The sequence below is a fragment of the Lithobates pipiens genome, unplaced genomic scaffold, assembly GCF_037356315.1.
Source record: "Lithobates pipiens isolate NorthernLeopardFrog02 unplaced genomic scaffold, aLitPip1_a1.2 Scaffold_3, whole genome shotgun sequence".
In the NCBI taxonomy this organism is placed as follows: domain Eukaryota; kingdom Metazoa; phylum Chordata; class Amphibia; order Anura; family Ranidae; genus Lithobates; species Lithobates pipiens.
In genome coordinates, this window is record NW_027507790.1 from 284956369 (window position 1) to 285100547 (window position 144179).

At 46.2% G+C, this 144179-nt stretch overlaps 2 protein-coding genes and 1 pseudogene across 3 annotated transcripts in view; all 3 read left to right on the forward strand.

Moving 5' to 3' along the window:
- Window positions 1-11667: 11667 nt before the first annotated feature.
- Window positions 11668-113234, forward strand: OTUD5 (OTU deubiquitinase 5). Of its 2 annotated transcripts, none has more exons than XM_077463260.1 (9): window positions 11668-12204; window positions 58155-58245; window positions 96365-96429; window positions 98642-98798; window positions 99987-100135; window positions 108095-108280; window positions 108492-108690; window positions 112362-112466; window positions 112546-113234. In XM_077463260.1, exons 1-9 carry the CDS (start codon window positions 11770-11772, stop codon window positions 112665-112667), a joined length of 1509 nt encoding a protein of 502 aa, XP_077319386.1. In that variant the 5' UTR covers window positions 11668-11769; the 3' UTR covers window positions 112668-113234. The 2 variants fall into 2 exon arrangements, with proteins under 2 accessions (XP_077319386.1, XP_077319385.1); XM_077463259.1 differs by having other exon boundaries at window positions 11669-12204; window positions 58152-58245.
- Window positions 113235-117457: 4223 nt separating this feature from the next.
- LOC143941476 (5S ribosomal RNA) lies at window positions 117458-117573 on the forward strand (annotated as a pseudogene).
- Window positions 117574-142899: 25326 nt separating this feature from the next.
- Window positions 142900-144179, forward strand: part of PIM2 (Pim-2 proto-oncogene, serine/threonine kinase) — a 7715-nt gene continuing 6435 nt past the window's right edge. Inside the window, exon 1 of the mRNA XM_077463261.1 lies at window positions 142900-143067. Coding sequence (XP_077319387.1) covers window positions 142914-143067 — 154 coding nt within the window. The 5' untranslated portion in view covers window positions 142900-142913. The remainder of the gene's footprint in view (window positions 143068-144179) is intronic.

Genomic DNA, 144179 nt, shown 5'->3' on the forward strand with positions numbered 1-144179 from the left:
GACAGAGATGGATGTCTGGCTGGGCAGGGTGGCAGGTGAACCACTACATTGGCATGGCTATAGCTGCATGCAAAAACGCATCAAAAACATGGGTTTAAAAAACACAAAATGCACCGCAAAACATGCTGGAAAAATGTATCAACCGCAGCTACATAGATGTTAGACATGGGCACCGTCTTTTAAAAAATTGTTATGTTTCTTTCCGTTCCGTTTAATATATAAAAAAAAATTGGTATTTCGTAATTCGTGTCCGAAATTCAACTTGGATATGTACGAAATGCGAATTGTTGTTAGATTCTTAAACTTTTAGTTAAAATAACGAAAGTTCTTTATGATGAATATATCATTATGAGAGGCTCTCACCATCCCTGTGCTGTGCTGACTTCCTGGGGTTTCAAATTTTAGGTTCGTTAACTTTTCGTAACACTCGTAACAAATGACGAATTTTCGTTATGAATTTGGATCCGAAATTCGTAAACAAAATTTCGTACAGAATTCGTATGCATTAAAATTTGTATTTGGAATTTGAACGAATGTACGAATTTCTGGAAATGTCTAAGGTAAGAGTACTTCTCTTCATATAAATACACATACAGTATATAAGGACAGCCCTACCTTGTCGGATTCTGTAAATGCACAAATGTGTTAAACAGTCACTAGGCTTGCAGATAATGGCAGCCCGGGCTTAATCCTATTGGCAGGAAATCATTATTGCAGAAAATATATTATAATTACCGTCTTTCTATGATGAGAATTACGTGGAAGCCGTTTCTCTTTCTTTTCTACTCTTTTTATCTTAGCATTAGATGTTTTCTTTCAAACGTTCTACTGAAACTTGGATGGAGCCGTACAGAGGATGAGGAGGAGGGGCCTCATAAGCTTGTGTGAAATATTTCACCTTGACCTATTTAGGTCTGTGAGCAATCGTTTTTTTTTCTCCTTAATACAAAAAAGAAGATAAGGAGCTACAAAGGGAAATATGAAAAGGAGCCAAAATCCCACCCTGCTGGCTATATTAATGTACAAAATACTCATATGCAGTATTTCATATTTCCCTGGTTACAGTATAAATATCTTTAATCACTTGCTGTCCTTCCATTGTACAGTGCCTTGAAAAAGTATTCATACCCTTTGAAATTTTCCACATTTTGTCATGTTGCAAACAAAATTTTAAATGTATTTTATTGGGATTTTATGTGATGGACCAACACAAAGTGGCTCATAATTGTGAAGTGGAAGGAAAATGATAAATGGTTTTCAAATGTTTTAAAAATAAATATGTGAAAAGTTTAGCGTGCATTTGTATTCAGCCCCCCTGAGTCAATACTTCTCATGCCGCGTACACACGATCGGACTATCCGGCGGAAGAGAAGAAGGCGGCGGCGACAGAAGACCGGGCTAACGCTAGTAAAAGAGCTATAAGAAGATAACGGAGGCCCGGCAAGAAGAACCGAAGAGGGGGACAAGACCCCGAAGTCGGAAGAAGACCCCCGGACGGCGGCGACGACAAAGAAGAAAGCCGGGCTCCTCCGCTAGTAAAAGAGCTAGCAAAAGAGCAGAAGATAGCGGAGGAGTCCGGCCAGAAAATCCCCCAAGACAGAAGAAGACCCCCGGAGCTGTCTAATAAATTATTTTAAAAACTTGTGTTGTGTTTTTTTATTTACACTTTTTTCACCAGGTGAATGGGTAGGGGTACAATGTACCCCATACTCATTCTCATAGGGTGGGGGGCCGGTATCTGGGGGCCCCCTTATTAAAGGGGCCTCCCGAATTCCGATAAGCCCCCCACTCACAGACCCCGACAACCAACGGCCAGGGTTGTCGGGAAGAGGCCCTTGTCCTCATCAACATGGGGACAAGGTGCTTTGGGGTGGGGGGGCCGCAGGGCCCCCCCTTCCCCAAAGCACCCCCCCATGTTGAGGGCACGAGGCCTGGTACGGCTCAGGAGGGGGGGGGCGCTCGCTCGTCCCCACCGCCTTTCCTGACCGGCTGGGGCTTCCCCTTTAAATCCATACCAGGTGACGGGGCCAGCGAGGTGTCAATCTCGCCAATGGAGGCGGAGCCATTGACTTCCTGCGCTAGTTCCGTCTATTCATTTCAAAAATACGGCGGATTGTCCTCTCGTGTGTGGACAGGTCCACTTGGGAAAGTCCGGCGGACCTCTGCTGCAAAGTCAGGCGGCTTGTCCGCCGGACAGTCCAATCGTGTGTACTCGGCATCAGAACCACCTTTCACTGCAATTACAGGAGGTCCCCGAGTTACCAACCTTCGACTTACGAACAACTCCTACTTACAAACGGCAGGTGGTGCAAGCGGGCACATCGGAAAACATCAGAATACAGCGGAAAACGACTGCAAAATATCTCAAGCTCTGTCAGATTGGATGGAGAGCGTCTGTGATCAGCAATTTTCAAGTCTTGTCACAGATTCTCAATGGGATTTAGGTCTGGACTGTGACTGGGCCATTCTAACACATGAATATGCTTTGATGTAAACCATTCCATTGTAGCTCTGGCTGGATGTTTCGGGTCGTTGTCCTGCTGGAAGGTGAACCTCTGCCCCGGTCTCAAGTCTTTTGCAGACTCTTACAGGTTTTCTTTTAAGATTGTCCTGTATTTGTCTCCATCCATCTTCCCATCAACTCTGACCAGCTTCCCTGTCCCTGCTGAATAATAGCATCCCCACCACATGATGCTGCCACCACCATGTCTCACAGTGGGGATGGTGTGTTCAGGGTTATGTGCAGTGTTAGTGTAGCGGCCACTACCCTTGCTGGATGACCTTGACTTGTTGTGCTTATCAGTTACCTTCTCTTGGCCTGCTCTTCCACGTCTAGGGGTTCCCAGGGTTGATACCCAACGACTTGAACACTGAAACAGATGAAGTCCTTTAACAAAACTTGAAGCAATTCTATGAACATGTACAAGTTGTAACTAAAAGTGAACAGGAACCTTTTCCTCAGTACCTGGAATGTTTCCCGTCTCTTCAATGGTACTGGAAAAGCGTGAATTCGTCAATGTCCTTCCCAACTCAGTAACCAGGCACTTCCCAGGATGCCACTTGCCGGCCCTCCTCTGAAGAGTCCTCCCCCAGTCACTTCCACAAGCTGTGGTGCCTCTCCAAGCCGAGAGCACACCCGGACACCCGGACACTTTGAATCCTCCCTCAGTTACTGCGCTTCGGACCAGCCGGTTCCGAGACTCTGAAACAGACGGGTCTATCAGCGGTCTCCAACAGGAACATGTTGCAGGGTGTCGAACACCCCGTGACCGGGACCCCTCACGGGGCTACCCCGGTCCTGGAACCAGAACAGACCACACGGGTCCCACGAACTCCTCTCTCCTGAACACATGGCCCACACATCTTAAGTACCCCTTCCCAGACTCCTCAACGGGCCCCGGCACTCCCACTGATTGGTTCCGAGAAGGCTGATACCTAAACATCCAACCAGGCCTGGTTCTGGCCTGTCATGTGCACCTCACCGCTCACCTCACCGCTCATCTCACTGCTCACATGACCAGGCAGAACTACCAACACAGCCCAGCCAGACTGATGTTAAGGCCAACCTATGTAATTAACCCTCAGAACCCCACTACTGTTCTGAGGCAAAAAGTACATTTACATGCGTGTGACATTCTGTCCAAAATGGCAAAAAGGGGATTATTCAATGATTTTAGGGTGCACACAGAGTAATCTAGTAATCTTCCACGCTACGGTTCCTGATAATTAAATTAAAGTTCCATACTCCTCTATATCAATCCACTGCGGCAAGCCGGGACTTTAAGTTGTCTGGGAAACACGGAACTGCAGATTACTCCTCCACCACACCTGAAAGTCATTAAATAGTCCCCTTTCTGAACATCCCCCACCCCTACCAGAGCAAATGGGGCCCAGGGAAGTTTTGACAACATTTCTGGGATAACTGTAGGGGTGCCCACAAAATGCTTGAAGTTTTTGCCTCTGGGCCCCCCTGCTGAATTGGCAGGACTGGGCCTGGTAGTGGAAGGCCAGTGTGACTCCCTTGTAGGCAGCCCTGGCTTTGTCCATCAGACACTGCAGATCACAGAGCGGGGTACAAGGTCAATGAAATTGGGCCTGTACTATGTGATCGCTGTGATTGGTCACACGTGTAAACAAGCCAGCCAGCGCTCTTTTCATACCAGTCTGCTGTGAGATTAAACAGAGTGTTTGCCTAGTGATCAGCAGTAGTATTTTTTTTGCATAGTAGAATACACAGTGTCACCAGTTCAGCCAGCCGCTACCCCTGTTCACCACCCACATTACAGTGTCACTAGGGCAGCCAACCAGTGTCCCTGATCACTAGCCACAGTACAGTGCCACAATGAAGCCAGCCAGTGTCCCTGATCGCTAATTACCCCAGTATAGTATAACTGAACCAGGCCAGCCACAGTATCCCTGATCGTTAGCCCACCTGTCACAGTGTCTCCAGACCAAGGCAGCCAGCAACAGTGTTCCTAATTGCCACCACACCAGTCCCAGTGTCCCCAGACCAGTGCATCCAGCAACAGTGTTCTTGATCACAGCCACAGCAGTCCCAGTGCTACCAGACCAGTGGAGCAAGCCACAGAATCCCTGTTCAATGCCACACCAGTCACAATGCCATTAGACCAGTTCAGCCAGCAACAGTGTTCCTGATACCTCCACACCACTCTTATGCTGCGTACACACGACCGGACTTTCCGGCAGACTAGGTCTGAAGGGATTAGTCCGTCAGACAATCCGATCTTGCGTGGGCTAGTCCGATCGTTTTTGAAAAATAAATTTGACGGATCTAGAAATAGAACATGTTTCAAACCGTTCGTCTGTGTGCTGGTCCGCAAGGGAAGTTATTGGCTACTGGCTATTTAACTTCCTTGTTTAGTCCCGTTTACGTCATCACGCTCAAAACGAACGGACCTAGTCTGTTCGTGTGTGGCCAAGTCTATTTGTTCAGAAAGTCTGTCGGAACTCTGCCGAAAGTCTGTCAGGAAGACCGTCGGACCTAGTCTTCCGGAAAGTCGTGTGTACGCGGCATTAGGGGTGGATTTACTATAGGCAGATAGACTTCATTTTGCAAGTGTAATTGCTCTGGAGCTTAGTAAATGAGGAGAAAATCTGCTGACTTCCATCATCCAATCATTTGCAGGCAAAGTTTTTTTTTTTTTTCCTTGCATGTGATTGGGTATTTTTTGTACAGTAAAACGTTATGTTATTTATCAAGCTATGGAGCAACTGCATTTGCAAAGTGTTCGGTCTATTAGCCTTAAGTAAATCCACCCCCTCAGTGTCCCCAGACTAGTGCAGCCAGCAACAGTGTCCCTGATCACCACCACACCAGTACATTGTCACCAGACCGGTGTAAGCCAGTGTTCCTGATCGCTGCCATACTAGTCCCAGGATCATGAGACCCGTACAGCCAGCAACAGTGTCCCTGATCACCGCCACATCAGGGCCACCATCACCAGACCAGTGCAAACCAGCAACAGTGCTCCTTATTGTTGCCACAACAGTTCCAGTGTCTCCAGTCCAGTGTAAAGCCTCGTACACAGGCTGGGAATTGTGTGATGACAGGCTGTTGGCGGAAAATACGACCTTTTGTATGCTCCATCGGACAATTGTCTGACTTTCTGCCAACAAATGTTGGATAGCAGGTTTTAACATTTTCTGCGGACAAATGTCTGTTGTCGGATTTTGCGAGCAAGTCCGTCTGACAAAAGTTCAAAGTACAAACACGCATGCTCGGAAGCAAGGATCAGCCGGAAGCGATCGGTCTTGTAAACTAGCGTTCATAATGGAGAATTAACATTTGTGACGCGGCAAATTATGAATCCTGGAAATGCAGCGCACAATTCTCTTCTTCTATAATGGGATAATAATGAAGCTGCTTTGCTGGTGATACCAATAGAGTTATTGCAAACTAATTTTCAAAGGCTTTTTTTTCAAGTGATATGAAGAATAATATTATTATGATTTTCTTTCTTTTTTTTTCTGGTGCCACAACATCATTATCACATAGTTTTTAAGAGCAAAGATACAACTATGTAGGTGTCCCTTTTACATTGTATTTTTTTTAAATGTAACTGCCTACTCCCAAAATGTCATTTGAAGTAAAACACATAACCAAGTATTATTCTACACATTTTTTTTATTGTGCATTAAAAAAAGAAAACAAATAAAATTAGACATGCTGACTGCCAATAGCACTTAACCAAAAAGTGCATTCTATGCATCCAAAAATGTAGAAAATATACAAAATCAAATCATTATTATTCAACCAAAAAAATAAAATGCATGTGTCCTGCTTTTTAATATATGGCGTCAACAATGCCAAGAGTTGGTAAAAACAAGGGTTCATCATCCGGAGATAATTCAGAAAATCATCTGGATTATTCTCCTGGAGCTCCCGCAGCAAAGGCATATGACATAATTGGTCACGATTAATAAAGCAACCAATTTTTGGTCCAAGAACTCCTCCTCCTCCTGTTCCTGGACTGGACTTGGGTCAAAGCAATAACTCCAAGGCTAATAATAAATAACACATTATCTCCTCCGATTCTGCAACATGGCTGGTTGACAAGCGGCCGCTCAGAAACAAACTGAAAAGCACAAAATGATGTCCCTTGAAAGCATGAAGGTTCTACCTACTTTTATGGTGCCCACGCGACTGATGTTGTGGCCACGCGAGATACGCTTGAAACATATGTTGCAGATAGCAGCGGTGCGATCTGATGCACTCGTCTCAAAAAAGGGCCACGCCAAATAACTTTTGGAATAACGTGCAGAGGCAGCACCCTGCACAGGCGGAGCTCTGCGGTGTTATTCAGTCTGTGTGCTGCCCCTAAGCTGCAGCTGCCTTCCTGTGTTACAGAAACAGAACAACACCAGCAATAAGGAGTAGCTTCAGGTGTATACTGTGCTGGAGGCACACAACACCCACTTTAACTGCTGCAGATGCCTGTATTACAGAACACCAGCAATAAGGGGTATCTTCAGGTGTATGCTGTGCTGAAGGCACACAACACCTACTTTAACTGCTGCAGATGCCTGTAGTACAGAACACCAGTAATAAAGGGTAGCTTCAGGTGTATACTGTGCTGGAGGCACACAACACCCTCTTTAACTGCTGCAGATGCCTGCATTAAAGAACACCAGCAATAAGGGGTATCTTCAGGTGTATACTGTGCTGGAGGCACACAACACCCACTTTAACTTCTGCAGATGCCTGTATTACAGAACAGCAACAATAAGGGGTATCTTCAGGTGTATACTGTGCTGGAGGCACACAACACCCACTTTAACTTCTGCAGATGCCTGTATTACAGAACACCATTAATAAGGGTTATCTTCAGGTGTATACTGTGCTGGAGGCACACAACACCCACTTTAACTGCTGAAGATGCCTGTATTACAGAACACCAGCAATAAGGGGTATCTTCAGGTGTATACTGTGCTGGAGGCACACAATACCCACTTTAACTGCTGCAGATGCCTGTAGTACAGAACACCAGTAATAAAGGGTAGCTTCAGGTGTATACTGTGTTGGAGGCACACAACACCCACTTTAACTGCTGCAGATGCCTGCATTACAGAACACCAGCAATAAGGGGTATCTTTGGGTGTATACTGTGCTGGAGGCACACAACACCCACTTTAGCTGCTGCAGATGCCTGTATTACAGAACACCATTAATAAGGGGTATCTTCAGGTGTATACTGTGCTGGAGGCACACAACACCCACTTTAACTGCTGAAGATGCCTGTATTACAGAACACCAGCAATAAGGGGTATCTTCAGGTGTATACTGTGCTGGAGGCACACAACACCCACTTTAACTGCTGAAGATGCCTGTAGTACAGAACAAGAGTAATAAAGGGTAGCTTCAGATGTATACTGTGCTGGAGGCACACAACACCCACTTTAACTGCTGCAGATGCCTGTATTACAGAACGCCAGCAACAAAGGGTATCTTCAGGTGTATACTGTGCTGGAGGCACACAACACCCACTTTAACTGCTGCAGATGCCTGTATTACAGAACACCAGTAATAAAGGGTATCTTCAGGTTTATACTGTGCTGGAGGCACACAACACCCACTGCAACAGAGCTAGGTTTTCAAGCCACAAAGACACTGTCCCTGCCTATACTGCTCTTTCCCTGACCGCCGCAACACACTACACAAGGCCACCGTGCTGGCGGCCTTATATAGTGTGGGGCATGTACTTAACCCCCCTGAGCTATAATTGGCCACAGGCATCCTGCCTATGATCCTGCCTGTGGCCAATTATGGCTCTCCTCGCTGCCGGCGCTGTGATTGGCCAAGCATGAGCCAGCAATGCACTGCGATGGCGTAGTGCATTGTGGGCCGTTCGCGACACACGAATATGGTGCGAACGGTCCACATAGTTCTGAATTCGCAGAACGAGCGAACGGCCAGTGTTCGAGTCGACCATGCATTTGACTCGAACACCGAGCTCATCCCTAGTCAATATCAAAGAGGGAGGTCTACTAGAGATCCTGAAGTGGCCCTTACCTTTCTTATTGTTGTCAGTGCTGGTAAGAGGACTGGTAGGAATAATCACCTTCAATGGGACCTACAATATTCGTACCCCTTGAAATTTTCCACATTTCGTCATGTTACAACCAAAAACGGAAATGTATTTTATTAGAATTTTATGCGATAGACCAACACAAAGTAGTGAAGTGGAAGGAAAATGATAAATGGATTTAATTATTTTTTTTTTACAAATAAATATGTGAAAAGTGTGGCCTGCATTTGTATTCAGGCCCCTTTACTCTGATACCCCTAACTAAAATCTAGTAGAACCAATTGCCTAATTAGTAAATAGAATCCACCTGTATGTAATTTAAAGGGGTTGTAAAGGTAAATGTTTTTTCACCTTAATGCATTCTATGCATTAAGGTGAAAAAACATCTGACAGTGCCTGCGCCCCCAGCGCCTTACCTCACCCCTCGAAAATGCCACGCTCGCCCCCGCCGTCCTTTCCACCGCTTAGCCTGGCCGCTGATTGGCTGGAGTGGATGGATGGAAAGCAGCGCAGCCATTGGCTTGCGCTGCTGTCAATCACATCCAGTGACGCGGAGCGCCAGGGGGCGGGGCGGTGTGATACAGCGAGCGGCTATAGCCGCCGGCTGTATCACAGGAGCGCGCCCGCAGGTGCTTCTCACCATGTGAGGGAGCTCGCATGAACGTGAGAAGGACCTGCGGGAGGAAGCAGAGACAGCCGCTGAGGGACCCCAGAAGAGCAGGTTCGGGGGCCACTCTGTGCAAAACGAGCTGCACAGTGGAGGGAAGTATAACATGTTTGTTATTTAAAAAAAAAAAAAAAATTCACTTTACAATCCCTTTCATTTCATTATAAATAAAAAGTAAATCAATACCAATCCCGAAGGACTGGGGGGGGGGGGGGGGGGGGGGCGCACACCAATTTTTTACATTACAGCTTTGAGCAAGGGGGACTTAGGACTGAACTAAGAGGACCCCCAGGCACAATATTTAAAGCAATCTTTTATTTTTATTGCTTCACTTTAAGCATTATTAAAATCACTGCACCTGAAAAAACAGTTGTTTTAAAAACTTTTCTTTGCATTGATACTTGTCCCCTGGGGCAGGACCCGGGTCCCCATAACTTGCATATAAGCCTTTAAAATTAGCACTTTTAATTTTTCATGTTCGTGTCCCAAGGACTTTAGTAGGGTTCACATGTTCACTTTAGGTTTTGCCTGTTCGAAGTGTTCTGGTGCGAACCGAACCGGGGGGGGGGGTATTTGGCTCATCCCTACTGATCATTACCCAGAATGGTCCCTAAGAAAGTGCCACATACAGTAAGTATCAGTTAAATCACCATCTGTCACATCCAAAAGGGGTATCAGGGAACTATACCATTAGCCAGTGGCTTACGCCTCATTTGACATGGTGTTGGCTTTGATGCAACATTATGGGCAAGGTCCAATAAAGTTTAAAACAGTTAGGCCGTGTTTACATATGTGCGGCCGCGGGTTCGTGCCTGGGGTCTGACGTATCACCAGTTCAGGTGCAAATCAGGTCCGAAGATTTGCCTGAATTCGCACCTGAATCTGACCCAGAGACCCACAGGACCCTTTTTGAATCCGGAACGTGGCAGCGCCGAACCTGTGTGAACCAACTCCATTGAGAGTCGGTCACACTCTCCTGTAATGCAAATTGGATGTGGGGAAACCCTCATGCAATTTGCACATGCGTGAACTCAGCCTAAAGCCTAATGATCGGATTTTCGACAGAAAAAGTGTCAGACTTTTGTCCGAAGGGGCGGGTGCCAGGAACTTGTCTTGCATACAAATGGGACACAATTGTCGGCCAACAAACAGGAACATAGTGACGTACTACTTGAGCGCCACCCTTTGGGCACCTTCTGCTAATGTCGTGTTTGGTGAGCATTGATTGCCAGCATGCGGGTTTGAAGGTTGGACTTTTGTGTAAAGGACTTGTGTACACACGCTAGGAAAATCTGACAACAGACCGTTGTCTGCCGAAAATTTACTAGACTCCCATCCAACATTTGTTGGCGGCAAGTTGGCCAACAATTGTCTGATGGAGCGTCCAAACGGTCGGATTTTAGGCAAAACAGTGAGTCATCACACAATTCACGGATGAAAATCTGATTGTGTGTTCGAGGCTTAAAGCGGTTCTTCACCCTAAAGGGGAAGTTCCGCTAATCTGATCCCCCCCCCCCCTCCGGTGCCACAGACGGTACCTTTCAGGGGGGAGGGGGGTGCAGTTACCTGGATAATCCCGGTATCTACACCCACTTCTGGGAAGACCGCCGCAGATGCCCCCCCGTTGTGTTCTGGGAAACACACAGTTCCCAGGACACAGCGGGGGACCAGAAGAGACGCGCAGCGCGACTCGCGCATGCGCAGTAGGGAACCGGGCAGTGAAGCTGTGATGCTTCACTTCCCGATTCCCTGACAGAGGATGGCTGGACCCTGGGGCAGGTAAGTGTGATTTTATTAAAAGTCAGCAGCTGCAATATTAGTAGCTGCTGGCTTTTTATATTCTTTTTTTAGGTGCAGAACCACTTTAAGTGTTCAAAAATCTTGGTTCATTTAGCCTAAGCTTGTTGTGTTGCCACTGGAAGAGAAGATACATCAACAATCTTTCCCTGACATTGAGTTCTATTGCTTTCCCTTTTTTGGCAATTCAGTTCAGTACTTTTGAAATTGGGTTTCTTTGGCGAGAGAGATGCATATATTACTTCATATAATGCTGCTCTATTGTATTTGGTTATATTGTGCGCACTAAAATACATTTATTCTTTTATCTGGAAAAGTAGACTATGGCTGTGTGTGACATAGAAAATAGCACCAGCCACTATTTTATTCTCCAGGACCTCTGCTTTCAGAAATGATATGATGTTCTGTATGTAATTCTCTAGAAGAATGCAGATTTTATTATGTAATTGATTTTACTTCACGTATTACTTATGTACCACACACACTGGGTACAGCTGCTCGCGCTGCCTCTTGGAACCCCGGGTTGCCATGGTAACCAGGCGGCTGTCAGCGAGGTGTGGAACGCAAGCACGGGCGCGATGACGCTAACAGGGCGCGCGCCCCATTTGTCCCCGCCCCGCCGGTCCTCCCACCAATCCGTGCGCAGGATGACACCCCATCACGTTGGGGTAGGAGGGGGGACGTCCTGCGTAGTGACGGCGCTGCCCCGGTCCGGTGGTGGTGTGACGCAGGCTCGGTGGTGTCCGGTGAAGGTGACCGATGACTATCCTCCCGAAGAAGAAGCCGCCTCCCCCCTCTGATAAGGAGGACGGGGACCGGAGCGGCGCCGGTGGAGGGGACTCTCACTCCCGCTCCGGGGCCCGGCCCCGCTCCTCGCCGCCCCCGCGCTGGGTTCAAGCTTCGCCGCCCCCCGGTACCGGAGGCCAGGGAGGAGGAGCCGGCTCGGGCCCGGATGGCGGCTGCGGTTGCTGTAACGGATCGGGGATGGGCCCCGGGGGGTGCTGCTCGGGCCCCGGACACAGCAAGAGGCGGAGACAGGCGGGAGGCGGCTCGGTGGGGAGCGGAGGAGGAGGACTGGGGATCCCCGGGGCCGGGAACACCCCGGACAAGGAGGAAGGGGCCGGAAATAACAGCGAGGATGAGTACGAGACGGCGGCCCGGACAGAGACCATAGATCCCGACACCGCCGAGCAGGTGAGACCGAGGGGGCGTGTCATGGGGGAGGGGAGCGGTGTCACGTCTAGAACTGGGGGAGGGGAGCGGTGTCAAGTCTAGAATTGGGGGAGGGGAGCGGTGTCAAGTCTAGAATTGGGGGAGGGGAGCGGTGTCACGTCTAGAACTGGGGGAGGGGAGCGGTGTCACGTCTAGAACTGGGGGAGGGGAGCGTTGTGACGTCTAGAACTGGGGGAGGGGAGCGTTGTGACGTCTAGAACTGGGGGAGGGGAGCGTTGTGACGTCTAGAACTGGGGGAGGGGAGCGTTGTGACGTCTAGAACTGGGGGAGGGGAGCAGCGTCACGTCTAGAACTGGGGGAGGGGAGCGGCGTCACGTCTAGAACTGGGGGAGGGGAGCGGCGTCACGTCTAGAACTGGGGGAGGGGAGCGGCGTCACGTCTAGAACTGGGGGAGGGGAGCGGCGTCACGTCTAGAACTGGGGGAGGGGAGCGGCGTCACGTCTAGAACTGGGGGAGGGGAGCGGCGTCACGTCTAGAACTGGGGGAGGGGAGCGGCGTCACGTCTAGAACTGGGGGAGGGGAGCGGCGTCACGTCTAGAACTGGGGGAGGGGAGCGGCGTCACGTCTAGAACTGGGGGAGGGGAGCGACGTCACGTCTAGAACTGGGGGAGGGGAGCGGCGTCACGTCTAGAACTGGGGGAGGGAAGCGGCGTCACGTCTAGAACGGGGGGAGGGGAGCGGCGTCGCGTCTAGAACGGGGGGAGGGGAGCGGCGTCGCGTCTAAAGAACTAGGGGGGAGGGGAGCGGCGTCGCGTCTAAAGAACTAGGGGGAGGGGAGCGGCGTCGCGTCTAAAGAACTAGGGGGGAGGGGAGCGGCGTCGCGTCTAAAGAACTAGGGGGGAGGGGAGCGGCGTCGCGTCTAAAGAACTAGGGGGGAGGGGAGCGGCGTCGCGTCTAAAGAACTAGGGGGGAGGGGAGCGGCGTCGCGTCTAAAGAACTAGGGGGGAGGGGAGCGGCGTCGCGTCTAAAGAACTAGGGGGGAGGGGAGCGGCGTCGCGTCTAAAGAACTAGGGGGGAGGGGAGCGGCGTCGCGTCTAAAGAACTAGGGGGGAGGGGAGCGGCGTCGCGTCTAAAGAACTAGGGGGGAGGGGAGCGGCGTCGCGTCTAAAGAACTAGGGGGGAGGGGAGCGGCGTCGCGTCTAAAGAACTAGGGGGGAGGGGAGCGGCGTCGCGTCTAAAGAACTAGGGGGGAGGGGAGCGGCGTCGCGTCTAAAGAACTAGGGGGGAGGGGAGCGGCGTCGCGTCTAAAGAACTAGGGGGGAGGGGAGCGGCGTCGCGTCTAAAGAACTAGGGGGGAGGGGAGCGGCGTCGCGTCTAAAGAACTAGGGGGGAGGGGAGCGGCGTCGCGTCTAAAGAACTAGGGGGGAGGGGAGCGGCGTCGCGTCTAAAGAACTAGGGGGGAGGGGAGCGGCGTCGCGTCTAAAGAACTAGGGGGGAGGGGAGCGGCGTCGCGTCTAAAGAACTAGGGGGGAGGGGAGCGGCGTCGCGTCTAAAGAACTAGGGGGGAGGGGAGCGGCGTCGCGTCTAAAGAACTAGGGGGGAGGGGAGCGGCGTCGCGTCTAAAGAACTAGGGGGGAGGGGAGCGGCGTCGCGTCTAAAGAACTAGGGGGGAGGGGAGCGGCGTCGCGTCTAAAGAACTAGGGGGGAGGGGGAGCGGCGTCGCGTCTACTGTGTATGGGATATAACTATGGTGTCATGGGGAGGGGAGAGGTGTCGCATGTACTGTATATGGGGTGGTCAGTATCTGACAAAAGTAAGTACACCCCTCAGTGACATTCCTTCTCTCTTTTCATGTGACAACACTGAAGAAATGACACTTGTCTACAATGTAAAGTAGTGAGTGTACAGCTTGTATAACAGTGTAAATTTCCTGTCCCCTCAAAATAACTCAACACACAGCCATTAATGTCTAAACCGCTGGCAACAAAAGTCAGTACACCCCTAAGTAAAAATCTCCAGATTGGGCCCAATTAGCTATTTTCCCTCCCCGGTGTCATGTGACTCGTTAGTGTTACAAGGTCTCAGGTGTGAATGGGGAGCAGGTGTGTTAAATTTGGTGTTATCGCTCTCACTCTCTCATACTGGTCACTGGAAGTACAACATGGCACCTCATGGCAAAGAACTCTCTGAGGATCTGAAGATAAGAATTGTCGCTCTACATATAGATGGCCTAGGCTATAAGAAGATTGCCAAGACCCTGAAACTGAGCTGCAGCACGGTGGCCAAGACCATACAGAGGTATAACAGGACAGGTTCCCCTCAGAACAGGCCTCGCCATGGTCCACCAAAGAAGTTGAGGTCACGTGATCAGCGTCATATCCAGAGGTTGTCTTTGGGAAATAGACGTATGAGTGCTGCCAGCATTGCTGCAGAGGTTGTAGGGGTAGGGGGGTCAGCCTGTCAGTGCTCAGACCATACGCCGCACACTGCATCAAATTGGTCTGCATGGCTGTCATCCCAGAAGGAAGTCTCTTCTAAAGATGACGACAAGAAAGACCACAAACAGTTTTCTGAAGACAAGCAGACTAAGGAGATGGAATACTGGAACCATGTCCTGTGCTCTGATTGGTTCAGATGGTGTCAAGTAGAGCTGCACGATTCTGGCCAAAATGAGAATCACAATTTTTTTGTTGCTTAGAATAAAAACATCGCGATTCTCACGTAAAATTTTTCACATTATACAAAAAAATTGGGGTAACTTCACTTTTTTTTTTTTTTTTTTTTTTTTATTCATGAACCTATTGAACTTTAGCATATTGATGGCTGGGAAGTGGTTCTGTTATCCTGACTGGGCGTCATAAGACCTCCAGCAGGATAACATGCTGGCACACAGCGTGGCGATCACGAGTGCGGCGTGTCAGTCTGACACCCTGCATCTCCGATCGTGATATCAGAGGCACCTTACCACGTGACCAATCACAGCTGATCATCGCGTGAACCAGGAAGTGCCAGTAAACGTCATTCCTCGGTTCGCGCTGACGGGGTGAGCCAATCGGCGGGTCTCTGCTGATAATAAGCACATTGATTATCAGCACAGTCCTCTCAGATGTGCCAATCACCTGCCAACCGGTGCCCAGCAATGTCCCAAGACTAAAATCTGCCAGTGCCAATCACTGCCCATCAGTAACACCTGTCAGTACTTGTCAATACCTCATCAGTGCCGCCTGTCAGTGCCCATCAGTGCCCATCATTGATGCATATCAGTGCTGCCTATTGGTGCCGCCTCAGTGCTCGTCAGTGAAGGGGAAACCAACATTTTTATGACAGAATCTAAGAAAAACGAATAAAAAAATATATATTTTGGTCCTTGTTTTAGTAAAAAATAAAAACCGCAGAGCTGATGAAATACCACCAAAAGAAATCTCTATTTGTGGGAAGAAAATGCTAAAAATGTAGTTTGGGTACAGTGTTGTATGACCGCGTAATTGTCATTCAAAGTGTGACAGCGCTGAAAATTGTCCTGAGCGGGAAGTACCTAGTTATGGGGGGCGGGAAGGGGATAAGTCCCCGGTATTGGGGGCGGGAAGTGGGAAGTCCCCGGTATTGGGGGAAGTGCCTGGTATTGGGGGGGCGGAAGGGGGAAGTGCCGGTATTGGGGGGGGGGGGGGCGGAAGGGGGGAAGTCCCCGGTATTGGGGGTGGGGGCCGGAAGGGGGAAGTCCCCGGTATTGGGGGAAGTGCCCGGTATTGAGGGGCGGAAGGGGGAGGTATTGGGGGGGGGCGGCGGAAGGGGGAAGTACTCGGTATTGGGGGTGGGAAGGGGGGAAGTCCCCGGTATTGGGGGTGGGGACCGGAAGGGGGAAGTGTTGGTATTGAAGTGATTAAAGTGTCATTTTTGTTCCCAAAAAATTGCATTTGAACAAATGCTGCACAAATACAGTGTGACATAAAGTATTGCAACAACCACCATTTTATTCTCTAGGGTCTCTACTAAAAAAATATATAATGTTTGGGGGATCTAAGTAATTTTCTAGCAAAAAAAAAAAGTTTTAACTTGAAATCGACAAATGTCAGAAAAAGGTTTCGTGTTTAAGTGGTTAAACTTCCCTCATTTACACACCAGTGCATGCCTTTGATCTAAGTGGCGGGTCACATTGGTGTGATGTCAGAGATTGGATGTGATTCGCACTGCAGTGAAAATCACATGCGATTTCTATGAGATGCGATTTCGGCCATAAAGATCGTATGGCTGAATTTGCATCAAACTCACATGGGACCCTTTTTTTTTTTTTTTGTCCACAGCAGAATCTGATCTCATGAGTGTTCACACCAATGCAATCCCATTCCTGTTTGAGTTTGCAGATCGCACTGCGATATGCAAACTGAATTGGCGGTGTCATTAACCTTTACCTGACACTCCCAGCAGTTCGCATTGGGCAGTGTGACCTGCCGCCGGGAGACATTCGCTGCGGATCCCACAGTGGATTTGCAGGGTTCTCGCATCACAGCCCTTAAGGACAAATCGTTACAATGTTTATACTTGAGTTCCAGTGCTAAAGAATGTTGTGATTCTTGGCAGAGCCCGTTTTTGTTAAGATCGCAAGGGGAAAAAAAATCGCTATAACGATGCTTAACGATTAATCGTGCAGCTCTAGTGCGAAGCGTGTGTGGGGGCAACCAGATGAGGAGGACAAAGACAAGTGTGTCTTGTCTACAGTCAGTCATGGTCTGGGGCTGCATGAGTGCTGCCGGCACTGGGGGGCTACAGATCATTGAGGGGACCATGAATGCCAACATGTACTGTGACATACTGAAGCAGAGCATGACCCCCTCCCTTCAGAGACTGGGCTGCAGGGCAGTATTCCAACATGATAACCACCCCAAACACACCTCCAACACCACCACTGCCTTGCTAAAGAAGCTGAGGGTAAAGGTGATGGACTGACCAAGCATGTCTCCAGACCTAAACCCTATTGATCGTCTGTGGGACATCCTCAGAGGGAAGGTGGAGGAGGGGAAGGTCTCCAACATCCACCAGCTCTGTGATGTCATCATGGGGGAGGGGAAGAGGACTCCAGTGGTGACCTGTGAAGCTCTGGTGACCTCCATGGCCAAGAGGGTGAAGGCAGTGCTGGAAAATAATGGCGGCCACACAAAATATTGACACTTTGGGCCCAATTTGGAGATTTTCACTTAGGGGTGTACTGACTTTTGTTGCCAGCGGTTTAGACATTAATGGCTGTGTGTTGAGTTATTTTGAGGGGACAGGAAATTTACACTGTTATACAAGCTGTACACTCACTACTTTACATTGTAGACAAGTGTCATTTCTTCAGTGTTGTCACATGAAAAGAGAAGGAATGTCACTGAGGGGTGCACTTACTTTTGTGAGATACTATAACTGTGGTGTCATAAGGGGGAGGGGTCACATGTACTGTGTATGGGGTATAACGGTGGTGTCATAGGGGGAGGGGAGAGGGGTCACATGTACTGTGTATGGGGTATAACGGTGGTGTCATAGGGGGAGGGGAGAGGGGTCACATGTACTGTGTATGGGGTATAACGGTGGTGTCATAGGGGGAGGGGAGAGGGGTCACATGTACTGTGTATGGGGTGTAACGGTGGTGTCATAGGGGGAGGGGTCACATGTACTGTGTATGGGGTATAATGGTGGTGTCATAGGGGGAGGGGTCACATGTACTGTGTATGGGGTATAACGGTGGTGTCATAGGGGGAGGGGAGAGGGGTCACATGTACTGTGTATGGGGTGTAACGGTGGTGTCATAGGGGGAGGGATCACATGTACTGTGTATGGGGTATAATGGTGGTGTCATAGGGGGAGGGATCACATGTACTGTGTATGGGGTATAATGGTGGTGTCATAGGGGAGGGGTCACATGTACTGTGTATGGGGTATAATGGTGGTGTCATAGGGGGAGGGGAGAGGGGTCACATGTACTGTGTATGGGGTATAATGGTGGTGTCATAGGGGGAGGGGGTCACATCTGTGTATGGGGTATAACGGTGGTGTCATAGGGGGAGGGGTCACATGTACTGTGTATGGGGTATAATGGTGGTGTCATAGGGGGAGGGGAGAGGGGTCACATGTACTGTGTATGGGGTATAATGGTGGTGTCATAGGGGGAGGGGGTCACATCTGTGTATGGGGTATAACGGTGGTGTCATAGGGGGAGGGGTCACATGTACTGTGTATGGGGTATAACGGTGGTGTCATAGGGGGAGGGGAGAGGGGTCACATGTACTGTGTATGGGGTATAACGGTGGTGTCATAGGGGGAGGGGAGAGGGGTCACATGTACTGTGTATGGGGTATAACGGTGGTGTCATAGGGGGAGGGGAGAGGGGTCACATGTACTGTGTATGGGGTATAACGGTGGTGTCATAGGGGGAGGGGTCACATGTACTGTGTATGGGGTATAACGGTGGTGTCATAGGGGGAGGGGTCACATGTACTGTGTATGGGGTATAACGGTGGTGTCATAGGGGGAGGGGAGAGGGGTCACATGTACTGTGTATGGGGTATAACGGTGGTGTCATAGGGGGAGGGGAGAGGGGTCACATGTACTGTGTATGGGGTATAACGGTGGTGTCATAGGGGGAGGGGAGAGGGGTCACATGTACTGTGTATGGGGTATAACGGTGGTGTCATAAGGGGAGGGGAGAGGGTCATGTCTGTTCTATATTGGGATATAATTGAAGGGTCGGGGGAGGGGGGGGGGTATAACTAAAGCAGGCTATACATTAACTAACTTTCTTTCCTTCAATCTCGGGTTGAAGGAAAGAGTGTCTCCCTTCCCCCATCTTCAATGTTGATAGAAGAATCCCTCCTTCCTAGATTGTAAGCTCTAGCGAGCCGGGCCCTCTGATTCCCCCCTGTATTGTATTGTATTGTACTGTCCGCCCTAATGGTGTAAAGCGCTGTGTAAACTGTCGGCGCTATATAAATTCTGTTTCCCAGCCATCAGAATATAATAGCCTTATAGACAGGCTGGTTCTACTGTACAACCAGCCTGCCCATATATGGATCAAAATTCAGCCCAAATTTCCTGGTGAACTGAACTGGACACATTTTTATCTGTCTATGGCCGGCTTTAGGATGTTGTATTCGTACTGGGAAGTCAAAAGGTGTCATGAGGTTAAATTAAGGATGTCATATGGGGGGGGGGGGGGGGTGACCTCAGTCAATTATGAGAATTTTATAAGGGGTAGAGGTGTCATGGCGTATAACCAAGTGTTTTGTGGGGGATGGGAGGATGGGGTATAACCAAGGGCGTTGTATGGGGAAGGATGAGGTGTAACTGAGGATGTAGTATGGGGGGGGGGTGCCATGGGGTATAACTGAGGATGTAGTATGGGGGGGTGAGGTGCCATGGGGTATAACTGAGGATGTAGTATGGGGGGGGGGAGGAGGAGGATGAGGTGCCATGGGGTATAACTGAGGATCTAGTATGGGGGGGGAGGATGAGGTGCCATGGGGTATAACTGAGGATGTAGTATGGGGGGGGGGGGGTGGGTGCCATGGGGTATAACTGAGGATGTAGCATGGGGGGGGTGGGTGCCATGGGGTATAACTGATGATGTAGTATGGGGGGGGGGTGCCATGGGGTATAACTGAGGATGTAGTATGGGGGGGGGAGGTGCCATGGGGTATAACTGAGGATGTAGTATGGGGGGGGGGGAGGTGCCATGGGGTATAACTGAGGATGTAGTATGGGGGGGGGGGTGCCATGGGGTATAACTGAGGATGTAGTATGGGGGGGGGGGTGAGGTGCCATGGGGTATAACCGAGGACGTTGTATGGGGAAGGATGAGGTATAACTGAGGATGTACTATTGGGGGGGGGGGGGGGTGAGGTGCCATGGGGTATAACTGAGGATGTAGTATGGGGGGTGGGGTGCCATTGGGTATAACTGAGGATGTAGTATGGGGGGGGAGGGAGGGATGTGAGGTGCCATGGGGTATAACTGAGGATGTAGTATGGGGGGGGGGGTGGGGTGCCATGGGGTATAACTGAGGATGTAGTATGGGGGGGTGGGGTGCCATGGGGTATAACTGAGGATGTAGTATGGGGGGGTGGGGTGCCATGGGGTATAACTGAGGATGTAGTATGGGGGGGTGGGGTGCCATGGGGTATAACTGAGGATGTAGTATGGGGGGGTGGGGTGCCATGGGGTATAACTGAGGATGTAGTATGGGGGGGTGGGGTGCCATGGGGTATAACTGAGGATGTAGTATGGGGGGGTGGGGTGCCATGGGGTATAACTGAGGATGTAGTATGGGGGGGGGGGGTGGGGTGGGGTGCCATGGGGTATAACTGAGGATGTAGTATGGGGGGGGGGGGGGGGGGGTGGGGTGCCATGGGGTATAACTGAGGATGTAGTATGGGGGGGGGGTGCGGGGTGCCATGGGGTATAACTGAGGATGTAGTATGGGGGGGGGGTGCCATGGGGTATAACTGAGGATGTAGTATGGGGGGGGGGGTGCCATGGGGTATAACTGAGGATGTAGTATGGGGTGAGGTGCCATGGGGTATAACTGATGATGTAGTATGGGGGGGGGGTGCCATGGGGTATAACTGAGGATGTAGTATAGGGGGGGGGTGCCATGGGGTATAACTGATGATGTAGTATGGGGGGGAGGTGAGGTGCCATGGGGTATAACTGAGGATGTAGTATGGGGGGTGGGGTGCCATGGGGTATAACTGAGGATGTAGTATGGGGGGGTGCCATGAGGTATAACTGAGGATGTAGTATGGGGGGTGGGGGGGTGCCATGAGGTATAACTGATGATGTAGTATGGGGGGGAGGTGAGGTGCCATGGGGTATAACTGAGGATGTAGTATGGGGGGGGGGTGAGGTGCCATGGGGTATAACTGAGGATGTAGTATGGGGGGGTGGGGTGCCATGGGGTATAACTGATGTAGTATGGGGGGGAGGTGAGGTGCCATGGGGTATAACTGAGGATGTAGTATGGGGGGGGGGAGGTGAGGTGCCATGGGGTATAACTGAGGATGTAGTATGGGGGGGGAGGTGAGGTGCCATGGGGTATAACTGAGGATGTAGTATGGGGGGGGGGGGGTGGGGTGCCATGGGGTATAACTGAGGATGTAGTATGGGGGGTGGGGTGCCATGGGGTATAACTGAGGATGTAGTATGGGGGGGTGGGGTGCCATGGGGTATAACTGAGGATGTAGTATGGGGGGGTGCCATGAGGTATAACTGAGGATGTAGTATGGGGGGTGGGGGGGGTGCCATGGGGTATAACTGATGATGTAGTATGGGGGGTGTGAGGTGCCATGGGGTATAACTGAGGATGTAGTATGGGGGAGGTGAGGTGCCATGGGGTATAACTGAGGATGTAGTATGGGGGGGGGAGGTGAGGTGCCATGGGGTATAACTGAGGATGTAGTATGGGGGGTGTGAGGTGCCATGGGGTATAACTGAGGATGTAGTATGGGGGGGTGGTGTGCCATGGGGTATAACTGATGATGTAGTATGGGGGGTGTGAGGTGGCATGGGGTATAACTGAGGATGTAGTATGGGGGGGGGGAGGTGAGGTGCCATGGGGTATAACTGAGGATGTAGTATGGGGGGGTGGTGTGCCATGGGGTATAACTGATGATGTAGTATGGGGGGTGTGAGGTGGCATGGGGTATAACTGAGGATGTAGTATGGGGGGGGGGGTTGAGGTGCCATGGGGTATAACTGAGGATGTAGTATGGGGGGGTGAGGTGCCATGGGGTATAACTGAGGATGTAGTATGGGGGGTGGGGTGCCATGGGGTATAACTGAGGATGTAGTATGGGGGGGGGGGTGGGGTGCCATGGGGTATAACTGAGGATGTAGTATGGGGGGGGGGTGCCATGAGGTATAACTGATGATGTAGTATGGGGGGGGGGGGGGAAAGGATGAGGTGCCATGGGGTATAACTGAGGATGTAGTATGGGGGGGGGGGGTGCCATGGGGTATAACTGAGGATGTAGTATGGGGGGGGGGTGCCATGGGGTATAACTGAGGATGTAGTATGGGGGGTGTGAGGTGCCATGGGGTATAACTGAGGATGTAGTATGGGGGGGTGGGGTGCCATGGGGTATAACTGATGATGTAGTATGGGGGGGTGTGAGGTGGCATGGGGTATAACTGAGGATGTAGTATGGGGGGGGAGGTGAGGTGCCATGGGGTATAACTGAGGATGTAGTATGGGGGGGGTGGGGTGCCATGGGGTATAACTGAGGATGTAGTATGGGGGGGGGGGGTGAGGTGCCATGGGGTATAACCGAGGGCGTTGTATGGGGAAGGATGAGGTATAACTGAGGATGTACTATTGGGGGGGGGGGTGTGAGGTGCCATGGGGTATAACTGAGGATGTAGTATGGGGGGTGGGGGGTGGGGTGCCATTGGGTATAACTGAGGATGTAGTATGGGGGGAGGGATGTGAGGTGCCATGGGGTATAACTGAGGATGTAGTATGGGGGGGGGGGTGAGGTGCCATGGGGTATAACTGAGGATGTAGTATGGGGGGGGTGAGATGCCACGGGGTATAACTGAGGATGTAGTATGGGGGGTGGGGTGCCATGGGGTATAACTGAGGATGTAGTATGGGGGGGGGGTGAGGTGCCATGGGGTATAACTGAGGATGTAGTATGGGGGGGGTGAGGTGCCATGGGGTATAACTGAGGATGTAGTATGGGGGGGGGGGTGAGGTGCCATGGGGTATAACTGAGGATGTAGTATGGGGGGGGGAGGTGCCATGGGGTATAACTGAGGATGTAGTATGGGGGGGGTGAGATGCCACGGGGTATAACTGAGGATGTAGTATGGGGGGTGGGGTGCCATGGGGTATAACTGAGGATGTAGTATGGGGGGGGGGGTGAGGTGCCATGGGGTATAACTGAGGATGTAGTATGGGGGTGGGGTGCCATGGGGTATAACTGAGGATGTAGTTTGGGGGGGTGGGGTGCCATGCGGTATAACTGAGGATGTAGTATGGGGGGGGTGCCATGGGGTATAACTGATGATGTAGTATGGGGGGGGGGTGCCATGGGGTGTAACTGATGTAGTATGGGGGGGGGGGGGTGAGGTGCCATGGGGTATAATTGAGGATGTAGTAAGGGGGGTGGGGTGCCATGGGGTATAACTGAGGATGTAGTATGGGGGGGGGGGTGCCATGGGGTATAACTGAGGATGTAGTATGGGGGGGGGGGTGAGGTGCCATGGGGTATAACTGAGGATGTAGTATGGGGGTGGGGTGCCATGCGGTATAACTGAGGATGTAGTATGGGGGGGGTGCCATGGGGTATAACTGATGATGTAGTATGGGGGGGGGGTGCCATGGGGTGTAACTGATGTAGTATGGGGGGGGGGGGGGTGAGGTGCCATGGGGTATAATTGAGGATGTAGTAAGGGGGGTGGGGTGCCATGGGGTATAACTGAGAGTTTTGGGTATCGCTGAGCAGGTGGCTCTGCTGCTCGTCTGCAAGGGGCCTTGTAGGGAGAGGTTGAGGGGTTGTGACGAGGTGTCGGGGTGCTACAGGGGTGATTAGGACAGTTTTGTGGGGGGTAGTTGAGGAAGTCGTAGGGATACATGGAAGGTGTGGAGGAGGGGTGTGTCAGTGTTTATATATGAGGGGTTCAGTGTGGGGATTGGTGGGGTGGAGGAAGGTGAGGGGGTGTAGGGGTGTAGGGCTGTCGCGTCGGCTGGCATATAGTAAAGTAGGAGGTAGAGTGGGGATCTAGGAGGACCGGCTTGGAGAGGAACATTTTTTTTTTCTATAAATGGAGGGGGTTGGGATCATTTTGGAGGATGAAAAATGTAATTGGGGGGTTAATAGGAATTACTGGGGTGTCCTGTGGGGTTTGGGATTTGCTGATGTGGGGGGAGGTTACATTGGAGGGTTTTGTCATATGGCGGGTGGTATGTACAGGGTTCAGTCACCCCTGTATAGTGCTCAGGCATGTGAGTGACTCTCCCTTCCATGTAGGAGTCATGTTGGGGAATTTTGTACCCGTGAACCCCTGGCAGCTTCTTCTCCATGAATACTTCTTCATTCTACACACTGATGTGTTTTCTCTTTATGCTTCCAGTGTTGGGACCTGTGTGTGTGTGTGTGTGTGTTGGGATCTGTGTGTGTTGGGATCTGTGTGTGTTGGGATCTGTGTGTGTGTGTGTGTGTTGGGATCTGTGTGTGTGTGTGTGTGTGTTGGGATCTGTGTGTGTGTGTGTGTGTGTGTTGGGATCTGTGTGTGTGTGTGTGTGTTGGGATCTGTGTGTGTGTGTGTGTGTGTTGGGATCTGTGTGTGTGTGTGTGTGTGTTGGGATCTGTGTGTGTGTGTGTGTGTTGGGATCTGTGTGTGTGTGTGTGTTGGGATCTGTGTGTGTGTGTGTGTGTGTTGGGATCTGTGTGTGTGTGTGTGTGTTGGGATCTGTGTGTGTGTGTGTGTGTTGGGATCTGTGTGTGTGTGTTGGGATCTGTGTGTGTGTGTTGGGATCTGTGTGTGTGTGTGTTGGGATCTGTGTGTGTGTGTGTTGGGATCTGTGTGTGTGTGTGTGTGTGTGTGTGTGTGTGTGTGGGATCTGTGTGTGTGTGTGTGTGTGTTGGGATCTGTGTGTGTGTGTGTGTGTTGGGATCTGTGTGTGTGTGTGTGTGTGTTGGGATCTGTGTGTGTGTGTGTGTGTGTTGGGATCTGTGTGTGTGTGTGTGTGTGTTGGGATCTGTGTGTGTGTGTGTGTGTGTTGGGATCTGTGTGTGTGTGTGTGTGTGTTGGGATCTGTGTGTGTGTGTGTGTGTTGGGATCTGTGTGTGTGTGTGTGTGTGTTGGGATCTGTGTGTGTGTGTGTGTGTGTGTTGGGATCTGTGTGTGTGTGTTGGGATCTGTGTGTGTGTGTTGGGATCTGTGTGTGTGTGTTGGGATCTGTGTGTGTGTGTGTTGGGATCTGTGTGTGTGTGTGTGTGTTGGGATCTGTGTGTGTGTGTGTGTGTTTGTGTGTGTGTGTGTGTGTTGGGATCTGTGTGTGTGTGTGTGTGTTGGGATCTGTGTGTGTGTGTGTGTGTTGGGATCTGTGTGTGTGTGTGTGTGTGTGTGTGTGTTGGGATCTGTGTGTGTGTGTGTGTGTTGGGATCTGTGTGTGTGTGTGTGTGTGTGTTGGGATCTGTGTGTGTGTGTGTGTGTGTGTTGGGATCTGTGTGTGTGTGTGTGTGTGTGTGTGTTGGGATCTGTGTGTGTGTGTGTGTGTGTGTGTGTGTTGGGATCTGTGTGTGTGTGTGTGTGTTGGGATCTGTGTGTGTGTGTGTGTGTTGGGATCTGTGTGTGTGTGTGTGTGTGTGTGTGTGTTGGGATCTGTGTGTGTGTGTGTGTGTTGGGATCTGTGTGTGTGTGTGTGTGTGTGTGTGTGTTGGGATCTGTGTGTGTGTGTGTGTGTTGGGATCTGTGTGTGTGTGTGTGTGTGTGTTGGGATCTGTGTGTGTGTGTGTGTGTGTGTTGGGATCTGTGTGTGTGTGTGTGTGTGTGTGTTGGGATCTGTGTGTGTGTGTGTGTGTGTGTTGGGATCTGTGTGTTGGGATCGGTGATCAGTGTTGGGATCTGTGGATTATTGATATGATTTCCTGTATGAGCCGCTTCTTTTCCAGCACCTCTCTATTGTTCTGTCACGATTCTGGAGTCACTCCGGATGTGGATGGACAGAGCAGCCGGACTCCTCCATCCACCTACTGAACTCCTCCGGGCTTCTCTCCCATCGGGATACGAGACGCAGCGATTTATAAAAGAATTGCAGTGTGAAGGAAAATAATAATAATAATAATCCTCCTCCTAGTAATGATTGTGGAATGTGTGAAATGTCACTTTGTATTTGTTGCCTTTTATGGGACAAACGTGAAATTTCCCAACATTTCATGTCCCTGATGTGTCCGCTGTGCTTGTGTTGCACGTTCTCCTCCTCCTTCTACGGCTTTCCTTTGTGTGAAATACCTGCTGATCCCGGCGCAGATCTACCGGGAAGATCGGGGGATTGCTCTTCCTCGCTTCCTGCTGACACGTCCCCACCCCCACCCCCACCTCTCCGAGCCCCTTATACAGCTGATAATCATAGAGGTTTCATGGAAAAAGGGTGTAGGGGGGTGTATAATAATAAAGTGTGTGTGGGGGGGGGGGTGTAGTGTTTTACAATATAAAAGGGAGATAATACAATTATTATAAAATACAAGAGGGCCCTGCTCAGAAGAGCTTACAATCTAGTGTATATGAGATATATATTTATATTTATTTTCACAAAAGTAAGTACACCCCTCAGTGAGTGTACAGCTTGTATAACAGTGTAAATTTCCTGTCCCCTCAAAATAACTCAACACACAGCCATTAATGTCTAAACCGCTGGCAACAAAAGTCAGTACACCCCTAAGTGTCAATATTTTGTGTGGCCGCCATTATTTTCGAGCTCTGACTTCACCCTCCTGGGCATGGAGGTCAGTAGAGCTTCACAGGTCACCACTGGAGTCCTCTTCCCCTCCTCCATGATGACATCACAGAGCTGGTGGATATTGGAGACCTTCCCCTCCTCCACCTTTCCTCTGAGGATCCCCCACAGATGATCAATAGGGTTTAGGTCTGGAGACATGCTTGGCCAGTCCATCACCTTTACCCTCAGCTTCTTCAGCAAGGCAGTGGTGGTGTTGGAGGTGTGTTTGGGGTGGTTATCATGTTGGAATACTGCCCTGCAGCCCAGTCTCTGAAGGGAGGGGATCATGCTCTGCTTCAGTATGTCACAGTACATGTTGGCATTCATGGTCCCCTCAATGATCTGTAGCCCCCCCCAGTGCCGGCAGCACTCATGCAGCCCCAGACCATGACACCCCCACCACCATGCCTGACTGTAGACAAGACACACTTGTCTTTGTCCTCCTCACCTGGTTGCCCCCACACACGCCTGTCACCATCTGACACCAAATACCTTTATCTTGGTCTCATCAGACCACAGGACATGGTTCCAGTAATCCATCTCCTTAGTCTGCTTGTCTTCAGAAAACTGTTTGTGATCTTTCTTGTGCATCATCTTTAGAAGAGGCTTCCTTCTGGAATGACAGCCATGCAGACCAATTTGATGCAGTGTGCGGCGTATGGTCTGAGCACTGACAGGCTGACCCCCCCCCCCACCCCTACAACCTCTGCAGCAATGCTGGCAGCACTCATACATCTATTTCCCAAAGACAACCTCTGGATATGACGCTGATCACGTGACCTCAACTTCTTTGGTGGACCATGGCGAGGCCTGTTCTGAGGGGAACCTGTCCTGTTATACCGCTGTATGGTCTTGGCCACCGTGCTGCAGATCAGTTTCAGGGTCTTGGCAATCTTCTTATAGCCTAGGCCATCTTTATGTAGAGCAACAATTCTTATCTTCAGATCCTCAGAGAGTTCTTTGCCATGAGGTGCCATGTTGTACTTCCAGTGACCAGTATGAGAGAGTGAGAGCGATAACACCAATTTTAACACACCTGCTCCCCATTCACACCTGAGACCTTGTAACACTAACGAGTCACATGACAACGGGGAGGGAAAAATGGCCAATTGGGCCCAATGTGGACATTTTCACTTAGGGGTGTCCTGACTTTTGTTGCCAGCGGTTTAGACATTAATGGCTGTGTGTTGAGTTATTTTGAGGGGACAGGAAATTTACACTGTTATACAAGCTGTACACTCACTACTTTACATTGTAGACAAGTGTCATTTCTTCAGTGTTGTCACATGAAAAGATGTAATATTTACAAAAATGTGAGGGGTGTACTGACTTTAGTGAGACACTGTGTGTGTGTATGCACACACGCACGCACGCACGCACGCACACACGCACACACACACTTTCTAACATCCTAGAGAATAAAATGGCGGTTGTTGCAATACTTTGGCGATGCGGGTGCAAGGAAGCTTTGCTCCTCTCCCCCTCATCTCTGCGGGAATTCTAACTGTGGGTGCTCGGCTGTGCACTGCGCATGTCCTCGTCGCTCTGTGAATGGCTGGGCAATCTTCGGGGATTTGTGATGTGTCCCAGAAGATTGCAGGGGGGAAGAGGTGGTCTTCCTTCTGGCACCAGGGGAGAAGTGGGAGCTGGATGCCTATAAAAACAAGGTACCCGCTCCCCCACAGCAAAAAATGACATGCCATATGGGAGGGGGGGGGGGGGGTCACCAGCACCTTAAGCAGAAGTTCCATTTGTGGGTGGAACTCCGCCTCTTACAAGTGTATGTAAACCCTCACCTTGTAAAACAAGCCATTCAGTTAAAGAGATATAGAGAGAGATAAATATTATATACACACACACACACACACACACACACGCACGCGCACACACACACACACACACAATGTTTGGGGGTTCTAAGTAATTTTCTAGCAAAAGAAATAACTGATTTTAACTTGTAAACACCGAATCTCAAAATGAGGCCCTGTCCTTAGGTGGTTAAAAGGAGAAGTATGGCCAAAGCTATTGAAGCCCCACCTCTCCTATGGATCACAGGAACGCGCTTAGCTCTGCACTCCTGTGACCCATTTGAGGTAACAGGCTAAAGCCCGCTGCCGGCTGATGTTGCTCAGCCAGTTAAGGTTACAGAAAGATCCCAACTTTACAGTCAGAATCCACCCTGATGCCTGGACTGGCAGCTGGCTCAGCCTCTCAGCACGCAACTGGGAGACTGGGCCAGACGCTCCCGCCCCTCCACAGCCCAGCACTCCAGTGAGTACTGGAGGGGATAACAGAGACCTGGTGACCGATACTGAGAACTGAGCGATCAGTGTTTTTTGATTGCTCAGTTCATGGTGTTAGGCCTGATTTGCATCTATGCGTTTTTAGTGCTTTTTTGCATTTTGGTGGAGTTAAAAAATAAATAAAAATAAATTGGTGCTACAACCCGCTATTTCCACATTTCTCTTTTTAGGGTTTTTTGTGACCTTCCTTTTTTTTTTGATATATAAATGGAGTAATATTGAGTTTAGAATTGCGGTGGAACTAAACCCTCCAGCTTAGGCTCGGTTTGTTTGATCTGCAGTTGCCATGGTGCTGCACATGTGATCAGTTATGACTCCAGTCATTTGGCTTGAGATTAGAGGTGCACCGAAAATTATCGTCCGATAACTGTGTACTGTATTGGCCGAAAGGAGGAAAAAAAGCGTATACTGAAAGTACTAGGGCTTAACAAAGCTTTATTTGTCAGAATAAGCTAGCATTCAGACACAGAGGGGCTTGGTGTACACAGGATCTACTAGGTGTCTGCGGTGAATTGGCTGCAGTGCCGAGGGATCTGGTAACCCCGACTCTGGACTTTTCCCATCACAGTGCAGACCGGCTTTGTACGGCTCTGTCTGATGACTACATTGGTCGGGTCATGTGATCGCCCACAGACCTTTACATTTTTATGATTGTGTCTGACCTTTGCACTTTGCATAATTTGCTTGCAGTAGAGGTATAAGAGGTGCCGCTGACTTGTTTCTAAAGCCTCGTACACGCGATCGGCATACAAAGTGTCAGACTTTTGTCCGATGGGCGTGTGCCTGGATTTTGTCTTGCATACTAATAGCACACAATTTTCGGCCAACAAACACAAACGTAGTGACGTATTACATGGAATTTCAGCTCTTGAGCGCTACACTTTGGGCACCTTTTGCTAATGTCATGTTTGGTGAGCATGCATGTTTGTACTTTGGACTTTTGTGTGATGGACTTGTGTACAGATGATACTAAAATCTGACAACAGACTGTTGTCCGCCGAAAATTTATTAGCCTGCTAACCAACATTTGTTGGCGGAAAGTTGGCAAGCAATTATCAGATGGAGCGCACTAACGGTCAGATTTTAGGCAAACGGCCTGTCATCACACAATTTCCAGACGAGAATTCGATCGTGTGTACGGGGCTTTAGGCTTGGTTCATAATACTGCATTGTGATTTGGAGGAGAATTGCAGTGCGGTTGTGCAGTGCGACTTTGGTTGCCTTTTGGATGTGGTTTGTATAGTCTATAGGGTCACATCGCACTGTAAATCACACCAAAGTTGCACGTCCCCTAAATTGCATCACATCAATGCAGCTGCGCTGCATTGATGTGAACAGGTATCCTTGGAAGCAAATGTTATTTTCATTGTCATGCGATTCGGTGTAAACCAGGCCTAAGTTCTGGGGCTGTCATGCTGATCCTGGCTTTTACGGATTAGGGTGGTAAAGCTTTAGGCTAACCGTTCCCCGCGCTCGCCTCCTCCTTATCCTGCATAACCTGTATAGGAATAGAATAGCCAGCACTGCGGATTTGTCCATCCATGCTAAAAAAATCTTACTGTGTATGGGCAGCATTAGTGAAGTTGAACTGGACGATGTATACGGGATTATGTCTAGAGGTCGACCAATATGGGTTTTTCTCTGGCCGATGCCGATATTTAGAAATCACGGCGGCCGATTATATGATGCCAATTTTTTTTGGGCCGATATGTTAGGCCGATTTTATTTTATTTATTTTTTTCCTTTTTTATTTTTTTTAATCCCCCCTTGATCTCATAAAATCTAACACACCTTTCCCATTGGGGCGTTTTTCAGGCGCTTTTGGGCTAAAAATAGCGCCTGTAAAGTGCCTGCAAAGTGGCTCCCCTGCAGTCTGTGTGAAAGACAGAGTGCTGTCACACTGAGGCGATGCGCTGGCAGGATCTTAAAAAAAAAAAAAGTCCTGCAAGCGGCACATTTGGAGTGGTGTACACCCCTCCCCCACCACTCCTGCCCATTGATATGAATGGGCACCACTGCCGAAGCGCATGCAATGCGATTTGGCAGCGGTGCTTCACGGGCGCATTTAACCTCTTCCTTGGCCGCTAGCTGGGTTATATGTGCCCCACTAGCAGCCAAATAGCACCGCTAAAATGATGGTAAAGAGCCGCTAAAACTTGCGTTTTACCATCAGCGCTCCAGTGTGAAAGCAGCCTTCATAAGTGATACAGAAAATTTCTTACATTTATTAAACAAAACAAACCTCCAATCAGTTTACTTGTATGTATGATTTAGATAAAAAAAAAAATGGGCTAACTTTACTGTTTTTTATTTTATTTTTATTTTTTAAATAGTGTATTTTTTTCCCAAAAAAATGCATTTGAAAGACCTCTGTGCAAATGCCGTGTGACATAAAATATTGCAACAACCGCTATTTTATTCCCTAGGATCTCTGCTAAAAAAATATATATAATTTTTGGGGGGTCTAAGTGATTTTCTGGCAGAAAATACAGGATTTTTACTTGTAAGCAACAAGTGTCAGAAAAGATTTAGTCTTTAAATGGGAACTTCTGAGAACTTCTACACACAGAGATGACTTCATTCATTCATTCAGAAGTGTAAACATTTGTATCATTCTGTTCTTTTCTTGGCAGCCCAGAGAGGAGGAAAGACGTTTCTATGACGACTCAGCAACTTACACTGACTTCTTACAGAAGTCATTTCAAAGTCCCGCTTTAGTTCTAAATCGGCTTTTTATCATCACAATCGGCCAATGCCGATTATTTAAAAAACGGCAAATATCGGCCGATATATCGGTCGACCTCCAATTATGTCCATTTCATAGTCTGTGGGATGCTACTGTACTTAAGGAGCTCAAAGTTGGACAACTAAAAATCAGATTTGGGATTGAAACCTCAACCTGGATAGGTACTTGGTGATTCTAAATGTTGGGTTTTTTATTTATATTTTTTTCTGAAATAACAAACCTGTTATGCCGCGTTCCCCGAGGTCCGATTTTCCAACAGAAGATGTTCAAAGGGGGCTTTTTGTGGGAAATTCTGACGTGTGTAGGCTCCATCCGAATTTCCGACACAAAAATTTGAGATCTGGATCTCAAATTTTCTGATGGCAAAATCCTTTGTCGGAAATTCCGATGGTGTGTTCACAATTCCGACTCACAAAGTTCTCCGCATGCTTTGAATTAAGAGCCGCAGTGGCTATTGAACGTCAATCTTCTCGGCTCATCGTACGTGTTGTGCGTCACCGCGTTCTTGACGTTCAGAATTTCCGACAACATTGTGTGACCGTGTGTATGCAAGACAAGTTTGAGCCAACATCCATCGGAAAAAATCCATGGATTTCGTTGTCGGAATGTCCAATCGTGTGTATACATTATACTTACTTGCGTTGTGCAATGGTATTGCTCAGAGTGACCCCAAACTTCCTCTTCTGCACTTTCGGCTACTCTTTGTCTGCCATAGCAAGCTGCTTGCTATGAGAGTGAGCAGACGTGTGGGCTCGCTCCTGAGCCGGGCAGTGTGCGTCTAGTGACATAGTTTAACTGGTCCCGCTCCTGCTCCCTCCCCAATGATTTTGACTGACAGCAGCGGGAGCCAATGGCTCCCACTGCTGCAGGTCAGTCTCTGTGTGAACAGGGATAGAGGAGAGAACCCTGCAGCTGGACACAGCGCTGGATAAATTCATGAGCGACGTGTTTAGAAGGGGAGGGGGGAGGGGGGTACTGCAAGTCCTAAAAAAAATTTTTACTTTAATGCAGGAAATGCATTTAGTGTAGAAAACTGTTTTAACTTTAGAACAAATTTAATGCTTAAACATAACTAAGTGGAATGAAAGTCTAAAAAAATAAATAAATAATAATAAAAAAAAAAATGCTTGGAGGTACAATTTTTCCATGACATGCCTTTGCCAAAAATAAAATCGCATTTTCCTGTCCCTTTGCAATTTTTCTTTGAAAACAGTCCTTGAAGCAATTCTGTGTAACTGTTCAGTCATTCTCAGCATCTGTAAGAATAAAGCAGGAGAAGGTAAAGAGAACGTGCCGGACATTGGTGCCAACGCATGGACCTGTCATCGCTGGAGGAGGGCAAACTAAGAGGTAAGTCTATTTTAAGAAATATATTTTGTTTTAAATAACAAAATTTATTCTAACGGAAAAAAAACTTTAAATGATTTTGTGTGTGTGTGTGTGTGTGTGTGTGTATATATGTGTATATATGTGTATATATATGTATATGTATGTATATATATATATATATATATATATATATATATATATATATATATATATATATATATGTCCAGATGAAGAAACTGAAGAAAAATTACACTTTTAAAAACAATGTAAGCCCGGGTACACATTGGTGCAATTTGACAAATCGCCGGCAATTGCCGGCAATGGCACCGTCCTAACCGGTGCGATGCCACACTTGCGGTCCGCCACCAATTTCAAAAAGTAGTTTCTCTTTCGTTCATTGATGGAGCATCTTCATCTGGACCTTAGGGTTATATCGCCCCTTTAGGAGAGGACTAGGCAGAACATTAACAGCAAAACTGCACAGTCCCGCCCAGGGGGCGGTCCTACTGGCTATAACCTCTCTCACTGCATCCAGCAGCTCAGTGTTTTTCTGCCTAGTATAGGAGAAGGTTCCGGCTTCCGCTTGGACCATTGGTCCTGGGAATTTTTTATTTTTTCTGCATTTTTGATTCCTGTGATCTACAATCAACAGCCGGGTTGGGTGACAGACTGGATGATGTAGATCCTTGAGCGTGAGCAGACCCTACACGCTTGGTCGGCCACAACATGCCCCGTCTGATCTAGAGGCGGCCGGTGAGCTATATGCTCCAGGGCACGCATATGACTGGGCTACTGCTGTCCGTGTCAGTGTGCAGTGTGAGTCAGCATGGTGTGAGAAGCTGGCGCTTCTTCCCCAGACATCCCTGTTATGGCAACTGGTTCCCCTGCAGTGCCTATGGACTCTGTCAGCGGTCCTGGAGGCCTTTGTTGCTAGGGTGGGAGCGGCATGCGGCCGTGAGGGGGGTAAAAACGCCCCCCCCCCCCCCCCCCCCCACTGTCTTCTGGGGAAAGCTCTGATTCAGACTTGGGCCCCCGCTGTGGGAGGCAACCCCTGTTCTGACATGTCAGAGGATGCGGACCAGGACCGTTCAGACAGTGTCTCCGTGTCTAGGTCAGCGCTTGTAGGAGCACTTATCACAGCGGTGCGGGGATACCCTAAAGATGAAGGATACAGCGGGCCATCTACAGAGGTGTCGGTCCTCGGGTCCCACAAGCCGGCCCGCATGGCTAAGCTGTTTCCTTACCCAACTTATTTTGATAAGTTTATTTAAAAGGAGTAGTGGGGAAAACTGCAGAGGGCCTTTTCAGCCCCGAAACGGAGAGTAACCCTTTGAGGAGAGTTTCCTGAAGAAATGGACATCTCCGATTGTTGACCTTCCGGTATCCAGGTTAAATAAGGTAACCACGATTCCGGTGGAAGTGACCCCTGCTTTCAAGGACCCTGCCGACAGGAGGGCCGAGGCGGTTGCCCGGTCCATGTTTATGGGGGTGGACTCAGCATTGCGGACAGTGTTAGCAACGGTCCTGGTGTCGCAGCCGCTTACTGAATGGGCTAAATTGTTGCACTGTGAGTTGGAGAAGCAACAGGCTTCCCCGGTCTGCGTGGGGCTGGTGGACCAGTTGGTGCAGGGCCTTAAGTATATCTGTGATGCGGCCTTAGATACGGCCTCCTTTCTCTCTAGAGCCTCCGTATCAGCAGTAGTGCTATGTCACCTGATTTGGCTGAAATGCTGGTCTGCGGACCAGGCATCTAAGAAAGAATTGGCGGACTTGCCCTTCCAGGGAGAGAGGCTATTTGTAGCCTCGCTGGATGACATTACTAAGGGGGTAAGAGTACTGTTACTGGGGTAAGAGTATATTGCTCCCACAGTCCAGAAAAGGTAAGAAGCCACGCCGTAGGCAAGGGCCCGCCTTTTACGCTCAGAAGCAGATTTTTCGTCCACCCGGGGTGACAGGTAATCGTTTCCAGTCAGACAAGGTGCCTGCTGAGGTACAAAAGCGCCCCTGGTTTGCAAGCCGAACAAGCCTTCAAGCAAGTTCGCTACTGCATGAAGGTTTGCCTCCGCCTGACTCTCGGGTGGGGGGTTGCCTTTGGACTTTGCAGCTCGTTGGACCTCCCTACTTTCCGACCAGTGGGTCTGCGAACTGGTTTCATCAGGATACAAGTTAGTTTCTTTCTTGACCGCCAAACAGATTTTTTTCCCCTCCAACCTTCATCATCTTCCGGCTCGTCGGGAAGCCCTGTTCAGGGCGCTACAGGACTTGTTGCTGCGCAGGGTGATGGTGCCTGTACCGACAATAGAAAGGTTTCATGGATTCTACTCCAATCTGTTTGAAGTCCCAAAGAAGAAAGGGGTCTGTCCAGTCCTGGATCTCCAGGCCCTCAACAGCTTTGTACAAAGGTTCGGGATGGAATCAATTCGCTCAATGGTCGCTGCACTCCATCAGGGGGATTTTCTGGCGTCCCTGGACATCAAGGACGCACACTTGCATGTCCCCATATGTATCGAGCATCAGAGGTTTCTGCGATTTGCAGTCGGGGGCGAGCACTACCAATTTGTAGCTCTCCCTTTTGGCCTGACGTTGGCACTGAGGGTCTTCACCAAGGTGCTAGACTCAATTTTGGCTTTGCTAAGGCAGCAAGGGATCACAATCGTGGGGTTACCTGGATGACCTCCTTCTGAGGGCAGCTTCCACCTCAGAGTTAAGGGAGGATGTGGCAATCGCCAAGCAAACTCTTGAGAGTTTGGTTGGGTACTGAACCTACAGAAGTCAGTATTGGTGCCAACTCAACGCCTGGAGTACCTGGGCTTGCTTCTTGACCCCTCAGAGGCAAGAGTCTTTCTCCCTTTGGACAAGCTGCAGACCCTTCAAGCTGCGGTGAAGTTGTTGGTGTCCCGCAGGTGGTCATCGCTGCGTTTTTTTTTTTTAATGCGAGTCCTGGGTCTCATGTTGGCCACTTTCGAGGCGGTATTGTATGCTCAATTCCACACTCGAGTCTTGCAAAAGGAGATCCTGTCCAAATGGGACATGTCTCCGTTGTCCCTGGATTGTCAAGTTCATGTGAGCCAGCTAGTCAGGAATTCCCTGCTCTGGTGGCTGAGGTCATAGTTTCATAGTTAGTAAGGTTGAATAAAGACACCAGTCCATCCAGTTCAACCTGAGTGTCTACAATTGTCCCTATCCCTGTACATTACACACTCACATTGGTCCCTACCCTCAAGGAGCCCACAATCCAAGGTCCCCATTCATATACTAGGGCCAATTTTGGACAGAAGCCAATTAACCTACCTGCATGTCTTTGGTTAAGGTCGCTGGCCCATCGGTCCGGGAAGTTGTTCCTTCCTCTTCATTGAACAGTGATCACAATGGACATCAGCCTGACCGGTTAGGGGGAGTTTAGGGCGTACAGTCAGCCCAGGGTCGCTGGACACAGGAGTAATCCCATCTGCCATTCAGTGTGCTGGAACTTCGGGCGATCAGGCGGTGCCTTTTCACATGGTCACAGAGGCTGCAGGGGCGTTCGGTCAGGATCCAGTCGTACAACACCATGGCGGTGGCGTATGTCAACCATCAAGGAGGAACAAGGAGGTCGGCTGCAGCATTGGAGGTCGCTCACATCCTGCGGTGGGCAGAGCGGTGTGTGCCGGCTCTGTCAGCCGTATACATTCTGGGCGTAGAAAACTGGCAAGTCGACTACCTAAGTCGTCAGATGCTGGACCAAGGGGATTGGTCGCTACATCCGGATGTATTTTGGCTCCATTGCTTAAGGTGGGGCACGCCAGATGTGGATCCCCTTGCTTCACGACTCAATCGGAAGGTACAGAGGTTTGTGGCCAGGTTAAAAGATCCCTGGGCGGACGCAGCAGACGCGTGGTGGCTCCATGGGGGTATTATTGGCTGCTTTATGCACCCATGGTGACTCATTCATTGGTGAGTACGTTTTGTTCAGGGGGTTCCACATGTGGCCCCTCCGGTTTGACCACCGCTGCCTCTGTGGGATTTGAATCTGGTGCTCTCAGTGCTTCAGAAACCGCTGTTTGAAAACATTAGTGAGATCCCCTTATTGACACACTCTCAGAAAGTAGCCTTTCTAGTGGCCATTACATCGGCCAGGAGGGTTTCTGAGTTGGTGGCCTTGTCATGCAAGTCTCCCTACTTGGTCCTCCACAAGAATAAGGCGGTGCTGCGCCCACAGCCTTCGTTTCTTCCAAAGGTCGTTTCGGCTTTTCATCTAAATGATGACATCGTGCTTCCGTCCTTCTGTCCTCGGCCGTCACACCCCAAAGAGGTTGCTTTGCATTCCTTGGACGTGGTCTGGGCTCTGTGGGTGTATCGGTCTGCTATGGCTCCTTTTTCATCGGTCAGACTCGCTGTTTGTATCGGCTGGTCCGAAGAAGGGCCTGGCGGTCTCGTCGGCCACCATTTCTTGGTGGATAAAGCAGATTGTGGTTCAGGCTTATGCCATAAGGGGGGAGAGTGCCTACCTTTCCTGTCACGGCGCATTCTACCAGGGCAATTGGTGCCTCCTTGGGCTTTCCGACATCAAGCATCTGTTTCTCAGATGTGTAAGGCGGCGACCTGGCCGTTTGTTCACTTTCACTAAATTTTACAAGGTTGATGTGAGCGCATCTTTGGATGCTTGGTTCTGCTTCAAGGTTTTGCAGGCGGCTGTTTAAGGTTGCAACTCCTCTTTAGAGTTCTTGTTATGGGTGGAGTTATTTTCTTTCTGTTCCCACCCCTCGTTTTGTTGACACTGCTTGGGGACGTCCCTAAGGTCAAGATGAAGATGCTGCGTCCGTCAATGAACGAAAGAAAATAGGATTTTTGTACTTGCCGAAAACACCTTTTCTCTGAAGTTCATTGACGGACACAGCTCCCTCCCCTTCTATTTATGTTTGTACTGATTTTGACTAACTGAGCTGCTGGATGCAGTGTGAGGGGGTATAGCCAGTAGGACCGCCCCTTGGGCGGTACTGTGCAGTTTTGCTGTGTTTAATGTGTTCTGCCTCGTTCTCTCCTATAAGGGCGATATAACCCTAAAGTCAAGATGAAGGTGTTTCCGTCAATGAACTTCAGAGTAGAGGATTTAACGGTGAGTACAAAAATCCTATTTTCTGTGCTACTTTTTGCAATCTCCATTGACATCTGTGCAGAAACCGGCACAGATGTCTCTGAAATCGCAGCCGAAATCGGGACTGACGTGCGAGAGTGAAATCCCGCAGCTCAGTGTGAACCTTGGCTAAAGGTAAATAGGTAATTGATATAAGGAGAAAAATGAATCCAAAGAAGTCCCATACACCTGGGTGGTAGCCACAGGAGAGACTCTGAATATAAGAAAACAGACAAGCCGCACCAATCTGTGTCTAGCAATGTTCATGACACATGGCGGCCAGCCGGCCCCATGGATCGATCAGCCTCACTGAGGACTGTGTTTGCTCCCTAATTGGATCATACTTTAATATATAAAATATATACTTTTATTTTCTGTGAAGCTGGTATTTATCTTTTTTTTAACATGGGTAAAATGCATTGTACCTTTTTGAAGTAGATTCAAATTAGAAAATGTATCAAAACTGGAGTTGTGCATAGTAGCCAGCCGGCTATTTCTTTCTTTTTTTTTTTTTTCTTTTTTCAAAGCTTAAAGCACAACTCTAGGTTTCAGTGAACTTTAAATGGTAATTTGGACCAAGCTGTCCAAGTATTTACTCTGCTCACAGACATAGCATCTGTTAGAGATGTATAAAATGTAGCCTCAGCTACATACAGTATACAGCACTGTGTTCTGGCAGTGGGATGGGAACGTCAAAGTTTGATCTTTTTGCTTAAAAAAATATATTCGTTTACGTCCACCGTGGACTGGAAGTGACGTCATGGCGTCCTACTCTTTGACTCTGTGACCAGCCCGCGGCACTGTTGGATCAATTCTCGGGCGCGATGGCGGAAACGGTCTGCCCGAGAGACACAACCCCTCTTTGCATGATACCGTTTAGAAATAGTATTTATTATAATAAAAAATGATTGAACTCGCATGTTAGACTTAATTTTTGGACTTTGCACTTTATCATATAATTTCACTTATGATTTTTCAACCTAAGGAGTTTTTGTATTTTATATTGTTCATATAAGCACTTTTTCATTAGTGGTATTATCGATTTGTTCATCTTTATTGGTAACACATTTGCTCTTGTGAGAGAAATGGCACTACACATTTTTACACATATTGCTTTTAATCCACAGCTGTGTTGGCCGCCATTTTTCTTGAGAAAGCTTTTGGCCAGGGAAACATGATTAAAGGAAACCTGACATAAGGAATAATATGCAGGTTGCTCTTCTGATTGTGCTACAGGAGATGGTCAGAGACTGCGCACGCGCTCTGGGAGATGGTCAGAGACTGCGCACGCGCTCTGGGAGATGGTCAGAGACTGCGCACGCGCTCTGGGAGATGGTCAGAGACTGCGCACGCGCTCTGGGAGATGGTCAGAGACTGCGCACGCGCTCTGGGAGATGGTCAGAGACTGCGCACGCGCTCTGGGAGATGGTCAGAGACTGCGCACGCGCTCTGGGAGATGGTCAGAGACTGCGCACGCGCTCTGGGAGATGGTCAGAGACTGCGCACGCGCTCTGGGAGATGGTCAGAGACTGCGCACGCGCTCTGGGAGATGGTCAGAGACTGCGCACGCGCTCTGGGAGATGGTCAGAGACTGCGCACGCGCTCTGGGAGATGGTCAGAGACTGCGCACGCGCTCTGGGAGATGGTCAGAGACTGCGCACGCGCTCTGGGAGATGGTCAGAGACTGCGCACGCGCTCTGGGAGATGGTCAGAGACTGCGCACGCGCTCTGGGAGATGGTCAGAGACTGCGCACGCGCTCTGGGAGATGGTCAGAGACTGCGCACGCGCTCTGGGAGATGGTCAGAGACTGCGCACGCGCTCTGGGAGATGGTCAGAGACTGCGCACGCTCTCTGGGAGATGGTCAGAGACTGCGCACGCGCTCTGGGAGATGGTCAGAGACTGCGCACGCGCTCTGGGAGATGGTCAGAGACTGCGCACGCGCTCTGGGAGATGGTCAGAGACTGCGCACGCGCTCTGGGAGATGGTCAGAGACTGCGCACGCGCTCTGGGAGATGGTCAGAGACTGCGCACGCGCTCTGGGAGATGGTCAGAGACTGCGCACGCGCTCTGGGAGATGGTCAGAGACTGCGCACGCGCTCTGGGAGATGGTCAGAGACTGCGCACGCGCTCTGGGAGATGGTCAGAGACTGCGCACGCGCTCTGGGAGATGGTCAGAGACTGCGCACGCGCTCTGGGAGATGGTCAGAGACTGCGCACGCGCTCTGGGAGATGGTCAGAGACTGCGCACGCGCTCTGGGAGATGGTCAGAGACTGCGCACGCGCTCTGGGAGATGGTCAGAGACTGCGCACGCGCTCTGGGAGATGGTCAGAGACTGCGCACGCGCTCTGGGAGATGGTCAGAGACTGCGCACGCGCTCTGGGAGATGGTCAGAGACTGCGCACGCGCTCTGGGAGATGGTCAGAGACTGCGCACGCGCTCTGGGAGATGGTCAGAGACTGCGCACGCGCTCTGGGAGATGGTCAGAGACTGCGCACGCGCTCTGGGAGATGGTCAGAGACTGCGCACGCGCTCTGGGAGATGGTCAGAGACTGCGCACGCGCTCTGGGAGATGGTCAGAGACTGCGCACGCGCTCTACGGGAGATGGTCAGAGACTGCGCACGCGCTCTACGGGAGATGGTCAGAGACTGCGCACGCGCTCTACGGGAGATGGTCAGAGACTGCGCACGCGCTCTGGGAGATGGTCAGAGACTGCGCACGCGCTCTACGGGAGATGGTCAGAGACTGCGCTACTTGTGGAGGGACAGGGTCGGAGACTGCCGACGCGCTACTTCTGGTGGGGGGGGGTAAGAGTCAGAGACTGCGGACATGCTACGGGGTAGGGTCAGAAAATACGGACCTGCTTCGGGGGTGCAGGATCTGAGACTGCTGACTTTCCTAATCAAGGATCATTGCCCGGAGGATTAATTATGGTTTACATGAGTGTTTGCAGGGAGCACAAGGTACTATACACTTGGACCACATCTGGTTCACTTTAAATCAAATCTGCTACTCATTGGATCTCAGCAGCACTTGCTCTGTGGAGGTCTGAGCCCGTTTTTGTTGACGGCTTCCAGAAGTTGTTTTTTTTTACTAGTGTAGATTACAGAATATAAAAACATGAACCGTCCCTTGATAATGGCTCAGTCACCTTTTTGTTTCTTACCTGCAGAGCTGTGTTTTGCAGTCACATTGTGTGGTAAAGTTCAGGAATTATTATTTTTTCCCCAGTGATTGTTTGGCTTTTGTTCTGTTATGCTTTGTTTGTCTTGCTGTAGCTGGGCGGCCAGTGTAGCTGCCAGCAAAGTCTTCAGATGCTTCATCTGATCTTCTGCTTTAGAGAAGTTGAAATTATAACTACACTTAAAAGTACAAAGTGTGGTGTGTGTGTGTTTTTATTTTTTTATTTTTTTTTAAACCTGAACTCCAACTTTCTTTTTACTAGAATTGAATGGAATGATTGATCCTGGACGTAGATCATACCTCCGTACCATGTCGCTCTGTTGTCTGCAGATCCTCTGATATTCTGGGTTTAGTTGTAGTTTTGTATCATGTGACACTGTATATCCTGCTGTTAGACTCTGTCCCTTCTGCAACCACTTCCTGAAGCAGCCGGAGTCTGTAAACTCCCCTCTGTAGTCTTTCAGATTCTGCAAAACATCAATTCCTAGGACTGGTACAAGTAACTCCCATAGCCCGCTCTGAAGCTGCAGGGGCTCAAAGGATCATGAGAGTAGTATCAGGAATGGAAAAGGAAGGAAACAAGAAGTCAGAGAACTTGGAAATTCAGGCAGGGGGAGTGCTGTATACAGCTAAAGGAGGTAAGTTGCACACAAACTGACAGTGGGGTTGTGATCCATTTACATGCACAATGCATCTGTTTCAGGTAGGAGTGCAACGGATCATCACCGATCCGCGATCCGAACGGGTCACCCTGTTCGGATTGGCACACCACGCGATCCGCGGTACACTCCACTAATCGCGTGGCTTAGGAAAGGCCGCGGCTTAGGCCTAGCTCCAGAGTGGGGCCCATCTTGGTACACTCGGCGGCCACTGTCTCGTCAGGAAGTGAATTTTCGTCGCCGCCATCTTGCTACACACCACACTCCTGCACAGTAATAGTGCGAAGGGGGCAAGCGGACATCTTGTTACACCCACTGGAGTTTTAGATTTCACAGTTATTTTCAACACACAACGGAGTGTATTTGTAAATCCGACGGACTGTTTAGATGTTACATTTTAAAAGTAGCAGCAAATCTGCTGACCTCACATGGTTGCTAATAGTTAAATATGAAAATCAGACGTGTTCTGTCACATTGACAACCACGTAAGGTCAGCAGATTTGCTGCGGCTTTTAAAATGTAACATCTAAACAGTCCGTCAGATTTACAAATACGCTCCGTTGTGTGTTGAAAATGACTGTGAAATCTAAAACTCCGGTGGGTGTAACAAGATTTCTTATTTTTTTATTTTTTTTTGCTGATCCGAAAAATGATCCAATCCGTGATTCTGATCCGAGGAACGATCCAATTGGAGGACTGGAGCGACATCTGACATCACTTCGGCCTCTCAGGCTTAATGGGTTTTTTTCTTTGAGTTTATCCCCCAAAAAAAGGGGTTTGGCTTTTAAGGGTAAATGAGAGGTCTGGTGGTCAAGAAGAAGACCTATCGTGCTTATTTTCTTTAAAATAGGAATAAAAAAAAATAAAGGAATGGTATAAAAATAGTAAAACAAATAAGAAAAGCATTTAAAGCGCCCCCATCCCTCCAAGCTTGTGTGCAAATGTGAAGGCAATGGTAAGTGGTGCTCACATATGTAAGCAGTGTTCAAATCACACGTGAGGCATCGCCGCGATCGTTGGAGCGGGAGCAATGATTCTAGAACAAGGCTTAAGGCCCGTTCACACCGCGCCGAGCGTCAGCGGTAAAGTGGCGCTATTTTTAGCGCTGCTTTACTGTAGTTTAAGCGACTCTATTCGGAAAGGGGTTAAATCTGCCCGCCCCCGGCAGAGCAGCGTTTTGCTGGCGGTATCGCAGCGCTGCCCCATTGATTTCAATGGGGAGGAGCGGTGAGTTCACCGATCCAAAGAAGCTGCTGGCAGGACTTTTTGTGACGCCCCGCCAGCGCACCGCTCCAGTGTGGAAGCCCTCAGGTTTTTTGTTTATTTAAAATATTTTCCTTTTTATGATTGTGCACTTATAATGTAACAAAATGTTAAAAGCATGTATCAAACGTCAGTCGTAATCTGCTGTCTACCGATCATTGCTACGGCGGTGTTCCCGGGTAAGGTAAGCAGGGAATCCGATGACGTGAGTTGCTGCGTCGCGTCCTGATGCGTTTCATCATAACTTTGTCAGAGGATTTTTCTTTGGACAATCTTATACTCCCATTCACTGACAAAGTGGATTTTTTATCAATCTTAAAAACATTTAGATTTTTTTAGCGCTACTAATGTTCATATTATATTTACCTTCTCTTCGCAGTAGTTTTGCACAGAGCAGCCCAAATCCTCCTCTTCTTGGGTCCCATGTCGGCGCTCATGGCCCCTCACTCCTGCCAGCTTGCTATGGGGGCACCCAAGCTGAGCCACTGCTCTGTGTGTCCAATCACACACTGAGCTGCAGCTAGGCATTGCCCCCTCTGTCTGTTAATTGGCTGGCTGTTATTGACAGCAGCAGGAGCCAATGGCTCCTGCTGCTGCCAAAAGCCATTTAGGAGTGCAAGTCCCTGGAGAGTCAAGGCCCTCCTGGACTTCGAGATGGGTCTTTGGTAGAATGCATGAAGGTAAAAAACCTTGTACCTTTACAACCGCTTTAATATTTAAAGAATGGTCACACATTATTTTACACACTCCACAGAGAAAATAGTGACTGCAGCTGCATAATCATTTTATTGCACCTTTTGGTGTGGAGTTATTATGTTTATTTTGTCATTGCATTTGGCCTGTGTTGAGCCAAACGGATATGCTTTGAATGGGCCATAAATATCTTGTTGTGTAACTGCTACAATCCATCCACAGTTGGCTGTCATTTTTTTTTTTCTTTTTAGTTGTCATTGTGTTTGCTGTACATCAGTCACCCACTAGGTGGAGCTCATTGGCTGAGATTCCAAAACGGCAACAAACATGACATCAGCAGGAAGCACGCTGACAGATGGGTTGTCATAGATTTGTAATAACCCAGTGATGGTGCAATGTACATATTAAGGTTCCCCTTTAATTAGAGTTCTTCATGCACATACAAGTGTTGACTAGTAAATCCCGTGTGTCACTTGTGTTGGCGTGTGCCATCAGACATGACCTAGATGACGACTTGGATTACTACTCACTTCTCTGTTGCACAGTCGTGTCTCTCTCTCTGTCTCTCTCTCTCTCTCTCTCTCTGTCTCTCTCTCTCTCTGTCTCTCTCTCTGTCTCTCTCTCTCTCTCTCTCTGTCTCTCTCTCTCTCTGTCTCTCTCTCTGTCTCTCTGTCTCTCTCTGTCTCTCTCTGTCTCTCTCTCTGTCTCTCTCTCTGTCTCTCTCTCTGTCTCTCTCTCTGTCTCTCTCTCTGTCTCTCTCTCTGTCTCTCTCTCTGTCTCTCATCACACAGTGACATGATGGGATCAGTGTTTGTCATTCCTGTAATCTCTTCAGCTGCTCCTCATGCCATTTGTCACCGACTTCATATTAGCCCAGCTTGTGTGTTTTTGTTTTTCCCTCATATTTTTATGACATAAAACTGGAGACTGTTTATAAAGAATAGTTGAAGTTTTTCTCTTGTGGTTACTTCATCTGACTTGGTTTATTTATAAGGGACGGCAGTGGAGGGAGATTGCGCTTCTTGTATCCTCCTGGAATCCGAGTCCCAATCCTCAAATCAAGGGCTGGGAGAGGACACGTCTCAATATTAATGACCAATCCAAATAACCAGGGCAGGTGCTGAAGTGGTCAGTTGGATGGATATGCTGCCATTACACCCCCCCCCCCCCCCCGTTCCCAGGACACGACGGGGACCAGTGAGGACGCGCAGAGCAACTCGCGCATGTGCAGTAGGGAGCCGCGCATTGAAGCCGCAACGCTTGACTTCCCGATTCCCTGACAGGATGGCGGCGGGGGCAGCGGAGACACGAGTGATTTCTCTTCATCTGCCGGCATGGTGGGCACCCAGCACAGGTGAGTGTCAGTTATTAAGTCAGCAGCTGCAGTATTTGTAGCTGGTGACTTTTTATATTTTTTGTTTAAGGTGGAGCTCCGCTTTAAATCCATGCTGGTTTTAAAAAGAGAAAACGCTTAGTAAAAAAAAAAATAAAAAAAAAAAAAGGAAGATGTCTACCAATATGTGCAATTGTTGATCTACAGGGCCTTGAAAATGTATATAACCAAAAAACGGCACAGCGCTGACACTGCCCATCCTATGGTGATAAATGTCTCTTAGATTGTAAGCTCCCTCGGAGGAGGAGGGCCCTTTCATTCCTACTGTGTGTTGTATTTGTACTGTCTACCCTCGAGTTGTAAAGTGCTGCATTATATAAATCCTGTATAATAATAATAATATACCAGGTGAAAAGAGGTATTGAAGATTCCTATTCCTGGAGGTATAGGAATAAAAATGTAAGTCAGTAGAAAATGTCTGACACTGCGGTGCTGAAAATCCACAATCTGTAAAATAGGAAGGGAAGAAATCACCAAACCGGCATAGTGGATCACAATGTAGTAAAATACCATATAAAACTCATGGGGGGGTGGTGGTGATGATGATGATGATGGGGGGGGGCAGTGATGATGATGGGGGGGGGGGGGCGGTGATGATGATGATGATGGGGGGGAGGGGGCGGTGATGATGATGGGGGGGGCGGTGATGATGGGGGGGGGGGCGGTGATGATGATGATGGGGGGGGGGGGGCGGTGATGATGATGATGATGATGGGGGGGGGGGCGGTGATGATGATGGGGGGGGGCGGTGATGATGATGGGGGGGGGGCGGTGATGATGATGGGGGGGGGCGGTGATGATGATGATGGGGGGGGGGGGGCGGTGATGATGATGATGATGGGGGGGGGGGTGAGGATGATGATGATGATGGGGGGGGTGAGGATGCTGATGATGATGATGGGGGGACGGTGATGATGATGGGGGGGGGGTGAGGATGATGATGATGGGGGGGGTGAGGATGATGATGATGATGGGGGGACGGTGATGATGATGGGGGGGGGGGGTGACAGTCCGCAGGGGATTGTAATGATCTGGGAGCTGTGCGGTCAGTCCTTGGTGGAGAAGAAAACCAGCTGTGGATGAGTCTGGAGTCTGCAGGGAGACTCCTTGATATTTTCCACATTTTTGTCATGTTGCATCCAAAAATGTAAATGTATTTTATTGGGATTTTATGTGATGGACCAACACAAAGTGTCACATAATTGTGAAGTGGAAGGAAAATTTATAAATGGGGTTTTCAAGATTTTATTTTACAAATATCTGAAAAGTTTGGCGTGCGTTTGTATTCAGCTCCCCTTTTACTCTGATACCCCTAACTAAAATCTAGTGGCACCAATTGCCTCCATCTGTGTGTAATTGAATCTCAGTACAAATACGGCTGTTCTGTGAAGCCCTCAGATGTTTGTTGGAGAACCTTAGTGAACAAAGAGCATCATTAAGGCCGGGTTCACAATGGTACGACAAACGCTCCAACATTGGGTGCGCAAGTCGCAGGACGCGTATAAATGAATGGTTTGCTATAGGAGACATCATCCTAACTGGTCCGACACAAGTCAGTCCAACTTTTGAAAAAGGTTCATGCACTACTTTGATCCGACTTTGAGCCTACTTCAGCCCATTGAATCTCATTTAAGTTGGATCATCGTCTTAACTGATCTGATGTTGGCATGCGACTTGTGCCGTTATGATCTTGAAGGGGAGTCCCCCTCCCCTTCAGTCTGGCATTGGATTTTAAGGGGAATCCCCAAGTCATGGGGCCCCCCAAAAAGACCCTTATCCAAGCATGCAGGTCAGGATAAGAGGGTGGGGACAAGTAAGCGCTCCCACCAAACCATACCAGGCCACGTGCCCTCAACATGGGGGGAGTGGGTGCTTTGGGGCAGGAGGGGCCCTGCCCCCCCCCCCCCCCCCAAAGCGCCTTGTCCCCAAGGGCCTCTTCCTGTCAATTCTGGCCAGTGGTTGTCAGTCTGCGGGGAGCTTATCACAATCAGGAAGCCCCCTTTAATAGGGGGGCCCAAATAACCAGCCCCCCACCATATGTGAATGAGTATGAGGTACATTGTACTCCTACCCATTCACCTAAAAAAAAAAAAAAAAAAAAAAGAAAAAAAAAGTGTCCTAAGTAAATAGTACAAAGTAATTTTATTAAAGCAGCTCTGGGCGTCTCCTCTTCTCCCTCCCGAGTTCTTCTTCCTTCGCTGATGACCTCTTCCTCCGGTTCTTCTCCCCCCGCTGATGTTTTCTCCCATGCCGTGGGGTTCCCTTTAAACTCCATACCAGGCCGAAGGGTCTGGTCTTGAAGGGGAGCCCCCTGGCCATGGTTCTTATTTTTTTTATTTTATTATTATTTTGATGTGGAGTTTTTCCTCAAGATTCATACACGACTCAAAGTGTCTGGTATTGTCGGGACCAAAGTCAGATTCCATTAATTAAAGTTGGGTGGAAGTCGGACTTCAAGCCGCAGGGCAAAATCGGATCTACAGTCCTACGACTGTTGTGTCGTACCGTTATGAATTGAGTCTAAGGCCAAGGAACACACCAGGCAGGTCAGGGATGAAGTTGTGGAGAAGTATAAAGCAGGGTTAGGTTATAAAAAAAATATAGGTGAACAAAATGAGCTGCGCTAAAAACAATGAAACTAGAAAATAATCAAACACCAAAAAACCTAATCAACCTATACCAATAGACGTAAAAACAATATTAAATTGACAAAAAAATGTGATTAGTGAATAGTATACATGAATACTAACGTATTGTCATAAAGTGAATAAAGTGTATACTAGACCTAAAATAACATTGATGTGAATATTACAAAGAAAACCCCCACAATAATTAATGTAGATTGACACAAAAAAAAGAGTTATAATGTGTGCTAGATTTAAACGAATAGTATTAACTAAAATAATATTCAAAAAACCATAAAAAGTTCATATGTGATGAAGAAAAAAATATTTTTTTATAGTCCCAAAATTAATATTGGTTCTTCAAACTTGACATTAAGGTGCAAAAATATCCACAAATACGTGTATATAAAAAAAAAAAAAAAAAAATTTTTCAAAAACAATCCTCCACCAGTGAGAAGAGGGGCCGCTTACCAGAGCTTTAGATCCCAGTGTTAGTGAGATCAGTAAGGCAACAGCACAGAGGTTTCTGGGTGAACCGTCACAGGCATCCCACCATCTCCATCTCCAATATGAAGCCTCCAATCGAGAAACGAAGGTGTCGTAGATTGCTGACACCACGCTGTCTCTATCTCCAATACGAAGCCTCCAGTCCGGGAACGAAGGTATCGTGGATCATATAAAAAATCAAAGACACTCGCATAGCGTAAAACCACTTGGTTTAATAAAGTAAAGTTTAAAAGATTTACACTCACATGCGTAAAGAAAAAACGATCATATATAAAAACGAGCCGGCCGGACTCGTGTGCCGCCCGCACTTCCTGGTTGGGCGTAGAACGCGGAGACGTCAGAACGCCTATCTCCCTACGCGCGTTTCGTCTCAAACGGACGTGTTCACGGGATGCGGGACGGCGTTCTGACGCACCGCCTATATACAAAATCTTAAACGAACAGCCTCGGTCTGAGCTCCATGCTGTCCTCTCAATCCACCATGTTAGGTGAGGGAAAGAGGACTGGAATGCCCATATTAACCCCCAGTCCACCATTTTACATAAGGAAAAAAGGGGTAAAGATTTTTGCCCTACCGTTACGCAGAGGCAAACCCATAATAATAACCCTCCCGATTCTTTTAGGAACCATAAATTAAAAATACAAAATTGTTATAGAAGTACATAAAAAGAAATTAAAAAATTTCTTTCAAATACCAATTGAAAAATATATTTATCAAAAGGTATCCAATAAAATAATAAAACAATATTAAACACAAACAAAACAATCCAAACGGATAAACAAGACAGCTTCTGTAGTAAAGATATATACTGTCTCGTATGTCCAGATACTAATACGTTCTTAATTGAAAGAATTATATACCAGTGGAAATTGGAAACTTTTTATAGTAGTAAAACCACTGATATGGCATGTCAAAAAAAATGATAAGGACAAAAAACCTCATTGAGGACTCATGGAACTCACACCAAGTTTACAGTTGAAAAAGCAACAACTACCACAGGAAGCTTAAGCTATGTAAATTATTCCAACCAATCATATACTATTCAAGAATTGTCAATAAACGCATTTACGTCTACTTCAATATTAAGACCATGAGGAACATAACTTTTTAATCTGTGTATCCACATCATTTCAAGCTTGGAAATGCTTCTTACCAAATGGGTAAAAAAAATATCCCAAGCTTTGATCATCTCACGGAGCTCTGTTCAATCCATGATCGGAAAATGGAAAGAGTATGGCACAACTGAAAACCTACCAAGACATGGCCATCCACCTAAACTGACCGGGCCGGGCAAGGAGAGCATTCATCAGAGAAGAGCCAAGAGGTCCATGGTAACTCTGGAGGAGCTGCAGAGATCCACAGCTCAGGGGGGAGAATCTGTCCACAGGACAACTATTAGTTGTCTCTCCACAAATCTGCCCTTTATGGAAGAGTGACAAGAAGAAAGACATTGGAGAAAGAAAGTCATAAGAAGTCCTGTTTCCGAGAAGCGGGGGACTTGACAAAATGTGGAAAATTTTGAGGGGTGTGGATACTTTTTAAAGGAACTCTCTATGTACTGAAAAAGTGACAAACTGGGGTGATGTCCAAACTACTGATGACCGTGGGTGGTTTAATGCTAAACTGTGGCACCTACCATAGTGTTGTGTTCACACTAGCGCTCTTTTCTAGCAACTTGCAACATGTAAAAACATAGGTCACGTGAAAACACACGGGGGGTTGATTTACTCAAGCCAAATCCACTTTGCATTACAAGTGCACTCCCTGTAGAAACGAGGGGAAGCTCTGCCAATTTCTATCATCCAATCATGTACAATCAAAAATGCTGTTTGTTTTTTTTTTTTTTTTTTCCTTGCCCTCCCCCCCCTCAAATCTACAGCGACTGCCCTTCCAAGTGCACTTGTAGTGCAAAGTGGATTTGGCTTTCATAAATCTCGTAGTTTTTAATGTGTGTTGTCTTAATTAGTGCGTTAAAAAAATGACTAATTTTGGGCAATTATTGTGCAGCGTGATTCCTATAATCTTCAATGTAAAATCACCATCAAGTCCTACATTTGTCTTAATTGCAGCGACTTTGTTGAGACTTCTGAGGCTGTTTTTCAAACCTCCCCTCTCTCCTGTGGTCATCCTTGCTGCCTATAAACTTCCTCCATAGCACATCCCATTAGAACTTGTGTGTAGCAGAAACTCAAGTTCCCGTTCACGTTTAGAGTCTAATGCTGCCAAGAAGCCAGAGGGGGGCGCTCTGGATACATGCAAAAGAAAAAAATAGAGAAAGACCAACACAACTTCGTATTGAAAGATAAATTGTATTTATTGAAAAGTAAATAGCAGATGCATGCACTCAATACAGAGGCTGCGGGTATGTAGAAGACCCTGTCCTGCTACACCTCCCACCCAGTCTAACTGACCAGCTGATCCCCCATGGTGTACTGCCCGGCCAGGAGGAAGAGAAGACCGCACCGCTCCCCTGATGTGTTGGCTCCGGAGCTGTCGCTGTAATGCCCACCCTCTGGGGTGTCCTCATCTGAAGGCGGGTGTTTTCAAGGCGGGATTCCTCTTTAAAGCGGGAGTAAACCCAGTTTCAAAAAACACTTACATTCCCGGCATGCTGGAAATGCTAACTTTCACATTGGTTGTGCTCTCAACCAAACTTTCAAACCATCCAATGGCCGGTGTCATAACTGATCACATGTGCAGCATTATGGCAGTTGAAGAATCATTAGAGGCCAAGATGGCGGCTTCCTTGACTGAAAACGATAGAAGGGTTTACTTCCACTTTAAGCTTAACTGGAAACCACCTGCGGTCACATTTTTTTTTAAACTAGTGGCATTTACTACGTACCTGATATTCATCATATAGTGATCGCTGCTCAGCCATATCCTGTAAGTGGAACGAATTGCTGCTCACAAAAATGAACCTAGTATAGTATATATTGGTCACCTGGGTAACATGATGGAAGCACCATAAGTACTGGCAACGGGAGCTAGTTTATTGTCATTGATGCCTAAAATAAATGAAAAAAAAACATGATCTAGTTTTATTAAGTGTGTGTGTGTGTGTGTGTGTGTGTGTGTGTGTGTGTGTATGTATGTATGCATGCACATGTATGTATAAATTTTTTATTTTTGTGTGTGTGTCTGTGTGTGTGTATGTATGCACATGTATGTATAAATGAATTTTATTTTTGTGTGTGCTCAGCATAAACTAGTAAAGCCAAACAGATTTTTCAGAAAACCTTTTACTTTCATTTCAGACTCAACATTTTCTATTGGACACTATACTACAAATTACTCCATTGATTGCAACCAAGATTTGTTAATTTGCAAACACAAGTATTTTTTCCTAACAAATTCATTCAAGACCATGAAAAAATTAACACACCCCAGTGAAAGTCTTAGACCCCTTTCACATATGCAGACCATTTGTCCGTTTTTCATCCATCTGTTGAAGAATGAAAAACAGACATCAATGCATCTCAATGGAAAAAACATGTAAATGAATGATCATCGGCTTCCGTCAACATCCTTTTTTTGGAATGGATCAAAGCCTTTTTTTTCTTCCATTAAAAATCCTAATTAACAAGAATTTAGTGAGTCTATTAAACGGGTGTCCAGCAGACGGTTGATTATAAAAGGCCATTAAGAGGAAGTGTGCAAATATTAAAAGACTGCAGCTGTTGGCTTTTAATAATTGGACACTTACCTGTCCTGGAGTTCAGCGATGACGGCACCGCAGCTGATGTTTCCATCAGCTGTCGGGTGCGGGTAAGGGAACCCGGCAGTGTAGCCTTGCGGCTTCACGCCAGGAACCCTACTGCACATGTGCGATGCTCCTCTCTCCTACTGGCTCAGCGGCCGGGTAGGGGGGAGGGAGCCTGAGCGGTGATGCAAATATCCACAGCTGAGGCTCCCTGAAGTGGGGACAGGATATCTGTGAAAGACTGTTATCCCTCCAAAAGGTGCCAAATGTGGCACCAGATGGGGAGAAGTACAATGAGCGGAAGTTTCACTTTTGGGCGGAACTCCGCTTTAACAAAGAAAACCCTTTTCATGCTGTCAGAAATGACACCACATGGAAGAGAAAAGTCACAAGACCCGAGAAAGAGAAAAAAATTTCTTTACACCAGAAAGGTGAAGGATACAAGAAGATCAGCAAAGCAATCAGTCAGAATACTGTAGCAAAAGTGATACAAAAATATAACAAAGATGGAACTGCAACAATCTCAGATCTCCAGTCCGTCCACGGACGTTAACACCTCGACAGGAGGGTCTTCTGATGAGAGGGGTTGATGAAAATTGCCATGCAAGTTCACTGCAGTTAGCTAAAGGAGTAGAAAGACAAATTGGGGTGATTGTTTCCCGTGACACAATATGGCGTACACGGCAGAGGAATGGCGTGCATGGGTGCCGTCCACAAAGGAAGCCTCCTAAAGCCCAAACTTTTGCCAGGGCCCATGCTGAAATGAAGACTTTTTGTACTCTGGAGTGATTAGACCAAAATAAATGTTTTTGGAATGTATTGCTTGAAAACAGTATGATAAAAGTGTAAGTTACTGCGCTAATCTCAAATAACATAAGAGAGGCAGCTACATAAAGCTGTGACAAACCTAAAACTTTAAGGTGATAAATGATGTGGCGATAACAAGTAAACACAAATATTATAAAAGTGAAATAATGAAAAAATGGTGATGATTTAATCATATAAGAAAAAAATCGAATGTACATAAGTGACATGTAAAGGGGAACTAAACTATACAAAGTCCAATCAATAAAAAAATCTGGAAAAACCTATTCATCAACCTCGAAATAATGATAAATCAAAAAGTGGAAAAATGTATGGCACTGTCCAACATGGAAATGATATAGGAAGGAGCCTATACGTCCACCACCAAGGGAGAATGGATCAAAGGGGAATAAACAAAACACTGTCCAGTGCCAAACATCAGAAATGGAGCATCATCAACAAGAAGAGAGATGTTTCCTCTTACTGGAACGGGTGGACTCAAATGTCAACGACAAAGAAGCATACATTCAGGAAGCTGCAATCGGCAAATACACGGAACTCCAAAGGGTCCAGGCCCTCAGGAATGGTATCCGGGGATGTAGTGGATGACCTTCAAACAAACCTCCGATGTAAAAGAAAAGTACAGAAGCTGGATCTTGAATGTAAAAGATCAACTGGACAGCAGGGCCACTCTCCCCCGGATGGTAGGTGAAGAAAATAATTGCTTCCACATAGTCTAGGTCAAACAATGGGGTTGTTTATTTCTATTTATTCCACGCTTAATGGCATTTTCAGAATAAATCGCATGATCTTTTGAAAGTTTTACTTTATATATTGATTCATTTATTGTTTAAAGACACTTCTTGTTGGATCGTTCTCCCGCGGCACTTGGCACGTCATTCTTTGCGGGTTCCTCCCCCATGAATGCTATTTTCCATTCAAGCGGATATGTTGAAATGAATTCTGTTGAGCTCCCATACCATTCAAATGTAAACATTATTTATGTGTTTCTCTCTGTTTTTGAACAGGATCTGTTTTAAGTCAAGAATAGAAGGTCCTCCTCTGCGGCCTCTTCCAGCAAACATGAGTGCTGCCGGTGTCGGGGAGCCGCATTTCATTGATGGTATCATGAATTCACCGATATACTGCGCTGTATTGAAAGAGAAGATGCTTCCATCACTCTGTGCCCTTGGTCATTGTGCACTTTTCCAACATGACGATGATCCGAAATGCACATCTAAGGCCACTGTTGCATTTCTGAAGAACCGGGTGAAAGTGATTCAGTGGCCAAGTATGTCTCCTGATCTGAACCCAATGGAACACCTATGGGGAATTCTGAAGAGACGAGTTGAACATCACTCTCTATCCAGGCTCTAAAAGATTGTTCTTGTTGCAGTATGTCCCCAACTTCTTCATTCTATGCCTAGGAGACTTGGTGCTGTCCTTACAAATCATGGCGGTCATACAAAATACTAGATGTAGCCGTTTTTGTTGTGGGGTGTATCTATTTTTGTTTACATCAACTAATTTGAGTAAAACTGAAGATTTTGTAATATAAGTTTATATTCTTAACCTTATTTTTCATATGATGAACTAAACAAATGTTCTATAAAACTGTTTGGCCAAAGTTTTGGATTTTTTTTTTGTGTTCATTGAGATATTAAAATCGTATTTTTAAAAGGGGTGTACTTATTTATGCGGCGCACTGTGTGTGTGTGTGTGTGTGTGTGTGTGTGTGTGTATATATGTATGTGTGTGTGTGTGTGTGTGTGTGTGTGTGTGTGTGTGTATATATGTATGTGTGTGTGTGTGTGTATATATATATATATATATAATGTATGTGTGTATATGTTTGTGTGTGTGTGTATATAATGGGGATCAATAGGTGATAAAATGTAACAATCGTGAAATGACCATCCCATTTTGGGATTACCACTATACAATTTCTGAAGATACATTATCTCTTCCCTTTTGTGCTCTTTCTCTGTTTTTGTCTTTCACAGATCCAAAGGGGCCTTAGGAATGTTTCAGGCAGGCTGGTTGCTAGTAATATAGCTGCACATGCAGGACCAGTGATAGCAAAGAAAAAACTGAATTGGATTGGCATAGTTACATGCAAATTGGGGATTAAAGCGGAGTTCCACCTAAAAGTTCAACTGCCTATTTGTCTCCTCCCCCCCCCCCCCCCCCCCCCCCTCCGGTGCCACATTTGGCACCTTGTGGGGGGGGGGGGGGGGGGTTGAGCGGATACTTGCCTTTTGACCCCACTTCCTGGAGTCCTACATCAGCAGCTCGGCTCCCTCCGTTCCCCAGCCCCAGGCCAGTAGGGGATGCGCAGTAGGGGTCCGGCATGAAGCCGCAATGCTTCACTACCGGGTTTCCTTACCGGCAATGGTGGTGACAGAACCCAACGGCTGATGGAAACGGCTGCAGTGCCAACATCGCTGGACTCCAGAACTGTTAAAGCGGGAGTCCGCCGGGAGTTCCGCCGCCATCTTGGATATGGGAATCAGGAAGTGGAGCCTTTCGGCTTCATTTCCCGGTTCCCTACTGCGCATGCGCGAGTCGCGCTGCACAAAAAGGATGGTCTCGCTGTCTCTGGGATCCGTGTGTTTCCCAGCAGGCAGCGGGGGACTTTCGCAAAGGGGCGTGGATTCTGCGGAAAGGGGAGTTCCTTTCTGCAGAATCTATGCCGGAAGTGGGTTCAGATACCTGTACTGTACAGGTACCTGCACGCCCCTCCCCCCTGAAAGGTGCCAATTGTGGCGCCGGAGGGGGGGGAGGATTCCAATGAGCGGAAGGTCCACTTTAGGGTGGAGCTCTGCTTTAAGTGTCCTATTAAAACTCAGCAGCTGCAGTATGTGTAGCTGCTGGCTTTTATTTTTTTTGCAGGGGTGGACGGACTTCCTTTTTAAGCAATTGATGTCTTCACTGGGGTCCTACAAGTGTAAGCATGGCATGAAGATTCAGGCACTGCTTTAATAACATTATGGATCTTGGATGGGATTAAACAGTTTATAAAATGTTTTTGCCTCATTTTACTATATGACAGTGTGGGGAAATTAAGTTCTGTTTTTTATGCATGTTATATATACCCTTAGGCAGGGTGACAGGGGGGTTCTAGCCACAGCCAATCGCATCCTACAGAAATGTGAATTGCAGCATAAAACGCAGCAAAGGGCAATGGGTAATGTAGTTTACCTGTCAAATGATAAGTTGCAGCACTGAGCAGATGCTGGTTGTAGGTCCATGTGCCTGGACCCCCTAAGGCTGCTTTCACACTGGGGCGGGCATTGATGGTAAAACGCTGCTAGTTTTAGCGTCGCTATTCGGCCTCTAGGGGGGGGCTTTTAACCCCCCGCTAGCGGCCAAATAAAGGGTTAAATGTGCCCATGTAGCGCCGCTGCCAGCGCATCGCCCCAGTATGAAAGCACTCTGGCTTCCACACTGGGACTGCAGGTGAGGCGATTTTCAGGTGCTATTTTTAGCCCAAAAGCGCTTGAAAAACGCCTCCAGTGTGAAAGCGGTCTACGAGGAGTAATGTGGTCACCTGATAGCTGAATAAAAGTGATTTTACAGATATCAAGGTGGTTTATTTCCTCATTCTATTGTTTCCATGAATATTTTTTTACAGTGCTGTGAGAGCGTGATTGTTCTGACTGACTTCAGATACTAAAGGCTGAACGTGAGACCCCTGCTAACAATATGCAAGAATATGGCTACCGTTGCTGAACTCTTCTCATAATGCTAGTTACCTGGCTCTCATGCTGATACATTTTTTTAGCAGAATAAACTGTAACGTGCACCTCCCTGAAACAAGATTTTTTTAAAATATATACTAGGAGCCTGCAAAGGATTGCATCCATGATCAGTAGATCACAGGTGCAATGCAGGACTCCTGCAGACTGTGTAAGCTGTCTTCTTGTACCTCCTACAGGAAGGTAGGTACACGTGACAGGAAGGAACGAACTACAAGATGACAGCCACAAAGGATATTGGTACTTGTAGTTTATTCATTCACTGAACTCTGTGAATGAATGATGTAGCCAAGTGGGTGGAGCCCTGCACGGATATGGTGCCTTTTTTTTGTTTTGTTTTTTATCGTGACAGCAAGTTTGGGGAGAAGATCTCCGGCTCGCGGTCACTAGGGGTCACTAGGGGTGAATGGCTGCATCAGTCGGAACGTGTTCAGCCTAAAAACGGGTGGAACATGTAACCTGTTCCCAAAGGTGAACTTCTCCTTTAAAGATGCTTCATTTATATAACCACTTTCTTTATTTTGCTTCCTGATCAATGTTCATTTCACAAATGAAAATCTCTGTGGATCCGTTATTGTTTCACGGGAGATAAATATTTAAAGACACCAAATTCCTGCAATTCTGTAGCTTTGGGTTTTGCTTGCTGTGAATCTGGTACTCCGGCAACAGCCAAGCATGGTGCCCCTTGTTGGACTCCCCTGTGCATCTCTGAAGGTACTGCAGCAGAATTGGCAGTCTCCAGTGCTTGGGCATATGGATATGTGCCAGTAGTAAACCATTCAAACTTAAGCTGGCCATAGATGATGTGATAATGTGATTTTCTTTGGTTGCAGGAAAGAAATTTGCTTGATTCACCCATTGAGCCTGACAGAGGGACACGATTATTGCATAATCACATGCCCAAAATCCGGTCGATGGATCAACATGGGTCCAATCAGCCGGCCCATAGATGGTTCTAATCTCATCCCTGCTGAACTGGCTGAGATTCTATCTATGGCCGGCTTTAGAAGTGGGCTTCATAACATGTTAAGAGGGTCTCGTTGTGTCAGAAGGCGGGGTGCCTCGGGAATGGGCGGCTTCCACTGAAGTCCTCAATAATTTGCCTCACTCTGCAGCTCAGACTGAAGTAAGGTGTGTGGATCAGCCTCCAAATACTCGGGTAAGGGCACTTGGTTGGGGGTGAGTACCAGTAGAAGCAGTGGTTGGCCCGCACTATTATTGTACAACTGTAGAACCTCTTGTCACTCTTATTAAATAGGAGGGTTCCACTTTTCTTTAAATGGCCTCTAAGCCTCGTGTGCTTTATGGCTTCCTGGGGCTTGTTGATCAGCAGTTGGAGAATCTGTCTTTACTTAGATTTGTTAGTTTGACTTTAAGTGGACCCTCTAATGCAGCTGTGTGTCTTTACCTTCCAGCAGGAGAACTGGTTTGCAAAGGCGCTGCAAGAGAAGAAGGGATTTATTATTAAACAGATGAAGGAAGATGGCGCTTGCCTATTCAGAGCTGTTGGTGAGTGCTTTCTGTTTGTGTCAAACTTATGTGGATCACTGCCAACAGAAGTCCATGGTTTTACCAACCCAGGAGACTATAGAGAGAAGGGGGTCAAACACTACTGAAGGTATGAAATACAGGCAAGTGGCTGCTGCATGTACCAGCTTGAGGCCCCATTCACACTTGCAAATAGGACTGTTTGATTAGATGCAGGAGACCCAGTGGAGGTTCCTGCCATTATCTGCCGGCGGAAAGCCCTATTGAAAACGGGAGACTGACGGCTCCTGCAGCTATTCGCAGACGTGTACATGTAAATGCTTGATCACCCAGCAATGATTGGCCGGGCTGTGAAGGGTCGTTACATGAGTGGCCATGAATAGCTGCAGGCACTGCCAGCCTCCCATTGTTTTAAAACTTCCAGCCCATAACTAATTGCAGGAACCCCCCCCCCCCCCCCCGATCTCCTGTATCTCATCACAAACTGCCTTCTTTGCAAGTGTCAATGGGACCTTAAAGTGGAACTCTAGCCAAAAAACATTTTTGGCCTTTTGTATTGTAAAAAGAAATGAAAACTAATGAAATGTGTGCAATGTGTAGCTACTTCTGTATTCCTCTTATTCCTTATCCCCCAAAACTTAGTTCTGGCACACAGGTCACAGCCGGTCGCTTGCTCTGCAGCGTGTCCGTCGGGGAAAAAAAAATGTAACTATGCAAGGCGTTCTGTCATTGGAGGAGATGAAGATGAGCACCATGATCTCTCCTCCTTCAATCAAAGCCTTTCATTCATTGAAAATAATGCAACATGGTTTCAGCATGGACACGCTGTAGAGGGAGCGACCTCTGATCTGTGTACTCCACCCGGAACTGAATGGTTCACTGTTGGCTGCACTTTACGCAGTGAAAGTTCATATTAACACAGCAGCCGCCGCCGCACATTCCTCACACTTCATTACCACTCATTTATTTTGTGAATGTTTTTGGTTGGAGTGCAGCTTTTTCTTTTCATAGCACCGGCAGTCCCTCGATTTTCCCAGACTCTTCTGCAATTAGATTTGAGCTGCAGCTCCATCTTCTGGTGAAATCTTGCATGTTACCTTGGTAGTCATTTGATCTCTGCTGACTCTTGGGGAGCAAAGAAGGTGCTTCTAGTATATAAACCTCAATGAATTATTAGGAGAGGAGCTCTGTGACCTACTGATTGTTCTATTTGTTTATTTAAAAGCTAAGTTCACCTTTTAGGAGCATTTTACACCCGTATTTACAGTGAGGGAAACAAGTATTTGATCCCCTGCTGATTTTGGACATTTGCCCACTGACAAAGAAACGATCGGTCTATCATTTTAATGGTCGGTTTACTTTAATATTGAGACAGAATAACAACAAAAATATCCAGAAAAACGCATTTCAAAAAAGTTATACGTTGATTTGCATTTTAATGAGTGCAATAAGTATTTGACCCCTTCACAGAACATGACTTAGTAGTTGGTAGCAAAACCGTTGTTGGCAGTCGGAGGTCAGACGTTTCTTGTAGTTGGCCTCCAGGTTCGCACATCTCAGGAGGGATTTTATCCCAAGTCATTAAGGTTTCCAGGCTGACATTTGGTCACTGGAATCCTTCAGCCCCCTCCACATTCTCTATGGGATTGAGGTCTGGAGACTGGCTTGGCCACTCTTGAACCTTTTAATGTGCTGCTTCTTGAGCCACTTCTTGCCCATGTGTTTTTGGGTCATTGTCATGCCAGAATACCCATCCATGACCCATTTTCAATGTCCTGACTGAGGGAAGGGGGTTCTCACCCAAGATTTGACAGTACATGGCCCCGTCCACTGTCCCTTTTTGCTGCAGTGAAATTATCCTGTGCCCTTAGCAGAAAAATACCCCGAAGCATAATATTTCCACCTCCATGTATGACGGTGGGGGATGGTAATCTTGGGGTCCATGACAGCATCTCCTCCTCCTCCTCCTCCTCCTCCTCCTCCTCCTCCTCCTCCTCCATACACGGCGAGTTGGGTTGATGCCAAAGAGCTCGATTTTGGTCTCATCTGATCACAGCACTTTCCCCCGGTTCTCCTCGGAATCATTCAGATGTTTATTAGCAGACTTCAGACCGGCCTGTACATGTGATTTCCTGAGCAGGGAGACCTGTACATGTGATTTCCTGAGCAGGGGGACCTGTACATGTGATTTCCTGAGCAGGGGGACCTGTACATGTGATTTCCTGAGCAGGGGGACCTGTACATGTGATTTCCTGAGCAGGTGGACCTGTACATGTGATTTCCTGAGCAGGGGGACCTGTACATGTGATTTCCTGAGCAGGGGGACCTGTACATGTGATTTCCTGAGCAGGGGGACCTGTACATGTGATTTCCTGAGCAGGGGGACCTGTACATGTGATTTCCTGAGCAGGGGGACCTGTACATGTGATTTCCTGAGCAGGGGGACCTGTACATGTGATTTCCTGAGCAGGGGGACCTGTACATGTGATTTCCTGAGCAGGTGGACCTGTACATGTGATTTCCTGAGCAGGTGGACCTGTACATGTGATTTCCTGAGCAGGGGGACCTGTACATGTGATTTCCTGAGCGGGGGGACCTGTACATGTGATTTCCTGAGCGGGGGGACCTGTACATGTGATTTCCTGAGCGGGGGGACCTGTACATGTGATTTCCTGAGCAGGGGGACCTTGCGGGGGCTCCAGGATTTCAGTCCTTCGCAGCGCAGGGTGTTACCAATTGATTTCTTGGTGACTATGGTCCCCGCTGCCTTGAGACTATTGATGAGATTCTCCGGTGTAGTTCTGGGCGGATTCCTCACCGTTCTCCTGATCATTGATCCTCCATGAGGGGAGATCTTCCATGGAGCCCCAGACCGAGGAGATCCATCGTTATTTTGTGTTTCTTCCATTTGCGAATAATCGCCCTGTTTTCCCCCCTCTCACCAAGCTGATTGGCGATGGTCTTGTAGCCCATTCCAGCCTTGTGTAGGTCTAGAGTCTTGTCCCCGACATCCTTGGACAGCTCGTTGGTCTCGGCCGTGGTGGAGAGATTGGAATCTGATTCTGTGGACAGGTGTCTTGCTTTCTTTCGTTCTTTTTTTTTTTTTATACAGGTAGCAAACTGAGATTAGGAGCACTCGCTTTAATCTCCGCTCATTACCTGTATAGAAGACCCCTGGGAGACAGAAATCTTGCTGATTTAATAGGGGATCAAATACTTATTTCACTCATTAAAATGCAAATAAATTAAAAAAATTTAAATCAACTTTTTTTTAAATGTGTTTTCTGGATATGTTTATTGTTATTTCTCACTGGTAAAATAATGCCTCATGCACACGGACGTTTTTACAGCCACTTTTTTGAGCTTTTTTTGCAGCTTAAAAACGGCTGTCCATGTTAGTCTATGGCTTCATGCCCACCTAGGCGTTTTTGAGCTGCAAATGGCATAGGCGTTTTTAAGCTGTAAAAAAAACCCAGGACCAGTGCGTTCCGTGGCGTGGAGCTAGAGCTGTAAAAACGCGAATCGCGGGAAAACGCGCATAAACGCGCAAAAATGCCAATGCAAAACGCGGTAAAAATCACGTTTTTAACAACGATTTTTCCAGGCATCGGAGCTAGCTTTGCAGCCAGTTTTTTAAAACGTCCGTGTGCATGAGCACTTAAAATCCTAGACTGATCATTTCTTTGTCAGCGGGGCAAACGTCCAAAATCAGCGGGGGATCAAATACTTTTTTCCCTTACTGTAACATGCTGCTATACGCCCACCTCCCGCCACCACCACTCCTCGGTCTGTGACAGCGGGCGGGGGATCTTGTCACTTTTTTTTTTTTAAACAACGTGGCTGTGCCCATACAGTTGCGTCATCTATTCACGGTTTCCTGTAAATGACTGAACTACAAGTACTGTTGTGTGCTGCGGCAAATGGCTTGTAGTTCTTAATGAACTGCGAGGGAGCCGGTGGGCGCTCCCTGTTCATGAATTCTTCTTGCAGTTCAGTAGCTGTCTGCCCAAACAGCTGACTGAGAGTCTGCAGGTTCCTGGCATCGCACCCATCTGCTGCTGATAGCGGCTCCAATGCTTTACAGGCTGCCGTGTAAAAAGGTAATAAATGCACTTTTTTATTTTTTTCCTCTGCAAAGATCTGTGCATTTTATATATTTTTTTTTCTGAAAGGTGAACTTATCCTTTTTATATACCGTATATACTCGAGTATAGGCCGACCCGAATATAAGCCGAGGCCCCCAATTTACCCCCAAAAAAACTGGCAAACTTATTGACTCGTGTATAAGCCGAGGGTGAGACATGCCTGTCCATCCCTGTGTGTGTGTCCGTCCATCCCTGTGTGTCCGTCCATCCCTGTGTGTGTGTCCGTCCATCCCTGTGTGTGTGTCCGTCCATCCCTGTGTGTCCGTCCATCCCTGTGTGTCCGTCCATCCCTGTGTGTCCGTCCATCCCTGTGTGTCCGTCCATCCCTGTGTGTCCGTCCATCCCTGTGTGTCCGTCCATCCCTGTGTGTCCGTCCATCCCTGTGTGTCCGTCCATCCATCCCTGTGTGTGTCCATCCATCCATCCATCCCTGTGTGTGTGTGTCTCCATCCATCCATCCATCCATCCATCCCTGTGTGTGTGTGTCTCCATCCATCCATCCATCCATCCCTGTGTGTGTGTGTGTCCATCCATCCATCCATCCATCCCTGTGTGTGTGTGTGTCCATCCATCCATCCATCCCTGTGTGTGTGTGTCTCCATCCATCCATCCATCCATCCATCCCTGTGTGTGTGTGTCTCCATCCATCCATCCATCCATCCCTGTGTGTGTGTGTCTCCATCCATCCATCCATCCCTGTGTGTGTGTGTCTCCATCCATCCATCCATCCCTGTGTGTGTCTCCATCCATCCGTGTGTGTGTGTCTCCGTGTGTGTGTGTGTGTGTGTGTGTGTGTGTGTGTGTGTCCAGCCTACCTGTGTCCCGAGCCTTTGTCCCGAGCCTCCGTCCCGTGTCGTGCCTTGCCTTCGTCCCGTCCCGTCCCGTCCCGTGCCGTGCCTTGCCTTGCCTCCGTCCCGTGCCCTCTTCGTCGGCGGCCATTGTAAAATTCAAAAGCCGCGCCTCCTCCTTCGCCTGTGATAGGCGGAACACTGAATTTCCCAGCAGCCTGTGTTCCGCCTATCACGGACGTCGTATCATCCTCGTCCGTAGTACGAGGATGAGCGGATGCCCGTGATAGGCGGAACACAGGCTGCTGGGAAATTCAGTGTTCCGCCTATCACAGGCGAAGGCGGAGCCGGAGGCGCGGCTTTTGAATCAGAATGGCCGCTGTCTGTCTGCTCGACACGCTGATCGAGCGGGCAGACAGCGATGACTCGAGTATAAGCCGAGGGGGGCACTTTCAGCCTCAAAAAAGAGGCTGAAAATCTCGGCTTATACTCGAGTATATACGGTAAATAAAAGCAACAATAAAAGTATCCAAAATGTATTGTCTTATTTCCTCCCGTTTGTTATATGTACTTCAGACACACAAATGTTTTCAGCCAAGTTACACACAGAAAATGTGTTGATCCCGTCTGAAAGTTGTGCGCATCTTGTGGGAAACCTTTCCAAATGCGTATCTAAGCCTAAAAACAAAAATTCTATTCTCCTTTGTTCATCAACGGACACAGAGCCTCCTTAATCTTGACCATTGGGTTATATCGCCTCTGCAGGAATAGGACAAGGCAGAACATAAGACTTTGCTACGCCCCTCGGGCCGCCCTCGGTCAGTATATCGCCCCCTCCCTGCTCTAGGTATTCCATTGTCTAGTCAGGGGTAAGGACCCAGCTCCTTGTTGGGCTCTTTTGGACCTAGCAAATTTTTTCTGTCCTTCCATGCATCTTTTCTCCTGGGAGATCAACTGCCGGGCTGGATAATGTAGATCCAGTGGTCTCCTCGGTCCAGCCAGCGAGCGCGTGCAGAGCGCAGCTACGCCATAGGTCGGCTGTGACATAATGGAGGGAGGCTGGCCTGTGAGTTAAACGTCTCGCAGGGTCACATCTGACTCCATAGGAATCGCATTGTGACAGAATCGCCTAAGTGGCCAAAGGTGGAAGTGCAGCATGAAGACAGAGGGGGGAAAGGTATTTAGAGTAAAATAAATGATTGCCATTTAGAATGACTGACTGCAAATGAAAAGAATGGGTGGAACTCCGCTTTAAGGAGGCGCTGTGTCCATCGAGCGAAGGAGGAAATTTCTGTACTCTCCGTAAAATCCATTTCTCATCTCCCCCCCCCCCCCCCCCTCTATGGAGTTTAGAAACTTCTATTACTGCTTGCTACTATACTGAATACCTAGAGCGGGGAGGGGGTTCTATACTGAATACCTAGAGCGGGGAGGGGGTTATATACTGAATACCTAGAGCGGGGAGGAGGTTCTATACTGAATACCTAGAGCGGGGAGGGGGTTCTATACTGAATATCTAGAGCGGGGAGGGGGTTATATACTGAATACCTAGAGCGGGGAGGGGGTTCTATACTGAATACCTAGAGCGGGGAGGGGGTTCTATACTGAATACCTAGAGCGGGGAGGGGGTTCTATACTGAATACCTAGAGCGGGGAGGGGGTTCTATACTGAATATCTAGAGCGGGGAGGGGGTTCTATACTGAATACCTAGAGCGGGGAGAGGGGGTTCTATACTGAATATCTAGAGCGGGGAGGGGGTTCTATACTGAATACCTAGAGCGGGGAGGGGGTTCTATACTGAATACCTAGAGCGGGGAGGGGGTTCTATACTGAATACCTAGAGCGGGGAGGGGGTTCTATACTGAATACCTAGAGCGGGGAGGGGGTTCTATACTGAATACCTAGAGCGGGGAGGGGGTTCTATACTGAATACCTAGAGCGGGGAGGGGGTTCTATACTGAATACCTAGAGCGGGGAGGGGGTTCTATACTGAATACCTAGAGCGGGGAGGGGGTTATATACTGAATACCTAGAGCGGGGAGGGGGTTATATACTGAAAACCTAGAGCGGGGAGGGGGTTCTATACTGAATACCTAGAGCGGGGAGGGGGTTCTATATTGAATACCTAGAGCGGGGAGGGGGTTCTATACTGAATACCTAGAGCGGGGAGGGGGTTCTATATTGAATACCTAGAGCGGGGAGGGGGTTCTATACTGAATACCTAGAGCGGGGAGGGGGGTTCTATACTGAATACCTAGAGCGGGGAGGAGGTTCTATACTGAATACCTAGAGCGGGGAGGGGGTTATATACTGAATACCTAGAGCGGGGAGGGGGTTCTATTCTGAATACCTAGAGCGGGGAGGGGGTTCTATACTGAATACCTAGAGCGGGGAGGGGGGTTCTATACTGAATACCTAGAGCGGGGAGGGGGTTCTATACTGAATACCTAGAGCGGGGAGGGGGTTCTATACTGAATACCTAGAGCGGGGAGGGGGTTCTGTACTGAATACCTAGAGCGGGGAGGGGGTTCTGTACTGAATACCTAGAGCGGGGAGGGGGTTCTGTACTGAATACCTAGAGCGGGGAGGGGGTTATATACTGAATACCTAGAGCGGGGAGGGGGTTCTATACTGAATACCTAGAGCGGGGAGGGGGGTTCTATACTGAATACCTAGAGCGGGGAGGGGGTTCTATACTGAATACCTAGAGCGGGGAGGGGGTTCTATACTGAATACCTAGAGCGGGGAGGGGGTTCTATACTGAATATCTAGAGCGGGGAGGGGGTTCTATACTGAATACCTAGAGCGGGGAGAGGGGGTTCTATACTGAATATCTAGAGCGGGGAGGGGGTTCTATACTGAATACCTAGAGCGGGGAGGGGGTTCTATACTGAATACCTAGAGCGGGGAGGGGGTTCTATACTGAATACCTAGAGCGGGGAGGGGGTTCTATACTGAATACCTAGAGCGGGGAGGGGGTTCTATACTGAATACCTAGAGCGGGGAGGGGGTTATATACTGAATACCTAGAGCGGGGAGGGGGTTCTATACTGAATACCTAGAGCGGGGAGGGGGTTCTATACTGAATACCTAGAGCGGGGAGGGGGTTATATACTGAATACCTAGAGCGGGGAGGGGGTTATATACTGAAAACCTAGAGCGGGGAGGGGGTTCTATACTGAATACCTAGAGCGGGGAGGGGGTTCTATACTGAATACCTAGAGCGGGGAGGGGGTTCTATATTGAATACCTAGAGCGGGGAGGGGGTTCTATACTGAATACCTAGAGCGGGGAGGGGGTTCTATATTGAATACCTAGAGCGGGGAGGGGGTTCTATACTGAATACCTAGAGCGGGGAGGGGGGTTCTATACTGAATACCTAGAGCGGGGAGGAGGTTCTATACTGAATACCTAGAGCGGGGAGGGGGTTATATACTGAATACCTAGAGCGGGGAGGGGGTTCTATTCTGAATACCTAGAGCGGGGAGGGGGTTCTGTACTGAATACCTAGAGCGGGGAGGGGGTTATATACTGAATACCTAGAGCGGGGAGGGGGGTTCTATACTGAATACCTAGAGCGGGGAGGGGGTTCTATACTGAATACCTAGAGCGGGGAGGGGGTTCTGTACTGAATACCTAGAGCGGGGAGGGGGTTCTGTACTGAATACCTAGAGCGGGGAGGGGGTTCTGTACTGAATACCTAGAGCGGGGAGGGGGTTCTGTACTGAATACCTAGAGCGGGGAGGGGGTTATATACTGAATACCTAGAGCGGGGAGGGGGTTCTATACTGAATACCTAGAGCGGGGAGGGGGTTCTATACTGAATACCTAGAGCGGGGAGGGGGTTCTATACTGAATACCTAGAGCGGGGAGGGGGTTCTATACTGAATACCTAGAGCGGGGAGGGGGTTCTATACTGAATACCTAGAGCGGGGAGGGGGTTCTATACTGAATACCTAGAGCGGGGAGGGGGGTTCTATACTGAATACCTAGAGCGGGGAGGGGGTTCTATACTGAATACCTAGAGCGGGGAGGGGGTTCTATACTGAATACCTAGAGCGGGGAGGGGGTTCTATACTGAATACCTAGAGCGGGGAGGGGGTTCTATACTGAATACCTAGAGCGGGGAGGGGGTTCTATACTGAATACCTAGAGCGGGGAGGGGGGTTCTATACTGAATACCTAGAGCGGGGAGGGGGGTTCTATACTGAATACCTAGAGCGGGGAGGGGGTTCTATACTGAATACCTAGAGCGGGGAGGGGGTTCTGTACTGAATACCTAGAGCGGGGAGGGGGTTATATACTGAATACCTAGAGCGGGGAGGGGGTTCTGTACTGAATACCTAGAGCGGGGAGGGGGTTATATACTGAATACCTAGAGCGGGGAGGGGGGTTATATACTGAATACCTAGAGCGGGGAGGGGGTTATATACTGAATACCTAGAGCGGGGAGGGGGTTCTATACTGAATACCTAGAGCGGGGAGGGGGTTATATGCTGACTGAGGACGGCCCCAGGGGGCGTAGCCAAGATTTATGTTCTGCCTCGTCTTCCTCCTGCAGAGGCGATATAACCCAAGATTAAGCAGGCGAGGTGTCCGTCGATTACCATCCCATTATTGCAACTTACCAGCCTATCAGATCTTATGGCTGATTTTACATTTTTCAAGCTAAGAATGTTTTCAGCAAGTACAGAATATGATAGTTGGTCATACCAGAAATGCAGTGTCCTTGTCACTTACTGTGAGCCTGAAGTGTATGTAAACCCGAACAATTGCCATCTCTTGTTTGCTCTATTGTTAGACTGTTAAAGCGTTCTTTTTTTTTTTTTTTTTTTTTTTTTTTATATATCAGTTTACCAATCATTACATGCGGCTGTATTGATTGCTTTTTTTTGGGGGGGGGGGGGGGGGGGGCTTTTTCCCCTCTGCTTTCCCCTGGTGATCTGGTCAGTAACACACCTGTTTTATACAGACACTACTCTGGATGAAGGAGCACAGGGGCAGATTTGCACAGCAGCATTGTCTGTCTGGAGGGAGGGGAGTTTTAGAAGTACTAGCAGATTTAAATACACTAACACATTGAAGCCAGACTCTAGCTAGTACTTTATAATCCGTTACAGCAAACCGTTTTTTCCTTTTTGGGATAAAGGTTTTACATAAAAGTTGATCATTTTTTCTTTTACTCTCAAGGACAGAGTGGGGAGGGATTAGAACCCCTGTCGGTGTTTATTGCTCTCTGTGCCCCTGTTTGTCCTGTTTACCGTTCTCATTAGTGGAAGTGAAAGTAAAATAAAAATCTCACATTTTAGGTTGTCCCAAGAACAGTAATAGAGGAGAAATCTCCCAGTGGGGACACTAGTTCTGGTGACTTGGGGGGGCTCAATGGATTCCCTTCATTTGTAGGGAGTTTTCTGTCATTTCCTGTTTTGGCTGTGGGACAGGAAGTGAAGGGAAATCTCAGATGGCAAAAATCACACCCACTCTTTTGCCAATAGTTCTACTTTATGGTCTGTCTCATCCCTGTAACCGCAAGAGAGCTTTTCTTTTGAAAAACAGACTTGAGCTTTATTCACATGTCGGCGATTTGAGTCATCGGTGAAATCGCCACGATTCTGCCTGCGATTCTGTATTGCGGAAAGCGTTTGTGATGCCATTACTTCACATGGTGCGATTTATCTACAGTTGTCACATCGCTGAAAATATATCACAAGCAATGCCAAGGAACTCATGTTGCTTGAAGTTCCGAAAATTCTTTTGGGCGACGCGTCCCGCGATTTTGTTTGCGCCATTTTGCAGAGATTTGTCATGGAACAATAGCAGTGAAATCGCACCACATTTCGGGTGCTATTGGGAAATATTGGCTTTGTAAACTCGTTCTGCATTTCTGCATCATGGCCATTCCATCCACCATTCGGAGCCCCCGCGTGTGAATGGAGTCTTAGGCTTCCATTACTAGGAGCCCCTAAACTTCAGTTTACGAGCTTTTTTTTTTTTTTTTTTTGCGTCCGTGTCTACATAGACTTTTACCAGAGTTTAGGATCTGCTGCGGTTAGGTGAGCTTCAACCTCCCTCTCCTAACCGCCGGCTGTGGGAAAACACAAAACCGTGCCGGGATTTTGCCAAGTGTAAATGAAGCCTTACTGGCTGGATCACCAGACGAAAATTGACGAAAGAGACCCTATAAAAGGAAACGAATGCAGCCATCACATCTAAGAATATAATGTTTGCTTTCGGGTTTAGGTGTTCCATTGAGAGCATTTTGTTTCTGTCTGAAGTGCTGAGTCTGTGAATTTCTGAGCCATCCTGTGTTACCTGGTTCTGATCTTGGGCTACAGAATGATTAGCCTTTTATGTTCTGTGATCTGAGGGTGGGGATGGTTGAGTAGTTTAGCAGAAAACAGGTCTGATGCCACCCGGCTCTGGACCTTGGAACTGAGCGTATTTCTGGCATTCTTCTGTACTTGCCGAGGCTTCAAAGCCAGAATGAATGTTTGTGAAGAGCCTCTCGCCGGTGTGAAGGAAGGAGAGAAATGGCGTTGCAGAAAACTTGATCCGATGTCAGTCAGTAGTTCTGTGTACAAGATCAGCGGGTCATTCTCTCTGCTCAATAAATAAGGGCACTTTATGCTGCACACACTAAACCGCAGCAGTTCAGTGCTCCATTCTGGCCGCAGGGAGGCGGCGGTAGGCGGCATTGTGATGTGCGTTTTATGACATCACACAGTTCTTTGTTTTTTTTTGTTTGTTTTTCTTGAGCTTTATTTTAAGTGCACAAAAGTAACACCTTACTCATGTCACTGTACAGCAGCATGGAGAATGTCACCATTGTACAGTGACGTGCTGTGCCTCCCTGTGTGCAGCAACAAAACGCATGTCTGCACTGCAGCCCCGAGAATAGAACACGGACAGCTGTGTCCAGTGGTGACCGGTGTCCTTCCAGAGCGGAAATGTTGGTCACCGAAATATGTGAACAGCACGAAGTGCATTTATTAAGAGGCGTGAATGACTTCCTGAGCTTTTACACATAAATTCTGATTGACATCGTATACAGTTTAGTGTAAAGCTGTTTCTCCCTCTCCCTCCATTCACCACTGGGGAGCGCTGTTCTTTACATATGTTGATTATCAATGCTTCCTGGGTGTGCCCCACTTTCTTGTCATCACCGCTGATGCCACTTTTTTTTTCCCAGGTTATTTGTTCTGTATATTTACCTGAAGCTCCACATCAACTTTTTACTGGTTCTTTAAGGGGATAAACCTGCAGGGAATAGTGCATGCGTCGCTGCATTCCTTTCACTTGCACAAGCTTAAAGTCCAGCTCTAGACAGAAAAGAAATCATCCATTGCAGTGGGGCTGTGCCCACTCCAGAAGCGTTAGTTGCCTGTTCCTCCATCCCCCCCCTCACAATCTAGTGGGGGGCATTCCCTCAGCATCCTCGCACCCACAGCAGGGCTCTGGACCCAGCGCTGGTCTTGTTGACATCGGGACCTTAGAGTGCAGAGGTGCAAATGGAGGAGCGGACGATTGAGCAAGTAAGGCTCCCTTCACACTTGTGCAACTTTGGACATCAGTCGCATGACAAGTCGTTCCCCCGCGTCTTCCAATGGTAAACATTCACGTATTTGTGACTTAAAGTTGCAGCGACTTTAATGTAGTTTATGAACTGCTTTGGTCCGAATTGCATGCGACTTGAGGGCCGCAGACTTCTAGGTTAATCCTCAAAAGTTGCATGAAAGTCGTAGCTGATTGTTATACAATGCAACAGTTGTTAATTATCACTAGTCAAAGCCAAAGTCGTATCCAATGGCAGCCAGCCAAAGTCGTATCCAATGGCAGCCAGCCAAAGTCGTATCATCTTGGAAGTGGGTTTATTTGCACTGTAAGCGGAATCCCTGATAAATGACGCATATTAGAGGTCAATGATGACCTTTTATACCAGAATTTTGTTTTGCTAAAAAATGAAAATAGCAAAGCTCTACTGAAGTAGTCATTACTTTGCAGGAACACATAACTTTGAACCCCTAGGCGTCAACCGCACGCAAATAAGCGGCCTCTCCTTGGCCCGGCTTTGGCGCGAAGGGGGCCGCATATTTGCTCACATTAGCGCCGATAGAGCTGTGCCAATAGCGCGCTCCCAGCAGTGGCCGGCTGCTCACAAAAGGCCCCCGATCGCTTCTTATGATGAGGACCATGTGACCGCTGTGACAGCCAATCACGGTGGCCACAAGACCCCACCCCGGAATGCCAAACTCCTTAAAGGGGCCGCTACCAAGGGGTTAAGGGCTCAGTCACAAGACTGAAGAGGTCTGTAAAGTGTGCAGAGCTGTGTGTGTTTAGGAGCCTGGGTAGGGTGTGACAGGTTCTCCATGCTGCTGTATGTCCGACTTGTAGACACGGCAACTGTATACGGAACGCCTGCTCATGGTGCGTAGACGCACACAATTTTGCGCCCGTGAGGATTAACCCTGAAGTGCAACTTTTCCCAGACTATAGACATTAAATTAGAATTCCGGGCTTCTAATCTTAAAAACACTCCCAGTAATTCGCTAATCTGTAGAAGAAAGATATGTATACTGGGGCTGTGGAAATTGAAGATTAATTCCTCGATTAATCGATTATTTTTTTATTGATCAAAATTCTTTTGATCGGTACTCACCTCTCCGCTGGCTTCCGGGTCTTCAGGGAGTTCTGTTGGAGATCCATGTCACCGACTCCTCCCCCCCTTCGCGGAGGAGTCCGGTGACGTCGAAGTTATGATTGAACGTAACGCGTACGGGGGAGGAGCTACGCATGACGTCACCCGCTGCTGCCCTACGGAACTAACACGATTGTCGGCTTTACATGCTGTGTTTTTATCATCGTTATGTCAGTAGTTTGTGTTTGAACACAAAAATTAAAGGAACAGCCCTAATGTATACGTGGCTGTTTTCGGAATGCTCCAGTCCATTTATGTAGATGCATAAGCATATGAACAAGTACACTATTGTGCAAAAGTTTTAGGCAGGCGTGAAAAAAAAATGCTGAAAATTTAAGAATGCTTTCAGAAATAGAAGTGTTAAAGAGGAAGTAAACCCTGATGGATGTTACTTCCTCTTTGATTCCCTGCAAAGGTAAAGAATAATGGACTACTATGCATCACATCGCATCACATCACATAGTAGTCCATTATGTGTCACTTACCTGACACAGGAGCCAGCGAAGTCACCGCTGTCCCCTGTAGTCCGGAGTGTCCATCTTCTCGGTGGGTCTCTGTGGGTCTTGCTGCTCCACTGCTGTCATTCGACGAAGCCGCGATGATGTCACTCCCTTGCATGCGCACGGGAGCTGCCACTCGCGGCATATCGCTGTTGACAGCGGCATGCTCAGTGCGCCGCTGTCTGAGGCGCATGCTGTGTAGGTTTAGGAGATATTTCTTGGACCTACAGGTAAGCCTTAATCTAGGCCTTAATCTAGGCTCACCTGTAGGTCAAAGTGGTTTGTAAGGGTTTCCAACCACTTTGTTTGTTTCTTTTTATTAACAATATGGAAAGTAAATGAACAGAAGAGAAATCCAAATCAATATTTGGTGTGACCGCACTTTACCCTAAAATCAACATCCATTCTTCTAGGTACACTTGCACAGATTTTGCAGGAAGGTTGGAAAATGAAGCACAGATCTTCTGTGGATGTCGGCTGCCTCGGATCCTTCCGTCTCTTCATGTAATCCCAGACAGACTCCATGTGGGGATCAGAGCTCTGTGGGGGGCCAAACTCACTTCCAGGACTCCTTGTTCTTTACAGTAAAGAGAGTTCTTAAAGTGGAAGGCCACCCTAAAATAAAAAAAATTTCATTAATATTCTTTAGTTAAGTTTACTTACCTGAAACCGCTGTTGCTAGGCAGTCTTCATAATCTGCCTCTCCCTATTCCATGGTGCTTCCTCCTCTTTGGCGAGCGGCCCCGTTGCCTTCTGGGACATGTGGGTGTCCCACAAAGCGCCACACAACTCGTGCATGTGCAGCAGGAAACGGACAGTGAAGCCGCAAGGCTCCACTGCCTGTTTCCCTTCGTTAAGATTGAGGCGCCGGCACTCGTGTTGGACTTGGGCGGCCGACATCGCGGACTTGCTGGACAGGTAAGTGTCCTTATTAAAAGTCAGCAGCTACAGTGTTTGTAGCTGCTGACTTTAAAAAAATAAATTAAAAAAAAGGCGGTCGGAATGCCCCTTTAATGACACATTGGCTGTATTTTCTGGGGTCGTTCACTTATTGCATAATAAATGTGGGGCCAATTACACACCTACCTGATATTATGGCATGATATGTAAGTATCTGTATTTCTCAGCATTGAGGACACCATTGATCTGATCAAATCTCCATCTGTAGAAATGGAGCTCCAAACTTGCCAGGAACTTCCACCATCCTTACCGATGCTCGCAGGCGTTCATCATTGTGCCGCTCGCAGACGCTCATCATTGTGCCGCTCGCAGACGCTCATCATTGTGCCGCTCGCAGGCGTTCATCATTGTGCCGCTCGCAGACGCTCATCATTGTGCCGCTCGCAGACGCTCATCATTGTGCCGCTCGCAGACGCTCATCATTGTGCCGCTCGCAGACGCTCATCATTGTGCCGCTCGCAGACGCTCATCATTGTGCCGCTCGCAGACGCTCATCATTGTGCCGCTCGCAGACGCTCATCATTGTGCCGCTCGCAGACGCTCATCATTGTGCCGCTCGCAGACGCTGATCATTGTCCCGCTCGCAGACGCTGATCATTGTCCCGCTCGCAGACGCTGATCATTGTGCCGCTCGCAGACGCTGATCATTGTGCCGCTCGCAGACGCTGATCATTGTGCCGCTCGCAGACGCTGATCATTGTGCCGCTCGCAGACGCTGATCATTGTGCCGCTCGCAGACGCTGATCATTGTGCTGTTGTATTAAGTTTCCTTGGCCAATCACTGCACTACGGTCCTCGGCATTGCCTGATCGATGGCGTCCACAATGCTGAGAAATACAGACAGATACCCCAATGGCGATGGGGTAATCTAGGCCTTAATCTAGGCTCACCTGTAGGTCAAAGTGTGTTGTAAAGATTTACAACCACTTTAAACCCTTTCACAGCCAGAGACATTTTTGCACACGTTTGACAAAAAATAATAATTTTAATGGTAGTTCCAATTTTTTATGTCACAAGATATTGCCACAAAGGTAATAAAATATTGGTAGAAAAACTAAATTAAAGTTAATGTTAGGGGGCACAAGAACACAATTACCCAATTTTTGGTAAAATATAAACCCTGAGGTTGCACTGAGTAAATAAATACCCTACATGTCGGCACCCGATATTTTCCATAGGGGATGCTTTATAAGCCCTCTATAGGTAATTAGTTTAGCTTCACGAAAGGAGGCGTGGTGCCGGAATTATTGCTTTCTTACGGGCGTGCGCAGCGATATGTAACATGTATTGCAATTGCTGTTTTCAGGGGTAGGCGCCCCACAGCGTGTGTTTACATTTGTGTGGTGGGGGGGGGATGTACTTAAATTTTTTTTTTTTTTTTGGTGAAAGGTTTTCTTTAATGAGATATGTAGGGTCTGTATGTCTCCCCTCTGCTCCACATCGCACTGCATTACATTCTTTACCGGAGAAACTGTCGAAGCGGACCTGGATATGACGTCAATTCCAGGTCAACAACTAGACTCCCTGCACCCGGCAGCACCCACAATGCTGGTTCCGGGCCTGCAGATGGGTAAGAGGTGCCCGGGATATATAGGGGGGGGGAGGGGTCTCATGTGGGGTGTGGAGAGCATTCTGGGGTTAGCCAAGTCTAAACCTCTGGTTGCCACTGAAATCGAGACTCCTCAACCCAAGCAAAGTTTTTCCAATTTTCTATTGTCAAATTCTGGTGAGCCTGTGTGAATTGTAGCCTCATTTTCTTGTTCTTAGCTGACAGGAGTGGCACCCGGTGTGGTCTTCTGCTGCTGTAGCCCATCTGCTTCAAGGTTCGATGTGTTGTGCATTCAGAGCTGATATTGTGTGTACCTTGGTTGTAACAAGTGGCTTTTTGAGTTAGAACAAACGAAGGCTGGACGGCCGCACTCCTATGCAATTTCTTTATTCAAAAGCCGGATACAAAGGTGAACTACAAATATCAGATTACATGTTTCACACCAAGGTTGGGTGCTTTCTCGTAGCTGCAGCACCCGACGCCATCTATTTTTTTTTTAATTCATTTATGGTACTTGTATAGTGCCATCAATTTACACAGTGCTTTACATATACATTGTACATTCACATCGGCCCCTACCCTCAAGGAGCTTACCCTCTAAGGTCCCCAACTCACATTCATATACTAGGGCCACATTTAGACAGAAGCCAATTAACCTCCCAGCATGTCTTTGGAGTGTGGGAGGAAACCGGAGTACCCGGAGGAAACCCACACAGGGAGAACATACAAACTCCAGGCAGGTAGCGTCGTGGTTGGGATTGGCACCAGCGACCCTTGGTGTGAAACATGTAAGCGGACATCTGTAGGTCACCTTTTTGTATCCGCCATTTGAATAAAGAAATTGCACAGGAGTGCGGCCGTCCAGCCTTCTTTTGTTCCAAGTCCCGGTTTGCACACACGGCGCGCACCCTCTATGGGATAAAGGCTTTTGGAGCAGCAGGGTAAGTGAAATTGCCTTAGAGCGGTGTACATATGTGTGTGGCTTTTAGAGTTACTGTTGCCTTTACCTTTCTATCACCTCAACCATTCTCCTCCTAACATTTTTATCCACACAACTGCCGCTCACTGGATATTTTCTCTTTTTTAGATCATTCTCTGTAAACCCCAGAGATGGTTGTGTGGGAAAATCCCAGTAGATCATCAGTTTTTGAAATACTCAGACCTGCCTGTCTGACGCTATCAACCATGCTAAGTTCAAAGTCACTTAAATCCCCTTTTATCCTCATTCTGATGCTCTGTTTGAACTTCAGCAAGTTGTCTTTACCACGTCTAGATACCTAAATGCATTGAGTTGCTGCCTTGTGATTGGTTAATTAGCAATTTTTGTTACCAAGTATTTGAACAAGCGTAGCTAATAAAGTGGCCAGTGAGAGTGTGTGTGTGTGTGTGTGTGTGTGTATGTGTGTGTGTGTATATATAATATAATATAATATATTTAGAGCTGCACAATTAATCTCCAAGAATCGTTTTCGCGATCGTGACTAAAGTGTTTCACAATTCTTTCTATGCAGAGAGTTCTCTCTGCTCTTCTGAAGCCACCAAAAGAAAGGAAGAGAAAATCCGGGCGTCTGCCGAGAATCACAACATTCTTTATCAGTGGAACTTCAGTATAAACATTGTAACAATCTCATAAAAAGTCAATGGTGTAGAGTAGATTGTGTGTAAGTGAAAAAACGAAACCTTTTTCTGACGTTTGTTGGTTTCAAGTTAAAATAATTTTTTTTGCTAGAAAATTTACTCAGAACCCCCAAACACATATTTAGTAGACACCCTACAGAATAAAATGGTGGTTGTTGCAATTCTTTATGTCCCACTGTATGTGCACAGCGGTCTTTCAAATGCAAATTTTTTTTTTTTTTAATTGAATGAATTAAAAAAAAAAAAACGAACCAGTAAAGTTGGGCCATTTTTTTTTTTTGTATCATGTGAAAGATTTTACGTCGCGAGAATCGTGATCTTTTTATTCTAAGCAAAAAAATTGTGCCTCTCATTTTGTCCAGAATCGTGCAGCTCTAATATATATATATATATATATATATATATATATATATATATATATATATATATATCATTTTATTTTTTACGTTTAGAAAAATGCACATGCATACATACTTGACTGTGAGCCTGGGTTCACACTGATGCGAATTTCCAGCGGGTTTGATGCGTTTAGGAACACAGATTTGCAGGTCATGTAAAAAGCATCGTATTCCATGGCTTTGGTTCATAGCTATGCATTGTGAATTTGGTGCGGGGGGGGGGAGGGAGAGTGTCCCGTGCGTGTTGAGTGCAGTGTGAAATTTATCTTCTTAGGCTTGAATTGAACTTGCAGTAAAACTCGCAGCACACAGTTCACATCATTGTCTGCCTCCTGAAATTCGCTGTAAATTTGCGATAAAATTGTGGTAAATTCGCACCTCACACAGGACAAAAAAAAAATGGATCAAATTCGCAGTACATCTCACCGCAGTAGTGTGAACCTAGGCTTAGACATACACTGATTATTTATATATAATATACATATATATTTTTTCTTTTTTTTTTTTTTTTTCAGCCTGAAAAAAAAATCCAACAGAATCCTCCATCCACACTATAGAATCTGCTAAGAATCTGCAGTGTCGGCTATTGTGTCCTCACAACCAGCAGCTGAACAAAGCCAGGACCTGTATAGGCACCGGCATTTACATGCGTGTCGTCGGAGTCGGTATTACAGTACAGGGAGTAGATGCTGAGCAAAGATGGCATTGTCTTATTGTAGAGAAAAGTAGGCATTGTGTGTGGAGGGGGGAGGGGATAGTATGATCTGTGTTTAGGGGTAATAAATACCTGGAAGGGTTACACTTTCACCTCACATGCCATTCACTCGCATTACGTTAAAAAAATATGTATAATGATGACAGGTCCACTTTAAATGGTTGTGATGCGGCTTCCTTTTTTTTTTTAAGCAGATAACTTGGAAAAGTGTGAAATCTCTGGGTGGGTCGGGGCGGCTCCACTGACTCAGCACAGAAAATGCTGATTAAGTGACTCTGCTCTGGAGATGCCAAACCATCTGATAAGTGTAATGCTGCTCGGTAGCAGTAGGGGGCAGTAAAATAAAGTACCAGGAATGTGGCAAGTGCACAATTATCTGAGTGTTTACTTCTTACACAAAGAAGATGGTTGACTCAGCAGCTGCTTTATTAATTGTAGTGATGATGCCGTGTTTTGTTTTTGTTTTGTTTTTGTTTTGTTTTGTTTTGTTTTTGTTTTGTTTTTTGTTTTGTTTTTGATTTTTTGTTTTTTGTTTTGCTTTTTTCCCTTCTCCCTTTTAATGACTCTCCATTGTTTAAAAAAAATAATAATAATAATCATTTATACACTACCCTACATACTACCTAATAAAAATTATTTAAGCACATTAACCATTATATTTGTTGGATAAAGAAAGAAACTTTCCCTTCCATCCAATCAGCAGAGACTCTTCAGCATTCCTTCCAATCTGCACACAATAAAACGTTTTTGCTTTTTTAAAATCAAATCGGATTGTAACGTGCAATTACGTTTTTTATAGATCTAAATGTGTTGCATGCCGGTACATAACGTCTTCATTAATGTCCCGGCACACAATAGAATTCCTTTTGATCAGATCTGTGATTACATATAAAATGTGTTTTAAACGATCATCTTTACAAATTTGTATTAAACATTAAGGCTGGGTTCACACCGGAGCGATGCGGGAACGCCGCGAATCCGCAGTGTTTTCCCGCATCGCATGCCTCCCGCCGGCAGTTCACACTGCCCTATGCGGACTGCTGGGAGTGTCAGTGAAATGCATACTAGCTCATTATGCCTTTGCCTTGCAGGTTGCCCCCCCCCCCCGTGGGTTTACAACCACTTTAAGATGTATAACGGGGAACAGTGTTTACCTAAACCCAAACCACCACAATCACTTTTCATAGATCTGGTGATCTGGGAACCCCTGCTTGTTATGCAGAAGAGGAATTCCCAAACTGGCCAGTGAAGGCTCCTCGCTGTCTCTGACATACAGAAAACAACCAGTCAGATTCCAACCTGCATTGAAAGTTTGAAGGTGATTGGTGTATCATGAAGTACATCCCCAGTGACCCTGTGACATGCTCCTTGGATTCTGGCTCCATGGGGTTAAATAGAGCTCGGGTTATTACTGTATAGCGTACATTGGGCACCAATATTATCCATCTTTTAGCTGAGCACAAGCTCCTTGAGGGCAGGGACTGATGTCACCGTACAATATATATGTGAAGCATTGTGTAAATTGACATGTCGGCCCAATATGTGCAGATTTATTCATTTTTATTTAATTCTATGGCATTCCTTTATTACGTGTGACACATTTGCGACTATTCAACTTTTCAATGCTCTAAAATCTTATTGCGGAGGGCTGAAAATTCCTGGTGACTGCTCCCATTTGCTTTTGGTGTTCAAAAAAATTGAAATATTTTGGTTTTATTATAATTATTATTATTTTTTTTTTAACCATTATACCTATACTTGCTTTGGTTAAAGTGCGCTCCTCGATGCTTCTTTCCTGTTACTAACCTGTTGTGGTTACAGTGTGCATATGCTGGCTGCCTATGGTGCTCCCTAGCTTTGCCTTAATGCGGGGTGTGCCCCTCTCCGTAGATCCGAAATGCTCATCGGTGATGTTGTGTTTTTTGCATAGCCTATAGCAGTGATGGTGAACCTCGGATCCCCGGATGTTTTGGAGCTACATTTCCCATGATGGTCATGCACCCTGCAGTGTAGTTGAGCTCCAAAACATGTGGGGTGCCGAGGTTCTCCATCACTGTCCTATACAGTATTTATCAGCAACAAATTACATTTTTCAGCTTTTTATTTTGACTTTTGAAGCACATATCATCGAAAACAAAGGGAAGTCCTTGAAATGGCCAAACATAAGGTATGAATGAATGAATGAAATACTTGTATAGCGCACAATGCGAACTGAATCGCCTCTAGGCAGAAGGTACATTTGGGAATTTGAGATCCCATGAGTAGTAAGGTGTGACTTGTACTAATATCCACCCAGAAACCATTTTTGGGGTGTATTATTTAACTTTAAAGTGAACCTTTGCACAGATCATACACGCTAAAGAATTTACATGATGAAGCAGTAAAAGTACCTGGAAAAAAGTTATTCATCTCAGTATCTATAGGCGTTGTGTTAAAAATGTAGTTTTCAAAGTTGACAACTCAATGATTAAAGAGGAGGGCCGGTTTAAAAAAAAAAAAAAAATTGTAAAAGTCAGCAGCTGCAAACACTGTAGCTGCTGACTTTCAATAAGCACACTTACCTGTCCAGGGCGCCCGCGATGTCGGCCGCCCGAGGCTGACCCGTCCCTCAGGTCCCGGCAATGCCATTTTGGCTAAGGGAAACAGGCAGTGGAGCCTTGCGGCTTCACTGCCTGTTTCTTACTGCGCATGCGCGAGTCACGCAGCACTTTGTGAATGGGGAGCGCTGTGTTCTGGGACGCACAGTTCCCAGAACACAGCGCGACCCATTACCCAGAAGACAACACACGGAGGAGAGTAGAAAGAAGATCTCCGCGGAGGAGGAAGAGGCAGATTAGGATGATGTGCCTAGCAACAGGCATTTCTGGTAAGTTAAAAAAAAAAAAAATTTCATTTTTTTTTTTTTTCAGATTTTTTTCTAATTTTTAATGTATTTTTTATTTTATTTTTTTTTCATGGTGGCCCTCCACTTTAAAATCTTGTCTCTTTCCCAATTTTCTGTGGCATCCAAATCTTGGTGGGCTGCTGGGCCTCTAATGCAGTCTTTTTCAACCAATTTTGGGGCAATTCCCTAAAGTGCCTCAAAATTGTATACAAGCCAGCAGGTGGATGAAGCCTGCCTTTTAATTACACAAAGCCACAGGTTTTCATTGCACACCATTATGACCTTCTAGCACAGCGTTTCTCAACTCCAGTCCTCAAGGCGCCCCCAACAGGTCATGTTTTCAGGATTTCCCTCAGATGGAATGGAATGGCTGTGGTAATTACTAAGGCAGTGAAACTGATCAAATCACCTGTGCAAAATAATGGAAAACCTGAAAACATGACCTGTTGGGGCGCCTTGAGGACTGGAGTTGTTCTAGCAGCAGGCGTCTTAACCAATGATGTCATTAGTTGATAAGGAGGATGTTGGTCATCTGCACAGCATCCTTGTTTGACCCTCCCCCTCTCTGTCAGCGTTGGGGTCACATTAGCTGAGTGAGGGCAAAAAAAAACCTGAGGGAGAAGAGAAACATTAGAATACTAGTCAGTACCAGTGTGCAAAAGGATTTGAAAGAATAAATCGCCTCTAACGTTGGGTGTCCTATGTGATAAGATGTTGATGTATTATGTAAACTATTAGAATTGGAGTTCCTCAAGACTGTCCAAAATTTTAGAGGGTCTTGAGATTGTCCATAATTTTCATTGGCCGTTGACTGCAGGGCAGACTGGAAGAGCACTTATGTCAGTATGACATTTGACTTGCTGTGGCATGGTACTGCCCGCCGCATGGGCAGCGCAGAGCCCCGCAACGAGCAAGTCGATCACGTGACCTTTGGAAACATAAAAGGAAATGGTATTTAGAAGCACTTTTTCCTTTGATAGTCGGTGCTTGTTGCTTTTACCTGTGAGACTTTTAGGACAACTCGGTTGTTGCAAAAATTATTTTGCTTTACAATCAATTTAAGACGATATAAATGGTTCAATGTCCATAGTCTGCGCACAGGTGCACTTTAAATGTAAACTTCCTCCCCGTGTGCGAGGTTTACCGAGTCATTTACATGTCCGCTTCCTGTTATGTATGATTTCTGCCTGAACCCGAAGGAGGGGACTTTTTCCACCTGCTAGAATAATTTCCAGACCTTTTTTAAATGACTCAATTAGTGTAATTGCCCAGATAAGGCTCAGGAAACTCATCTGACATCATGGGTTTTCTCTTCATGCCCCACTGCCTGTAAAGCCCACAGTAATTACAGAGTTTCTCCCATGTGATGGTCACGGCTCTGCAAACTAAAGTGCTGGATGTGTAGAGAGAGATCTATGAGTGTGACCCGTGATTGCCGCGTTCCGTGTCACACCGTTCTCCATGTAATAATACAAACATAAGGGCCGTTATTTAAAGGAGACCCCCGATTGTGGCTGCTGTGATGCCCCTTGGAGCCGGACCAAAGTTTTCATCCGTTTCCATTATCTTCTATCTTGGAGAGTGAAATAGAATTGAAAAAAAAAAAAACGGCAGGGGAGGCTCAAGTTCGTCACACATATATATATATGCAGCATCTCCGAAAAAATAAAATATGACGCCGTTTCTTCACAACTCAGCGTTTTGTAGTTTGAAGCTCCAAAATGCTGGATGAGAAAAATGAAATTCTTCTCTATGTAGTTGGTTCATCTCCGCTACAAGTCGGCTGAAGCTCAAAGTTCTGATTTTTATGTAGCTCAGATCTGGCAGATTGGTGCATTTTTAAAGCATTTTGTTCATTGGAAATGCTTGATTCAAGTGTTTTTTTGCATTTGTCTTGTGTTTTGGAGCATTTTCCTGCTTGAATGCAGTATTTAAATGAAAAATAATTAAAATTAATAAAATAAAAAAATATAAAATAACAAATAACAACCCTTAACCCCAATATTAAACACTAATATTGCCCCCAATCCTAAACCCTAATATTAAAGAGTTACTAAACTCACAACAGTCTGTATATGCAATAAAGCATGTTTGTTATACTCAGTGTGGAACCTAAGGGGTTAATCCTCTGCATTGTTTAACCAGTTCCTGCCCGCTGTATGCAGAATGACGGCCAGCAAGTGGTTCTGTTATCCTGACTGAGTGTCGTATAACGTCCAGCAGGACATCATGCCGCAACAACGATCCGTCTGACACCCCACATCTCCCCGATTGATAAGAAGCCTCTGTCAGAGGCTTCTTACCACGTGATCAGCTGTGACCAATCACATTGATTATCAGTATAGCCCCCCTCGGATGTGCCACAACACCTTTTAAAATGTGCCCATAAGCTGTCAGTGCCCCATAAAAACACAGCTCGCATTGCCCATCAAAGTGCCAATCAATGCCCATATCAGGGCCCAGCAGTAAAACCAGTCAGTCCCTCAATCAGTACCGCCTATCTGTTAATCTGTGCTGCTTGTCAGTGCCCATCAGTGCTGCATCTCAGTGTTGCCTATTGGTGCCCATCAATTCTACATATCAGTGCATCATTATCAGTGCCCATCAGTAAAGGAGTAAACAAAATGTTATAACCGAAACAAAACAAAAAAATATTTTTTTCAAAAATGTTGTTTTTTAGTTTAGCAAAAAATAAAAACCACAGAGTTTTACCACCAAAAGAAAGCTCTATTTGTGGGAACACAATAATGAACATTTTGTTTGGGTACAGTGTAACATGACAGCGCAATTGTCATTCAAAGTGCGACAGAGCTGAAAGCTGAAAATTGTCCCGGGTGGGAAGGGGTGAAAGTGCCTGGTATAAGTGGTTAAAAAACGCTGTTCAAGCCGGTCTTCTCTGATCCTCCCCTTCCACTGACTGGCTTCAGTCCGCTGTCTGATGAAAACGGGTCTCAGGAGTGCAAAACTAATTGTACTGCTGTGATCCACGGGGCAAGTACAGCCAAATGAGCTTCACTTCTCCTCCATCACCCTCCCTCTTGCCCGGCCTATAGCAGAATGATGACTGGGTGGGGGTTTCATAGTGACTGGGCATCATATGACATCCTTCACAACATGCCGCTCGTGTGTACCCCCAGGGGCAAGGTGTGTCACTACATCGCCGATCATGGTAATATGCCTATGATGTAAGCTCTTTACGGTGTGATCAGCTGTGTTCAATCACTGTGAATAGGAAGTGCCGGTGTATTGTAGAATACTGTCCCCCGTCGGATCGTGTCTGCTTTGTACTGTGCTTGTGCCGAAAGTCTCCGAAGATGAACGGTGCCTGCGCCTGAGTCCAGGTTCAAGCCCCACCAGCCAAGTGGACATAGAGTTAGAAAAAACAAATTGCCGAGCAGAGCGAGGCCGTGACCGGAGCGTGGTGGGTGAAGCGAGCCCGTGTGGGGCCCTTTTACTAAGTGCTGTTTAACCTCATCTACCCTATGTCCACTTGCATGGGGGGGCTTGAACCTGGACTCGGGGCACAAGGTACTATTAAGTGCGCAGGTGCCGGCCATCTTCGGAGACTTTCGGCGTCTCCTTGTCCTCCGTACTGCACAAGCACTGCGCCTGCACTGTAGGGGGCGGACACTATCCGATGGGGGGACATTTCTCAGCAGAACACCGGCAATCACCATTCCTCTATTCACACTGACATGGTGTAGGTAGAGGCGAGCGGCTCTGCTGAAAGGGGGAGGTCTGCGCTGATCATCGCTGCGTTGCTTATCAGGGCTGCCTTTTGCTGCAGCTTCATCGGCGCACATCAGTGAAAGAGAAAAATGTCTTCACAAAATCTTGTAACCAAAACCAAGAAACTTTTTTTTTTTCCTTAAAAATTTTTGGCCTTTTTTTATTTCTTTAGCAAAAAATTAAACTCAGTGATGATTAAATACCATCAAAAGGAAGCTCTATATTACAGAGCTGAAAGCTGAAAATTGGCCTGGACATGAAGAGGGTGGAAGTGCCCAGCACTGAAGTGGTTAAGGACTGAAAAGTGGATTGTCCAATATACCGTGTGCGATATTTCCCCGTCCTTAAATCTAGAATAAACAAACCGTGGTAGCCAAGGATAGAGGAACGTATAGATACAAGGAAAACGCTGAATGCATGAAAACCATACATTTTATTATAATATTCAATAGAAGCCAAAACACAAACCGCACAATAAAATATTGAATATGAGGTTGAAGTATTTGCTTTGATCCAATAGACTCCACATGTAGATGAAATCCATAATTCTCACTGCATTAAAACCAAAGAAATAGAGAAAAGAAGTTTTATGACTCGGTATTTATTTATCTTAGTGATCTGCAAACCAACTTCTGCCCCTCAGTGATCCGTATTGTCAGGGCCGTCTTTAATATTGATTGGGCCCTGGGCGAAAATTTTCTTAGGACCCCCCTCCCCCAGGCAATTTCACTCTCCACCTTCTCTGAGACATACAATAAATAGCAGCTAGACTTAAAATCAGTTTACTGTGTCAGATCAGGCAGCGATTGCAATTAGTTGCCAGAGGTTACAGCATATCATTACTGCTTGGTTGCTAGAGGTTACAGCACTCCTGAAGGCTCACTGATTAGTTGCTAGAGGTTACAACACATGATTATTGCTTGTTGATTGGCTTCTAGAGATTACTGTACATTAATACTGTTCACTGGTTGCTATAGGTTACAGCACATCATCTCCTCACTGCAGGGGGCATGATATACATATGAATACTGCTTTATTTACATATGAATGCCGTTGGCCTCAGCTAATTACATATGCATGTCACTGTTATTTACATAGGAATGCCGGTTATTTACATGTAAACACAGGGTCTGCAGGTGAGTCATCTGTACACAATAGGTCAGAGCTGGGCAGTAGGACACAGCACAGGACTAAAACCTCAAGGGACAAGGGAATGTAAACTGGGATAGTTGGCAAGTATGAGGCAGCTGCTTTGGGCCCCACAACAATGACAGGGCCCAGGGCAGCTGCTCCTTTTGCCCTGCCTTAAAGACGGCCCTGTGTATTGTATGTATGGCCCAGGCCATCCTATACTTTCAATGTACTACCACACTGCCCGGTGCTCACAGATAGTGGGTGACCACCCCCCGTCATGCATTGACCAATCGGCAGACCTAAAACAATTCATATAAGGGTGAGAAGAATGCCATTAACCCTTGTGGGAGTTTCTGCACAGAGCTTACACAGGGAGTATTTCCAAGGGAGTATTAGTGGGTTGGGTGGGCTTTAGAGACCCCCTCATTATGCCCTGAATAAACAGGGGGCAGAATTTATCTAAAGCCCCTTCCCAGACAACTTTTTTTTAGTTAATAATGAGCTGGAAGAGTTGGAACCTCTGCCGGGTGTCAGTGCCGTCTGTTTTGTTCTCACTTCATATTTGTGGGTTTGGGAGAGAATTGGAAGTGAAGACAAATCCCAGGGAGGGGAAAAACCAATGGAGGGAACTTATTAAATCTGGAGCAGCCATAATCCGGGGCAAATCTTCATGGCAACCAATAAGATTGTAGATTTTATTTTCAAAGCCTAAAGCTGGTCGCAAATGAGTAATTTTTTTTGTCTATTCTGGCAGTGGGGTGAATGGGGGGGGAATCTTTGGTCCACACAAATGAGGTGGGTGAAGGAATCCCCCCGTCAGAACATTATATTCTGACAGTGGGACTGACTGCTGTCAGAATACATTGATCAGCAACGTTTTCCAGCTCGTTCTTCATGGAATATCGATGGCCGCACACCATTAGATATTAAGCCGGTCCCTGCCGAGCCAGCTGAATTTCGATCCATGTATGGCCAGCAGAACCGCACTACATCTCAGCACCACAAACTAAAAACACGATTTAATTCATTTTTAATATTCAAAGCAAACTCCTCCTTCCATCCATGTCTCCATGCTTTATTTTGTTGTGAAATCACTTTGAGTAAGGGCAGATGATTCATGTAGCATTTACTTCCTGGCGTCCTTCTCCCCTTGGCTCAGGCAAGAAGAAAAAGGAGCATGTGCTTAGCTGAGAGAGCCCCTCCTCCCTCCCTGAGGACTTCTGGGATACATGACATCATTTGCCTAGGCCTGGAAACCAGGAAGTAAATGAAATGTTAAAACAAGTAAATATGATCTGCTTTCCTATCAGTGGTAGCAGCATAAGGATTAAGAATAGTTGATTCAGAGAGTGAAGTTCCACTTTAAGGCTTAATGTACACGGGACGCCGTTTAGCCAAGTTTGCATGTCGCGTTTAGTCGCGCTTTTGTGTCGCTCGTTTCTAGGATCACATAAGACCCTCCCAAAGCCCAAGAAACAGTATTATTTAACTATTTCAGCCATTCTGTGAGACCAGAGTGAGGAGCAGCAGCTGAGAGAGCAGCAGGGTACTTGTATCTACTTCAACTTCGGTGCTTTTACTATGGATCCCATAATGAGCACATGTGAGGAAATGCTCCTGATGTTGCTGTTGATGAGGCTGGAAAGACGTTGGAAATTGCGTGCGAGGACCAGAGTTCATCGCCACTGGACTCGTCCATTGATTGCACAAATCAAAATGTCTGTAGGATGTTTTCCAACATGTATGTACAGCTGGGTAGTTTATACACACACACACATAAATTGGGGTAGGTGGAACACTTTGGTGGAGGTGGGTCAGCCACGCCTCTTTACCATTTGACCTCTGGGGTCCCAGCTGCTTTAACCTTTTGGAGGAGATCCCTATTCCAATCCCTGAGTCCTAACCTTATTCTTCAGGGGAAACCCCAATCTGAGAGTCGTGTGTGTGTGGGGGGGGGGGTAAACATTGGTATGAAATGCCTGCTGAAGTTGGAAAGACTGAGTAAAGACACTGATTAGATAAGTTAGAACTTGGATGAAGGGTAGGTGTCCATGATAACAGGTTGGGGTGGGGGGAAGGGACAGTCCTGTGAATCGTTGTTGAAGTTGCCTAGGATTTAACATGAGGGAAAAATGCAATTAAAGGCAGATATTACATTTCATGCAACTGTTTGATGGAGTCGGGAGAAGCTCAATGGTGGGTCTTCTGGTTCAAATCTTACAACTTATTGGGTCAAATTCCAATTCTACTTTTGCTAACAGCAATGCTCGTGGTGTATTGGATCGGGTGATGGGCTCATTAGGGGTATATAAATGGTCTATTAAGCATTTCCGGCAATTACAAGTTTTTCAAATATTTCTTTAGAGGGTTTTTCATCATTTGCTATCATTTTTAAGTTTTGTGATGTAAAAAAAAAGAACACTTTTTAAAAACTATTCTAAATGAAAGTCCAGCTAAACTCTGGTAACTTCGGCGTCTGAACTCATTTTTTGCCTTCAAAGAAAAGCCTATAAATGGAACTGTCTAAAAACGACATTACATGACATAAGAGAACATTGGAGGAGATGAGGGGCAGCTGAACGTGCGTTTAGCGGCAGTCGTGTCCAGGAGGCCTCACTGAGCAGAGAAGCTGATTGCTCGGCATGCGCAGCTGCTGCATGTTCTGTCTGCTCCGTGGATAAATTCCCCCCAATATTCCTTGTAGCTCTAGGAAGGAATAGAAACACCCAGACGTTTGTTGCCGGTGTATTTGCTTGGGAGATTTGTCTTTACAAGTGATGGGTGTCCAGAGAGGAACGGAGGACGAATCGCCGAGCAATAGTAACATAACACGAGTTCTATTCTCACAATGTCCAGAATCTTCAATAATTTGGCTTTCAGTGTCGGCCACGTAGTAATTCGTACCCCGTGGCTCGTGGCTTTATGTGGATGGAAGTTCTCAGTGGTGTCTTTCTAGGAATTGGGTCTGAATTTCTCCTGCATGTATGATGCGGTCCGGCCTCTTTCTCTGGCTTTGAGGCTTGATAAGTGTTATCAGTCAGACTCCGGATGCAGTATAGATGACGAGGCTGTAAAACACTCACAGCTGAGCCTAAAAACCTTAAAATTAAAATACTAGTTGAAAAACAAAAACATGTCTGGTTTGTAAAGTAATCGGGGATGTGGAGTGAACCATGCCCAGAGGGGCCATTTCCAGCGTTAAGCCTGACACACCGAGGGGCTTTTCCATTCAACCTAGCAGGTTAATTGAAAGAAAAACAAAAAAAAAACTGTCAGCTCAGGTCGGAGTCGTTGTACTAACGATCCAACATTAGTACAGCGATCTCCCTCACTGAGCTGTGGCCATTGGCTCAGAGCACTGATCGGGAGCTGGTCGGCTGCCATCACACAGGCCAAATGTTGGATGTTTTTTATTGAACCAACCTATACGTGACGAATGATCGTTTGTAGGGCTGCAACTAACTATTATTTTCATAATCAATTAGTTGGCCGATTGTTGTTTTGATTTAAAAAAAGTAATTCTGCTGCGATTTGCATTTTTACATATTTTTTTGGCCAATTTTTTGTTGGGCAGATTAAAAAAATATGCAAATATACGCAGCAGCTGAAAAAATCATGGATGTGAACATGTTCCATAGGAGACCAAGTAAATGAACTGTAGAGGGATTTCTGCTAAAAGCACCAAAAAACGGAGGTGTGACCCGGGCCTGAGATGTTTAGTATCATAATGGGGTTAAAAAAACTAAAAATAGTACAAAAAGAGCAAATTGCTACTGTAAGGGGTTAATTTTTTACTATGGGACAGTGAAAGTAATATTTATAGTAGCGATTTGCTCTTTTTGTACTATAAAGGGCTCATTTTTTTTTTAGCCCTACTATGTTACTGGCCGATTAATCGATTAATTTCATTATCGATTAGTTGTTGATTAATCAATTAGTTGTTTCGGCCCTAATTGTTTGCATGCCAGTCTCATATCGAATACAAAAAGGTTACTAGAGTTACAAAAATTCTCGTAAAACTTCGGAAGTGATTGCAAGTAGAGCTGCAACTAAGGATTATTTTCATCATCACAATCGATTAATCGGTCAATAACCTTAAAAAAAATAGTGTGGTGTATAATTTAGTTACTATGTCAAGCTTTAAAAAAAGGAAATTTATTCTTAAATATCTCTATATGCAGTGGTAAATATAAATAACCAACTATATGGTTAGGGAGCAAAATATTTAATCTACTCTGAGAATAACAGACAGAAGAGATATACTGTATATATTAGAGGGGATATATACTGTCTATACTATTAGAGGAGAGATATACTATTAAATGGTCAATCTGGTAAATATCAGACTAACCCTAAATATCAGATCAACCCATTTTGTTACTGCCCGATTAATCGATTATGAAAATAGTAATCGATTAATTTCGTAATCGATTCTTGTTTTAGCCCTATTTGTAAGGTATTCTTTCATTTCTGAGCATGCGTGGTCTTGGTCACATGATTTTTTTCCCCTGCAAATACTGCTATTGGTGCAAATTACAAGAACATTTTTTGTACTTGTCTGTTCGGATATTTATTACAGGTTCTTGTATAGCACCGTCGATTTCTGCACCTCTTTACATATATATATATATTAGCTCCACCTGTGTAAAGAACTGCCGGCAGGTGTGTATTGTGAAGTTGTCTCGTGTTGCCGTATTTCTGAATTTGTGTCAGTTTTGTGGAGTCAGTTATTCTTCTCCAAGCCATTAATGGTTTCACCTTATTAGCGGAGCCCCTCCAGCGGGTTTCAGTTTCATTAAAAACAATTTCTGTGAATCCCCCGGATTTCTGTGACCTTTTCTTTTGAAGTGAGAGATAATTCTGAGAAGTTGTTGAAGTGGAACGTGAGCTGCTGAACCTTCTCATGCTGCGGCTCGGTGTTGGTGGAACGTTTTCAGGGACCCCCAACTATGTTCCATTATTTCAGGTGCCTTTAACCTCTTAAGGACCGTCTCACGCCAATATACGTCGGCAGAATGGCACGGCTGGGCACAGGCACGTACAGGTATGTTGCCCTTTAAGAGCCCAGCTGTGGGTCGCTGGCAGGGCCCTTTGCGACCCGGTCCTGAGCTCCGTGGCCTCGGGACCCGTGGACCCAATCGCCGCCGGTGTCCCACAATGGGGTCACAGAGCTGAAGAACGGGGAGAAGTGTAAACAAACCTCTCCTCGTGCTTCCTAGTGAGCCTGTCATCGATCGTCTGTTCTCTGTCATAGGGAAAGACGATCAGTGATGTCACACGCCAAGCCACGCCCCCTACAGTTAAAAAAACACACATTAGGTCACACTTAACCCCTACCCTGCCCCCTGTGTTAACCCCTTCACTACCAGTGAAATTTTTACAGTAATCTGGGCATTTTTAATTGCACTGATCGCTGTATAAATGACAATGGTCCCAAAAATGTGTCAAAATTGTCCGATGTGTCCGCCGCAATGTCCCAGTCACAATAAAAATCGCTGATCGCCACCATTGCTAGTAAAAAAAAAAAAAAATGTATAAAAATGCCATAAAACTATCCCCTATTTTTTAGACACTATAACTTTTGCGCAAACCAATCAATAATCCCTTATTGTGATATTTTTGGTAAAATAAAAAAATGTAGAAGAATACGTATCGGCCTAAACTGAGGAAAATTTTTTATATATTTTTTGGGGATATTTATTTTAGCAAAAAGTAAAAAATATTTATTTATTTTTTCAAAATTGTCGCTCTATTTTTGTTTATAGTGCAAAAAATAAAAACCGCGGAGGTGATCAAATACCACCAAAAGAAAGCTCTATTTGTGGGGAAAAAAGGACGCCAATTTTGTCTGGGAGCCACGTCGCACAACCGCGCAATTGTCAGTTAAAACGACGCAGCGCCGAATCGCAAAAAGGGACCTGGTCCTTTAGCTGCAAAATGGTCCGGGGCTGAAGTGGTTAATTGTATTTTTCAATGGAAGTCTATTGAATTAATTGTTCTGACTTATAGCAAACTGTATTATTTGGCTTTCTGCAGAAGCCTGAAGGTTTTGTGCCAGTATTGACTGGTATTTGGAACGGTTCATAATTCCCTCTATCTTGACGAAGGCCCCTGTTCCAGCCCCAAAGCATGATGCTTCCACCACCATGCTTCACGGTGGGTATGGCATTCTTTTGGTGATGTGCGGTGTTTTGCGCCAAACATATCTTTTGTAATTATGGCCAAAAAGTTCAACCTTAGCCACTCTACCCCATAGCCCAGACATATGAAGAATACAGGAGATTGTTGTCACCACACAGCCACTACTTGCCAGATATTCCTGCAGCTCCTTTAATGTTCCTGGAGGCCTCTTGGCAGCCTCCCTGACCAGTTTTCTTCTCGTCTTTTCATCAATTTTGAAGGGACGTCCAGTTGGCAATGTCACTGTTGTGCCATATTTTCTCCACTTGATGATGACTGTCTTCACTCTGTTCCATGGAATCTAATGCCTTGGAAATTCTTTTGTACCCTTCTCCTGACTGATACCTTTAACAATGAGATCCCTCTGATGCTTTGGAAGCTCTCTGCGGACCATGGCTTTTGTTGTAGGATGTGACTAAGAAAATGTCAGGAAAGACCTACTAGAAAAGCTGAACTTTATTTGGGGTTAATCAGAGGCACATTAAATGATAGGTGTGTACTGACTCCTATTTAACATGAGTTTAAATGTGATTGCGTAATTGTGAACACCGCTACATCCCCAGTTATAATAGGGTGTGCACACTTATGCAAGTGCATTATTTTAGTTTTTCTATTACTCGTAAAAGATTTCAGTTTGTTTTTCAATTGTGTTGTGCAGTTTATAGACCACATTAAATGTGGAAAAAGTTCTGACTCGATGTCCGCCAGGACCCGCTGATCATTCGGGATACAAGCAAAATGGCAGTCTGCCTATGTAAACAAGGCAGACTGCCCTTCTGTCAGTAGGGAAGGTTTTGATCCTCTGTTTCTGCAAAGCAGGAACACTGATCTCTGCCTTCCCATAATAGAAACACATCCCCCACAGTAACCAAGCACATTTTAGGCACACAGTTAACCCCTTGATCACCCCTGGTGTGGGAGAATCTGTCCACAGGGCAACCATTAGTCGTGCTCTTCACAAATCTGCCCTTTATCGAAGAGTGGCAAGAAGAAAGACCTTGTTGAAAAAAAAGCAATAAGCCATGTGGGGGACACAGCAAACATGTGGAAGAAGGTTCTCTGGTCAGATGAGAACAAAATGTAACTTTTTGGCCTAAAAGCAAAACGCTATGTGTGGCAGAAAACTAACACTGCCCATCCCCCTGAACACACCATCCCCACCGTGAGACATGGTGGTGACAGCATCATGTGGTGGGGATGGTTTTCTTCATCAGAGACGGGGAAGCTGGTCAGAGTTGATGGGAAGATGGATGGAGACAAATACAGGACAATCTTAGAAGAAAACCTGTTAGCCCTTGTACACACGGTCAGAGATTCCGACTACCAAATCCGTCAGAGTAATTCCGGAAGAGGTCCGGAAGTGATGTTACATACACACGGTCTGACTAAATTGTCGGAAAATCCGATTGTACATAATGTGATGACGTTATTTCGTTAGACGGGACTACGTTCAGGCTAGTAGCCAATAGCTTTGGTCTAAGAATTTGATCTGAGCATGTGTGGCGCTTTGTACGTCGGAGTAGGCTACACATGATCGGAGTATGTCCGATAGGAGCATTTTGTCGGAAAATTTTACCGGCAAGTTGGAAAACTTGGTCCGTCGAATATTCCGACGGAAACAGACCAATGCGGACCACACCCAGTCGGAATAGCCGACAAAATGGTCCGATAGGAAACATTCCGTCGGAATCTCCGACTGTGTGTACAAGGGCTAAGAGTCTGCAAAAGACTTGAGACCGGGGCGGAGGTTCCCCTTCCAGCAGGACAACGACCCGAAACATCCAGCCAGAGCTACAATGGAATGGTTTACATCAAAGCATATTCATGTCTTAGAATGGCCCAGTCACAGTCCAGACCTAAATCCCATTGAGAATCTGTGGCCAGACTTGAAAATCGCTGATCACAGACGCTCTCCATCCAATCTGACAGAGCTTGAGATATTTTACAAAGAAGAAGAATGGGCAGAAATGTCCTCTCTAGATGTGCAAAGCTGGTAGAGACACCCCCAAAAAGACTTGTAGCTGTAATTGCAGAGAAAGGGGGTTCTACAAAGTACCGACTCCGGGGGGCGCCAAATGCCCCTCCCCCACACTTCTCACATTTATTTTTAAATTTTGAAAACCATTTATCATTTTCCTTCCACTTCATATTTATCGGCCACGTTTGTGTTGGTTTATCACACAAAATACATTTTAATTTTTGGTTGTAATATGACAAAATTTGGAAAATTTCAAGGGTATGAATACTTTTTCAAGGCACTGTATGACTTCTGTACTATTTTGTTTACAGCTAGTGATTTAAAACAAACCTAAAAGTAGCAGTTAGCTGTAGATTGGTTGGTGAGGTATACATAGATTTGGCGCTATATTTTCCACTTATCGTCTCTTCAATCTACAGCAACATTTGTAAACATCGCTTCTCTTGTGGTTTCCTGTTTGATATTCTCGCTCTGCACACCGCCAAGCCTGAGTCTTGCTGCCCGCAGTCTATTGGTGCCGACTAACCACTTTTTCCTCCCCCTCTGAACTTCTAAGAAAGCTGATCATGTGACAAGCGGGAACCATCGCCATGTATAGCCCTCATTAGCATATCGCATATGTTTACATTCATTGCGGCTTCACAACAAAGCAAATCGTTAAGCTCGTGGTTTTCTTTTATCCTCTAATTCGCAGTTTGTATCTCAGACAATTGCTACATTTCACAATTTAGCTTTTCCTCACTAACTTTTAAACTGTAAAGACATTGTAAACGTATTTAAATCGATCTTCTTATCCCCTTTATGACTGAGCTTTAGTTGATAAAATGTGGTCTGAAGGCGCTTGCACAATATTGTGTATACGTCAAAAATAATCTGTGAAAATTCATAATAAAACATTCAATTCATAGTAAAAAATGTCCAAAGAAATTGTCCCATATAGATGATGAGAATGATTAAATAGCCAAGATCGAAGATGGGTGAAATTTCTCCCCCCACCCCCACCCACCACCATAAAGGCCAACCACCAACACCCAGATAAGGTGTCCTCTTACCAGAGCTCAAGATCCCCCCTGAGAACAGGCAAGTCAAACCGGCTTTTGGGGACTTTCTCTCTGTAACAATGTCCAGCCGATTTCAACCAATCACAGAAATGATGCCTCAGCATACATCTCGCGATACATAGCATCAACCTAACTTATATGGATAAAAAGACACTAGATGGTGTAAAACCTTCTGACAGATCCTTTATTAAAAACGAATGCTACTCACAATGTATAAAACATTTATGTGCATGTCTCCAACAAACAATCCCGGGCAGGTGAGATGGCGTTTACTTCCAGATGACGAAGCCGATCCGCCCTACACGTTTCATCACTAAGAAGTTCTATAGTGACGAAACGTGTAGGTCGGAGCTGCTTGGTCACATCGTGTCACCCGGAAGTGGAAGTGGACGCCGCTTTCCCTGCCTGGGATTGTGTGTTTGGAGACGTGCATGAACCTTCTAGACGTTGTGAGTGGCGCTTGTTTTTATTACAGTATCTGTCATAGTGTAAAACTTATCTAGTGTCCTTTTATCCATATGCATCGCACCTGTCTGGTATCTATCTGGAGATGTATGCCGAGGCATCGTTCCTGTTGGTTCAAAATGGCTGGGGCATTGTTACAGGGAAAGTCCCTAAAAAGCCTCTTTGACCCGCCTGTTCTCGGGGACCTTGAGATTTGGTAAGAGGACCTCTTATCTGGGTGTTGATTGGCCTTTATGGTTGAGAGAAGAAATTTCACTCATTTTTAAATTTTGGCTATTTGGATCATTTCTCATCATTGTCCATTTGGGACGGTTTCTTTTAATGACACTTTTCATTATGAATTAAATTTGCACAGATTTTTTCCTGTAATGTATACATATTATCTATGCGTGAAAAATATCTCACTGTTGTGTTTGCAGCTTTTTAATAAGTTTAACACAAGCGCACTTTTCTCTGGTTTATTTTGCACATTAAAGTCCCTACCGCAGTCCTGCAAGCACACGTCACCACGCACACGTCACCATGCACACGTCACCGAGCACACGTCACCACGCACACGTCACCACGCACACCTGCACCAGATTTTGCACTCCAGTTTTAGTAAATCGCCCCCTTGGTTTGCCGGCACCTTTTGCAAAGCTGCTGAATTCCTGGATTGAGCTTTAAGATGCCCTGGAAGCCCATTAAAAATCCCACGTTATTTATGTTGCATTTATTTAAAACCTAATTTAAAGCGGTATTAAGGTTTTACAGCAGAATTTTTGAAAGTGGATGATTGATGAACAGAAAATAGGGAGATGATTTTTAAATATTAAATATAATATAATATATAATATTTAAATATACGTTTTAAGGAACCGGTCTTCCTTTTTAAACTTGTAAAAGTCGTACCTTTTATAGCGGGAACCACTTGGAGCATCCCTCTGATCCGTGTCACATTGCTGTTAAGGGATTATCATCCTGACTTTGTGGGAAAGTTGCACCTCCCGGTCATCCTCTCGCTGGCCCCTGAGGTGTTCATCATGTTACTTCCATTAGATGGGGATTGTCAATCTTACCCCATGGAGAGGGTGAATTTGGGGCATTAGACACAATTCTTCAGGATTAGAGTGACCTTAAAGGCCCTCCAAAGCCTGTAGTAGATTCCCGGCAGCTTCTACTTTCAGACGTGATTTTAAGCAGTTTAAACCAGTTGAGAGGTTCACTTTTATTTGGCTCTCCAGTCTACACTTTGCTCCTTGTTGTTGGGCTTCTAAGTTGATTCCACATTTGTTATTCGCTCTTCTATTGTTCATCTTCCACTTGTGTTTCTCTTTTCAGCTGACCAGGTATATGGCGACCAGGACATGCATGAGGTGGTCCGGAAACACTGCATGGATTACTTGGTGAGTGAGGCTTGGAGCGTTGGCCTTTTGTAATATTTGCAATCGTTTACTTGAATAGGATTCACTTTGTTAAAAGATTGAATTCTGTTACAATTGGGGATTATAAGAAATTAACCAGTTCCTGCCTGCACTATAGCCAAAAGATGGCTGCAGCGTGGGCTTACAATGCTGGGAGGGCATACATGGACAAGTCCTATGCCCATGCTGCCCGCCCACCCCCTGCAGCACGCTCTGTGATTGCTGAGTCCTTCAGATACGGCTGATCACAGATCGGGGTAAAGGGCCAATCAAAGCGGCCCTTTACCATGTGATCAGCTGTCAGCCAATGATAGCTAATCAGAGGATGTAAACAGAAGCCGGTTACTGGGTTCTCTTTCCCTCATTCTCCCACCATGAAGAGAAAAGAAGAAAGCCGATAACGGGCTTCTGTTAAAGGGACATCGGTCCCAACATTGCCCACCAGTGCTGTTAATCGGTGCCACCTATAAGTGCCCACCAATGACACCTATCAGTGCCTCATCATTATTGTCACCTATCTGTGCTGCCTGCCATTGTCCATCAGTGCCGACTATCAATGCCATCTATCAGTGGCACCTCATTAGTGCAGCTTCATCAGTGAAGGAGAATTATCAGTTTTCAAAATTGTATAACGAACCAAATTGGCCTGGGCAGGAAGGGCGTAAAAATGCCCAGTAGGCAAGTGGTTAAAGTTCACTTGTCTTCATTATACAAAATCTTGTATCAGAGTAAAACGCCTACAGATGTCACCTCTGGTATTCTGAATCTTGATAAATTCCAATTTTCCATAATGCTTCCTAGTTGGTCCACCTTCTCCCAACCCTTCCTGTTGGCCCATCATTTTGCGTTTCTTCATGGTTTTACTGCGGTGGGTTGGCTCCCCTGCGTGAAACTATGTAACCATACATTGGCTCGCGGGTCAGGATAGCGGGCACCCTCTGCACAGCGGGGGGGGGGGGCGGTGCTCATGGCCGACAGTTGCGATGACTGCCGGGCACGATCGATCGTGAGCTGGAGACACAGAACTGGAAAGTGTGTGTTCCTATTGGCTGGGAACCACGATCCATCACTTCCTGTAGTTGGTCCCTCCCCTTCATTAAGAATCACCTCCTAGGGAACACAGTTAACGCCTTCACCACCGCCTAGTGTTAACCCCTTCACCGCCAGTGACATTTTTACAGTAATCAATGCATTTTTGATCGCTGTATTAATGCCAGCAATTCCAAAAATGTGTCAAAATTGTCCAATGTGTCCCCCATGTCGCAGTGATAAGAATCGCAGATCACTGTCATTACTAGTAAAAAAGAAATAATAAAAATGCTATAAATCTGTCCCCTATTTTGTAGACGCTGTAATTTTTTTACATTTTTTTTTTTTTTTTTACTAAAAATATGTAGAAGAATACATCTCAGCCTAAACTGAGGAAAAAAATCGTGTTTTATATATTTTTGAGGGATATTTATTATAGCAAAAAGCAAAAAAATAATGCTTTTTTTTCCCCAAAATTTACGCTCTTTTTTTCATTTATTTTTTATGTTTTTTGTTTATAGCACGTAAAATAAAAACCGCAGAGGTGATCAATTACCACCAAAAGAAAGCTCTATTTGTGGCGAAAAAAGGACATCAAATTTATTTTTTTTGGTTACAACGCAGCACGACCGCGCAATTATCAGTTAAAGCGAAGCAGTGCAGAATCGCAAAAAGTGCTCTGGTCAGGAAGGGGGTAAATTCTTCCGGGGCTGAAGTGGTTAAAGTGACAGCCCCATACTTTTTAAAGGAAGGAAAGAGCTGCACACTGATGACATCACAGTGGTTCAAAAGCTTTATTCCTGTAACACAAATCCACAGTGTGACTCGCCATCTGTCACCCTCCAGCTCCAACACCTTTTGCCCAAAATGGGCCTACTGATGGAGGGGGTGGATGACGGGTGGAGAGTAACTCTATTGATTTGTGTTACTGGAAAAATGCTTTCTGATGTTGTCAGTGTGCGACCCTTTCCCTCCTTTCAGTCATATTGCTGTTTATGGAGGATCGATGTGGGGCTCTCGATGGGAAAATCGGAGGGGAGTGAAAGTTTTTGGCGCGAAATCATCTTTTCCCGATTTAACTGACAATCGCATATTGTTAGAATTGTTACATGAATTTTCATCCTAGCAGTGCTCTCATCTGATATGTTTTGTGACCCCTCAACAGATGAAAAACGCAGACTACTTCTCAAATTACGTGACAGAAGACTTTACCACTTACATTAACCGGAAGAGGAAAAACAACTGTCATGGCAACCACATAGAAATGCAGGCCATGGCAGAGATGTACAACCGGCCCGTAGAGGTGTATCAGTATGGCACAGGTAACGCTGCTATTCCAGATAAGCGATTTTCTGCTTGTAGCTCTAAAACGCTCAACAAGCCAAATCCCATTTATTTCAATGGTCTCTGTTCACATACAGAGGGTGCCGCCGATATTGTGTCAATCTCGTCACTGTTAGTGGGGAGATTGACACCCGCGAGCTCCCTCAACGGAGCCAGCGCCGAGCTATGTCGCTCCTCCCACTCGCTGCCCCCAATACATTCCTATGGATGCGCGGCATCTTGTGGGGGCGCCGAGTGTGAGAAACACAATATCGGCAGTACCTACTGTACGAGCGCTCTGTCACCTGAAGCAAAACGCCTGTCGCTCAAAGTACATCCTTTTTGGCAGATTACAAGCGTTTTGGCCCCATAGATTTCAATAGAAACCCCTAAAAACAGATGACTTGAGCGTTTTACAAGCGTTTTGTCGCTTGTTTTTTGCTCAAACAGCAGCTCTCCACCCCTAATTAGACATGTGCAGATCAGAACGTTTGTTTCGTTTTCGTTAAATATTGTTTTGCTAATTTTCTAACGAATTCAAAATTTGTGGAACAATTCATATCAGTCGGAAAATGATGGCCCGATTTGAATTATGTGTAAAGAATTAGCTGGTTGTTAAGCAGCGGGCCAGGAAGTCGGCCACCGCATCCTTAACAACCAATGAGGAGTCAGCTGACAGCTGAATGTAAAAAATAAATAAAAATGGCAGCAATGAAATAAACGGGGAAAAAAACAGCATGCCTCCAGTCCATACCAGGCCTTTTGGGTTTGGTATGGATTTCTATGCTAGAATAAAAAAATCTATACCAGACCCTTATCCAAACACGCAGCCCGACAGGCCAGGAAAGGGGGAGGAGTCATACCAAGCCACTTGCAACGTTTCTCATTGCGGTTTGTGTTTATGACACAAACCACAATAAAAGCAGCATTAGTAAAGCAATAAAGGGTTAGAACCTCGGCCCATCATTCAGAAATGACCCTATTTCCTGCTTTGTTATGGAGACAATTGGGGACAGAGATGGCCATATACATCAGACAAAGATTCTAATTATTTCCACTCTATACAAAGTTTTACTGGATTACTAATACAACTTTCAACTGTGGAGGCCAGGTTCGTGACCCGCTAATAGTGTAGGCCTTATTCTATACGCTTTTGAGTTCTGACCTTTCTCCTTTCTTCTGTCCAGAACCAATCAACACATTTCACGGAATCCAGCAAAATGAAGATGAGCCAATCAGAGTGAGCTACCATCGGAATATACACTACAATTCAGTGGTTAACCCCAACAAGGCAACCATTGGCGTTGGCCTGGGCCTGCCATCCTTCAAACCAGGGGTAAGGGGGATGAGGAGAAATCCCAAGTCTGAGGGCCAATTCACATTGGACAAAAAATCGTGTGCGGCGGTGCACTCAAATGTAGTGTGTTGGAGTGCCTTTCTAGATGAATGGCATGGTAGAGCATGGCGCATAGAGTAGTTGCCTTGCTATGCTTTCTGGCAACACTCACAAATACTTTTTTTTACATTGTCCATTGAGGAACACAAGAATTCACAAACAATTGGGAGTGTACTGCCGATTACAGGAGGTTGGCACACTGGCAAAAAGAAAATTGATAAACCAGCTCCTATATAACCATTTCTCTACCCAACAGGCCTCAGTTTTTTGCTAGTGTCTTAGCAGCGCCAAATGGAAACATAAGTGTAACTTTTTTTCCACTATCTTTACTTGCTTTGTGGATTTTTTTCCCTAGATGTCTTTTAAGTAAAGTAATTGTAAAGTCTTTTTTTTTTTCTTTCTTTAAAAATAACAAACATGTTATACTTACCTGCTCTGTTATAGTGGATTTGTACAGAGCACCCTGGAACCTCCTTTTCTCAGTTGCCTTTTCTGTGCTCCTCCTGTTGAGTGCCCCCACAGCGAGCAGCTTGCTATGGGGGCTCCCGAGCCAAGTCACAGCTATGTGTGTCCATTCAGACACGGAGCTATGGTTTGGCCCTGCCCCGCTCTCTTTATTGGCTAACTGACTTTGACAGCAGCGGGAGGAAATGGCACCGCTGCTGTATCTCAGCCAATAATCAGGAGAGAGAGTCCCAGATGGCTGAGACACTCGTGGACATTGCTGGCCTAAGATGGGGCTCCGATAAAAATTGGGGGGTTGAGGGGGAGTTGTGCACACAGAAGGCTTTTTATCTGAATGCATTAAAGCGGCGTTCCACCCAATAATGGAATCTCCACTTATTTGTGTCCCCCCCCCCCCCCTACTCTTCCAATGCCACATTTGGCACCTTTCAGGGGGCAGGGGGGGAACGGGACCTGTTTTTGACATGTCCTCTTCCCCACTTCTGAAGACTGCTGCAGAGAAGGTTTCCCCCCCCCCCCCCCTCCGTCACCGGGCCAATTTAGAAAGCTCAGCACACTTCCTGCATGCGCAGTAGAGAACCGGCTGGCTGTGATGGGTTCCCTTACCAGCAATGTCGGTGGCTGCACCTGACAGCCGATCTAAAGATTAACTGGGGTACTGACATCGCAGGCTCCCTGCCAGGTTAGTGTCCATATATGAAAAGTCAGCAACTGCAGTATTTGTAACGGCTGACATTGAATTTTTCGTGGAGTGGGCGGACCTCAACTTTAAGATAAAAATCCTTCCGACTTTACAACACCTTTAGGATTTCTTGCTGTACAGCTGCTTGAGCTGGTCTCTGTAAACCAGCTGTCTAAATTGTCCTCAGCATTTGCTTTAGAAAATTTACTTGGACCCTGCTAGATTGGACATGTGAGGCTAGCCGGAATGTGACCTTCAGACACTGGCATTGTGGTGGTTTCCAGACTCTTGTGTACTGTGTTGGCCACAGAGTACTTTCCGGGTCCAGAGCACAGTCCCCGGTGTGATCCTGTCTCGAAATATTCGCTTGTTGGTGAGCAGGATTGGTTAGGCTGCAGCACCAGGAACTACCTCGCTGTTTGCACCGCTGGGTGCCTTTACATTTACCCGAGTGCTGACATTAGGTACTAGGTGGAGTGCTCTGCGCTCTTTCCCACCATTCATTCTGGAGAAAACCCCATCACAGGGCCCAGTTGCTGAGTGCTACATGGCATCATATGTCTTCCCAAAGATGCATAGAGGACAGTCCTGGTGCAGCAAATGACCTCAGCTTGTGCTCCCCAAATGGTCTTGGGGACATTTTACCCGGTTTCCACAGATGGGACTGATGCCTGTAATCTGAAAGCTTGGACCCCTACTTTTATAGGGTTGTGCCCATTGTAGCCATCTTCAGCCCCATCGGGCTGGTCTAGGCCTCCCCCATGTCCACAGGGACATCCATGTCCACTCTGGAATGACTTTCTGTTTCTGCCCAGTTAGTGAAGCAACTGGGCAGAAAAGGCTGTAAAACTGGCCATACACTTTAAGAATTTTGTTTGCATTTTCTCTCTTTAAGAACATTTATTCAATTTTCCAATAATGGGATCAAACGATGTTCGATTTTGACCAAAGTGTGTTTTTTGATCAGGAAATTACACTCATTTCAAAATTGATTGTTAAAAGCAAACTTCTTTTTAATGCCATTACAATTACACTCCCTTGGGGCATTTGGTACCCCTGAGCATTCCCCCCTCTTTTCACAGTGGCCCTCTGATTAACAAGGTCGGTTTGGACTAGTTCCTTCTGCTACCTTTCCTAACTGGGACCTAACCCATCAGTGTCCTTTGGCAGCATCTGCTATGTCTTATAGTAGTGGTCCCATTTATCCCCCTACTTTAAAGCTTTCTGTACTCTTCCAAATAGAACTCTTCTGAGAGTCCTAATACCTGCAAGCTTTGACCGGATGGGGCCTCACAGGTATCTAGTGTTCATAGTTTATGGTCCCCAGTGGGTAAGACTGCTCAGCTCAAAACTTTGCTAAAAAAAAGTCCACACCCTGTAATTAGGTGGACCTTTCCTTAGCGTTCAAGAAATTCCCCCTGCTTTCCTTTTTATGAGTTTGTACAGTCCCTGTGGACCAAGAAGTCCTTGACGTGACCCATCAGACTCTTATGCCCCGTACACACGATTGGAACCTGCTAGCCAACATTTGTTGGTGGGAAGTTCGATGGAGCAGACACACGGTCAGACTTTCCACCAACAAGCTCACATCCAACATTTGTTGTTGGAAAATCTGATCATGTGTATGGGGCATTAGGGTTAATATGTGCTTTATTTTCTCCATCCTTGGGGGACCCAACTTGCAGGGATGGCCCCATATTGGGGGCTTAAGTCTGGTTCCCTAGAGCAGTTGGTCTCCGACTCTTTGACAAATCCCACTTCAAATCTGTTCGTTGCCTGGACTCTGTTGGCTACAACTTGGCTGTAATGTCTTCTCCTAAGGTAAGTTTTGGGCATTCTCCATGTGACAGGAAGAGTGACCTGGTCCCTATGTTTGATGATGATGTTCTCAACCACACAGTGTGCCTTAGAGATTGGTGTTACCATCAGACCCTCATAAAGTGGTAGTTTCTTCTTTGGAGAGAGAGGTTGGTGACTCTGGATGCACTTCATCGCCTGCATGGTAGGGAGACACCATTGCTGGGGAATGTTGAGTTCCCCTGAATTATCAGCAGACGGACCGCACTGTAATCCCACTGCAGGTGCTCCCTGTTGGGATAGAGTTCATCTAGAGGCCTTTGTGGGACCCAAACACCTGGGGTTGGGTTTTCCTTTAATTGTTGTTCCGCAACCATTTGAGGAGGTTTCTCCAAATCCTTCTCGGTTCTGTTCCTTATCAGGTGGATTGGCTGTTTTTCTAAGGTTCCTGCCCCGCATTCCATGACTGTTCATGCCTCTCATGACAAGGGCAGGTCAGATGATTTTTATAATTAAGGTTGGACAGCTCATGCAGTTCCTCTCTTGGGCCTCCCGGGTGTTTTGGTGGAAGAGCTTTGCTCATCCTCCTGCTTGTCTGGTGTTCACATGCACTAGTCTGAGGCTATAGTATACCTTCATCCTTATCTACTCTTGTAGGGGTAGATCTTGCATACCCCACTTCCCTTATTCAGTCAGGATGACTTCAGGGCAATACCCCTGGGTTATTGACCAGTCTTGGGGGTCACTTTGGTTAGCCTTTGAGATATTATACTGTGAGGTTCTTGCTGTCCTTTTATATCGTGTGCAAGGTAGGTTGTCAGGCCAGGAAAGCTCATTATTCTCCTGGTACCTTGCATTCCTGAATTTCAAAGGTTGAGGGTGTAAGGCCTGTTCTCCCTGATATTTTCACCAGTGTTCTTTTAGTTGACCATATTGCATCATTGTAGTTACCTAGTTCCACCTGTTTTGATGTTTTTTGCTTCACAGCACCTTGCTGGTGCTGGCTTGGTTTTCTTTTAGGTAGAGTCATTCCTCTTCCTCTATCCTCTCGTGGTGCCCTCATATGGTTCAGCTTCAGGCTGTGGGCCTTCTGGTAGTCCGGTGTTAAAAGTCCCTTGGTTTTGTCAGTGGATGTTGCCAATTTCTCGGTTGGAAAGTTTTTCAATATTCCAACTGTTTCTGAATTCCTGTGTCCCTCAATGGATAAATGGACGGAGAAAAGTTTTTTTTTTTTTTTTTTTTTTTTTTTTTTTTTTAATAATTGCATAAAAAATGTTTCTTCAAGCGCTTTAAAGCGGAGTTCCATCGTAAAAAATAAAAAAATTAACAGTCAGCAGATACAAATACTGCAGCTGCTTTTAAATACCTGTTGTGTGCGCCCGCAATGTCCTCACCCAACCTGTCCTTCGGCTCCCGGGTGCAGGTGCTGGCATCTTATGTAAGGGAATGGGGAAGTGAAACCCTGCTCATCCTGACTAGTCCCTGCTGTCTTCTGAGATCTGTGTGTCTCCCCGAAGACAGCGGGGCGGAGGAGGGGTCAGACATGGCGTAGATCGCTGGAAGAGGGAGCAAATACCTGTATTAAACAAACAGGGATTCCCCCCCTGCCCCGAAAGGTGGCAAAATGTGAGACCAGAGGGGGGAGGAACCGGGTAAGCGGAAGTTTTTTTTGGGTGGAACTTCGCTTTAAGGTCTTGTTTTTTAGCTCTCTGTATTGCTTTCTCTCAAAACTAAGGAATGCCAAGTAGACAAGGGATTGTAAAAGGGCTGGCTTACAACTGTTTGCTAGTGTCCCATCCTCCTGTAGACGGCAGTATAACTCAACTGTTTTTGTATTCCTGTGTACCTTGGACTAGAAGAAAAAGATGCTACAGTATAGCTCAACATACATACTGTTGTGATTCACCCACAGCTAAACCTTACATAATGGCTATACTTGGCTAAAGATTTATAAAGTAGGTCACTTACAGTATATTTGGGATGAACCCACCCATAGAAATTCCAGAAGTCCTTTAAAGATTAACTTCAGGTGTATATTTTATATATGATGTCACTCCCCCACCTATTTACCTCATCGGAGAACAAAAAAAATGTCTATACCTGGATTTTTTTTTTTTTAAAGCCTAATTCAGCTGAATACCTTCCAGTTGTATGAAAGCATGACGGGCCGTACATCTTCATCAAGACAGTCTTCCTGCAGAGGTCCCATATGGCCTTGCTGAGTCAGAGATAGGGCTCATGCTTTCTGCTGGTTGGAAATCTTTACCTCCGACTCCTCTACTGCTTCCACAAAGAGACAGAGCAGGTTTTCAACACAATTTTGTTTTTTTTATGCCCCTAGAATTTATTTCGCTGACCTAGTACATCACCACAGATATTTAAAGACCCTAATTTAGCCAAATTAAAAAAAAACATGATGACTTATTCTTATGGTGCTGTAAACATATACAGGTGCATCTCCAAAAATTACAATATCATTAAAAAGTTAATTTATTTTGGTAATTCAATTCAAAACGTGAAACTTGTATAATTATATAGATTCATTACACTCAGCGTGATACATTTCAAGCATTTCTTTCTTTTAAGTTTGATGATTATGGCTTACAGCTAGTGAAAACCCAAAGTTCAATATCTCCGAAAAATTGGAATATTGTGAAAAATGTAATATTAAAGAAGCTGGCTGTTCAGAGTGCTGTATCCAAGCATATTAATGGAATGTTGAGTGGAAGGAAAAAAAATGCGGTAAAAAAAGGTGCACAAGCAACAGAGAATTGTGAAGCAAAGGCCATTCGAGAATTTGGGGGAGATTCACAAGGAGTGGACTACGGTTGTGTCAGTGCCTCAAGAGGCACCACACACACACACACACACACACACACACACACACACACACACGCGCGCTGACGTATCTAGGACATGGGCCACACTGGCACATTCCTCGTGTCAAGCCACTCATGAACCAGAGACAATGTCAGAAGTGTCTCCACCTGGGCTTAGAGGAGGACTGGACTGTTGCTCAGTGGTCCAAAGGTCTCTTTTTCGGATGAAAGTAAATTTTGCATTTCATTTGGAAATGCAGGTCCCAGAGTCTGGAGGAAGAGTGGAGAGGCACAGAATCCAAGCTGCATGAGGTCCAGTGTGAAGTTCCCACAGTCAGTGATGATCTGCGGAGACATGTCATCTGCTGGTGTTGGTTCACTGTGTTTATCAAGTCCAATGTCAGCGCAGCTCTCTACCAGGAAATTCTGGAGCACTTCATGCTTCCCTCTGCTGACCAGCTTTATGGAGATGTTGATTTCATTTTCCAGCAGGACTTGGCACCTCCCACACTGCCAAAAGTACCAATACCTGCTTTAATGATCATGGTATCACTGTGCTTGATTGGCCAGCAAACTCACCTGAGCTAAACCCCATAGAGAATCTGTGGTATTGTCAAGAGGAAGGAGAGACACCAGACCCAACAATGCAGAGGAGCTGAAGGCCGCTATCAAAGTAATCTTCCATAGCACCTCAGCAGTGTCACAGGCTGATTGCCTCCATGCCACGCCACATTCATGCCATAATTCATGCAAAAGGTCCCCCGGCCATGTATTGAGTGCATACTATACTGTGGAATAAAGAGAGATATGCAACCAGTGCATGAGAGGTCGCCCCTTATGACTTTTTAGGCAGAAAAGTAGAAATATGTAAAAGAAAAATGCACGTAAGTGCCAACTTTATTAGTAATAGATATATATGAATACAAAATTCACTTTAACATCAATGAATCAATCGTATACAAGGTAAATAATTCAACCCAAGGCTCACAATCCACTGCCTGAATCAAGTTGAGGTTAGACGGGTAGATTTACAGCATACGTTTGTGACATGTTTCGGAAATTCACATTTTATATATAATATTCCTGTATCATGCAGGGCAAAGCAACAGGTTCATTTAAATGGTGTCCCCCTCCCTGGTTAAGTTTCCTGTGTTCTTCCACAACGTTGTTCGCCTGCAGAAGCACAGAAAATGAAGTCCTGTGTGCTTCATGTCATTGCCCAGAACTCACACAGGGCTAAGGAGACTCTCCCTGCTGTCATGTGACAGTGCTTGAGCCTGGTGGTTGGCCATCACTGAGGAAGAGGAGTAGAGATACTTGTACCCCAAAGTACCAGGCCTTTTAAAATGAAATATATAAAAATTTACTTTGTTGAGTTGCATGTTGATATATCTTGATATATTGGTTAACGTATGGCACATAACAGGTGGTGGTAAAATGTATGTGGTGTAATTTGGAGTTATACCTTCAAATCTATGGTTGAGTACAACAAAAATATGTACAGCATTATGGATAAAGTGGTTTCACATAAGATGCTTTAGGCTGCATTTACACCTGTGTGACAGCATAGGGCAGCCCTACATGTGCCAAAGTAGCTCCTACTCTTCTTTTATTTATTTTTTATGAATGTCAGCCTTGGGCATTGTTGCAATGTGTGTTTTGGCTGCTGACAAAACACGAGAGTTTAACCCGCGTTTGGGGTACCATTAAGAAATAATGGCACCGCAAGCTCAATGCCCATTTTGGTGCATTTGTCGCCTATATCTGGGAATGCAGACAAATGCGTATTTCTGCCCACATTTCCAGAACACCAAGGTGTGCATGCAGCCATATCGTTTATTGAACATGTTGTAGGTTTTTTTTTGTCATGTTTTTTGCTCCTCAAGCAACATGCGTTATTTCTGTGGTCCTGGGGTGGGTCAGAAAATGGCCCCTCGATCTCATATAATCCCTTTCAGGGAATCCAGCAGAGCTAGGTTTTATTTTGGGGCGTTAGAAACAACTCAGATTTGTTTGTTTTTTAGCACTGTAAATTGACAGCTGAAGTCTGATTGGCTGATCACATTGGACTCCCTTGTATTTCTCAACAGTGATATCACTAACTGTGAGGCTCTTTCAATCTGTCTGTGTTTTTAGTATGCAGATCAGTCGCTGATGAAAAATGCCATTCGCACCTCAGAAGAGTCCTGGATTGAGCAACAAATGTTAGAAGATAAAAAGAGGGCCACAGACTGGGAAGCTACAAATGAGGCCATTGAGGAACAAGTTGCTCGGGAATCTTACCTGCAGTGGTTAAGGGACCAAGAGAAGCAGGCCAGACAGGTAACCCTATGGGCAATTTATTTAATGTTTCCTTGTTTTATTATTTCATTCACACGTTTTGCAATTAAAACTTGGCCTTTCGTGCTTTTGTCTCGTCCCCAACTTCTACCTATGTGCTGATATGTCTTCCTCCTGTTTCTTCTCTACTGCACTTATTTTCTCTTGTTCATATTGCTAATGAGAAACCTCCAACCTTCCTTTATAATTACAGCCCCGAAAGGCCACTGCAACCTGCAGTTCTGCTACTGCTGCAGCATCAAGTGGTCCAGAAGAATGGAGCGGGCGTTCGCCAAGACAGCGCAGCACAGCGGGGTCCCCTGAACATCCTGATATTCATGGAGATCAAACAAAGCCGTCTTCCCCCGGAAATGCCCTAGTGTTAGCAAAACCTCCCTCACCATGTGCACCAGGTAACTGCGGACATTGATTTTTACCATAGACGTGGGGTTTTTGGCGGAATCCTTAGATACCAAGTTCCTTTCTATAACTACTTGCCAACCATGTACTCTCATTTTACTGATGCAATGCGGGCCGGCTGTGCAGAATCGCGTATTTATACAAGATTCTGCATTTCCGGGTAGGAGGTGCGCTGCACGCCTGTCCAGCTGTGCTGTGATTTCTCACAGCACATGCCGATCACTGACTGGCGGCACCCGGCCAGTGATTGGCTCTGAGCTTCACCAAACACAGCTCTGTGAATGTAAACAACACAGAGCTGTGTTCAGTGACGGGGAACTCGTTGTTTTAAGCAAGGAATTAAAACAACTATATCCCCAGTAAAAGCAGTACACACAAAGACTTGTTAGGCACACATTTAACCTCTTGATTGCCCTAGATCAGGGGTGCTCAACCTGTGGCTCTCCAGCTGTTGCAAAACTACAAGTCCCATCGTGCCTCTGCCTCTGGGTGTCATGCTTGTGGCTGTCGGAGTCTTGCTATGCCTCATGGGACTTGTAGTTCCGCAACAGCTGGAGAGCCACAGGTTGAGCACCCCTGCCCTAGATGTTAACCCCTTCCTGCCCCATGTCAGAATTAAAAATTCCAGTGTATATCCCTAGCTTGTAGATGCTATAACTTTCACACAAACCAAATAATATACACTTACTGTGATGTTTATTTTATTTTTTAATAACAAACATGTCATACCTCCTCTGTGCAGTTGGTTTTTCACAGAGCAGCCCAGATCCTCCTCTTCTCGGGTCCATCTTCGCTGCTTCTGACTCTTTCCTCCTGCTGAGTGCCCCCACAGCAAGCATCTTTCTATGGGGGCACCCGAGCCGAGTCACAGCTCTTTACGTCAATTCAGACACGGAGCCCCTCTTCCCACCCTCCCATGATTGGCTAGCTGACTTTGATTGACAGCCGCGGGAGCTAATGGTCTCTCAACCAACCAGGAGGAGAGTCCCGGACAGCTAAGATACTCATTGACATCGCTGGAGAGAGATGGGGCTCAGGTAAGTAATTAGGGGAGGCTGCTACACACAGAAGGTTTCTTATCTTAATGCATAGAATGGATTAAGATGAAAACAACCTTCTGCCTTTACAACTCCTTTAAGAGGTTTTATTTATTATTTTATTTTTATTTATTTATGGGATATGTTTTATAGCAGAAAGTAAAAAAATGTTTTTTTTTTGCAAATGGTTGATTTTTTTTATATAATAAAAAACCCAGGGGTGATCAAACACCACCAAAAGAAATCTCTAAAAAAAAATATCAATTTTGTTTGAGTACAGCATTACATGACCCCGCAATTGTCAGTTAAAGTAGCACAGTGCCGCATAGCAAAAAATGGCCTAGTCATGAAGAGTAAAACCTTCCCAAGCTGAAGCAATAAAGAAAAAGCGCTGCTGTTCTTGGTCATCTCTCCTCACCCCAGCCCTATTGGGGTTTTCCAGCATTTCACTTCAATACCTCTATTAGGTGGCAGAGATATTGGCGAGCTGTCGTAATAAATGTGGAGCCATGACGCAAGACTGCGAGCTGCCACATTACAAGTGACTGCACAGTGTGCATAGCTGCGACTTCAGCGATCTGCCATTATGAGTCCCGGCCAGGGACTGCACCTAGCTGCTCTCATCCACAGCCCTCAACAAGAGATTTCTGCCACTACAGTTCACACTAACCTTAACCGCTGGTATGAATGTAGCCTTATACTTCAAATACCGGCCTACCGAAGGACTCCACATTGCAGTGCTGCTCACACTGCACATTTTCAGAATGTGTTCAGTCTTTTTGGATGTGCAGAATAACAAAGCTATTGGATCAACTAGAAAACGAGCCTTGTTTCCAGAGAGCGATTAGCAGTGGCAATCTGTGTATTTATCTTATATGTGGTCAGTAGAGGAAATGGACAATGCAAAGTCCTTATCTGAATGGGGAACGGCTTTTTTGGGTGTTTGTGATATATGAAAACATTGAAGAGTGTCAGAGACCTGTGCTGTTTAGTAATTAACTGATTTTGCAGAGATTGAAATGTTTGATTTCATTTTTCCACTTCCTTGTATGCTGTATTTGCTACCAAAATGTTTTCTTGATGTGACCTTGTTTTACCTTTGTGTTTTCTAAAGGACCATTCTATTTCATTAAAGATAAAAACATTTTAACCACTTCCAGCCCAAGGACATACGATGTCCTAGACTTTGAGTGGGGATATCTAAATGATGCCTACAGCTACAGGCATCATTCAGATATCTTCTTCAGCTGGAGATTCTGTGCACTGTGAGAACAATCATAGTGGCAGTTCAGCCACTTGATTGTTACAGGGGAGGAGACATAACCCCCGCCGCCCTCTGGTGCTCCTCCGGGCTGGCCTGTGTGATCGGCGAGCCGGAGAACGAATTAATCTCTGCCAGGAAGTTGATCATGGAGATTTCTGGTGACCAGATGGTCCCCAGTCATCACTATGACCCTCGGAGGCCCGGGCGCGATGTTATGGCGTTACGTCCGGGCCGGATGGATGTAAACATTGCTGAGGACTCGGCTGGAAAGGGTCGAGACAGTTCATTTTTTTTTTTTATCTCCGCCTTTCCAGCCTGGAGGAAAGATCTGGGGGTCTTGAACCTGTCACTCACTATTCCTATTACAAGGGATGTTTACATTCTTGTAACAGAAATACATTTTTTTTTAAAGAGAGTGTAAAAAAATAAATAAAAGCTCCCTGCCCACAAGTGCCACCTATGAATGCCCACAAGTGCCACCTGTCAATGACCACAAGTGCCACCTGTCAATGCCCACCAGCAGTGCCAATCAGTGCCACCTAGCAGTCCTGCCTATCAGTGTAATTGATCTGCATGGCCACGCAATTATCATTCAAAGTGCATCAGCGCTGAAAATTGGTCTGGACAGGAGGGGGGTTTTCATGCCCAGTAAGCAAGTGGTTAAACATTTTTTTCCAAAAATAACGCATTTGAAAAATTTCTGTACAAATACCGTGTGATGTAAAAAGTTGCAACGATGGCCATTTTACAGTACAAGGCAGTACTTATGCCTTTCTGGCCTAGGCAAAATTTAGGTTGACCCCTTGCTGCTTACGGGGTTTGCCACATCGCACATCCCAGAAGGCATTGCTTTACAGAGGACACACATGTGCTGGAAGATTTCGCACAAGACACCCTTTTAAGCATGTAGGCAAATTCACAGGGAATCCCGGTGCATGCTCACAGATGCCATAGGTCTCTACAGTGCTTGATATCCGATAACTAATATCTGTTTGCATATGCCAAGATCTCCTGCACCAGCGCAGACGTACTGGGGGTCTCTGCTAGGTGCCAATTGCCTGACAGCCCTGTGGTGCATCTACACTTTCACCAGGTTTCTTACAATTATGGGGCATTGAGAAGTGAAGAGATGAATGACGTATTTCACTGCAGAATTAATGGGTTTTGACCTTTGCACCATGGGCAATGTCTTTTAGCACCGGTCACAAGATTAACCTTGGCTCAAAGCTTTAAGACGTCTGCCAGATAGAGTCCTTGTACATCTTTTTGGTCGTCATGTTTGAGCCAGTACAGTTCATATTTGGGGGGTAATATAGTTCTGTATGGTCACATGATCTCACAATGACGTGTTTTTGTCTTGTAGGCCCAAGCAACTCCGGAGCTGACAGAGCAACCTCCCCCTTGGTGTCTTTGTACCCGGCACTGGAATGCAGAGCCATCATGCAGCACATGTCCCCCACAGCGTTTGGTGAGTGTGCTGCCTCCTTAGATCTGTTGAGAAGCTACTCTTTACAATTTCCAATGCTGTTATTTCTTCTTGCCTGTAGGTCTGAAGGACTGGGATGACGATGAAATACTCGCCTCTGTTTTAGCCGTGTCACAACAGGAATACTTGGACTCAGTGAAGAAAAACACCCTGCGGCGGGACCCTTCCCCGGACCACAGCTGATATACACATCGGACTTCTTCCACTCATCCCATTCTCCCGTCTCAATTTTTTCTCTGCTTGCCTCCCCCTCCACCCCACCCCCCCATCCTCTCCCACCAGTTTATAACATGCTCACTTTGTGATCTCTACATTGAATGATGCTCTTTTTTTTTTTTTTTTTTTTTCTGTAAATCTACCTTTCCTACTAGCCCTGGAGGACTTGTATAGCTGCATGTTCCAGAGAATATTGACAGCCCAGCGCCCCATCCACATTGACACTTCCAGATCTCCTTTCCACCGCCTGCAGCAGCTGACCTGGGCTCATTGATTGGCTCCAGCGGGGGCTGCTCTGACTTTGCAATTCCATCTTTTAGATAGATACGATGGGTGTGCAGAGGGGAGAATGACTGAACTAGTGGAGCTTTCCACTTTTGTATCTTCCTGATTTTTTTTTTTTTTTTTTGTTTGTATCTTATCAAAAGGATGTTCCAATCACCTAGGAATAACTTTTTTTCTTATTAAGAAAGAAGAGAAAATGAAAAAAAATTGCAAAAAAAAGTCTTATACAAGAATGAATGCGTGCTGTAAGTTATGTGTTTGGTCTAATTATTGGTGGTGGAGTTTTATTTCATGCTCATGTCACTTAAAGCATATCTGAACTAAACAACAAAATATCATGTATTGTAGCTTATCAGTCCCTAGATGTGATGCCTGCATTAGTTTTTTGCTTGTTTTTATTATTTTTTTTTAGGCTTTTTCCTCCTTTTTAGATTTATCTAATCCTACCCGTACCAGACTTCCTGCCATAGTGACAATGCTCTTTCACTGTACTGTATATCTACGGAGAGCAGTGTTGTCACACTCGGGCTTCTCTCCTGATGGGAACTACAGACACCTTTGCCTTTCTTTACAGCCTCTACATAGGTGGGAGGTATTTTATGGTTTACAGAAGATAGCTGGGAACATTGGTATTGCTTGTGATAGCTGTTCAGTGTATAATAAGTTACAAGGACACTTGGGATTCCAGCAAGCACAACAGGCATTTTTCTGTACTTGCAGTAAATATACTTAGGCTGAAAAAAAACAACTAATGCAGCCACCTCATCCAAGTACTGGTATGCTGCAGTATCTTGCATTTTGTTCTTAGGTTTATATATAACTTAAAGCAACTGAGTCAAAATAATGTAAACTGTAAGGTATAAAGGTACTTGCACATGCAGCAATCTCCAGACCCTACAGTCCAATCCCAGACTGTTCTCACAGGCAAAGCTCAAGCATTTTCTGCCTCTCTATTTACCACCTACCTTATTTATATTGGCCAGGATTACAAGCCATCATAATGATGGCCCAGTAGGCATATGTGGTGGAATCAAGAATTTTACCTGAGGGCCTGGGATTCAGCCATAACAGCAGGGCTTAAATGTATACTTGCACATTATGGAGTCTCCCTCACCAAATGGAATTGAGTTCTGCTTTAAAATGTGCATTGATCTATTTCTTTAATCGTACATCACGGGGCACAGAGCCATAATAATTACTATGTGGGTTATAGTCCACCTTCAGGTTCTGGACACTGGCACACCCTAAACAGGAAGTTTCCTCCCTATATAACCCCTCCCATACTGGGAGCATCTTAGTTTTTTCGCCAGTGTCTAAGGTGTTGGTCACAAGTAAAGATGTGCTGTGCTGAGCTCCAATAGAACAATCCTTGCTGAGGCTAGCTATGCAGCCAGATCCATTCAAAGTGTCTTTTATGCCAAATTGAATGGTGCCCTGGCCTCGTATCCGAAGAAATAAGGTTTTGCTTGTAAACGCTTCTCTTTTTAGAGAGCTGGGTCCAGTACTTTTGGTATTAAGGCCTTAAAGGTTTACTGGGGCGGTGCTATTACAGGTCCAGGATTGTGGGTTCCCCAAGGGTCCCCGGTTCCTGAAGGTTTGTTAACGGAATCCACCGTGAAGGGAGAAGATTGGGTCTGTTTTACCACAGAAAACCCTGTGGCGGGAAAGGTAAGTGGAGTTTTCTAAGGAATCTTTAAATTTTCTTATGACATGTCTCCTTTAAAGTAAATGTCATGCCTAAGTGTCACCACTGGGGGCTGTATGGAACATGTACCTTCTCATGCTTTGCTCAGAGTTACACCGTGTCACAGAAGCAGCAGACTTTTTTTTTTCCCTCTGGCAAGTTTGGGGGGGTTTTGCTTCCTCCAGACACCCCCACCTGGGCTGAACTATTCCCCTCTTCATGAGGCTGAGTATAAGGGAGAACTAAGAATGATCGGCAATGCCCTTTTCTACTTGGCTGCGGCTTCCAGGTCTCCTCTATGCCATCCCTCACTCACAGGCCGATCCTGGTGGATCGGAGGCCCGTGCTTGCATGGGAAAACTTTTTTTTTTTTTTTTAAAGAGAAAGGAGGGTAGGGCGTGATGCAAGGTGGGGGGCGAGGCTTAGTTTGGCGTTGGCGACCTCCAACGTGGGAGTGTGTTTAAAAAAAAACAAAAAAACTTTGCTGGCTGCTAAATTTTCGGATAGTCATAAGAGCAAAGAGGAGTATGAAAGAGGTTTTGGTGACACAGGCATTTCCTATTTGACACATTTTACTATTTGTATCAGGCTGAGCATTAATAGCAGTGGCTGACTATTGCTCCAGCAGTGGATGCGATTTCTTCTGGTAGTACCTCTGCTTTGTGCATTGGGCTAAGGTCAGAAGGGGGGGTTGAAACACCCCCAAAAAAGAGCTGAAAGGGTCTCCCTCAAGCTCTGGAAAGCCTACTCTCTACAAATGGCATCCTCCCCTGAGAGGGAATGGCTGTTCAGAGTGAGCATCAGGGCCATGAAATGTTTGCAACGGTTTTCAAAATGCGTCAGATTCTCTTCAATTACCCAGGACCCTCAAACTGGTAAACTAGGGGTGGGAGAAGACGAATTCCCTCAGGGGGCCGTGGTGATGCTGATGACTCCTCTTCTGAGGTTTCAGATGCGGGTGAATCAGCTGTTTCAATCTTAAGATTGATGGTGCAATTTATTGCTGAATGATCTGCTCCACATTTATGTACCCTTAACTGAATGTTTGGGTTCACTAAAGCCTCCTCAAGCTGCGCATGCCTTTTCCTGTCCATTCATTGTTGGAAAAGCTTTTTTGTATCTGAGAGGATCACCCAGATAAGCATTTTATTCCCTCCTAAAAAGTTTTCACACTTTATCCTATGGTGGAAGAAATTCACTAAGTAGGGTATACCAGCAACTAATGCTGCTCTATCCTCTGTGAATAAGAGTTTGACTTCTGCGGCAGACAATGCTCAAATGCTTAGGGATCCAACGGATAAAAAGTTGGAATTCCTGTTAAAAAAAAAAAACACACTTTTTTCTCTGGCAGATTGAGTGTCTCAGCCTGCACTGACATTAATGGCTTAATCATGAGAGAACCGTTTAAATAGGTGTTCAAGGTTATCCTGTTCAGCAGGCCCAGGATCTGGCAGCTTTATGTTTGCAATAGTTGCTATGAGAGATTCTGTCCTTCAAGCCTTGCGCCCTTCGCTAAGCACCATGCAAAGCTCCTGGCTAGTCTTCCTTTTTGCGGTAAAACAGCTATTTGGAGATGTTTTGGATAATACATCCAAAGAAATTTTAGTGGAAAAAGGAGTAAAAGTATTTTCATTTAATGATCCTGTGCCAGGGGCATCAGCCTCCAGGCAGTCACGACGGCTTCTGCCGTCCGCTTCAAAAGATAACCCCAGGGACAAAAGAGGTCTTGGAGGAGGAAACCTACAAAATACTGAAGCCTCCTTAGGAGGAGGCGCTCCCGCTCGCTCAATAGGGGGGATTCTTCTGCAGTTCTCAACGATCTGGCAGGAAGAGTGTCAAGATGAATGGGGGACTTCCTCAATAGCTCCGAGGTACAAACTGGAGTTCCCGTCTCCTCGTTTTCCAGGAAAAAATAAGTCTTTCTCTCAAGCAATGGACCATCTTTAGGCAAAAAGTGATCATGGTGGCCCCCATGTAAGAGCAGAGGTTGGGGTTTGGTTAAATCCAAATGGACATTCTGGATCTTAAAAATTTAAATTCAATTCCTGAATATAACCACTTTTTTTTTTTTCTCATGGAGTCAATCTAATCAGTTATCTCCATCTTACAAGGAGGAGAACTTTTGGCATCAATCGACGTCATAGATGCACACCTCCATATGCCTATTTCCTCGCTCACTAGTAATATCTACTCTTCAAGGTGGAAAATCTTCATTTTTAGGGTGTAGCTCTGCTTTTCAGTCTAGCTACTGCACCTTGAGTGTTTACAAAGGTTCTGGCCCCTCTTCTAGCCAGATTAACAGCGGCTAGAGGCGATTCAGTTCGCATTGTGCGCTATACAAGTATTTCATTCATTCATTAAGGGCCCAAGGTATAACGATTATGGTTTACCTGGACGATCTGTACTTGATAGTCCAGTCGGTAGCCCGCTTAGGCCAAAGTATGGTCACCACATTCAACTACCTGGAATATCAAGGTCGGATTCCCAACCTAGGAGAAATCTTCTCTAAATCCATGAAAAAGGCTAAAATACTTGGGTCTGATCATAGATACACCCAGAAAAGGGGTATTCTTGCTCCAGGCAAAGATCAGCGCCATAAACTGATTTAGGTGGTCAAAGCAAGATGAAATCTTCTATTCAACTTTGTATGAGGTTGTTGGGAAAGGTGGTGGCTTCATTCAAGGCCGTTCCCTATGCTCAGTTTCATTTGAGACTGCTGCAAAACAGTATCCTATCGGCTTGGAACAAAGGGTTCAAGCTCTAGATTCCCAATGTGTCTGACTCCAAAGCCTACGGCCACATCACCCAGAAAGCACCCGATCTCATCTGATCTTGGAGGCTAAGCAGGGTCGGGCCTGGTTAGTACCCAATTGGACCACCTGGGAATACCAGGTGCTGTAGGCTGGGTATGCCGGAGACTCAGTTTATGGTTAATATCCAAAAATCTGCAAAGGGGAAAATCCTTCCTTCAGTTACCACAGAAGTGGCCCAGATCAGAAATGGCTTTTCCCATTATCATTCTAGAAATTCAGGCAGAGCACTTGGTTCTGAGAGCCTGAATGTTCAGTTTACGGTATTGTGCTGCCAGGATTCAATTTGTCTATGCTACAGCAATGGCCTATATTAATCATCAAGGGGGCAGAAGAAATTGTGCGGCCCAGAGAAAGGTGAATCATAGCCTATCTTGGGCAGAAAACTTTGACTATCGGTGGTCTTCATTCTAGGGATAGAAAATTGGCAGGCGGACTACTTGAGTCGCCAGCAGTTGTTCCCGGGAGAATGGTTCCTTCACCCCGATATCTTCCTGTCAATATGCCAAAGATGGGGGATCCCAGACATAGAACTGTTTACATCCAGGTTCAACAAAGAAATCGACAACTTTGTGTCACAAACAAAGGATCTGCTAGCATGCCGAGTAGATGCCTTGCTATTCCCGTGGAATCGTTTCTCACTGATTTATGCGTTCCCGTCTATTCTGCCTGCGTCCACGACGTCTTCGCAGGATCACGCGGGGCCAAGAAATCTTAGTTTGCAGAGATTGTAAAGATGGCAGTAGGGGACCAATGGACCCTACAGCCACAGCCAGACTTTTTTTTTTTTTGCAAGGCCCAGTATTCCACTCTACTTTACAAATGGTAAATTTAACGGTTTGGCTATTGAAACCCACACTCTGAAGAAACGTGGGCTGTCAGGTTCAGTGGTTTCTATTTTTGGTAATGCAAAGGAGCCAGTCTCCACAATTATATATTATGGAGTCTGGGAAGCATATGTCTCCTGCTGTGAAACCAAAGTTTGCACCCCAGGAAATAGGTCAAAGGTAGAATCCTTGACTTTCTGCAGATGGGGTCTGAAATAAAACTGGCCTTGAGTGCTTCTAAGGACAGGTCTCGGCCTTATCGGTATTATTTCAGCAACTAGTTGATTCGCTTTCTTTTGGTTCGTAACTTCATTCAGCGGGTAATATGGCTTAATCCCCGGTTAGGTCACCTCATAACCCTTGGGACTTGAATTTCGTTTTGGCGGCATTACAAAACAGCCTTTTTTTTTGACCGATACGACATATTCCTTTGGTCATTTTTTGACAAGGAAACAATTTTTTCTGGTAACCAAATCTGCTGCAAGAAGGGTGTCAGAATTGGCTGCTTCTTCTTGTAAAGAGCCATATTATTATTGTTCAGAAGGATAAGGTATTATTATTATAGTATACCTCATCTTAACTTTTGACCGAAGGTAGTATCAGGTTTTTTATCTAAACCAGGATATTGTTCTATCTTAAATTTTTCCAGAACCCTGTGCTATGGAAGAAAAATCCCTACGTTCTCTTAATGTGGTGAGAGCAGTCTATTTAAAGACGACTGCTCAGATTTGGAAAATTTATGTTTTGTTTGGATTGCCTGAAGGTCCTAAAAGAGGACAGGCACCATGGAAATCTACTATTCTAAATGAACTTGACAAGTAATCGTTTTAGCTTATGGTTTAGAGGTAGTGTCTACCCTCTCAAATCAAAACGCACTCCTCTAGGGCTGTTAGTGCTTCGTGGGCAGTGCATCACCAGGCCTCCATGGATCAAATCTGCAAGGCCACAACTTAAAAGACATGAGGATGTCGCCTTTGGGCGCAGTGTACTGCAGGCCGCAGCATAAGTCCTCTGATCTCATGGTGCCTTACTTTTGTGGTGTCTCCTTCCCCTCAGTTGGCATTGCTCTGGGACATCCCACATAGTAATTACTTACTTGGCTCTGTGTCCCGTGATGTACGATTAAAGAAAATAGGATTTTTATAACGGCTTGCCTGTAAAAATCCTTTACTTTTTGTTTACAAACGTTTTTTATTGAGGGTTATTGAAACATGTACAATAAAAAGGTCAACCAGTACAAATGTTGCCATAGAGAGTAGCATTCAATGGAACATCAATAAACCGTTAATACTCAGATAAGTCAAAGTTTGATATGCTAAACCCAACCCAGAGATCTCATAAAAATCCTTTACTTTTGAAGTACATCACGGGACACAGGTCCCGCCCCTCTTTCTAGTAGACACTTGTATTGCTTTGCTACAAAACTGAGACGCTCCCAGTATGGGAGGGGTTATATAGGGAGGTGGGAGGGGTTATATAGGGAGGCAACTTCCTGTTCAGGGTGTACCGGAGTCCATCACCTGAAGGTGGACAATAAACCACATAGTAATTGCTGTGGCTCTGTGTGGATGTTACAGGTAAGCTGTTATAAAAATCCTGTTTTTTCATCCAGATAGTCACCCAGCATAATTACCATTGTTTCTACTATTTTTCAATTGTAGATGTTCTGTTCCTCGTAGTTTAAGGTACAATATTTAGCTGCAGGGAACAATCTATTTAATATAGCACATCCCCCATCGTTTGTTTGGAGTGACAATTTCAAAGGTACCAGATTTATTAATTGCTTACATAAAACCAATAACGATGCAGGTGCTTACATCAGCACACAAGTTAAGGCCCGTACACACGGTCGGACTTTTTGACAACAAACATGCAAATTAGCTGTTTTGGAGCAACATCCGACTGTGTGTACGCTCCATCGGACAAACTTTTTCTGTTTTCATCGGACTTTTGTTGGCTCTGCGAACGGACAAACTTTCTGGCAACAAAAGTCCGATGGAGCAAAGTCCTACCGTGTGTACGCAAAAGCATCGGACTTTTGTACAAGGTACAAACACGCATGCTCAGAACCATTGCAAACGATCAGACTACAATACAGAAGTTGACCAAAGGTGGCGCTGGAGTCATTGAACGTCCTCTTTTGAAGCGGCGTCAGTACGTTGTGACGTCACTACGTTCGTGTTTGTTGTCAAAAAGTCCGACCGTGTGTATGCAATACAAACTTGTGGACAACACACTTTGTACAAAAGTCCACGGAAAAGTTTGTACAAGTCCGACCGTGTGTATGGGGCTTTAGATTTACCTTCAGTCTATTACTGGATGGACTTGTGTCCCCCCAACATTAACATTAATCTTACTCCTGCCTTTCTATGTGGCAGTTATCCTGAATTCTGCAGGCCCTATTCTACTGCATACATATTTTAGATACATGGGGAAGTAGGAGAATAGGGCTGAAACAATTGACGTAATTGATTACAATCGATAATGAAAATAGCTGGCTTTTTTTTTTTTTATAATCAATTAGTTGGCCTGCTTACTGAATGCATTTTTTGTTTACATATCAGGAAGTACAGTGTAGCACACGTATACTGTCCATACATGTCAGTATAAACAGTGCTGCACACCTGCAGCTCAGTACACTGTCCATACATGTCAGTATAAACAGTGCTGCACACCTGCAGCTCAGTACACTGTCCATACATGTCAGTATAAACAGTGCTGCACACCTGCAGCTCAGTACACTGTCCATACATGTCAGTATAAACAGTGCTGCACACCTGCAGCTCAGTACACTGTCCATACATGTCAGTATAAACAGTGCTGCACACCTGCAGCTCAGTACACTGTCCATACATGTCAGTATAAACAGTGCTGCACACCTGCAGCTCAGTACACTGTCCATACATGGCAGTATAAACAGTGCTGCACACCTGCAGCTCAGTACACTGTCCATACAAGGCAGTAAGAGCCTGTTGATGTGTAAGGAGCAATGCCTCATGGGCAGGGCAGGACTTGGTGGTGGGGGGCCCCTGGGCTTGAGTCACTTTTGGGCCCTACCTTCTATACATTACCATATTTAATGGCGTATAACACGCACCCCAAATTTAGGAGGGAATTTTAAGGAAAAAACTTACATTTAAATGGCCATCAATGCAGCCTTATCAGTGTCCATTTGCAGCCTTGAAGTTTAAAAATTGCATCTCGGGTCCTCTCGGCTGCTCTCGCAGTCCTGAGCAGAGCTGAGAGTAGCCGAGTGTACTTGGCTGGGCTCACAGTCACACCCAGTCCCTGTGTTATGTCTATCATAGGGCGGGACTGGGCGTGAGTGGAGCCGAGCCGAGTACACTCAACTATGCATCTCTGCGGGGCCCTTGGCTCCTGCTGCTATCAGTCACAGCCTGTGAAGAGGGAGCGGGGCCAAGACGCAATGTATGTGTTAGCAGTAGCACACAGTGTGGCTATGGATCGATTCCCGCACGAGTAAACCCATGGCAACCAGCTTGTTAGGGGCACTGTGAAGGCAGGAGGAACCAGAAGCTCCAGCAGGGGACCACAGAAAAGGAGAATCTGGGTTGCTCTGTTAAAAACCATTGCACAGAGCAGGTAAGTATGACATGTTTGTTGTTTAACCTCTTGCTGACCAGCCGCCGTCATACTGTGGCAGGTTGGCTCCCCTGTGCAAACTGCCGTAGGTGTAAGGCAACTGCTTTAAAAGCTATAGGGGCGCCTGCTGCGTGACGTTGGAGCCGATGTGCGTGGCCGGCGGAAGCGATATCTGCTGGCGACTCGCGACCGCTCTTCAGAGAGCCAGAACTCTGTCAGGGAAGGAGAGAGAGATCTGCTGTTCCTAGTGATCGGGAACAGCGATCTCTCTACTCCCTGTCAGTACACTCCCCCCACATCGCCCCTTGATTGCTCCCTAGTCTTCACCCCTTCCCTGCCAGTGACATTTATACAGTAATCGGTGGCTGTTTATAGCACTGATCGCTGTATAAATGTCAATGGTCCCAAAAGAGTGTCCAATCTGTCTGCCGCAATGTCGTCGTCCCGCTAAAAATCGCTGATCATCGCCATTACTAGTAAAAAAAAAAAAAAAATGAAATCATTATAAAAATGCCATTAACATATCCATTATTTTGTAACGCTTTTACTTTTGCACAAACCAATCAATATACGCTTATTGTGATTTTTTTTTTTTTTTTACCAAAAATATGTAGGATACATATTGGCCTAAATTACTAAAGAAATTTTTTTTTACAATTTTTTTTTTACAATTTTTTTTTTGGGGGGGGGGGGGGGGGATATTTATTATAGTAAAAAAAAAACTGTTTTTTTTAAATTGTAGCTCTTATTTTTTGTTTATAGGGCAAAAAATAAAAACTGCAGAGATGATCAAATACCACAAAAATAAAGCTCTATACGGGGGGCGGGGGGGGGGGAAGGACGTCCATTTTGTTTGGGTACAGTGTTGCACGACTGTGCAATTGTCATTTAAAGCGACACAGTGCCGTATCGAAAAAAATGGCCTGGTCGTTAAGAGGGAAAATCTTCCGGGACTGAAGTGGTTGAAAGAAAAAAAAATGTTTCTAATGACTTCAAGGGCTCTGTGCAGGGAAGGTCAGCATTTGAACCCAAAGAAGCTGGAGGCTGATGGCAATATAAGGCATTACAATTAAATTTAAAGTAAAAATATATCCGTCTTGTGCATTATATTTAAAATGATATCCATGCAAAAAAAAAAAAAAGTCTCAGCTTTTAGTATTACTTTAAGAGCCCTTTCACACTGGGGCTGCCCGTGCGTTCGCAGCAAAGCGCCGTTTTTAACTCCTTTTTTGGGGTTAAAAGCACCCTGCTAGCAGCCGAAAAGCGGCGCAGAGGTGCCGCATAAGCGGCGGTAGAGCCTCTAAAATTACATAGTAAGGGGTGTTTATTCAACCTTACTAACTATGTAATTTTAGAGGCTCTACCGCCGTTTATGCGGCACCTCTGCGCCGCTTTTCGGCTGCTAACATGAGGAGTTAAAAACACCTGTGTTGCGGCGCTTCGGAATCGCTGCCCATTCATTGCAATGGGCAGGGTGTTTTGGAAGCATTGTATACAGCGCTCCAAACCAACCCAAAGATGCTGCTTGCGGGACTTTTCCTAACGTTCCATAAGCGCACCGCCTGGGTGTGAAAGCAACCATTGTAATGAATGGGAGGCAGGTTTCAGGGGCTATTTCTAGTGCTAAAACGCTTGAAAACTGCCTCAGTCTGCAAGGGGAGTCTTGCATAATAAGATTTATATTCCCCCCTCCATGTATGTTCCAGATACAAGCTCTAATAGGATATACAGGCGCATCTCAAAAAATTTGAATATCATCAAAAAGTTAATTTATTTCAGTAATTCAGTTCAAAAAGTTAAACTCGTATATATTATGGATTCAAAACATGCAGAGTGATATATTTTATTTCTCTTTATTTTGATGATTATGGCTTACAGCTAGGAACAAACCCAAAATTCTGTATCTCAGAAAATTTGAATATTGTGAATAAAAGTTCAATCTTGTAGACTCATTGGGGTAGATTTTCTAAAAGCGGTGCACTCAGAATCTGGTGCAGTTTGTTCAATTAAGCTTTGGCAATAAAACCTGTAAGCTGATTGGTTTATATGCAGCAGTGAGCTTGATTTTGCATGTTCCAGCTTTAGTAAATAAACCCCCATGGTGTTGCATTCTAATCAGTTAATTAACTCAAAGCACCTGTAAAGGTTTCCTGAGCCTTTAAATGGTCTCAGTCTGATTCAATAGGTTTACACAATCATGGGGAAGACTGCTGACTTGACAGTTGTCCAGAAGACAGTCATTGAAGCCCTCCACAAGGAGGATTAGTCACAAAAGGTCATTGCTGGCTGTTCACAGAGTGCTGTATCCAAGCATATTAATAGAAAGTTGAGTGGAAGGGAAAAGTGTGGTAGAAAAAGGTGCACAAGGATGACCTTAGCCTTGAGAGGATTGTGAAGCAAAGGCCATTCAAGAATTTGGGGGAGACTGACAAGGTGTGGAGTACAGCTAGTGTAAGTGCTGCATGAGCCACCATGCGCAGATGTATCAGGACATGGGCTACAACTATCACGTTCCTTGTGTCAAATCACTCCTGAACCAGAGATGTCAGAAGCATCTTACCTGGGCTAAGGAGAAAAAAGACGACTGTTGCTCAGTGGTCTATAGTCCTCTTTTCGATGAAAGTAAATTTTTCATTTGGAAATGGAGGTCCCAGAGTCTGTAGGAAGAGTGGAGAGGCACAGAATCCAAGTGTATGAGGTTCATTGTGAAGTGTCCACAGTCAGTAATGATTTGGGAAGCCGTGTCCTCTGCTGGTGTTGGTCCGCTGTGTTTTATCAAGTACAAAGTCTGCACAGCCCTTTACCAGGAAATTCTGGAGCACTTCGTGCCACTTCGGCCACTTCGTGCTTCCCTCTGCTCGCCAGCTTTATGGAGATCCTGATTTCATTTTCCAGCAGGACTTGGCACCTCCCACACTGCCACAAGTACCAATACCTGCTTTTACGGCTTGCCGACCGGCTCACACCGATATATGTCGGCAGAAGGGCATGTACAGGCAGATTAACGCATCTGTACATTGCCCTTTTATGAAGCAATTTGTGGGCGTGCGTGACCTCCGTGAGTGTGATCGTGGACTCTGTACGTGGGGATACCCGCCATCATCTCACGGAGAGGAAGAAGGGGGAAATGCTAATGTAAACAAGCATTCCCCTGTTCTGCCTAGTGACAGGACACTGATCACAGCTCCCTGTAATCAGGAGGGGTGATCAGTGTTGTGTCACACACAACCCCTCCCCCCCACAATTAGAATCACTCCCTAGGACACACTTAACCCCTACAGTGCCACCTTGTGGTTAACCCCTTCACTGCCAGTCACATTTACACAGTAATCAATGCATTTTTAATTGCACTGATTGCTGTATAAATGTGAATGGTCCCAAAATCGCGCCAAAAGTGTCTGATGTGTCCGCCATAATGTCGCAGTCATGATAAAAATCGCTGATCGCCGGCATTACTAGTAAAAAAAAAAATAATAAAAATTTCATAAAACTATCCCCTATTTTGTAAATGCAAACCAATCCATAAGTGCTTATTGTGATTTTTTTTCCCAAAAATATGTAGAAGAATACATATCGGCCTAAACTGGGAGAAATTTTTTTATATATATATTTTGGGTGATATTTATTAGCAAAAAGTAAAAAATAATGTGTTTTTTTTTTTTTTTCAAAATTGCCTCTATTTTTTTGTTTATACCACCAAAAGAAAGCTCTATTTGTGGGAAAAAAAGGACATCAAATTTGTTTGGGAGCCACGTCGCACGACCGCGCAATTGTCAGTTAAAGCGACGCAGTGCCGAATTGCAAAAAGTGGTCTGGTCTTTGGGCAGCCAAATGGTCCGGGGCATAAGTGTTTAATGATCATGATATTACTAATTGGCCAGCAAACTTGCCTGACCTAAACCCCATAGAGAATCTGTGGGGTATTGTCAAGAGGAAGATGAGACACCAGACCCAACAATGCAGACGAGGTGAAGGCCGCTATCAAAGCAACCTGGTCTTCCATCACACCACAGCAGTGCCGCAGGCTGATCGCCTCCGTGCCACGCCGCAGTGATGAAATTATTCATGGAAAAAAGAGCTCCGACCAAATATTGAATGCATCCTATACTGTGCATGGACATACTTTTCATTAAGCCGACATTAGTGTTTCTAAAAAAAATCCTTTTTGTATTGGTCTTATGTAATATTCTAAGTTTCTGAGATACTGAATTTTGTGTTTTCTCTGGCTGCAAGCCATGATCATCAAAATGAAAAGAAAGAAATGCTTGAAATACAAAGCTCTGTGTAATGAATCTATATAATGTATCAGTTTCACTTTTTGAACTGAATTACTAAAAAAAATTCACTTTTTAATGATATTCTAATTTTCTGAGATGCGCCTGTATCTTTTCTGTTATTCTTACACTGGATTCCATATTTTATTCCCCAACCATATAGCCAGTTATTTATATTTACCATTGCATACAGATATTCAAGCGTGAACTGTCTGTTTGTTTTTTTTTGTTTAACTTTACATAAATTATACCCCGCACTTTTTTTCAGGTTTTTAGCCAATCGTTCAATTAATTAAAACAATAATTGGCCAACTAATTGGTTATTAAACACATTAGTTGCAGCAACAGGAGATGTTTGGACGCCCCACAGGATTGGGGCACAAGCAAGTCCTCAGTGGTGTAACAATGATGTGGAGAAGAGTAGGGCCTCTTTTCCAGCAATGTAATGTGGTAGGTGTGGACGGGTGAAGTAATATGTAGGAAATGGTTCCGTAGGGCAGTTTGGACCAAAAGAACTATTATAAAGTAACAGCTGAACATCGGCTTTCACTGTAACCAAAATAATGGCCAGGTCTGTGTGTGGGGGGGGGGGGGCATGCTTGGTTATACAGTGATGGTGAGAGCCCATTTGCACTTATATGAGGGGTCTTCAAAAAGTTTCTGCACTTTTTTTATTGTTTATGCGGTTAGAAAAAAAAGTGGAAACTTTTTGAAGAACCCTTGTATGTTTTGATGCATGTTTATGTGTTTAAATGTGACCATGTCATATAGTAAATATTCCAAAGAAACTTTCCTGTAAAGAGAAAAAGAAGTATCTGTGTCTCCTGCTGTCTGTACTGCTGGAGAGAAAGTCACCCGGCGAAACTTTCTTCTGAAAGCAGCAATTCCAGTAGTTGGTCCTCCGCTGCACTCGCTGGTCCCTCCAGTTCTCCCCCATCACTAAGGCCCTGTTCTCACTGGCAGTAGAAATAATCATTTGGGGTGCATTTTTGCTGCTCCCCAAATGTCTAGCAAAGCAGCCTACAATGGATAATATGGACAGCAGACAGCTGTGTATACAGTGCCTTGAAAAAGTATTCATACCCCTTGATATTTCCCACATTTTGTTACAACCAAAAACATAAATGTATTTTATTGAGATTTTATGTGATGGACCAACACAAAGTCGCACATAATTGGGAAGTGGAAGGAAAAAAAAGAAATGTTTTTCAATTTTTTTTTTACAAATGTCCGAAAAGTGTGGCGTGCGTTTGTATTCCGCCCTCCCGAGTCAATACTTTGTAAAACCTCCTTTCGCTCCAGTTACAGCTTTTTGGGGGTGTCTCTACCGACTTTGCACATCTGGAGAATGAAATGTTTGCTCGTTTGTCTTTGCAAAATATCTCAAGCTCCGTCAGATTGGATGGAGAGCGTCTGTGATCAGCAATTTTCAAGTCTTGCCACAGATTCTCAATTGGATTTAGGTCTGGACTTGAATATGCTTTGATATAAATCAGTGATCTCCAAACTGCAGCCCATGGGCCAGATGTGACCCTTTGCTTGCCTTTATTCAGCCCTTAGGGCACTATTCCTCCCACTGACACGAATGATGGAGATTATTCTTCCCACTAATAGCAACACCCCCTGCTGCCCACCGGTGTTATGTAATTATTTTACCCCCACTGACCACCAAGACTGAGGCTTTTTCTACTCCCACTGGCAACAGTCCAGCCCTCCTAACGTCTGAAGGATAGTAAACTGGCCCTTTGTTTTGAAAGTTTGGAGACCCCTCATCTAAACCATTTCATTGTAGCTCTGGCTGTATATTTAGAGTCATTGTCCTGCTGAAAGTTGAACCTCCGCCGCAGAATCAAACAAGTTTTCTTCTAAGATTGCCCTGTATTTTGGACCATCCATCTTCCCATCAATTCTGACCACATGGTGTGTTCAGGGGGATGGGCAGTGTTAGTTTCCCCCACACATAGCGTTTTGGACTCCTCTGACCAGATCACCTTCTTCCACATGTTTGCTGCCCCCTCCCCCACATGACTTCTAGCAAACTGCAAAGGGGGCTAATTATGTCTTTCTTCTTGTCACTCTTCCATAAAGGGCAGATTTGTGGAGAGACGACTAATAGTTGTCCTGTGGACAGATTCTCCCCCCTGAGCTGTGGATCTCTGCAGCTCCTCCAGAGTTACCATGGACCTCTTGGCTCTTCTCTGATGAATGCTCTCCTTGCCCGGCCCGGTCAGTTTAGGTGGACGGCCATGTCTTGGTAGGTTTGCAGATGTGCCATACTCATTCCAATTTTTGGATTGAATAGAGCTCCGTGAGATGTTCAAAGCTTGGTATAATTTTTTTTTAATAACCTAACCCTGCTTTAAACTTCTCCACAACTTTATCCCTGACCTGTCTGGTGTGTTCCTTGGCCTTCATGATGCTGTTTGTTCACTTAAAAGGTTCTCTAACAAACCTCTGAGGGCTGCACAGAACAGCTGTATTTATACTGAGATTAAATGACACACAGGTGGACTCTATTTACTAATTAGGTGACTTCTGAAGGCAATTGGTTCCACTAGATTTTAGTTAGGGGTATCAGAGTAAGGGCTCTTTCACACTACTGCTCTGTTCAGGTCCGCCTGTTAGTTGCCTGAAACGGACTTGCTAAGCTATTGCTGGACTTGTCAGGCTTCATACGATTGCAGCAAGTCCGTATTGCATGACTCCAGATCAACTTTCTTTGCCCATCAATTGCCACCACTGTGCCATCAAACAGCCACTGTGCCCCATAAAATGCAGCCACTTATGGACGCACCGCCACTGCCTCTATACCCCCTATATTCCTAGATAACACCAGACCCCTCTATACCCCCTATACTCCTAGATAACCCCAGACCCCTCTATACCCCCTATACTCCTAGATAACACCAGACCCCTCTATACCCCCTATACTCCTAGATAACACCAGACCCCTCTATACCCCCTATACTCCTAAATAACACCAGACCCCTCTATACCCCCTATACTCCTAAATAACACCAGACCCCTCCTATAACCTCTATATTCCTAGATAACACCAGACACCCCCCCCCCCCATACTCCTAGATAACCCCAGACCCCTCTATACCCCCTATACTGGATAACAGCATACCCCCCCCCCATACTCCTAGATAACCCCAGACCCCCTATACTCCTAGATAACACCAGAACTCCTATACTCCTAGATAACACCAGAACTCCTATACTCCTAGATAACCCCTATACTTGTAGTTAACACCAGACCCCGCATACCCCCTATACTCCTGGATAACACCAGACCCCCCCATATCAGGATCACAGAAGAGAAGGATGTGGGCTGCCCTGCTCAGATCAGTAATTATAACATGTTTGTTATTTTTATAGGAATAAAATGAGGCTTTACAATCACTTTAAAGCGGGAGTCCGCCGGGACTCCGCGTTTTTTTTTTTTTTTTTTTTTTTTTTAAAAGCCAGCAGCTACAAATACTGCAGCTGCTGACTTTTAAAATAGTGACACTTACCCGCCCAGCGCGCCTGTGATGTCGGCACCCGAAGCCGAACTCTAGATCGGTGCTCGGGTGCTGCCGCCGCCATCTTGGGTATGGGAATCAGGAAATGGAGCCTTTCGGCTTCATTTCCCGGTTCCCTACTGCGCATGCGCAAGTAGCGCTGCGCAAAAAGGACGGTCCCCGCTGTCTCTGGGATCCGTGTGTTTCCCAGCAGGCAGCGGGGCACTTGCGGAAGGGGGCGGGCACTTGCGGAAAGGGGCGTAATCTATGCCCCTTTCCGCAGAGAGCTATCCCGGAAGTGGGTGCAGTTACCTGGATTATCCAGGTAACTGCACCCCCCTCCCCCCTGAAAGGTGCCAATTGTGGCGCCGGAGGGGGGGAGGATTCCGATGAGCGGAAGGTCCATTTTAGGGTGGACCTCCGCTTTAAGCCTCAGACACACTACTAGGTTTTCTGAGAGCGATAATCGGGAGCTGGTCAGCAGACCTTTTTTGGTCATGACCCTTCAACAAGCCGGCTTCTCCGGACCAGCTGGCACGTGAGATGCGGTCTGACCTCCGGTCCGTGTGTACCGGGCTTTACTGTATATGAGGTCTTTGCCTAAAATGTGCAAAAACTGAAACAAATGGCCTTGGTTGACAAAGCCATGAATTGCACTCACAAATGTAATACCAGTGGCAAGCTTTCAGCATTAAAGCGGAGTTCCACCCTAAAGTGGAACTTCCGCTCATCAGAACCCTCCCCCCTTCTGGGGCCACAGATGGCACCTTTTAGGGGGGAGGGGGGGTGCTGATGCCTGTCTAAGACCGGTATTTGCACCCACTTCCTGGCATAGACTTCCACGGGAGTCTATGCCTCTTCCTGTCCCGCAGTGCTGTCTGCTGGGACACACGCGGGTCCCAGAGACAGCGCGGAGCACTCTCATTGCGCTGCGCAACTCGCGCATGCGCAGTAGGGAACCAGGAAGTGAAGCCACAAAGCTTCACTTCCTGATTCCCTCACCGACAATGGCGGCGGTAGCAGCCGAGAACCGGACGATTGATCGGCCTCGGCTGCCGACATTGCTGGACTCCAGGAAAGGTAAGTGTCCATTTATTAAGTCAGCAGCTGCAGTATTTATAGCTGCTGGCTTTTAATAAAAATTTTTTAGGGTGGAATCCCTCTTTAACCTCTCGGCAGCCGGGCCTTGGTGCGAAGCGTGCAATAGCACCGACAGTGCTGTGCCGAGAGCGCACACCTTGCACGCTCCCAACACAGTGACCAGCGGCTCACGGAAAGTTCCCGATCACCGTTTGCAGTCAGCACTTTTCTGATCATGTGACCACCAATCACGGCGGTCCCGTGGCCATAAGCCCGGCATACTAAACCCCTTAAAGGGCCAGCGGCAGCCGGTGCCAAGGGGTTAAGAAATGTCCTGCAGGTCCAGTCCCTCTCAGTAATAAAGTGACTGCCCTTGTAGAAGAGCAGCAGCAGTACTCGGCACAGAAGCAAGGAAAACAACTGGCATGGGGAGGAGACGGGCAGCACGCCAAACGCCCCTTTTGGAGAGATGTCACGAGGTGCAGTTGCTTGTACTGTAAAGTAATTCATTGTCAAAGATCACGACAATATTTTTTCACTTCATAGGACCGACGAGCTACCAAGCTTTTGGTGCAATAGAAATAAATAGGAAAAAAACATTTAGAGATGAACTTCTCCTCAATGCCTATAGCTACAGAGGTGAATGTGGCCTCTTTTTAACGCTTTTCGACCGCCTCACGCAGATATACTATGGGGCGGCTGCTGAGCACTGGATCACATATCTGATATGTGATCAGCGCTTTCAGGTAGGGGGACATGCATGCTCCCCACCCCTGCTGGGCTGTGATTTGTTATGGCACAAGCAGATCAGCAGGTCTCAGCCAAAGATTGATCGCTGGCACCCGCTGATCGGCACCATCATTCAGGGAAGGAAGCCCTTTCTTCTATACAACACATTGGCAGGCGATCTTGCTGTGTTTAGGGGAAAAAACACAGGATCACTTAGTAAAAGCACCACATAACACACAGTAAACATTGTTAGGCACACATTTAAGCCCTTGATCGCCCTTAGATGTTAACCACATCCCAGCCAGTGTCATTAGTACAGTGACAGTGCATAGCAGTGATCACTGTATTAGTATCACTATTGATGTCAGTTAGTATACCCCTCAGCCAGGCCAGCCCATCACAGTCCCAATATAAGTCGCTGATCACCGCCATTACTAGTATAAAAAAACGATATAAATAAAAATTCCAGTATAACTTATAACTCATGCAAACCAAATAATATACACTTATTGGGACTTTTTTTTACCAAAGATATGTGGCAGAATACATTTTGGCCTAAATTATGAAGATATTTGATTATTTCCTGGATATCTTTTAGAGCAGAAAGTAAAAAATATTTTTTCCCAAAAGTTTTGGTCTTTTTTCATTTATATCGCAAAAAAAAATTAAAACCCGTAGGGGATCAAATATCGCCAAAACAAAAGCTCTACTTGTGTCAAAAAATGATAAAAATTTCATTTGAGAACAGTGTTGCATGACAGTGCCACTTAAAGTAGCGCAGTGCTGCATAGCTAAAAAATGGCCTGGATGTGGAGGGGGTAAAATGTTCCGGGGCTGAAGTGGTTCCACTTCTGTTTGCATTGAAAATATTGTGCTCCTCTCCCCCTCTGTTTATATTGAAATGTCTGTACTCCTCTCCCCCTCTGTTCATATTGAAAAGACTGCTCCTCTCCCCCCCCTGTTTATATTAAAAAGACTGTGCTCCTCTCCCCTTCTGTTTATACTGAAAAGACTGTGCTCCTCTCCCCTTCTGTTTATACTGAAAAGACTGTGCTCCTCTCCCCTTCTGTTTATACTGAAAAGACTGTGCTCCTCTCCCCTTCTGTTTATACTGAAAAGACTGTGCTCCTCTCCCCTTCTGTTTATACTGAAAAGACTGTGCTCCTCTCCCCTTCTGTATATTTTGAATAGGCTGTGCTCTTCTCTTGTTCTGTATAAGCAGACGGCATACATGAGTGTAGTCACCTCCTACACACAATAACCACATCATGTATGACTCTGTGCTATGAAGTAGAGGAAGACCCAATGAAACTTCTGACCACAGGTCCTGTGTGAGGCCGAGGTGTCGGGCCCCGACCATCTGACTTTTGGGAACACATATTTTCGGCGGCGGAGGAGGGTAATTTTTAGAGGAATCACCGCGGGTGTAAGAGACAGTTCTGGTAATAATGATTGTGGTGAAGTCACCTCCAGCTAGGTTTTTAAGAAATGTATGTCATCAATTTTTTTTTTCTTTTCTAAGAAAACAGATACAACCTGCTACACGCTACACACTACACTCGACACGCTACACACTACACGCTACACACAACACACTACACACTACACACTACACTCTACACACTACACTCTACACGCTACACACTACACGCTACACACAACACACTACACACTACACTCTACACACTACACTCTACACGCTACACACTACACACAACACTCTACATGCTACACACAACACGCTACACACTACACTCTACACACTACACACTACACGCTACACACAACACACAACACGCTACACACTACATGCTACACCCTACACACAACACGCCGACAGCGACACCTCATTATCATTGCCCTATTGTTGTTTATGGTTAGTCATGAAGAGAACCAGTCATAACTGGGCTAATGCACTTACCTCTGAGTTTCCTTCAGTCTTTGTGCAGTGAGATGCGTTTTCCCGCACTGGATCAAGGATTGGCACTGCCAGGGTACATAGAAAACACTTTTCTGTGTGTCCCGTTACACCATAATGCTTTTATGATGTGCGGTTTAGTGAGGTCTGTGAAATACAGGGCAGGGCAGTGGATGTCCCCGTATGTTACCACACTGCAGAGCATCACACCTATGCAGAGACATGAATGAAGTGTCACTATGGGGGAGATTTACTAAAACCGGAGAACTCGGAATTTGGTGCAGCTGACCATGGTAGCCAATCAGCTTCTAACGTCAGCTAGTTCAATTAATCAGTTGCCACCCCCCCCCCCCCCCCATAGCATATTTACTGCTACAGGGCGGCCACTCTGCGCAGGATCACATATATATACATGATTCTGCTTCCACGTATTGGGTGAAAATGTACGCAGCCAGAGGCTCGCTCCTGATGTAGATTTAAACAAGGCAGATTGCCGTTCTGTGCCCTATCACAAAAAATTGCCTGGTCAGGTGACATCTTTCGGTGGTCAAGGGGTTAAGCTTTGGCAATAAAAACCTGGAAGCTGATTGGTTGGTGTGCAGTACTGACCAGATTTTGCACACTCTAGTTTTAGTAAATAACCCCCTCTGTAACAGTTTAAAAAAAAAAGTTTTAAAAAAGTAAATGTGCATCACACTGCTGCCCGCTGCACCTCACTGCTGCCCGCTACACCTCACTGCTGCCCGCTACATCTCACTGCTGCCCGCTGCACCTCACTGCTGCCCGCTACACCTTACTGCTGCCCGCTACACCTCACTGCTGCCCGCTGCACCTCACTGCTGCCCGCTACACCTTACTGCTGCCCGCTGCACCTCACTGCTGCCCACTGCACCTCACTGCTGCCCGCTGCACCTCACTGCTGCCCGCTACACCTTACTGCTGCCCACTGCACCTCACTGCTGCCCGCTGCACCTCACTGCTGCCCGCTGCACCTCACTGCTGTCCGCTGCACCTCACTGCTGCCCGCTGCACCTTACTGCTGCCCGCTGCATCTCACTGCTGCCCACTACACCTTACTGCTGCCCGCTGCACCTCACTTCTGCCCGCTGCACCTCACTGCTGCCCGCTGAACCTCACTGCTGCCCCCTGCACCTCACACTGAAAGCTGTCTGCACAGTGTACCATGTGGGCTAATGTGACCCATCCATGAAGGTTTTACCTTTAAGGCCTCATTTACAGGTCACATGCAGTGTGAATGGGCCATTTGTTTATACGGCCGAAGCCGCCAGGAGCTGCATGCAGGCGGGTATGTTGCTATGTTACTTTATGGGGATGCGGTGGCATTTATGGACACAGTCGCTTGTCCTGATGTGACGGGCATGCGGTGGTGGCTGAGTGACAGCAGAGAGTGGCAATGACGTTATGACATCAGCACCACGGTCTGCAGTGTTTTCTGTGAGTCCAGTTCAAGGTGGCGTTGCACCTCAGGAGGTGAGTCCATGACAAGCAGGTTGAGTGGAGACCTGAAATTTGCCCTATCAACTGATCTCACACTGATAGTACATACTGTCTTCCAGCCCCTGAGTATCCATAGCCGTATCCAACTCAGAGCCCTGGAATCTCTTTATTAAGTTATAGAAACAGAATGTTTAGAACTTCGGCTCTCCAGCTGTTTTGAAACTACAAGTCCCATGAGACATTGCAAGACCCTGACAGTCACAGGCATGACTCCTAGAGGCAGAGGCATGATGGGAGTTGTAGTTTCAAAACAGCTGGAGAGCCGAGGTTCCCTACCCCTGGTTTAGAGCCTCTGGCAGAATTTGGGTGAATCGCAGGTGAAAATAAAGCCTTTGGCTAGTAACAGCTGTAGGAAGCCGACAGCAGCTCCAGGTAAGTATCTTCCTCCACTCACCTCCACCAGTGGTGCAGAGCCCAGGAGCTCCCTGCTGGCTTCTTCCAGGTTCTGATCTTTCAGCGGCTTCCATTGGCCTTGCTGAGATGATGTCACTCTTGTGAGTTTGTTTTTCTTGGCAGATGCCGAAAGTGTACACCGAGCTGCACATTCGCAGTGTACAGTTCCAACAGACAGGTAAGAGAGACGTCTGTGTCTCCTGTAATGAACCCGCCATGTTCACCATTTATTTCTAAGTGATAGTAAAGTATTATTAAAGGAGTATAAAAGATGGTAATACTTACCTGCTCCTTTCAAGGTATTGCACATAGAGGGCCTTACCTCCTCTTTAGCAGGGCCCGTCGGCACTGTATGCTCATTCCTCCTCTGAGTGCCCCCCCAGCAAGCACGGTGCTAAGTGGGTACCCATGCAGGCATGCTCCCAAGCCAGGCTGTGTGCATCCCCACCAGTAGGCCATGCCCCAGCACCCTCTTCATAGGAGTTTGACCAGTGGCGTCTGGTGCACAAAATCTTTGGGTGGCGGACGCATACTGAAAAAAAAACATCAATTGCAGCCTCATTGTGCCCATCAAATGCAGCCACTGTGCCCATCAAATGCAGCCACTATGCCCATCTTATATAGCCATTGTCTCATAAAATGCAGCCATTGTGCCCATCAATTGCAGCCTCACTGTGCTCATCAAATTCAGCCACTGTGCTCATCATATGTAGCCACTGTGCTCATCATATGTAGCCACTGTGCCCATCATATGTAGCCACTGTGCCCATCATATGTAGCCATTGTGCCCATCATATGTAGCCATTGTGCCCATCATATGTAGCCACTGTGCTCATCATATGCAGCCACTTGTGTCCATCAAATCTCGCCACTTGTGCCCGGCATATGCAGCCACTTGTGCCCATCATATGTAGCCATTGTGCCCATCATATGTAGCCATTGTGCCCATCATATGTAGCCATTGTGCCCATCATATGCAGCCACTTGTGTCCATCAAATCTCGCCACTTGTGCCCGGCATATGAAGCCACTTGTGCCCATCATATGAAGCCACTGTGCCCATCATATGCTGCAAAATGTGCCCCATCATATGCAGCCACTGTGCCATCAATTGCAGCCATTGTGCCCATCAAATGCAGCCACTGTTCTCATCATATGCAGCCACTATGCCCCATCATATGCAGCCACTATGCCCCATCATATGCAGCCACGTGTACCCGTCATATTCAGACACTTGTGCCCGTAATATGCAGCCACTGTGCCATTGATTGCAGCCATTGTACCCATCAAATGCAGCCACTGTTCTCATCATATGCAGCCACTTGTGTCCCATCAAATGCAGCCACTTGTGCCCATCAAATGCCACCACTATGACCTCTGCCCACCCACTGTTGCCCAGCACTTACCTCATCATAGCGGCGGATGACAGCGGCAAGCTGTGGGATAGCTCCTGTGTCCTTCATGCTTCTCCCTCTTCTGTTGTTCTGTTTTTATAGGCGTCCAATCAAAATACCTCTGCCTCCAGCCAGTCAGGTAACAGGTATTAGACTCGCGCCTGATTGGTGGAGAGGCGGTTCAGTGTTAGAAAAGCAAATATTTATTTCTATTTAGTTGCTTTTCTAACACATCTGGGTGGAGTGCGAGTGCCACGCTTGGCACTGCCAGTCCACCTTTTTTAAAGCCTATCAGGTGCTTAAAAATACCCCATTCCCGCCGCTGGAGTGCCGGACGCCTGAATAGGAGGTGGCAGCGGTATGAATAGCGGAATTCATGCTATGCAGGAATCTATCCATTAGTCATAGAGGGGTGGAGAGGAGAAAGGGGGCAGCGCCCATGCGCCCTTAATGGACGGATCGCCCCTGAGTTTGACTGACAGCAGCAGAATCCTTGTGTCTTATGAGATCAGGAAGTGGGGGAGGGGCGCTGGAGCCGGGACAGAGCTGGATTGGTGAAAGGAGCCTCTGAATAGGACGTCTCAACCTTCTGAAGAACTTCAGACCTTCGGCCACACTAAGTGTACAAACATACAATACCACAGGGAATCACTGAAAGTAATACTTAGTACCCAATAGTAGCGCTATATCAAAGAAACTGGCGCCAAACCAGGTAGTAAAGGCAAATGTAATATATTATCATCCAGTATGATTGGTAACATTCAGTGGCGGCCCGTGCATTGTGGGCGCACAGGCACTGCCCCCCCCCCGATGCCTCCGCCGCCCTCCCTAATCATGTGCCCAGCCCCTTTCAGGATGCCAGACACATGAAATACTATGGCGGGGATAGGCGGGGGGGGGGGGGGTGTGTATTTTGAAGTACATGATTAGAGCCAGAGGCTCTAATAGGCTTCAAAATAGGGTGGTCTGGGGGCGCAGGGCACTGTGTGCTGATCCCACCGTGTTGTGTGGCATAGTGAATGAATTTTCGCTCTTTTCACACTAACGTTCCTCCCTGCCAATCAGCAGGCAGGTCAGTGAGACCTGTGTCCCGACTGGCCAAAGCATTAGGCGATCCTATTGGATGCCTAACGCTTTGGCGGAAGAGGAGATGCGGCTGAGGAAGCCTGAGGAGCCGAGCGGATACAAGAGCCGCCACTTCCCGCCAAGGAGGAGAGCCGCCGCTTCCCGCGGAGGAGCAGAGCTGCCGAGGAGGAGAGCGCTGTCACTCTAGGAGAGGAGCAGATCCCTGCCGCACAAGAGGTAAGTGCCACTGGACCGGTTGTGCGGAGGGGTTAGTAAAGTGACAGCTGAGCCGGGGAATGCGCCTCGCTGCATTTGATGGGCACAAGTGGCTGCATATACTGGGCACAAGTGGCTGCATTTAATGGGCACAAGTGGCTGCATTTAATGGGCACAAGTAGCTGCATATGATGGGGCACAAGTGTCTGCATTTGATGGGCACAAGTGGCTGCATATGATTGGCACAAGTGGCTGCATATGATTGGCACAAGTGGCTGCCTTTGATGGGCACAAGTGGCTGCCTTTGATGGGCACAAATGGCTGCATATGATGGGCACAAGTGGCTGCATTTGATTGGCACAAGTAGATGCATATGATGGAGTACAAGTGGCTGCAAATGATGGGGCACAAGTGGCTGCAAATGATGGGCACAAGTGGCTGCATTTGATGGGCACTAGTGGCTGCATATGATGGGCACTAGTGGCTGCATATGATGGGCACAAGTGACTGCATTTGATTGACACAAGTGGTTGCATTTGATGGGCACAAGTGGCTGCATTTGATGGGCACAATTGGCTGCATTTGTGGGCACAAGTGGCTGCATTTGATGGGCACAATTGGCTGCATTTGATGGGCACAATTGGATGCATACCCTGTTTCCCTGAAAATAGCGTGGTTGTCGGTGATGGCTGCAATATAAGCCCTACCTCCCAAATAAGCCCTACCCTGTTTCTCTGAAAATAAGCCCTACCCTGAAAATAAGACCTACAAGGAATTTAACTAGGGCTTATTTGGGGGGTAGAGCTTATATTGCATCCGTCACCAACAATCACACTAGGTCTTATTTTTGGGGAAACAGGGTATGGTGGGGCACAAGTGGCTGCATTTGATGGGGCACAAGTGGCTGCATATGATGGGGCACAGTGTCTGCATTTGATGGGCACAAGTGGCTCCATATGATGGGGCACAGTGGCTGCATTTTATTGGCACAAGTGGCTGCATTTGAATGGCACAAGTGGCTGCATATGATGGGCACAGTGTCTGTGTTTGATGGGCACAGTGAGGCTGCAATATGATAGGGCACAAGTGGCTGCATATGATGGGAACAGTGTCTGCATTTGATGGGAACAGTGGCTGCATTTGATTGGACACAGTGAGGCTGCAATTGATGGGGGGCGGGGGGGGTCAGTATTTTACAGTTTGTTTGTGCCCCCCCCTAAAAAAAATGTGAGCACCAGCCGCCACTGGTAAAATTGATTAACATTGGTTATAACACAATTTACCATACAAAGTGATTAATAATAAGGACTGGGCATAAGATGATATTTGACATCCAAATCAGCATAAACAGGAGCAAGGCCACCTCCAGTGCAGCGGTGAGCAGGAGAAAAGTTTAATCTGAGTTATGGAACTATACTCCCAGAGCACATTTATGGTGCCAATACTAGCCCTGAATAGGGATGCACTGCCAAAAGAAAAGGAGGATGTTAGCGGAGGGGACAGTGGAACAAAGTGGGAGTGCAGAATAGTTATAATGAGGGGGGGGCAGTCCTTTGAGATGTTCTTCTGCTGGCTATCGTTGGGGCCCTTTAAGAGTGTCAGTGCACCTAACAACAGTCCCAGTTAAACCGCATGCAGTATAGGTACGGTATCGTCTCGGCACAGATTTGAAGTAGATATGGTTCAGATGCGGTAAAGGTTTGGTATAATGCAGTATAAGGTTGGTTTAGGTGCAGTCTAGGTTTGGAATGTCCTCAGTCCCAGTCTCAGACTCAGACAGAAGTGCTCTCTTTCTAACTTTCTCAGTGCCAAGAGGAAGATTTAATAAAAATCACCTTTCCACTAACCTACTGAAGAGTGCTTATTGGGATCTGTAGTGTAAAAGGTCTATTCATCCCATTATAATAATGCTGTCTCAAACTACAATCCCTTTGATTCTCAGTACCCTGCATGGAAGTTTATGGGCTTGCTTGGCTTTAGCTCTCCCCCTGCTGGCCGGAGGAGAATGATCTATCAGTATCTTAGTAGACCGGGATAGAATAAAAGGCAAACATATTCACGACAGAGAGCAACGGAGGGTAACCCACCACCCATTCCCTCTTATCCTCTCCCCCTACTTCCCCCATCTTCTCCTTCCCTTCTTCCCTGCGTCCCCCCCCCCCCCCCTCTTTTTACCGCCAGTACCATACCACACATCAGAACTGGGCAAACCCCCCTTTTCTTTTTTTGTATACCATCAGAAAGCTACCGTCTGATGAATCCCGTTAGGAAAGAGAACCACACTAAACGGACTCCCACACGCATGATCGTTTAAGTAACTAAAACCATCTAGTTAGACCAATAGAAGTGTTTTGAATTTTAAGGTTGCTATTTGATCCTCGCTGTCATACGAATTACCATGCGTGTTACGGATCTCTGAGACTTACCATTTGTAACAGATGTTAATTATATGTTCATTCTAGCTGTATTTTCCTTTTACTCAATAAAAGTTTATTGGAAAAAAAAATAAAAAAGAATAAAAGGCAATGTCTCCTTCTCCATATTGCTGTAGCCCAGCACCCGGGTACAGTGATTGGGGGGGGGGGGACAGGTATTGGGGCCTTTTTACCATGTGAAGGTAACGAATGCTTATACTTTACAACCACTTAAGGGTGCCGCATCAACTATGGGAACAGCAGACCTAACACATAGACTGTTTCTATGGAGAGGAATTATAAACTACACCATATTTAATACATGGGAACATTTTTAAAACAGTAAGAAAAAGTCCAAATCCAGCAAAGACCCTTTACTTCCACAGAGAAGAGAAGGGTTAGAGCCTCTGTCAGGATTGTATTGCTGACTCCATTGGAAGATTTCCCCTCATTTCCTGTAAGTGCAGGACATAATGGAAAAACTCTCCTAAGAGGATACTGACAAAACACATTTTAATGGACTATGGCAGTGTTTTTATTTCTGTCTTTTCCTCCCTATCCTGGTGACAATTCCTTTTATTTCTTGTACGGCTGTTACAAGGACAGGGGGTCAAGGCCCCCCAGTGGGGTCACAAAAGTAGTAACCTAACTTAAAAAAAAAGAAAAGGGGAAAAAAAAACCTGTAAGACAAAGGCATAATGGGCTAGTATGCATCACATGCTAGCTCATTATGAATTACCTTAGAACAAAGCCTTTGAGCGGCGCCCACACACCGCTGAGATGGCTGACATTTTCTGCAAAGTTTCTTCCGGGTTTGTGGCTCCGGCGCTGAGAGTGGCTGGAGCTGCAATGGTGTCGCTCCCACACATGCACGTAGAAGCTGCCATTCACAGCACAGGGCTTGGAAGGAACGGCACCCATGGCTGTTCCTTCAGAGCGCATGCGCCAGTGATGTCACCGGCTGCATGTAATGGAAATATCTCCTAAACGGTGCAGGTAATACCTATAGGTAAATGCCTGCAGAGGAAGTTTAACATAGGCAAGCCCTTGTTTTACATAGTTGATGGGACATCTAAGCCCTTGTCCACACGGTCAGAGATTCCGACGGAATGTGTCCTATCGGACCGGTTTGTCCGATAATCCGACTGTGTGTGGTCTCCATCGGACTGTTTCCGTCGGAGTATCCGACGGACCAAGTTTTCCAACTTGTCCGTAAAATTTTCCGACAAAATGCTCTGAATGGACATACTCCGATCATGTGTAGCCTACTCCGACAGACAAAGTGCCACGCATGCTCAGATCAAATTCCTAGACCAAAGCTATTGGCTACTAGCCTGAACGTAGTCTCGTCGTAACAAAATAACATCATCACGTTATGTACAATCGGATTTTCCGACAATTTAGTCTGACCGTGTGTATGCAACATCACTTCCAGACCTCTTCCAGAATTAATCTGTCAGAATTACTCCGACGGATTTGATTGTCGGAATCTCCGACCGTGTGTACAAGGGCTAAAAGAGATTGGACTATTAGATTGTATTGTGTATGGTTACACAAAAAAAACCCCAATATCAAATAGCATTGATGTTTCCTGATTTAATTTAAGAGACAGCTCTTGGTTTTGAATTTTTAACCCCCTGGAAATGTTTACCTTTGGAAAAATCCCTTCTCAGGTGGGCGGTAAAATCCATCTCTATTTGCTTATTAAAGCGGTTTTAAACAATTGCACTTTTTTTTTCTTACCTGCAAGGCAAAAGCATAATGTGCTAGTATGCATACTAGCACATTATGTGAAACGCCTCAAAGCTAACCATTCCAACAATGTGATGTCATCACTGCAGACGACATCCATCTACACCCCTCTTCCTTTCAGGTTCTTGGACTCTGTGATTGGCCGGAGCTGCGATGACATCACATGCACGCAGAAGCCGCCGGTGACGACACAAGGCTGGAACTGTCTGGTGATGTCATCGGCTGCATGTACTGTAAATATCTCCTAAAACTGCGCATGTTTAGGAGATATTTACACTACTTTACATAGGTGAGCCTTATTATGGGCTGAATTATAAGTAACATTCAAAGACGGAAGTTTCACTTCCTCTGAACGATTTCTTTATTTTTTTGACTGTTTTGTATTTATAAATCTTATTTCTGTTTTGGATGTAAAATTCCACAATGCAATGTGCAGCTCTTTGGTAGAACAGTTCATGTTACAGACAAGCCAATAAATCTTTTATTTGAAGATCTAGAAAAAGTGAGTTCAAAACAAAATAAACAACATGAATAAAATGTATAAAGATAGAATGTGTGACCCGCCCATTCATGCCTGGCTGATGGTAAACATGGAGGGGATGTCACTTTCTCCCGCTCTCTTTTCTTGAAAACCATTGGTTGTCCTCTTTTTTACATTTGAATATTGTCTCAGTTCTCTATCCTGATTGGCTGGCCCTCCACAGACCACTCCCTCATCTGTACAGTTACCTGGAACTGTAAGTGATATGGTCCTCAGAGCAGCAGCAGAGCAGCCCCAGCAACACTGCAGAGGATTCCCAGGCACCTGGTCAGTGCAGAGCTTCCCCCTGTGTACATCACTGGAATCCTCTGATCTGGAAATGATCACCAGTTTTCTGGACAGTCTGAGCCCTGCTTCAGGTAAGCCCAGCTTTCCATTTTTCTCTCTCCATTTCCATTTACTGCAATAAGGGATTTTACCACTTAGACATTTACCAGACGTAGGTAGGCAGTACAGAGGAACCTTTCTTCAGCTTCACTGTCATTGTCTCAGTGCTACCTATATAAAAAAAATCGCTATTCCCTGTATTTACATATTAGCTAATTGGAACAGTTTTTATTGTGTTAATCTGCTGCTGGCACTATGACAGCATAGCTGTAGCCAAATAATGGGGAGCTTTCTGCAATCTGCACTTATCCTACCACCTGCCTGAGTATTGCTGCACCAGTACTGAACCCACTGCAGAGGGATCCTCCGCCTGACACAGAACACTACAGTGCCCATCATCCCAGGCATTGCTCCTGTCTTCTCTAAAATGGGGAGCCCTCTGCATGTCACACCCTTCTGCAGCTTTAATACAACCTACCTGAGCATTGCAGCTGTCACCCGCTGCAGAGGGTTCCTCCGCCGGTCACACATGTGCCCATCATCCCGGGCATTGCTTCTTAATTCTCTATATATAGCAGAAGGCAACGGCATGAGAAAATTTGTCTGATCACCTCTTCAGTCACACGCAATATTTATATTATAATAATGACAACATTATTATTATTTTCCAATACCAAATTATAATATTGAATTATGTTATTGCATGATATATGCAATAATAAATATATATAAATAAATATATATATATATATATATATATATATATATATATTGCAAATTCTAAAATGTTATTAGTTAATCATTATTAAGCAGAATTATTTTTAGTTGTTAAGGGTTTGTTGTAAATGTAATATCAAGCAAAAAAATATATAACAGCCCTTGCAGTTTCGATATAATATGATAAACAACAACAAATAGAATTGTCAAAGTGAAATGCAGTCCCTTGCAACGTGCTGAAGCGCTCCAAATGAATAGTAAGTGCTTCATATAAATTGACTGTGCCGCGCTCTGCACTCCCCTCCTGTATCCCCACTCACCAGAAACAATAGACCCCTCAGATTTGCAGTCTGGGGGTCAAACACACTGTGATCTGGTGTTAGGATGGAACTCTGGGACTCCTCAGTAGGATCTCCAAACCTGAAAG

What these genes read in the sequence shown, in the direction of transcription:
- OTUD5 (XM_077463259.1), top strand. Translation starts at nt 11,770, where the DNA reads ATGACTATCCTCCCGAAGAAGAAGCCGCCTCCCCCCTCTGATAAGGAG. An exon ending in ATCCCGACACCGCCGAGCAG is followed by an intron (nt 12,205 to 58,151) that starts GTGAGACCGAGG and finishes TTTACCTTCCAG; the next exon opens with CAGGAGAACTGGTTTGCAAA. An exon ending in TGCCATCCTTCAAACCAGGG is followed by an intron (nt 100,136 to 108,094) that starts GTAAGGGGGATG and finishes CTGTGTTTTTAG; the next exon opens with TATGCAGATCAGTCGCTGAT.